Here is a 144,179-nt window from a genome sequence, read left to right on the forward strand (position 1 = left end):
TCAGTCCAAATCAAATCTAAGTGAGATATTTTCAGGAATTCTTCTGAACTGGAAGTTCCCCAAACCATTCAGCTGCTCAGTGATTATCACAGCTAAAATGAGCATTGACTTCACAAAGCAGTGATAGGGACTCAAACTCCCAGTTCCAAGTAGTTCCATCTGTGATTTGCTCTGTGGGGAGGACATGATAGTCTCCAAAGTTTGCCAGAAACTCAGGAACGCTCTTAGATCCAGTGAAACAAACAGGGCTTGAGATGTTTCTAACAAATCATCTGTGTTTCGGGAATGGCACTGTTGCTACTGAAAGTGTCATCTGTGGCACATCCTGCAGTCCTGATATATCCAGTTGAGAAACTCGAAGCTTCCTTTGAATCTCTCAATGAAAGCATTAGATTCTGGTATACTCTGGGTCTTGTCCCAGCACAGCGCCCACACCCAGGAGCAGGGAAGTACTCCTAGCTCACATGCTAGGAACATCGGTAGTGGACAGTCCCATTTACCAGAGTTTGTCTTTAAGTATTCCAGCAAGCATAAGACACTTCAGTTTCTCCTTTTGTAACTAAAAAGCTTCTGAATGACCTAAATAATTGTTACCCTACAGGAACTCCACGTAGATTTCCAGAAGTCTTTGGCCCCCCAACCAAGAGTGAAGAGCACTAGCCTACACTCCTACAAGTTTAAAAGGAATAAAAAATGCTATTCCTTGCCTCTTATTGGTAAGAAAGCCACCTAAACTGCCAGCATCCACTCTGAATTCTTCTACTATCCCATCAGAAGTTGGAGCACGGAGATGGTAGTCATTTAATGCATTTTCTATAGTCTCACAAATCTACAGAATCTCTTTTGATTCAAAATTTCTTCCCTGACCTGTGTATGACTCGCCTCAAAAATTCCAAAACTAATTTATCTTCTGCGTTACAGTCTGCTCTACTTCATGTCTGTAAGGGAGCAGGCTGGGTAGGGCTGTTTCCTAAAGGAAGGCAAGCCAAGGGGAATACGGAGGCCACCAAGACAGGTGCCTCAGCCAGGGTCCATCCCACAGCACTCAAGGGACACAGCAGGAAAAACCCAGAGATGGTGGCCAGGTCCAACCAAGAATCCAGACCTTAAGGCAAACATGATGGTGATGAGGCATGCCTCAGTTCAGGCTGGAAAGCCAGTCCATAGGTCAGGGTTAAGGTCAAGTCCAGTCATCACCAGACAAGTCCACAGCAACAAAGCAGGTCCAGGCCAAGCCAGGAAGTCAGCCCATGGGTTAGGACCCAGACCAAGGGGCTGCATAGCATGCCCATAACCCACCACTTCTCCAGCAAAGCTCAGGGGGAAGCTGAAGGGCCAGGGCTGAGCTTAAATAGAGCTCCTGGGCCTATGAGCATGGGTGGAGGCATCAGGTGAGGGTCATCAATACTTTGTGCACTCAGAGTCCTGATAATGCTTTCGCAAGTAATCTTTATGCCATTTTATGAACTAGTTCAAAACCCCCAAGTAAACAATAATACTTGTCCTTATTAAAAAATATCAGAAATATTTGCTTAGTGAAATACTGCCTGACATAGGCTTTACCTGTCTCTTAACACTTCCTAGCCACATCTTCTACATCTGTTTTGTAACTCAGGCAAAGGAAATCATACCACTTCGAAACCCCTCAAATATCTAGCAGTTTTTAAATGATGACATTATACTACAGCTGCCTTTTTCAATGGATCTAGAGCCGGCTAATAAATCCTATAATCTACTGCTTTCTTCCCACCTTTTATACAGGACTTGATCTTAAATCCTGAGCCATTCCACTGTGAACAGAGTTTTCACTGAGATGCTAAGGGAGAGGCTATATTCCAGGATATCTGTTGCCAATAGCACAGTACTCTAGTACTGAGTTCTGCCTGTGGGAATCCCTTGGTTTCTTGGGAATCCCTGTGGCTGCTATCCCCTGGATTTGCACTTCTGCAAGATGCAGGAAGGGAGGAAACAATCACCTCTTCCCAAACATGCTCATTCTCCTGAACAATCAATTTTTTGCTCCTTGTTTAGACTGGCATTTGCAATCAATCCCACAATGAAGCTCTCTGGGCAAAACATCAATAGCAGTCAATGTTAAGCCTGAACCCTTGCTTTTGGGTTACTACAAAACCATGGCATGTTCTATAGTTTTAATCACTGGCAAAGCACACAGTAATTTTTCCCAGGAGATTTTAGCCATTGACTCTTAATAAACTGTCATCCTCTCAAGTAATTTACATTCCTGTATCAATACCCAGTCCATAAACACTAGCATCTGTGTCTAATTGAAAGTGAGGTTTGAAACCCTGGTCAGTTAACAGAGAAAAACTTGGAAGAACCATTTCATCTCTGAATACTAAACCACACGCTGACCACTGAAATAACATTCTTTTCCTACCCCTTTTATGCAAATGTTATGTAATATTGTGAAACACAGAAATAAACCTCCTCTGGAAGGATTAAAGTCCCACAAAACTGCACATCTGGAAGCCTCTGGGGAGCTGGCTGGTGTTCAAAGATCTTAAGAGTAGAATTTCCCTTCTCACTGTTCTGTGTGCCAGACCTAAACTCATTCTTTTAAACACAATTCCTATTGCTTTGGGTACAGTTTCAGACCAGCAGCCTTGAGCTGATCCTGGCCCATTTGTAAATATACCTTATTTTGTTCAAAGGTACTAGCATGTGCCCAGGGTATTATCTATGTGTAGTGAACAAGCCAGGAGTACCTGGAACAATCATTTCTGGACCAAAGCCTCCTCAAATGCAGCTGCCCACTATGAAAATCAAAGGCTATCACAATGAAATGCTGCAAACCTTGCTTGCAACAAAAGCATTTTTTCTCTTTTTTAGGGCCAATTTCTATTGCCAATGTTCACTTAATATTCAGGCTGAAAAATCAGATTAAATTTTTACAGGGTCTGGGGAATCATCTATTCATGGTCACTCAGAGAAAGCCTTTTAAAAGTGTTCAAGGTAGTTTCTACACATGAACCAAATCTGCCACCTTTTTTTTTTTTTCCTAAAAAGAATTATGGTTGACACACAAGAACAGCTGAAGGCTCAGTTATGCTCTTCTGATATGTTTTTTCCATGTCCTTTGTGGCCTCTTCTTTCTTTGCTTGATGGCAAAAACAGATGAGGTGGGTGTTTGATGTACTGTTTCTCCCTCTGATGGCCTGGAGCTGGCTTGGAACACTGCAGCCTTGATCTTTGCTGAATCAAGGAGAAAATCATGACACTTAACCAAAAGGTCTTTTGGGCCATTTTGCAACTGCCTGTTTAAAGCAACAGTACTATATCAGAACAAATCTAACAGAAACCTTCAACTCCATCTCTTCAGTGTTCTTCCTTTACACTATTCATTTACTCCAGTGGGATTACATTTTTGCCTTTTACATGCATCCTTTTTTCCTTTTTGCCATTCACTACATGTTAGCCACTTTATCAAACATACAAAAATTCAGCCCTGCTCCAGATCTATTAAAAATGTAACATGTAAGGTCCTAATGTAAACTTTGTCTAAAAGATGGTTGCAGCCAAAAGTTTCTTCCTTTGGAAGACTATCATCATACTGAACTGCAGGACAGTTTGTTCACAGTGGTAAATTACTTACTCCACACTAACAGATCTTCAGAGAATTTGGCACAAGCTGGATTTATAAGGTACCACCTGTCAGCTAACAGTCACTATTAGTCACCAAAATTGCACAAGCAGACAAGCTCCTTTAGAGTCTGTTTAGCCAGGCTGGTCTAATAATTATCATGTTTGAAGCTGTGTCTACTTCGGTCAGTAACCAAGCTCCCTTTCTTGTTGCTCAAGTGTATGCTGCGGAGGGTCCTGGCTTTTCCATGCTTTCCCTATTAAGCATGGTGCCCCTGGTTTCTGGCTAGCTTTAAAACAGTCTTTATTTCCTTCTGTCCGTATTTAGTCAAACTATTTATTTGTATTACTGTAAATTTACTTTGTCTTATAAGCTAACTGTATTATTTTTATGGATAGCTTGAAAACTGAGACATGCTATCATGCCAGCATGTATGCTAGCCTCAGAGCTGTGCTTACAGAGCTCATGGCATTTCTCAGCCTCCTTATGAATTCTTGCTTCCCATCCTAAAGCACTGCTGCTGCAAGGAATGACAGGTTTATGGTAAATTCCATTGCTTTTCTGAGGGCCAGCAGCTTCTTCACTCACCTTGGTCCAGAGGAACATGTATAAATCAATCTACTGACAATTTATCTACCTCAGAAATGTTTGATGGTGTCTGCACGTTGTACAAACCTCCATAGTCGTCCGCAAGTGAGGTAAGTACTTTGGTTTCTCCCTCTTCCTGACTCTTGGCCATCCTCTAACCCCTACAGACTTTAAACCAAAGGCCCAGAACTTTCTCAAAGATCAGGATAATGGCACCTCTTTCCAGTGGGTAAGGCATGCAGTGCCGTTTGAACTGTATGTTATAACCCACATCCTTTCTGTTCCTTATCCAGCTGTCCCCTACCAGGGAGATAACAGATCATTTGAAGGAGAAGCTAATTATTCCCGTTAAGCTTAAACCAAAGATGCAACAGAAGACAAAACGCTTGAGGCCTTTCACCAGGCTGCAACAGGGTGGTTACTCAGATGTTGGCCCTATCATCTTGCTGAAAGTCAAACAGTGCAGTCACTGTAGTGCTAGGAAAGGAAGACTCTTCACTTGTGTTTTTCTCTAAATGGTAGATATACACTTCCCTTACCTCTGAATTTCCTTGTCATGATAGGTTTATTTGACTGCATTGTGTGCTTCTGTGATTTAATTGTTATGTTATTAGGGTGAGTAAAATAAAGCTGCAGCTTTTCTTCTGCTGTATTAGTGCAGTTTAATTACATTTGGGAAAGGCGAAAAGGAGAGTGGGAGCTTGCCAACATTAATGCTGTCTGTCATTCACAGCCCATTGATGACAAGGAGTTGAAAGCTTGGCAGTTACTCTGGTAATCAGCAACCTGGCTGATGACGAATGGAAAAGATTATGTGAAATTTCCTGAAAGGGAAAAAAAAAAAAAAAAAAAAAAGAGTTCTCCAAAGAAATAAAATACAATACAAGAACAAAGGGCACAAAAAACCCCAAACCCCAACTTCTAAATCCAACACTAAATCCTTTTTACAATGTTTACATGAAAGATGCTACATGAAGCAGTTACAATAAACGAAAATTTTCTACTAGTAAACTGTGTTTAATGTCTATAAAGGGGTCCTGTGTTCCTAAAATAGGAGCACAAATACGTCCACTTGATTGTTGAAATGGACTTTTCCCCCTGAGCTGAAGGATATGTATTACTGGTAAAAGAAAATGAACACTTTTCATCACTATAGATGGCATCTCAGTTATATTTCAAAATTTGTAGCACTGAAAAGCTCATCTTTAGGGTTGTTCCAAATATATAACTCCAGATCTTTCCAAATAGAAATACTTTGTTTTCTTTTTTATTCATTCTACTTAATTTTCTCTTTTTAATACAGGAGAATGTAGATATTTCATCTTACTATTAGTAACATAAGCAACTGCTATTCACACTTTAGTTATTTGTAGTACTCCAGCCTCCGCCACAGTAGTAAACTTCAAGAAAAACTGTAGCTAATTGAAACTGGGAACTACATCAGTGTTTAAGAAGGAGAAATTCTACAGTAGTTACGTGGTTTTGCTGTGACCTGTACAATGGATGATTTGTGACATTTCTCATTCGTCTTAATTAAAAGCTGAATATAATTCCAAAGCCATTTTTGGCATCTTTGGGATGAAACTGTGCTGGCTTGTCTGAGGTTTAGTCCTGTCATTTTTCTGTAGCTGCTGGATATACCTGCTCAGTTTCACAAGTCACATAATTGTGCTTCAGCATTCCAGACTTCAGCTTTTCATTTTGCTCATGATGGGCAAATTAAAAGGCCCTACGGTATCTACAGTACTACTAGACCATAGTTATAAGAATAAGAAAAAACTGTACAACTGTACAAAGTACAATTGTTTGCTCAGTATGCAAGCAATTGTGAGACTTCTGCCTTTTCTATTTTGCCAAACACAACATAATACAAGAAAGAAACAAACAGCTTTTAATCATGATGCTAAGCAACTCAGGCAATTTAAAGTTAACCAGCAGGTACTGTTGACTATGCAGGACAGTGAATAGGGAATTTCTCTTTCATGCTGCAGAACAGGTACATCACTATGTGGCTTGAGGCTTTTTCCCCACAGGCAGAGTACTGCAGTTCCATATTTTATGAGGAGTTGGAGGGGAACACCTCACCATAGCTGAAAGATCACTGATGTTTACTGGAAAACTACATGAGACTGATTTGATTGATATGTTTAGTGTTAAGAACTAGCTATGTATTTATTAGATTAAAAATATAATGCACTGAAGAAATGACAATGGGATATTAGTCATGCATCAGACCCAGTTTTAAATTTCTGTGGAAAAGATGTAACATTTAGGGTAAAAACCCTGTAACACATTTTCTGTGTTAGCAGTGAAGTTCCACTGCCCAAGTAACAAAGTAACAAGTTTCTCCTTTCTGGACAATGACAAGGTAAAGTTACTTTATATACGAGGCTTCCTACATACATCATTCTCTCTGTGTGGTAGTTATGTCCAGGCACAACTGATGTTTTCCTGTATTTGTCCAGGTGTCATGGACATACAGCAATGCATCAGAACTCATGTACACTAAGTCTGTCTTGCATGCTGTATATTCAGGTGTCCTGGCTAAGCCCACGCTGAATGTATAGATCAGCTGTAACTTGCACACGTGCATTAAATCTGATCCTTCAGGAAAGCATCATAGGAGCCTAAATCAGACAAGTTTAGGAAGTATTGACTTCAGTGCATACGCATGGAGTAGCTCTGCAGTGCATGTGCAGGAAGCCTGACACACCAAAGATGCACAGAGGATGGGAAATTAATAACGTAAGAGAGGATGGATTGCAGATTTCAGAGCTATAGGCTGTCACTCAGCAGTGGTCTACTGTTCCTCTTCTGCAGTGACACTGTGCTGACAGAAGTCTGCATGAACTCTTATCTGTAAAAATCAAACTGCCTGAGAATCATAAAAAATCCTTAAGTAGATGAGATCTGTTCACTTCATGGGTGGTTCTTAAGTACAGTTTTGAATTAAACTACATATAAATAGTTGTCAACCACCGAAAAGCCAAATTAAGTAAAAAACATCAGCAGAAATAAAGTGATGCACTGTTATACAGGATTATATTTATTAACCATTTCTGCCTTTCCCAATCATTTCCTGAACTTCATTTGCCCAACCACCTAACACTTTAGATAAGGGAATCATTTCCTCCCCTATCACTTGAAATTAATCTTTGTCCATTGCTGTGTAAGTGAAGGTTCACATAGAGCACTTTCTGTCATCAGAACTAATCACTCAAAAAATAAGATATATAAGCTCTTTCACTTTAAAGTAACAATCTCTCTGTACAACAAAGGGTAACTATTTAGGGGTTCCTTGCTTCATTATGCCACAAGTTTGATCAAAGTCCCATTACAGGTACTGTCCTAATTGGAACATTGGAATATTATTCTGTAATATTTTATCCCAAAACTCATTATTAAAAAAAAAGTAACATTTTATTGGTATTTTACCTGTATCTCTTCAATTTAGACTTGATATTGCAGCTGCCTTAGTTTTTATACTTGCTGTCATGTACTGACATGAGTTAAGATAGTCAATCACAAAAGATGTTTGCTGCTGAAGTTTTGAAGGTGATGCCACTAAGCTGACTGAAGTTACTGGCCAATCAGATGGAACAGGATGTAACTGATGCAAGAAAGCAATTTTTGAGAGCTGCAGTTTCTTCTGCAGACAGGGAGAGTATCTTCTTTGTTTCAATCCATTCAAGTAGTTCAGTTAAGAACTATTTAACTCAAAGCTGAAAAATCAACGTAAGAGTAGAAAAAGTAAGATTGCCCGTTTTCCTCTGCCAATCTACAGCTAAAGCTAAGTATGAGAGGGCAAGATCTACTTTCTCTAAGATTGTGAAGGACATGGCTACTAGAAGCTTCCAATTCAATTCCCATTCTACAGGCCATTATTTCAGTTGTTTCATAAAATATTTTAAAATGCAAACACGCTTTTGAAATGCATGAAGCTTTTTTAAGATGGTCTTAATGAACAATTTAAAATGACCTCATGTAAATATTAATTGAATGTCAGTTTTCATACAAACAGAACTCGATGCAAATCATAAATAAATAACTAAAAATGTAAAGTACCATTCACTAAATGAAGGGTGAGGTATTAATACTCTGAATAAAAGATTTCAAAGCTAAAATAGATTAATTTGATGTGTATAGATACAATGTAATCTCTTAGGTGAAGAATCAAAATAGCCAGATTCGGTAATACTGACCAGTTGCAAATTTATGTTTACATGTTCACCAAGATAGGAAAAACAATTTTTCTTAAGAAAGACGACTAAAATTTAAAAAGTAAAAAGAAGATCTAAATTACCAAGATCAAATGTTTCTGCTTGTTCTTTTAAACAATAGCTAAGATGAAGGATTTTCATCCAAGCACTCTTACCCTACCTGGAACATTTAATCAACAATTTTTAATACTGAAGAAAAAAATAAATAAGAACAATGCTTAGCACATTTACTTTTTTTTTTTTGGTAGGAATTTATTACTCATATTTCCCATGGGGAAACTACACAGCCTCAAGATTTCCAAAAAAAGGTACCTGTAATTACTTTTCTAAGCTTGCATTCATGCATCTGAATAAGTGAATTGATGGTGAATATGTTCTGCAGCTTCTAATAGGTCCTAACCATTAGGCTGATCAAAAAATTTTCAAGCACATTTATATTGTTGTAAAAACGCTGACATGTCAAAATGCAAACTTTCAAGATAAATATATGTTTTGCCAGGAAGAGAAACTATGCGGGAGGCTTCTCAGGTCCAATTTTCGGTTTCTGATATGCAGCCCAGCCTCATCTCCATCCGCACGCCGAACAGGTAACATCAGTGGGTGGCTGAGGTATTCCCCCCACTGCTGGGAGGCCTGTGTTCACCTTTGGCCTCCGATTCAGTGATACACTGGCTATGAGGTTGGGCTGAGATGCATTCCTTTATTTGCTCCAAAAAATTTCCTAACACCGTCTATGTCATTCTGACATAGAACAAATATCCAAATTGCAATTTTCTTTTATAAAGTGGGTATTTTCCAGCTCTGGATTTTAAAAAAAGATGGTTTGATCAGTGATAAAGTCACTATGTCCACTAAAAGCAGATGTAACTCCACTAATTGTTGCAAGATATCCAGCCCATCATTGCCTAGCAGGCAACATGGGAACAAGCGTGAAGGAATTAAATTTATTCTTGGAAGGATTTTAAAATACTTCATTTTAGAATCACTCAACTATTGTGCCGTAAAGCCCTTCATATGTATTTTGCCTCTCCTCGATGTATGCATTTAACTCTCCTGCTCTCTACTCATAATATCATAGGAGCATAGTATTATATATTTATGATTCTATCATGGCCTGATTTTGAGACGGAGGGAAGCTGTGCATGCTCAGTGCCTCTGAGAAATACACCCGGCGCTAGCGGGGAAGGGGCCTTCCCTCACGACACCCGCGATGTTCCCCGGTGCCCTACCAGTACCTCACACTGCACCGGGGCTCCGCAGCCTCCCCGGTAGCCCCCGGGTCCTTCTCGCCACCGCCACCACCTGCACTGCAGACGTGACGGCCAGCGGCTCCCCCGGCCCCCAGGCGCTGGCCGAAGAGCACTGCTGCGGCGGCGGGGACGCGGGCTGCGGGCGTGGGGACAGCTGGCCCTGACCCCGGCGGGCCGGTCGCCCAAGGGCCGCCCTCCCGCCTCACGGCCGGCGCGGCGCGGCCTGGCTGCAGGCGGGCACCCCCCGGAGCCCCGCTGCCAAACTTCCCCCTGATCGCTGAGGGGAGAAGGGGGGCGACCGGGCAGGGGAGGCTGGGACCCCCCCCGTCCACCCCCCAGAACGGCCGGCGCGGAGTTCCTGCCTCCCCCACTACACACACGCGCTCCCCAAGGGCGCTGCCTCAACTCTGCCCCGGGCCGGGCAGCCCCGGCAGCGGGCTCCGGCGGGCCCCTCAGGCGCGGGGCCGGGGGGCGCAGCCTCCCCCTCCCGCCGGAGGCGGCCCCGCGCCGCCCCCCGCTGACCCCCACCCGCGGCGGCGGGGCGCCAACCCGCGCCTCAGCCGCAGCGCGGGCCGTTAGCGCGTCCCGGCCCCGGCCAGGGGCCATGGAGCACCGCGGGCCCCGTACCCGGCCGGGTCGCTCCGGGGCAGCTCGCAGCTCCGGCGGCGCGGGGCACGGCCGGCCAGCGGGGCTCCCCGGCCGGGCAGGGAGGAGGGGAGGGCCGGCGGTGGGGGATTCCTGGCCCCCCAAAGGAGGTGGGGGAGGCGGGGGAGGGGAGGCGGGGGGGGGGGGAGGGGAGGCTGGGCTCCCGGAGAAGGAGACGATCGCTCGTACAAAATCCTGCGTCTTCAAAGCAGCCCCGGCGGGCAGCGTAAGTATTTTGGGGGACCTGACGCCCCCTGCCCCTGCAGGGATGGGGATCGGGGGAGGGATGCGTGCGGCCGCCCCGGGCGGGGTCTCCCTGCCGGTTCGGGGCGGGGGGATTGTGCGCAGGGCCCGCTCCCCGGTGCGGGATCGGTTCGAGGCAGCGAGGTTCAAGCCTCAGCGTCGCCTTCCCCGGCTGGGGACTGAGGAGGCGGGGGGGATGGGTCCGCCTGCGTTGCCGTGCGAGGGTCTGAAACCCCCCCAGCCCCCCCCTCCCCGCCACCTACCCACCCCCAAGTGCGTCAGGGCTTTGCTTCTCCCAACCAAGCTTCCCCGTCGCTTCTCTTTGCTCCTTAAAAAAAAAAAATTAAAAAAAATGTATATATATGCGCCCCAAAGCTAGAGAGAGTGAGGCGGTCGGGGGGGGGGGGGGGGGGCGGTCGGGGGGGAGGGCTTCTCTGAGGAGCGGGAGAGGGAGAGAGGCGGAGGGAGAGCCGCCGAGAGCCTCGCAGCTCCCCTTGCTCTGCCTCCGTGCTGCGCTGCCGGCGCTTGCCAGCCGCCGGGCGTGAGGAAGGGGCGTGTGAAGGTAAGGGCTGTCACCGCGCTCTCGGGGAAGGGCTGCCGCTGCCCTGCCCGCCTGCCGCTCGGGCGCCTTCCCGCTCCGGCCGTGCGAGCGCGCCTGGCCGAGGGGGCGCAGCCCCCGCCCCACGCGTGCCCCGCCGCCTCCCGCGGGCCGGCCGGGAAGTTACTTTGTTCGCAGAGTTCCCGCGGAGGCTGGGCTGCCGCGACGGGAGGCGGCCACCCCCGGGCGCCCGGCCGCGCCGCCAGCCCGCCCCGCCGCCCCCCGCTCAGGTGTCACCGGCCGCCACCGGAGACTTATCCGGGAGGGAAGCCTCCGAGGAAAATCCGTGTGCGCCTTCCCCGGTGGCTTCCCCTCCCGTAGCCGGGGGAAGGGGTGATGGAAGTGGAAGAACTTTCCTTTGTCATTGGAGAGGGTTTAGTGACCTCCAAAGTTTTGTTCCGGGAGAAACCGCTCGATAAGTTTTTTAGGATTCATGCTGATTTTCCTGTAATTTATTTCGCTGTTACTTGGTATCCAGCACGTTCAAAGCAGTGGAGCAGAAAAAAAGATTAGGGACCTTTTGGTAGGGATTTCATTGCTTTTAATACATTGCTTTCTTACTATCAGAATTTTGTATTTTGCATTTTCAGATGGGTAGTATGGAATACACTTAGGAATGCATATGCTTGTCTGTGGATGACACACAGGATAAAGATGGGAAAGGTGCAGAAACTAGACAGATTTCAAACATTCCATTCTCTTTGGCGGAAGATCAATAGTTGGAGATTTCTGCTTACACAATCTATACCTTGACAATATCATAATGAAGAGATCTGCTGATAATGTATGGTATCGATAGCCATTTCAACTTCAGCTAAGGCTTAATGAATTTCGTAGGCAATTTAGACTAGCATAAAGGAGCTCTGGGTAGTCTGGATAAATTGATAACTAGGCAAGATTATTAAACTTTGTGATTGGCTCCTGATGAAGTGAACTCTCAGTTTTTCAAAAGAAAATCAATAGATACTTAAAATACAAGACTACATTTTAGATGTGCGTGTCTGAAATTTGACTACTGTATCTTTTGAGAAGACCAGTGAAGGAGTCATCATACGATGGTAGTCGGTGTTGCACCCATTCGTAATAAACAGTTTCATGATGCCAGGCACTGTAAAAATGCTGGTTGTGTATTACACAAAGAGGGGGGCTTAATTTCTATTTTACATATGAATTTTTGGGAAATCATTAAATGTAATGGCTGTCCCATATATGTTACATACATTAATTGATTTATATTACTACCCATGACATTTTAATGGTATGTTTAAGCAATTTTAGCTTGGCTTTTCTATTTTCTTTCATTGTCTCAAGCTATCTGAGACAGAAGCATCTTAAAATTTCTTGCTTGTACATTATTCCATCTCTCTCTTCTCTCCTTGCTCTCCTTTGGTCTAAACTGAAGCAGAGTAACCGCTGAGAATACCTGTGTATGTTCATGTGAGGAAAAACTCCTGTTTTAAAGATGCACAAATCTTGGTGGACGAGAGCTAACCCCTGGTGCCCTGTATGAAAACCTGCTGGGCTGGTATTAATAAGATAAGTGTTTTGGTATTAGTTTGTGATGCCAAACAACAAACATGAGAGAATGCAATGATAAAGCTGGTGCTCTGATCTTTGTTTAAACAGGTCATGGTTTTTATTTAATGCTGCGTGCTCATTACAGGAACTGTCAGCAGGAATGTAAAGCGAACTGGAGTTCTGATTTGGCATACATAACCAATTCTGACATTGATGTTTCTGCTGCTTGAGTTAATGGTTCATAGAGTATAGTGTTGTTTGTGGCCATATTTATTTAATTGAATTTATTATATGGAATTAGGAAAAAACGTCTGGAATATGTCCTTTTAGGAACCAAATATGATCAGACCTGCTGCCTCAGGTGCATTCCTCCTCATCTGAAGAGTTACACAGGAGTGGGCTCTTCCGTATAACAGAACAGGTAGAGGTGTATAAAAAGGTTACTGTTTTTTAAGTCAGCTAGAGTTCTGCCACTGAATTACAGGGAAGGAGACTCAAATCCCCTGAAACCAGGTAACTGCTTAGTCAGTTATCCAGGCAGTTTCTTTTTTTAGACATACGGAAACAATATCAAATAGTAAACAAAAAAGTGCATTTATAATTGAGAATTTTAATATTTTTGTTCATGAAAACAGTTTTCATTAACAAACAGTAAAAATATATCAGTGCAGTCCATTTGGTTCTTGCTGAACCTTGTTTTGAAAAATTCAGAGAGGATGTATAAAATAGTCTGAAGGAAGAACCTTTTCACATGTTCTGTTACATTAACATATGTTAGGCTATTACAGTGTATGGTTTGAGCTTGCAGAATAAGACCTAAGTGGAGTGTTGCAAACTTTAATTTGCATGCTCTGGATCTACACCAGTTTGGATTTTGTGATCATCGTCCATAGGTAAATTGGGTTTGTGTGAGAGTGTCTTGAGAGCAAGGTGGTCTCTAATTTTTATTTCTGACTTAAAATGCATGCTTCTGTTAAATTCTGGATACTCTAGGTTATACTTGAAGATACAAACAAGGTTAGTAATGTGAGAGAGTCCTTTAAAGGTCAGCGAACTGTTATACTTTGACTTCCTCTTAGGAAGTCATCTTGTCAGGCTAATGTTATTACAGATAAAATAACATGTGAGTGTAATGTTTGGGCAAGGTTGCAGGATGACAGTTCAGTATAAGATCTATTGCAAAAAGGAGCAGAGCTGTTATGGTAATGGCTATTCACCTGCTTCTGGAGTGACCACCTCTGGAGTGTAAAGCAGTTCATTCTTTGTGACTGCTCACTGCTTGACCTCATTGTTGAAACTGTCAACAAGTGTGACAGTTTTGCTGTGATTTGATAAGACAGTGGAAATTGTAATAGGTTTAACAAGTAACCATCACGGTATATATGTATTAACTTGCAGTCATAACTGATCTGGGATTCATTACACTAACCTGAATACAAAGTGCTTAGCGTTTTCCATTCAGTCACTATTTAAAATGCCATTATTTACCATTGGTATAAGATTGGGTTAATAATGTCATTTAAATATGCTGTATTGTGTGTGACTATGGAGAGCCATACTAATATTAGTGTAATAAGGACTCATCTTTTTTACTCAGATTCAGAGATGTATAACACTTTTCAATTCCAAGTATTTGCCCTTACTTCTTATATATTTTTAATTTATACATTTCTGCCCAAAACAAAATCACTATATTTAGCAACTCTTTTTTTTTAAAGTTTTTGGTTTTGGTTTTTTTTTTTTTTTTATATTACATGTCCTCTCGACCTTTTAAATTCAGTTTCTCTGCCATACAGCCAGTCCAGCTTCCCTTATGGCAGGTGAGGGTCTCACCGTTAAACCAAAGACTGAAGCCAGCAGAGCAGCTGTGGACGCAGTGTATGAAGGAGACTGATGGTTACTGTTATTTTTGACTGTTTTTTCTCTGCCTTTTCCTAATTGGCTGTTTTGCTCAAGCTCCCTTTTTGCCAGCTCTCGCAGTCACATCACTTTGCTTAACGTGCTGTATAGCTCAGATATCCTGCATGCCACTTTATTTTGTGGCACCTTTTTCCTCCTTACTGACTCTTTATCATATCCCATCTTCCCTTTGCTTTTGTCTTTTGTGATGCTAATCTTATTTTTTCCTTCTCCGTAAAAGAAAATGGAAGGAACATAGTGTTCTGCTATTGCAGAGATCATTTCTCTGCATTGCACAGTTATTTTTCACCCGTATCCTTTGTTGAGTTTCTGAAGACTGTAAGCTGTTTGGGGCAGAGAATCTTTGCTACTGTATGGTTGCACAGTCTCTAACATAGTTTGTTGTAGGATTTTACCTGGTCTGTGGACACTCATACTATAGTTAATATAGTTAATATAGAAATAACTAGGGTTATTTCAACTTTGTGGGACAGTCTTCCTTCTGATTCTTTGGTAGAAAACAAAAAAAATTCTTAATTGGAGCTTATCTTTACTGTATTGCTGTTCTGAGATACATCTCAGTTTTGCCCCTCAACACTTTGTCCCTAGTATAAGTAGTTTCTGGTAAAAGTTTGAGATACCTTGCTTAACGCAGTGGGGATGGGATGGATTAAAACTTAGCTGCTGCCAGTAGTTAACAATCTAGTACCTTGAACAAGAACCTGATCAAAACCTATCCGCTTCAACACATTTTAGTGGAAGCTTCAGATCTGACAGCACCAAAAAGGTGTTCTGGTTTCACCATGTTGAGCAAGTAAGACAGAAGGGAAAAGAAAATCAAAAAATGTATAGTGAGTTCATTTCACTACTCTGGTATTTTCCTCCTACATATTTTTTCTTTTTGATCTCCCTTTACTTTTCACCCCTAAACTGTTTGGCTTTGTTTTAGCATCTTTTGTCACATGAAAATTTGTAGTCAGTCCATATAAAATTTTCAAAAGAGTTTTTCAGGCAGCCAGCAAATCAGCTGAACACAGCGCCCACAGCTCAGAGTCGAAGTTCAGAGGCAGCCAGTCCAGGCACTATTCCTGTCACTTGGCACAGCCTGTGCAGTGTTCCGCAGTGTGACAGCTTCCACCTGAGCTAGCCTAGCTGCCATGGAGTACTGTGAGGGCACTCTCAGTGTAGCAATTCTCCTGACTCTTTCTGCTTTCATGAGTAGCTTCTTCAGCTTCAGGGAGAGCAGTGATTTGAAACATCTGTGTGAGAAGGGCACTGTAGGACTGGATGCTTTGCTAATCAGTAGGATCCATTTTAGGTCTGAAGAACATCCAGAGTTGTTTGACCTGAAATGCTCCCCCTTCGGGACTCTATATGTGGGACTTCCCCCATACTATCTTTCCTCTCTCTTTTTCTTTGAAGGAAAGGGCTTAGTTGCCTTTGTTTCAGTTTCATGTGGACAATGTATAGGAAGGAGCTCTTTGTGGACATGATTTTATGGGTAGGAGGAGTGAGTAGCAGTCCTGGGGAGGATACCTGGAAAAATAAACAGAACAAACCCAGTGATTCCCACCTTGAACATTTATCAGATGAAAGGATTTCAGTGGGATAGATGCAGCTAAATGAGTGAAAAATGGAAACAACAAAATCAGTAGGACAGTATACTTAATTGTCAAAGATTTGTGTCTAAGAGGAAAAAAAAAGCCCCTGTTAAGGATTTGCTTGATTAATTCTGTAATTTAACTCCAGACCTTAATAGAAAAAGATACACTGATCTCAGAAGTAGTATCACTATAAATATATTTACACGTAAGCTGTATTCTACATTCCACCTTATATATATTTGTGTGCTGGTGCTTTGGCATTTCATACATCTTGAACTGCAGGAATAGATTGGTCATTTTTATTTTCTGTTCTTGTGTATTGACATAGAGATCAGCAACCTTTCAGGAGCTGTTAGTGTTAGATTTCTTTCTGAAATCGGATGAGAGTATTGGAAGTAGAAGTTCATCCGCAGCTGAGAGGTGCTGCTGCACAAAAAGGGAAGACCCTGTGAACTGTCTTGCAGGTATCAACGTGCCTGTGTGAAACAGCAGCTCCCAGCTCCTGCTAAGCTTGGGGCAGTGGAGTCGGTCAGTGTCTCTGCTGCTGGCTGTGTGCCATTAACCTCTGCCTTGAGCTGGCACCTCTACTGTACTTTGCTGACCTACAGACTAACACTACTGGTGACCAACACTCGTTTTGAATGCTTAGAAGAAAACTACTTGAACTGCTTACTAAAATAATTCTCTACTCAATATTGGGCTTTGACATATTCCATGCAGTTTTGGTGTCGGGGTGAACATGCTAAACCAGGTGAGATGTATTCTGCCCTCAGATATGCATGAATGATCAAATTGGTCAAATCTGTGCATTTATAAGCAATTTCCATTGAAATTGGTTTGGATAAATTACGTGTCTCAGGCAAGTGGGACTTGACCCAGCAGGGCTTGTACTGGTGAAGGCTAGGAAATTAGTGTGAGCCCAGCTGTCACAAAAGGGTGAAGAAAAAGAATATTCTTCAGTTAAAAAAGAAACCAAACTCTTTCTTAAATGTATAATGTTTCAGTACTTATATAGTCCTCTTCTCAGTAAATATTTTGAGAGATTCAAGAGCTTAATCAAATGACATGCCCAAATTGCAGACTGAAATGTAGAATCAAATCCCCACAACCCTAATTTGTTCCTGTTGGAATGTCCATTTTTGATAATTTTCCCATGTAACCTATATTTGTAGCTATTTTCCCATAGAATGAGTATTGTCATTTTGGGACTTGTAATTTGTCTTCTACGAATGTATACTCAAGATTTTCAGTAACGTAGTAGATTTTGAAATACTGCCAGAGATGAAGGCAATTTTTTTAGAGTGAGGATTGAGTTTTGTGGCTTTTAGATATTTATTTAAAATTTCTTTCCCTAGAGGTAATTACTTAAACAGATTAGCTACCTCTGCAGGTATTTTGGGATAAATACAGGTAGTATTGAGCCAAAACACTGTATTTTTCAGGGACTAGATTAGGTTTTACTTAAGAAAAATGTATCCATTTAAATATTTTATCCAAATATGATAATGTTTTCTACAGTCAGGCAAGATTGTATGTAGGATTACAATAGTGCATTTAACCTTGACAAATGTTCAGTTTATTTGTAAATCTTGGAGTATTGCTGTGTTTAAATCTAAAATATATTTGATATATTGTAAAGTGGAAGTTTAAGGTAAAAACAAAGCAATATTATTAAGTTGTGTTTATTTCTTTAATTGAATAAATGAACAGTTATTTGTATGGATGAGAATTTGATTCAGAAAATTATACTGCTGATGAGCCAATATAAAATTAAATCTTCATAAATCGAATATTCAGTTACTGTAGTTTTGGAAACCTAGGTAGGGAAATGAGAAAAAATAATTTTAAATCATGCAATCATCATTTAAAACAAGACTAGCTGTGAAGGTTTCTAAATGGTAATTGCTTTAAATAAATACAGAATTGAATTTCATAGGTAAATGTTTGAAATTCTTGTGTTTTCTCAACTCATTCACCTAGATCTTTTTCTGGATGCCTGGTCAGAACTTTGGCATACAGGGGGTACAGTACAGTTTTGGAGGAGACTCCACAGAAGTGGATGCTAGAGCATAGTTCCAAAAAACAAATAATTTCTCTAATTTCCTACTTGCTGTACCTATATAATCTTTTTATGACAGTTAAAGCTAATGAGTATGTTAGTGTTGTTCATAAATAATGAGAGAAACGTGTAATATTTGTGTTTGAGAGCAATGGAAGAAAACTAATTTGAAGCAAAAAATTAATTTCAGTGAAGAATTTTGTCATACCGTATTTGACAGGTCATGATAATCAGCAAAGGAGAACAATGATGCATGTTTTAGCATGGTGAGAAGTATCTTGGGGGATTTTGTTGTTTTTTTTCCCCTAATGCAGGTTAAGGTAATTGTAATTACAGAGAAATAAGAGGTCTTATTTAAGTTACTGATTTTTTTTCATGTTACAAAGCAGATTGCTCAGTGCCCTGTAGGTCTGGGGTTAACAAATATGTGATATATATGTGATGAGGCACTGAAGTGTTCATTGGTAGGTGAAATAGGAGATTCTAAAGAGGAGAAGATAGATCTTTCCTTCGTGTGGAAGGGAGTAGGATTTTGAGGCATGCAAGTAACTCAGAGTGATGCCCCCTGGTTTTGCTTATATGGGTGGGAATAGTTCAGATTCCCAGCGAGAAGATACGGTCACAGAACTGAGTATTATTTGACTGATAACATTTAGCAAATTCGGATTCGCTGGCACAGAAAACCGTCTCAGACATGTTGTAAAAAGACCATCCAAAGAGTCGCCTTAGTAAATCTTGGGATAGGTATAATTTTCAGCAGAAGCCACTGAAGAGGGCAGAGACTGAAGAACAAGATGCTCAAGATCTCTTTCAGTTAAATACACACATAGGCAAAGGTTTTTGAAAATACCATAGTGGAGCATGTGTATTCCAGTTACCAGATAAGGCTCTGAAATCCATGGTAAGAGCCACAGTTAAGAGGGGTTTGTAAAGGTTTTATTCCATTTTTTACCTTTAAGACAACTTTACAGACTTGCAGAGCAATATACCTACATGTTATGCCTTGAGGAGCAGATGGAGCAGTATATGTTGCCATCTCATGGTGCTCACAGAATGGATCAGTGAATATGTTTCATTTTTTTTGGTGGAGATAAATCTCCGTTACAAAACTCACCCTCACTCGTACCTTTATTTGATGCTTAAAAGCAGGGATTTCTTAGCCTGTGTGGGTACGAAGTTAGAGCTGCCCCTCAGTGGGTCTGTGCACGGGGGGCCAGAGGCACACAGACGGGCCGGGGAAGCACGCAGGTGCCAGCCCCACGGCGTGCGCTCTGTCTGTGGCGGGGATGGAGGGCTGCAGGCTTCAAGGCTGTCACCCTGGCACATTGCACCACTGCTAAACTGGCGTTTAGAAAAAATAATGCTCTCAAATGCTGTACTGCTGCTGTGGCTGAAGTAGGGTTAGGTCTTCTAGGAGCTGACCTAGGACTTCTAGGTCACGCCATTCATCATTAAGAACTCTGGGAGGTTTGTGAGGGTGGTGAGCACCTTAAATGGCACCAAGGGTTATTAGACTGTAAATCAGATATCCTTGAAGAGTCTGTTTGTTTTTTAGTGCTGCTGTTTGGCTCTCATTGACACAAATTGCAGGTACGTAAAGCATTTGCTTTGGGAGAAGGGCTCACAAGTGTATATTTCACTTCAATACATTGCAGTTTTATTTGTTTATTTTTTAAATGCAATGGGAAATGTTTCTGTCAACAACAAATCATATTTATGTAGAAAGCCTAATGATTCCACCAGTAGAAATGTGCATGATCGACCTTAAAATCTAAAGTGTTTTGATGACATTTGATTATGCTGCCTTCACTTCAAAGTCCTCATTGGTCAGTTGAGTCCAAACCAGTTGACGAAGGGGAGTCATGATGGGTTTGGCTTGCTAGGACTTGCATTCTGTTTCAGAAAATGATGAGGAGAGTGTATCCCTTTGGAAAGACTTTCGTCTGCAGAGTGATTTGCCTGGCTCATCCTTTCCCACAGAATAATGCCTTTTTAGGATTATTTCAGTATTCATTTCCCGATGGCAGAACAGAAGATAGCAGACTAACTCCATTGATTGGCTTTTATCTGGAGTATCTGAAACGGGGATTTTAGACAGCAAAAAACCTTTAGCTTTTTCAGCCTGTTGTTCATAGTAAAGTGATTGCTTTACTGCTTCTAGTATGTTTGCTTATAGCTGGTCAGTCTATAACAAGCTTTTTGGTGGGGGTTAAAATGAAAATAGTAATTTGTGATAATGAAGCCAATCACTAGTGGTTATAGAAGTGTTACTATGACAGTTGGGACCATTGCTGCAGAATATTATGTAGCGCTTTTTTTCGGTTGAAATAAAGGGTCTATTTCCCTGTGTAAAGGATGACCTGACAGTTTATGAAGAGCATTGTAGCACAGTATAGGGGAAGACCTGAACCCTTGATAAAGCTCTTGGAAAGGTCTCTCCTTAACAGTATCCAAGATTCACAAAAGAAGCAAGTGTGTCACTATGCGGTCTATCACAAACTCTCACGTGCTTCTCTAAGGTGTTTTTACTGCTATTGTCTTACTGGCTTTCCTTGAAAAAATAAAATATGGCTTTGATGTTTTATAGCTGCATGAAAACACCTTTTTTTTCCCCTCTTTTTTTTTTTTTTGATACTACATTTCATTTCCTCATGGCCTCCCCAAATCCCAGCTTATCAGACTGTCTGAACGAAGCTAGCATGTTTTCTGTAGCTGCTTCTTTGCCACTGATCTTGGTACTGCTGACAATCCTGGCATCCTTTCTTTATGTTATCTCACTGTTATTAGTGCAAAATCTGGCAACTGCCCCTCTTCAACTCTTGTTGGTAGTGTGCTACAGCTGTGTTGTGCTGCTTGACCTCCAGATATTTTGTAATGTAGCAAAGTTAATTGCTCAACAGATAACTCCTTCACAGTTTTCTCTCTTAATTTGTAACTTCTTATTTATTATCATTATAATCAGTATTTTATCTTGGTTTCTAATTATTATTTCAGTGACATCTGCTTAAGACATGTTTTCAAGTCTAGATTCATATTGTGTGTTGCTGGAATAATTTTCAAAAGTCTCAGTGTTGTTTTTAGGCTTAAGACAAAGAGTAGATGATGGAGGGGATAGTGAAGACAATGGAGTGAGATACAGCGAGAGAAAGTGGACATGAAAGTGAACTGAAGGATGAACAGGATAAGGCAGAATCTGTGAGTGAAGAAGTGAGTTTAAAATAAAACATTGGCTTGAAATGGAAAAAATAGAGAAGTAAGATGCATAAAAAGGCTGGAAAATTCATGTAAAAGAGGAAAATAATTATGCCAGCTATGTAAGAAAGCTGTAAGATTAAAATACCAGAAAATTCTAGCTGAAAAAGTAAAAAAAATCTTAATACAAAGCTTTATTTGAGGACCTCATCAAAGGACTTAATTACACGTCTGGGTTCAAGCACCTGCCTAGTCCAGTAGTTCCTCAGGAGAGATGTTGCGATCCACGTAGCTTATGGCAGGATGCAAAGCCTTAAGATGATGGAGCAGTGTCCATTGTACACAGTGGGCTTTGGGTCAGAGCTCTGTGAACATTTGAGCATGTGCTGGAGAAGGCAGCAGAAAAATAATGTATGGAGAACATTCCTGCCATCAGTAAGAAGATGGCTTAGCTGATTTAATAGCTTTTTCTCAGTCTGTGATTCTAACAGCCAGGTTTGTGATATTTATTTTAGTATTCATGTTCTTGCAGTCCATTTTACATTTCTCTGTTTTTCCCTGGCAGACATCCCGCAGCTCCATAAGTCTGGGGGAAGAGGATGGTTAGCATGTTGTTGCTGTGGGGATTTGAGTCTTAATGCTCTGTGTTGGTAATGCTGGGCATATAATTTTAAAACTTGTGTGCTATAGAAGCAGATAATTATTTCCCTGCTGCATTGTATACTCTAGTTTGGGAAAGGAAGACATTTCAGAACACTAAAAGAAAGAAAAAGTTAGGATTTGGGGGTCTATTGGAAATGGAAACAGAAAGAGGGGAGTAATGGGTGTCAGTCTGGTTATCAGTCAAGCTGGAAAGAGACAGCTTGTTCTGTCGAACACCAAGAATGTTAGTAGTCAGCCAACCACTTATGCAGGAAGAAAACCCTAGACTGAAAGGTAAGGTTCAAAGACATCTGTGTATGTTTCTGAAATGAGGTTGAATTAAGCTTGCTATTGAATTATGCTTTTACTGATTATGTGTGCTACATATCTGATTTTTGTTTAGCACAGGCTATTCATACGATTGCTAGTTGTTATATTTGTATTGCAGGATCTGCCTCTTTTCCAGTCTTGGATGCTTTTTATGTGTTCAGGATTGACACTGGGTGACTCTCATTTGGCAGAAAGCTTAGCAATGCTGTGTCATATCTTTTGTCCCCTTTCCCCTCCCCCCCTTCTTTTTTCTTAGCTCAAGTGAAACATATCTTACTGTTTTCTGCATGTTTATGTGGTGAACTTCTTGCTGAGTATCTGCGGCTAGCACCCTCTCAAGCTGACCCATGGTGTGATTCACACACTCTCCCATGTGCAAGGATTGACTCCCTGCTTAAAAGAACTCTTCAGCACTAAAGGATTTATCAACGGTGTGCTGGCTGTGGTTTGTTTCTGTTTGCAAACAGATTTGTTCTTTTGAGTTAGTTTGTGTTGGTAAGGGCTGTTTCCACTTAGCTGAAACAGGAAGCAAAGCTTAAGAGTGAATATTGGGATACCTGCATACATCTGCTGTTTCTGCAGCAGATTTGATGTACAACTTGAGAGAATAAAAGAGAGATAATAAAAGAGAGGACCCAAAGAGGAGGCTGATAGAAGCCGGTTTCTCAGCTGCTGCGAGCTCCTGAGAACTTACTCAGGCCAAAGAGAGATTCTAGGTCCCTAAGGCAGTGCCTTAACTCCTTTGTAACTGCAATTCAGTTGTGTGTAAAGCGGGCATAATCCCTGAATTATAAAACAAGTCTGTGTTTTTCAGGTAGTTTGAAATCCTTATGTAGAGCTGTGGAATCATAAATTATTAATCTTGCTGGAGAATATTTCTAGAGGTCACCAGTTCTAATAGTTCCTTTCAAACAGAAGTAGGTTCACTTAGAACAGTTTGCCCCCTATAAAATCTCTGACCTTGCCTATTCAAACTTCTTTACAAATGCATCATTTAATACAGGAAGCTCCTCAGGGAGGGTTCTTCACATCTGCCATCATAATTTCTTATTTCCTAAATGCAGCAATTTGTACTTGATTATTCTTACAGGGATCGTGCCTCCCTTCCCTCCTCCTGCTCTGGCACATTCTTTTGTGCTGCTGCTTGTTCCATAGCCTGAACATGGCATCTGAGAACGTATGAAATCCAAAATTGTCTTTGTTGTTATCTTACCATTTCCTTACCACTCAAATCTAGGGGAGGGCATGAAGGAAGCTGCTCTTTTATTCTCAGACTGTTTCCCTGCAGGTTGTTAGTGACAGCAAGTTGTCATCATTTTACAGCCATTCAACAAGTAACAAAACTGAGCTGAATCTCTTATTTCAGTTTCTTAAGGACAAGATTTGCCCAAACAAAAATACACCACCACTTCTTGGAGCACTTAACATCTGTCGTAGTTAAGCAAAGGACTGAGGCCCAGATTTTTAAAGATGCTTATGTGCTTGACTGCCACTAGAACTGAACTGGACCTAATTACCTGTAAATAGCTTTAAAAATTTGAGTGACTACGAAGACCTCTCTCACCCATCACTCTTGGCAGCAGTCCCTTCAGAATGGAAGTAAGGCACATCAGCAAGGTCGCACAAAATACGTGTAGTCCTGCTTTCCAGAAACTGCATGTATTAAGTGAATTTCTGCATTCTAGCATGGTTTTTCATGAAATACATCTTCTGAAGCAGATTACTTGTATTCCCTAGAAGAGCCCTTGCTTGCATGAAAGTAAATATTTAAGACTGACAACTTTTAAAAAGGATGCAAAATTATACTGTAAAAATATCCACCTTTATAGCTTATAATCCATTTTTTATTAAAACTGGGAAATAAAAGTAAAATTCACATTTAAATTACTTTCTGCTGTTTCTAGGGGATACTCTTTGCATTCCACTTGGTTTCACTTTGCTGTTCCTCTACCCATTTTCAGTGCTGCTGTTCTAGACTTGCATAACCTTCAGGGAAAAATTTATTCCCAAACATAAAACCTGTATGTATTTTACTTTTTTTAATATTTAATAACATTTAACTGTGTGTTAGCCTTGGAATCACTTTCTTTTCCAGTGAATCCAGAATGCTGGGCTAGTGCTGACAAAGAAGAGAATGTGTTTGAAGGGGGAGCCTTTCATATCTTCATCAGGAGCTCCTTCAGTAATACCATAAAATCAGGAACGAGTGCACAGAAGGCCGTTTGCTCTGTTCCTTAGGATGTAAAGAGCAACCACTTGAAATGTTTCCCCGTAATAAATGGTGCAGACTTTCTCAAGAACTGATTAAACTGATTCTTGTTTAATTAACTTGTGTTTTAGTCATGCACAGCTGTGTGTTCAGTTTCAGGTTTGGTGGGGGTTTTTTTTGGAAGGAGGATGGGGAGTAAACATTCAGCAATGCAATAAAAAAAGGAAGTAAATGATTGTGCTGAAGAAACTTTATTATTTAATGTGCTATTCTGAATGTCTGCCATGTCTTTCAGATTTGTATTAATACAAATGTCTGAAATAATTGACCAAGTTGCCCCTGTGTACTTCAGCAAGTTTACTTCTAGTCCCTGTTTCCCACCCATAAGTAAAGTATGTTCATCAGATTGCTGAGTTGGAAAGCTTTGTGATGAGTTTTTGAGCTGTGTGTCTTCATCCCTCCATATCCCCCCTTCATCTTCATCTCATATTAAATAAAGCAAATTCCAAATAGATTAACTGTTAAAAGTTATGCTCCATCTCTTCAATCTGCTTTTAGGTTTTTCAAAGGGGAGTGTGCTGATTAGGTAAGGAGATGTCATGGTCTTCTTCCATCGATGTAGGAAGATAGCAGATATGATTGCCTGAAAAAGCCCAACTACACAGTGCAAGCATGGCTTTCGCCCAGTCGCACATTATGGCAGCTAGAAGGCATCAGCACAGTAGACTCATAATTGAAGTGGATGAGTACAGCTCCAACCCCACACAGGCTTTCACGTTCTACAACATTAACCAGGGACGTTTTCAGCCCCCACATGTGCAAATGTAAGTATTATAGTTTTGTTATTGCTCTAGCACAGCCTTGTGAATTGTTATTGCCTTGTCGATGTGGTATTTGATGGACCAGTCAAAAAGAATTCAAAGAACACTGTTTTGCTGCCTTTCTAATAATAATTACTACAATGATACAAAATCGGTCCATTTGGAAAGTGTAAGTACTTTGTTAAAGGATGGGAGAAAGATCACTCCACTAGCCTATCTTTAATACATAGTACTTATGTATTAGAAATAAACAACAAGCAGTGGTAATAAAATAAGAGATGCTACAAGGATGATGCTTTCTGCAATCTTAATAATGTTTGTTTGTATTGTGCACTTACTTATTGATGTAAATAGCTGTTGAAAATACCAAGCCTGTATCTGTACAACACATACTGTTTGGTTAGTTATATTACAGCTACATACAAGGGAAAAATCACATCAATAAATAAAATAGTGTGGGCACCCATCCGAAAACTTACTTTCATACCGATGTGCTGAAGATGCCAAGTGCTTAAAAGAGTAATTAAAATAATGTGTTTGTTTCTGACTTCTTATATAATGACAACATCAGTAAAATTAACTGCTCTAAATGATTTACTTGTAATGTAAAGTGGAGAATTATAATTACAAAATGAAACCTGCCATAAAGTTTAAAGCCAGAAGGAAGAGCAAAACAGTAAAGCTATTATAAATAAATTAAGTATAAAATTCTACTGTAAAATATTTTTATAGGGAATAAAAATGTCTGCACCATTTTACTGTGTTTCTTAAAGAGAGCAGCAGCCTTATCTTTTGATCAGAAGGCTGGTTTTTGGTTTTTTAAAGGATTTTTTTCCTTTAGGAAGACTGAATAAATAATCACCTCATTCACATTTTTGGTATTTAATACGATTTGATAATTTACAAACATAGGCCATGATTTCTGCGCTTAAAAACTCAGTAGTTATGACTGGTTGAATGCTATGTGTTGATTTAGTGAATGCTTACATATATTCTTTGGCATAAATTAGGTATTGTATTAAAAAAATCTGAAGACAAACATATACCAGGGTGGTGAGCAAACGGTCAGTTTTTGGGGGCAGTGTATTAGCTTATGGTCTGTGTTGGGGTTTTTTAGATACTACTGAAATGCAAACAGTAAAATGAGTTGAGTGTTAGCACTAGGAAACATCTTTTGTTTATAGAGCTGGCAAATGGTAGCAAAAGTGCAGACAAACAAATGTGGGTTCAGAAATACTTACATGAATGAAAATGCTAAATGCAGGTTGCTTTATTTGTTGAGGCTTAGCTATTCTTTGTGAATATTCAGACAGTTCCTGGGCACTCGTGAATTTGTTCACTGGTCTTAAAAGCTGAAATGTTTTTTACAGGGCTGAAAATAAGTTATTTACTAGTATCCACTTATTACTCAACAATATACTGTTTAAAGTTCTTAACTAGTAACAAATCATATTACCAGAGAGCTTAGACAACCAGCTGCATTGATAGAAGTTCGGCACCTAAGCAAGTAGTTGAAAATAAGCTATTCTTAGAAAATGGTTCCTCAGAAGAGTTTAGCAATCTCTCATGAATGATTAATACTATTGAAGAAGCTTGTGCAAATAGAAAAACAGGCTAAATCAATTGAAACATTTACCACAATCTGACCTACTCTTTCTCTTGGTACAGAAATTGTAAATAACGTTTCTGAATACCAGCAGGATTGCTTTTGCCTCCTACCAATGAATAGAATAGTAACAAAGAAGGGAAAAGTAGACATCAAAAGTGTAACAAAAGCATCTTTTATTTACATGATTGTTACAGGTGAAATCTTAGTCCTGCTTTATAGTCTGTGCGAGTTTTGCCATTGGCTTCAGGGAGTTGAGGGCTTTGCCATGTCTTTGTGTATAGTTCAAAATACCTAGATTAGTGATCTTGCAGGCAATCATAAACAGATCTCACACAGACCTGTTAACATCTGAACTCATACTAAACTACTTTAACCACAGGGGGTTTTTTGTGCTCCTTTTCTTCAGAATTCAGTCTTGCAGCTCTTCCTTGGTCCTCTGTGCAGTTTCATGTTTGCTGTTTCACTTTTTAGGACACATAACATACTGCCAGCCCTTTCCTAGCCCCATCTTAGTCTGGCATCCCTGTGCTTGTGAGATGACTGACAACGAGTGGTAAATTTCGCCAGCATTTTTAAGTCCGTCAGTTGTTTCTGGAAAGTTCCTGTCTTGCTCCTTTGTGAAACCACTGAAATCTAGTGTATAAACTTAACTTCTGGCAGTGTTTTTTCTCTGAGATTTTTTAACTTTGCTCTTCAGTTTCTCTGGAAGTTTTCATACTGATTTAAAGAAAAACAAAAGCATTTGCATGAAAATAATCAGCAGATCTTTATTCCTTTGCTCATGCTGCAAGCAGTGCATTGGGTGTTGGTGTAACAGCTGCTGTGGGAATGTGTTACACAAGAATATGGGGATTGAGCCTTCAGAAATTATTTCCAGTAATACAACTTAGATGCGTTTGTGAAACTTGACATATGTTTTTACCTATGTACAGCCTCAGTGTGTGCATATCACTTCAATGTGAAAAATCTGCATCTCATTTATTTGCTTTTTTGTATTGATGCCTTTTTCCCATGAAAATTCTCTGGTCCATTGCACAGGATTTAAAAGTTATACATACCTCAGCAACCTGGAAAATGCTGTCCACATCTTCCCCGTCCCCATCCAAACTGTAAGAAAAAGCATGTGTATTATGTGCTGCATGGGTTGCCATGGTAAGTCTGTTGTTTTTTCCATTCAGCTTCAGAGGAGCAATATGTGAAATGCATGCTGCTCCCCAACACCCAACTTACTGCTGTGCTGAGCTTTAAAAGATTTCTGAAGGAGAAGAAGCACCTGCTTTAAAAGTTACCCTACCATGAAAAGTCAAAAAGTGGTATTTTAAACCAGTGCATATCCTTATCTTGTGCCAGGGTAGTATGCATAATTTAAAGCTGGCTTACTAATTATGACCTGCAAGTCACTTTGGGAAGTGCTGGGCAGGGAGAGCAATAATCAGAAATTTTTTTACTGAACCTGGTGTTGAATCATTTTAGTTTGAATGGCTGCAATGGTAGCCAGGGTCACCTCCTCATCAGTTTCATCCAGCCATCCCAGTTCTTCTTGTGGAGGAGCTCCATGAACTGAATGCATTACCCTTCACACAACTCGCACCTTATGGCAAGCCTCACCCACTAGTCTAAACCCCACCATTCACCATCCGTATTCCTTTGCACCCCTGCTACCTCCGCTCACCACTGATGGAGCTCACTCTATGGCAGTTCTCCAAAACAGAGGCATTTTTAACATGCAGTGGCAGTCATGCAGCTGCACTGTTTGAGGTGTGACCTCCTATGCTTAACTTCCCCTGCATCTAACTCTCGGTTTTTTCCTGCACCCTTCTACATGTGCCTGTGGTCCTCTCGCAACATACACACTCCCTCAGCCCTGTACACAGTGTTTGCAGCTGCTCTCTCAGGGTCCAGATGTTCCACTCTTTGTCAGCCAACTTCTACAATTTCCAGTACGTGCTTGCTTACATATCCCACTAGTATGTACATACTGCTGTGTATTCATTAGGTATGATTTGGTCACAGCTGGTTTTACTCCTTACTTCGTGTTTGGTTACTTTTTGCTCAAAACTGGAACTTCAGAAAGACAACTACAAGATACTTGTACTAAAAGGCTGTTTCTCCAGTACTGCTGTAAAAAGCCCAACATTTCTGCTTCCTAAAAAGGTATAGAAGAGATGGGTACAAAATAATTTGTTCATACTCTAGTTTTGTAGTTATATTAGTTATATTATATATACTATATAGATAGTAAAAAATACTAAGTACTTTTTCTGCATTTAACAAGATTGGCATGTTTTAGATTTATTCCTCACTCCCACTAATCTTGTGAAGTCGTCGAAAAGACCTCAGTTTACCTGCCTATAAATTTCATAGAATTCTTTGACTTAGAGAAGAGATTGCATGATTAAAGATTATCTTATGTCTTCCAAGCAATAAAATGCCTTTTGAAAATTTACCTAGTAAACAGGGATACTGTTGTTAATAGGAAAGATCTGTTAAATTTTTTTCTGAGTTTATTTATATAAAAGTAAGCTTCTGAATTGAAGCACAACCAGAAAGTGATAGGAATAGTATTACATACTGCAACAGTGAACAAAACTAATTTTATTTGTCCTTTCAAAATAAATGTCGTAGAAGTAAAATAATTCATAACAATTCTATATATCTCTCTGGCTTCTAGTGACATAAATATAACTCTTGCATTTCTGGCTTTTTGATTTTATTCCACCAGAATTCCCTAACTGGAATAGCAGATATGGTATAGCTGCATATAAATACATTTGCTTCTATACATTCTAACAAAAAATGGATTGAGGGTAAAAAGATTGACTTGAAAATAAGTATTCCTCATATAGCAGAGAGGTGTTCTCTGCTTTCCTCTGCTAAATCATAAGTAGGTCTCATCAGACTGTGTCAGGTCTTTTCATTCCCTCAGTTTTGAATATTGAGATCGGGCTGTGAACAATGCAGCCTCACCCCTCACAGCATCTGAGCTTACTTAGTGCAATTAAGCCCAGAAAGTTGCCACCTTTGTCCTGGCAATAGTCAGGCTTGAACGTACATTTACGGCTGTTGTCAGGAGAGTTCTTATGTTGCTTTGCATTAACACGCTAAAACATATCTCCAAAATGTGTTAATAAAATTTGCTGGAATTACATAACTTGCAGAAAAAGGTTATAATTAGAAAAGAATGCATTTAAATGTATGTATCTAAATGTATCTAAAGTATGTATCTAAAATAAATCTTTTCCCTGTGTACCATGTAATGATATTTAGACAATGAAATGGGGTAGTGCTATTCCTTTGAAACTGGCAGTGCCTTTGGTTTATTTGTAAGTATTTGTGTCAGAGTTACAGCCATAGTCCAGTCTCTTTTCCTTAATCTCTGTAATTTAGTCCATCTACCCAATAAATACTGAAAATGTTGTGAACATCCAGAATTTCTACACCTTCCATTAGTGATAGGTTTGTTTTAATAAATCCCTGCATTCAGACAGATCTAGATGTCTGTGTAATGTTTTGTAAAGGTAAAAAATACATTAGAATTGCAAAGTAGACACTAAGAAGTACATAAGAACTTCATAACCTTGTTGTGATGCATTTCCTACAGGGTTGATCCGGTGCCCCATGATGCTCCCAAACCTCCAGGATATACACGATTTGTCTGCATTTCTGATACTCACTCAAGAACTGATCCCATCCAGATGCCATATGGAGATGTGTTAATACATGCTGGTGATTTTACTGAGCTGGGACTTCCTAGTGAAGTAAAAAAATTCAACGAGTGGCTAGGTAGGTATTGAATTCTGTGTGGATTTGAAAGTAAATTTGTTTACTGGTTGTATCTACCTCTTCTGCCTCCCAGTAAAAACCATCATGCACTCAGAAATGATGAATATTAAATTGACTTTTAAATTTGAATGGCAATGAGCAGGAATCAGATTGATTTTTTTTTTTTTTTACAAATATTTTTGCATTTTTTAAAATGAGTAAATTAGATTTGTGAGACTATTCATCTGTTCTGCCTTCACACTCTCAAGTGTACATTAAGCAAATTCTTGGTGTTAGCAACAATTTAAGTCAGTAGGCCTTTAATGATTTACATAAAACCTCTTACATACCTTGTTATGGCTTTGCTTCTTTGCAAAAAAAGTTGTTGTGACTGAAAACATTTGTCTGTTTAACCCCCGAGGCTCGTAGTTTTTTTTTTTATCTGAGGCTCAGCTGCACCACAGCGATGAATTCCAAACAAAGCAAAATGTGTGCCTGTGGTTGCTGTCTTGGATGTAGCAGACCAGATGTAGATGCCTTCTGTAGGCAACTGTTGGCATTGGTAACTAAAATTCTGTTCCACTGGGCAAGAGAATGGTGATTTACATGTGCTTCTGCAATGTTTTGTATATGCTAAAAAAAATGACAGTGAAAATTGGAAAGCATACACTGTATCCAGACAAAAACCCTGATCAGTATTGTTCCTGCAGCAGTGCGGATACCTTAATTTAGAATGAAAATGGCTTCTGGATTCTGATACTTCATTAATAGTAGAAGGGCAAGAGGAAATGAAGAAGTTGGAGAGAGAAAGGACAAGAGTAATGGATTTCAGTTCTTAAGTTGATTTTCTTTTCTGTAGTTGGTATTTCTGCATTTTTCCTGTCTTTTTTTGCTACATAATACAGCATTCCACACTGGGAAGGCACAAAGCAGACAGATGCATGTAGGCTGAAATGGAATATAAAAAAAAGTCAGGACTTCACAATTTAAATAAATATTTGCTAGCAAATAATTATCAGCAAAGCTGACAAATATTTGAGCTTGGGAACCCAATAATGTGTCCCACATAGAACAATTGTGTTGTTCTGTGAGTGTTAAGGTAGGGGCAGCATGTGGAAGTAACACGCTCTCTTATAGTGCCCTCACCTCTTGCTCTGTACCCAAATTAAACCGTTTGGTTGTAAAACAGAAAGCAAATTTTAATCCCATTTTGTAAGTCTCTACCATATATTATAATAACATACTAAAAATAGCATATAAAGATTATACAAACCATATGGTTATCCCTTCTAAATAATACCCATTTTAGTTATCTGCTGGTGTGGGAAGAAAAGTGCTTTGGGATATTGCTAGTGAGCAAGGATGGGGGCTACACATATTACTTGCCACACAGTTTTTGTCTCTCTAGTTCTCCATCTGCCTCCCTGCTGGTCACAGCTGTACAGTGTTCTGAAGAAGTCTGTAAGCTGAAATCCTCTCAGTATCGTAGGGAGATTTCCCAGGGCATTTCTGTGATGGTCTCTTCATCATTTTTATTCCAAAAGAAGGCTTAATTTTCTGACTTTTCAGGCATGCTTCCAATTTCATGGTGGTGTGCAGTTTGGGAAAAGGTGATCTTGGTAGTTTGAGTTAGAGTTTTGAAAGAGCATCTTTGAGGTATGCAAATTTATTAAGTTAAAGATTTTTTTTGGTTTCTTGGCAATTTGAAAAAATGGGAAACGTAACTTAATTTTTTAATTTGTTCTGGAAAGTCCAATAGAAAAACAGTTTGGCATCACTACATATGTTTCATTCAGTTAGCATTTAAACTTTTGTTCCAGTTTAAAACTGTAAACTTTTTTTTAAAATTGCAGTGAATGAGATTTCAAAAGAGAAACCTTAGCTTTTTAAAAAGTTATCTTTTGTTTTAAATGAACAATTTATCAACTGTTGAATACCTTGGGTGTTTGCAAAATCTATAGTGAATGGTTAAAAGTGTTCTCTTTAAGAGGAAGAAATTTCAAAATTTTTTGCTGGGTGTCTGTTTTGTTGTGAAAGGCACTAGTTTCCAACAATTCTGATTTTTCTAGATAGCTGCTTCTACTACCTGCAGTGATTTTGCAATTCCAGCCTACCTAACCTTCTCCTTCTTCATTGTCTTAACATTTTACTAGTTTCTTGAGAAAGTAATTGATGGACTCTGGCATAGACTTTTACCTCCACCATTGTTCTTACCTGCTGCTGCCAAATTTGCCTCTCCACTCCTTTGTCCCATAGCACAGGTCTTACCTTCCCACTTAGTTATTTTCTTCTATGTCAAATCTATGTCTTTTGCCATTATTACACTATAACTTTGTTTATGCTTGTAGTAAACGCTATAGAATATTTGGTACACATTCCCTTTGTTTCAGCTTCCTCTTAGGCACTAGATACGTATCCTACTGCTGTTTTTGCTCCGTATCTTCATGGGTAGCATTGATTCCTCCTACCGTTTAGCTTTCTTTTCCATCATACCCTCTTGGGTCTGTGCCATTCTGGACTATCTGCCTGTTTCATCTTTTTAGGAGGCCCTTCAGCAAGTCAGATTTGTCTTTCTGCTCTACATAAACTCTCTGTGCCTGTCTGATGCAAAGTATATTTTACATTAACATCATTAAGTTCCATGGACCTTATGGTTATTTTGAGCACATGCTCAAGTGTGCTAATAGAGGCACGTTGGCTTGCTGAGTCATACCCTAAAATATGTTCTCTCTTTTTTAGGCTAACAGTATGTGGGTACACAGGAAGGCCTGTACCAGCTCAGATGATGTCTCTCTCGCTCAGTATTGTCTTTGACTGTGGCTAGCAGCCAAGGTGCTCTGCTTTGTCTGCCCCTTAGTCACCTAGTTTTACACTTTTTATCATCTGATCCCTAAAGCCCTCCATTTCATTTTGTTTCACTTCATTCTTTTTGGTAATTAGTTGTTTTCTTTCACTTTTCTTTTCCTTGAAGCCCCTTCCCGCTTTCCAGGGAGTAATTTGGGGTTTTACTAGAGCTAAGACTGCTGCCTAACCGTATGGAGGAGATGAAATGCTAGTGATAACTGGATGTGCATGTCTTCTCAGCTTTCTGTGGTAGGCAGTCCAAGGACTTCCTAAGCCACAGCATTACTTTGTATTTAATATACAGATTTTTCTTTGAGTCTTTTCATTGCCTTTTGGATCTATGCAGATTTTGAGCGCCAACTCAATCTTGTGTAAGGGTTCACAACATGATTTGGATTGTGTGAAGAACTTCGCTTATTTTGAATGTCTTACCTACTAGTTTCATTGGGTATTTCCTAATACTGGAAGAAGCAAATGAACAATTTCAATTTTTGTTCAGCTTAAGAATTTTTAGGCTCTTCCATATCTGCCCTGAAGATACTGTTCAGGCTGAAGACTGTTTAGAAGTCCTTAAATGCCTTTGATCATCTATGTCACTCTTAGTATCTCTTTGTTCTATATCCTTTTTAAAATGGTGAGACCAGAACTGCACATGATCTGAGAACACCATAGATTTATCCCCTGGCATAATGAAATTTCCTGGTTGTTCTCTTTTCCTTTTTAGTCTTCTGGATTATTCTGTTTTTATTTTTGACTGTGACTGAACAATGAGGTTGCATTTTCATAAAACTGCCTATTATAACTCTATGAACTCCTTCCTGAATGGAAATACCTAGTTCAGAACCCATCAGTGTGTATCTATAGTTGGTATATTTTTTCCAGCACTTGAATTATTCTACATGAATTTATATTCAGTTTCATCTGTCCTCTTATTGCCCAATCATGCAGTATCATGTACTTTTGCAAGTCAGATTTCTATTTTGCTACCCTTGTTCAGGGTAGCTTAGAAACAGAAGGGAAAAAGGTATGAATAGTCAGTTTACAAAGCCTGCCAATGGTACCAACCTGGTTATTTCCCTCCCTTCTTTTCCTGAATTGACTGTCTGCTGTTTTTATATTTAATCTTTTCCTTTTTTTTAACCTAGTTTCTTCTGTGACTGTGTTGTTCTTCCAAGTTTGAAAATCTGATTCTGGAGAATCAGGAAAAATGAAGTACAAAATATGTATTATGATAGGGCCAAATGGGAGGCCATGAGGCCAGTGAAACTTTCTAATGACATTATAAGGATGCATGGTATGACAGCTTTGAACATATGCTAATTTTTCAGTATGTCCAGGAGGCTTTAATGACATCACTTTAAACAGCCAAAAATAATTCAGAGGAGTTTTTTCTAAATACATGGTCCTATTAGAGCAGGTCCTAAGGAGGCCATGAAAATGATCAAAGGGATGGAACACTCTCTTGTGGAACAAGGCTGAGAGAGCTGGGGTTGTTCAGCCTGGAGAAGAGGAGGCTCCAGGGAGACCTTATTGTGGCCTTTCGATGTATAAAGAGGACTTAGAAGAAAGATGAAGAAACACTTTTTACCAGGGCCAGCAGTGACTTGACAAGGGGCAGAAGAGGGTAGATTTAGAGGGTATAAGGAAGAAATTTTTTTACAGTATGGGAGGTAAGACACGGAACAGGTTGCCCTGAGAGCTTGTGGATGTCCCATAATTGAAAATATTCAAGGCCAGGTTGGATGGGACTTTGAGCAACCTGATGTAGTGAAAAATGTCCCTGCCCATGGGCAGGGGAAGGTTGGACTAGATGATCTTTAAAGGTCCCTTCTCACCCAAACCATTCTCTGATTCTATGTAGTCAACACAAGATAAGGTAGATTATATAACATATATCAAGCTCACTATGCACTGTAACTTTCCTTGTCCTCAACTTTTTAATTATTTTTGGTTTTGTTGTTGTCTACCTGCATATAAATCTAATGTGTTGTAGGACAAATACAAAGACACATGTCCTCCTTTAGTGAACTTATCAAATAACGACTCCAAAACCATCTCTATTTTTTATCTCCCATATTGTTGGCAGTGGAAATTGCCTGCTTGGCTCAGTTGCTCTTGTAATTCTCCTTGCTCAAGTCTGTAATATCATTTCCAAATTGTGTATGCTCCAGGACCCACTGTCACTTTGAGCTTGTGGGTTACTTTCCTGGAAATTCTAACTAAACAGCTGATCTGTGATACAAGCTCCAACACATACTTCCATGTTCTCGCTGAGAATTCTTTTCTGTGCATGGATTGGAAAGATTACTTAAACTAACACATTTTATAATGTCCATTGTTTCAGTGTGTTTGCTTGAGATTTTCCAATGTCAAATACAGTCTTCCTATTTGACATTCAAGTTCAGGCAAAATTTGAAACAAAAAAATAGAAGGTGGCTTTGCATTGTAGTGGAAAATAGTAATTAGCTCTTTAGAGTATTTTCCTGATAATGTTAATCTTACTCGCATATTGTACACATACACGAAAAACGGATTAAATTATTTGACATGCACTTCAGGAATTGTCCTGGGCAGATCCTGCTCAAGGGATAATACTTTTATTTCAGAGTAAAAGGTATTTTAGAGCGAAGATGCCTTCTCAGCTATACTAACTAGTACAACTAGAATTACCTGCTTCTAGTATTAGATTGTGGAACAAAATCAGCTAATTTTGGTCAATAAATGTCATCTGTACTTTTAAGTTCTTGATAAAAAATAAAATATCTTCAGAACAGCCTGAAGCATTAGACTTAGCTTTACTTCTGCTTTACTGTTCAATCTTGCAAAATGATGGTAGTTATTTTTCTTCCTCTCTTAACAGGTATTTTATATTTTTAGGTTCAATAATGCTCACATTTACAACAGATTAAAATCATGTTGAAGAAGGAAAAAGAAATCAGCTTCAGAGCAGCAAAAGAAATTAGAATTTATAAATTGTAGTCATGCCATTTTGACCATCGGTAATTACACTATTTTTATGTTAATGCAGAAACCCCTTGAAAGAAGTATTTAAGCACTAATTATCTATTTACAAAAGAATGGCTTTGGAAATGCAGTGAAAAACATTGAGCTGTGTAGGGATTTAGAACAGATGTCATTTTTAAAAGACTGGGCATACTAAAAAAAGTGTTGGTTTTTATTGCATTTCTTAAATGTGTGATGGCTCAGATCCGTTTATACGTTAAGGCTCAGGCAGTATAGCACAGAAAACTGCACTGCAACACACTCTTCCAGTATTTCTCCAGTTCTGGGGAGCTAGTATGTCCTGAAGATTTCTGAATGTTAAACTGTCTGCTGGGAGTCTCAGGAAATATTTAAGCTGCTTCCCTGTATTGGGCAGATGACCCAGAACAACTGTTTTCCAGATACTCCTTCTGCGCTAGTGGTGAGAAGCCGTAGAAGCTATAGAGGAGCAGTAGATACTAAAGGATTTTTCCTTCATCCCTCCTTCCAAACAGATGCATGCTTTCGGGAGGTTTCTTGCACTTTGTACTAATCCTGAGGTTGTGTCTTTCCACTGATGGAGTTTCTGGCATGACTCACTTAAAAATGTCCTGTGATTTTTTGTAAGTATTGAGATCCCTAACCCCCCAAAATAAGCAAGTGAGTAAAAATACCCAGTCTTATTCCAGACCAGCAGACAAGTGTAGTTTTAGGAAGGTAGTGTGGTCCAGAAGCGTAGAGAGCAATCGGAGAACTGAAAGATCTGGAATGTGATTCTGTGAACTGTCATTGCCTCTGGCGGAGATATTTGAAAGAGCCTGAGGAAGACAGGCAACCAAATTCTAGTTAGTCCTCTTCAGATTTGACAGCCTCTTTATTGTTCCCTCTTGTGAAATTGTGAAAATGATGTTTGATCCACCTACCACATGAATGTGTTGGAGGATTAATTATTCTCAGTAAAGTACTTTGAACACCTACTGCAAAGCACTGTACACAAACATTAACCATTGTTATTGGTGCTCTGCACCTTGTACAGTGACATGACACACAGTTCTTTGTAGTTTTCCCTTCCAGAAAGTGACAGCTGGGAGATACTGAAAGCACCTTTGTGGGATCTGAAGATCTGCACAGGAATCTTGAGCAGTGTGCAGAGAGATCCACACAGAAATCTAAAATATTTTTTAGTTGTTATTTTTTAACACAGTTCTTTTATCTCTTTTGCTTTCATTGTACCCACATACATGTTGTAAGCCAAAAATAAAATACTCTAAAGGACAGAAAAGCTGTTGTAGAAAATTATCTCCTCAGAAAGATATATTACATATATAACTATTTTTATATATATTATATATATAATATAAAATAGACTCTAACTATTCCAGGAAGTAAAAAAGAAAAAATATTTCTGAAAATGGACCCTATGGCTTATGTAGATGGGGTTCTCAGACCACCAATTGCCATAATCTTAAGAGGACATGTCAAAAGAAGTTTGATCTAGGCAAACCTTGCAGCTGTACAGTTTTCTAGGTGTCTGGTTCTGACCGCTAGTGGACAGAAAGTACAGAGTTATATATCTTTTGGCTTGGCACTACAGCTACTCTAATGGCCTAGTTTGCAGCATGCATTGGGTTGGTTCTGCATAATTACAGGGTAATTAAATAAACCAGGGTAAAAGGAAGCCACTTTTCTTTTAGAAGTAATTTTGGCCAATTGTTAAACGTGTGTGGATGTATATAAAACACAGTATATTAAAGAGCCGAAGTTAGACTATTATCAGGTATTTTGTAGTTTAATTTGCCTTTATCTGTTTATTTTAAGAAATCCTGTTTTGCAAATGTGAGCAGTGTTGTATGTGTTCGCTAGTTTAGTATTTGATATAATTACTGGCTTTTACAGTGCAAGAATATCTAGAGCTAGCAGGTTACAGATGACTTAGGAGGGAGTGTTCATTTACAGTGTTATTCCAGATTACACACCGTACAAAAAGTATGTTAATGTGAATTTCCCAGACATCAGCCCCAGTGTTTAAACACAGAACTGTCAAAGAGATGCTAAAAAGCAATCTGAGACAGTTATGCAGTCTTTTTACTATATCACTCACTGCTGTATTCTAAAAGGTTGAAATGAGAGGGAGAAAGCATTAAGTGGGCACTTATATGATTGTCACTGCTTTTAATGAATACTAAAAATTCTGCTCAGTACAATACCAGGAGAGAAGCAAAGCACATCTGCTTGTACAAGTTTGCATTTATCTTGGTGAAGTTGCAAGCTGGTAACAATTGTAAGCTGCAAAGGAGGTCACTGGTTGATAAAGATACCTAACCTCTTAGTACAAGAGGAGCCTAGACCATAAACATCATGCATTTGCTTTTGAATTACTTGCAGTGTTGATACAGTTTACGGAGAAGATGACTTGCTGATAGAATGGGATGCACCTTTAAGCACACAAGAATTCTACTTTGAACAAACTCAGATGCAGAGAAATAGCAAACAAAGGCATATTGTTCAGTGCTTTGCAGTATGCAGTTTGTAGTTCAAGTAATGGTTCCCCAGCTTTTCAAGTTATTTTGTAAAAATTATGTTCACCATAAAAAGGACCTACTGTAGTTTAGAAGTTAAGAAATGCTGTGATAATTTTTAATTGGTGCATAAACATGCAAAAAATTAGATGTTCAGTTGATTTTCTTAATTAGTAATCTGCAGTAATGAAAGGAATAAACAAAGATGTTACTAGCTAAACAATACATATATTCTTATACACGTTATATTACCAGAACTACTATTAGATTTTTACAGTGAGCAAGCAAAGGCTAAGAAATTTCCTGAGGAGGGCTTGCTGTAATTGAGAGAAACTCCATGTATGTACTTAAGAAGTTAGTAAGATGATAATACCTATATATATATATATATAAGCTATATATAAGCTATATATAAGCTAAATATGATACCCCAGTCTTTTTGATAGTAAAATAATCTCAAAGATTAATAGTTTACATTGATTTAGGAGATTTAAGGTGGAATTTTTTGTCTCTTAGACTTTGTGTTGGCTCTTAGGTGTCTCAGAAGATGCCACTTAAGGTGTCTCATTCCTTTGAAGCCTCTCCTTCAGATAGGCATTAGCCTTCTTAGACACTTTCAGGAAACTTAAGGGAATATAATTATCCTTGAGGCCTTTGCTCCTCTGTTGAATATAGTAAATGACCTTTGAGTCTGCTGGGCATTTTCAGAGGGATATTGAGAGACAAGCGTACAGAAGTCTAAAGCATCATACTTCTACAAGTTTTCTTTCTGTGAGGAAAAGATACCCTTTGCTACAACAGCTAAATGAAGTGCAAAATTATGTGTCTCCAGCATTTTTCTGTGTACAGAGACAGATTACAAAAAAGAGAGGGGAAAATGTGGCAGGAAAGGTGAAGAGCCATGTAGCAGAGAAGAAGGAGAAAGAAGGGAAAAATCTCTCCTCCCATGTTAAGATAGAAGCTGAAAGAGTAGAGGGTGGCTTGGAGCCCCATTCCAAATTGGCAGAAGGCAAAAGTTGGATGTGGCCTGAAAGAGAAAGCCCTGAAGCCCAGGGCTGAATTGGAGCCAGTGTGTTTTTGACAGAATTTTGATGTGTAAATATTTCTGTTAGATTCAAAATCCAAATAGGATGAAGTGGCTAGAGGTTGATTATAGAGGAAAATAATTTTAATTTCTTGCAAGTTAGACATTATGGGAAGAAAACCCCCGCGTATTTTAGGGAAAAAAAGTGAAATTTTTCTTAGAAATGAAATTCTTATTCACCCCAAAATATTTTAAACTGACATTTTTCTTCATTTTGTTTCCTTGGTAATGTCAGAATCACTACATGAATTTCCAAATATATCCCATTCCATCCAAGTAGTATTTTAATAACATTAATACAGAAGACTGTTTAAGTAAAACTTTTCCAACCAGGTTTAGTTGTATTTCATCTCCAGGTTATAGAGATATTTTGGCAGAAGCTTCTTAGGTGCCAGAAATAGGGGGATCCCTGGTCTTTGGGCAAAAACACTTGTTTTGGTTAGTCAAAATAAGAGAACAGGAAAAAAATATGTAACTTTCCCCAAAATTCATAACTTTTCTTTTTTTTTTTGGTTTTAAGATGTATCTTTGACTCCCATAGCATATGTTCTTGCATGTTTCTTGGCACTCCTGAAGGGCAGATCTATTTCTTACATGCTTGCTGCCTTAATTTTACTGGGGAATGAAATTTTGTCCTGGATATGTGTGCAGAATTCCTGTGACAGCCATAAATTTTATTTAATATCTTTGTATACATAGAGCTTCTGTATTAATACCAAGTTTGCTACCTGCCCACCAGCAAAGCCATATGCTAGCATCAAATGTTAATTGGCTATCAGTTGGGTATTTAGTCCTACTCATCTGCTAAATGGATAGCACAAGAAACTTATACCAAAGTTAATGGAACATACTCTCTAGTCCTGCTAAATTGCTTGTCTACCATAGATTTGTTCCATTAGAATCACAACATGAAATGAGTTTTTAATTTCTTTCAGCATTACAGGCTCTTTAAAATTCTTGTCTGTTTTCCAGTGTAGACTTACAGAAACCTAGAATCAAACAGGATGGAAGGGACCTCTGGAGGTCATTGAGTCCAACCTCCTGTCTAAAGCAGGCCTAGTTAGAGCAGGCTGCTCAGAACCTTGTCCAGTTAAGTTTGAATATCTCTGGGACTGGAGATGTAACAGCTTCTCTGGGCACCTATTTGCTTTCTGACCATTCTCATAGTAGAATTCTTTCCTTATGCCATAAGGAAATCTTTAATCCATAGTAGAATTATTTCCCACTTGTGTCTCTTGCCTCTTGTTCTATCTGTGTGTGCCTGTAAGAAGAACCTAGCTGTGCCTTGTCTTTATCCTGAGGTGGTAATCGCAGACAGCAGGAAGGTCTTCCCTTCATCTTCTCTAGTCTGAACAGGCTCAGATCTCAGCTTCTCCCTGTGTGCCACATTGCCTGACCATCTTGGTGGCCCTTTGCTGGGCTTCCTTGAGTTTGTCAGTAGTTTTTATTTTACTGAGGAGCCCAGAACTGGACACCACACTCCAGATGTTGTCTTCAGAAGTGCTAGATAGAGGAGAAAGATCACTCCCTTTTTTCAGCTGGTTTAACTGTTAACTAATACAGGCCAGGATGTGGTTGGCTGTCTTTGCCACAAAGACACATTGCTGAGTCTTGGTGAATGAAGTTACTCCATCCTAGGTGCAGAACTTTGCATTTGCTTTTGATAAAGTTTATGAGGTTCCTGTCAGCCCATATTTCCAGCCTTTGGACGTTCCTCTGAATAGCAGACATACCCTCCAGAGTGGGTGAGCAGATCCCCACCCCTAATTCATCTTGTCTGCAGAATTGTTAAAAGTGCACTCCATCAGATCATCCAGGCTGTTAGGGAAGTAGTATTAGCCCCAGCATCACTAGCTGAGGGATACCTCTAGTGGCTGACTGCCAGGTGGACTTTGGACCACTGGTTCTAGTGAGCCCAGTATTTGAGGTGATACTCCATTGACCTTATTATCCATCTTTGGCTCAGCAGTTTGGCTGTAAGGATGCTATGGGAGATTGTGTCAAAGGCTAAGATGAAGGAGAACAACATCCAGTCTTCTCCCTTATCCACAGAGCTAGTCATCTCAAAGAAAGCAATTGTGTTAGTCTCGGGTATGATTTACTGGTGTTAAATCAGTGACGGCTGTTCGCAATCACTTTTATGACCTTCATGTGCTTGGAAAACTACTTTGTAGGAGATCTGTTCCATAATTTTCCCAGGCCTGATGTGAGACTTGGTGGCCTGTAGTTCCTCAAATTTCCCTTCTTGCCTTTTCTTGAAGATGGGTGGGACATTTGCCTTTTCCAGCCATTGGGAACTTTTCCGATCCCCGTGACGTTTCAAAGTTGATAGACCTGCGATAGACACATGATAGGCCTGTGTCCATCCATTGCAACACGCCAGTCAGGTGAGGTATCCCACCATGTCTCCATAATCCCAGACATCTCACAGCTGTCCACTGTGCATCACCTTCTTCCTCCTGGTTGTACCCCATGCTCTGTGTGTGTGCATACAGGTACCTGAGAGGAGCTCCAGTGAGGCTGCTTTTACAAGGGCAGTGCGAGAGCCAGGTGGGTTGTCCCCCAGCTGCTTCCTCACTGCGCCCATGCCTCCTCTTCACAGCATGACAACCCTTCGCCAACACACCTAATTTAAAACTCTTCCCACTGTATTAGTGAACCTGTTGGCAAAGATGGTCTTGCCCTGGTTTGCCAGGGGAATGCCGTCCTAGTGTAGCAGTCCTTGTTTGTCAAAAAGGGTTCTGTGGTCTTAAAAGCCACAGCCCTGTCCGCAGCACCAGCCAGGCACTGTTGTGTTGACTGTGGGATACATCCACTCCCACCTCAACAGTGAGCCCCCTCACTGGGAGTATTGAGGAGGCACCACTGGGGTCATATCCCCCTCACTGTTAGGTCAGGGCTGTCAGTCACCATTGATATGCTCAAGGTTGCTCTGGTGGTACCATTGGCACCCACACAGGTGAGCAGTCAGGGAACTTAATGTTTAGCATATGGCTGTTTTGGAAAAGAAGGCGGCAAAAAGAAAAAGGTAAACAGCTTAGCAAATGAAAATGTTAGGTGGTGCCTTTACTAAAGCTTGGTTTTGTGGAGTTTGTAAATGGAAGCTGAAAGGAACCCTCTGCAATGGGTACATTATAGCTACTGCTGTCTTTGGTAGGAATCTTCCTTAGCAAAATGCAGTTGTTACAAGAAGCCACGAAAACCTGCATGAGTGGGAGTTCAGCATTTTCAGCTCAGTTTGTTTAACAAGGGACAGGAAATGTGCTTGGTGTCTTTTCTACCCAGCTTGTCATTAGCACCCACCAGCAGGTAGGGAGTAAACTGTCAGCCTGGAAGTGTCTGAATTATCTCTGATCAAGAGCGGGTGACACAAAAAATAATAGATGTAAAAGTGGTTGTTCTAAAGCTATGGACACATGTAGAAACACAGCCATACAACAGCTATTAGGCTGTGTGCTCCCGGGGAGGGCTTGGTCCTAGCCAAGGACTGAGCCAAGGCTACAGACTGTGCAGCAGTCTGTGTCTAGGGATAAACCCCCATGTATTTCATAGAATCACAGAATCATTTAGGTTGGAAAAGACCTTTAAGATCATAAAGTCCAACCATTAATTTGTGTTGGAAGGACGTAATGGAATAAGAAAATACAGAATACTTTAAATAATAACATTAAAAAAGTAGTAGTAAGAAGTTGTAGGTCAGAAGTAGGAAAGAGTTGCTGCTTTAAGGTGGTTTTCAGGCAAATATTGATTAGATACTGCTAATGTCTGATGGATCTCAGTGCTGTAAAAAGTACTTGAAATGTTCAGCGTTTCTTGGGATTGTGCTGACACACCGTGTCGGACTGTGGTCCTGCTGCAATTGGTGTTGGTCCCTCTGAGGTCAGTGGTGGGAGGACCATGTTTGCATGCAAAGAGCTGTTGAGCGTTCAGTGTTGATTTCTGCATGTGGACTGGCGTGAGCATTGGTAAGTTTGGAGATCACACTGGAAGCAAGGAAGATGGGAAATGTATAGTCAGTATTGTGGTCTGATAGCTGAGGGCCATCATCTGCAGTGACTCAACTGGCATCTTACATGTATACTTCACACCAGCGATGCCCAGCCAAGAACAGGGTTTCAAAGATTTATACCTAAGGTTGACTTTGCATTTCGAGAACTCTTGGAGTAAAAAGCGAATCATGTTCTAAAGTCTTCTAGGGAACAAAGTTTAAACAAAATATTGTTAAATTTACATGCAAGCAGAAAAAAATAGCCATTAGACAAAAAAATTAAATTTAAAGGGTAAAGAGGGCTTGTGGAGACAAAGAGGGAAATAGGTTTAGCAAGTTGCTGCCTGTTAGGGAATGAAAGAAAAAAATCCCTGAGTTGCAAACTCATCAAAAACACAGTTGTTAATTGAAAAGCTGACAGACCTGTAACTACAGCAGCGCTTCTGGCCGCCACTATAATAAATGTAACTGTACATTTAGAGTAATTTGCTAATTTGCCTAAGTAACACCCACAGACAGCAACATGACATAAATACATTAGTGGAAGCAACAACTATAACCAGCTCGTACAGGTTCTTGGCTGCTAGATGGATGGATCAGATGAGCTGGAAAAGATTTACAAAACAGAACAGAAATGGAATTGTTAACAATACTGCGGCATTTTCTTTATTTTCCTATTTCCCAAGAATGCTTTAAGGCCTGTAGATGCCCATACATATTGTAGCATGTAAGTAACATTTTTAACTTGTGTGTGCACGTGTGTACACACCTGGAAAACTTGCAGAGATGGAGTACACATCTGTAAAATGCTAAGCATTAAAAAAAAAAACAAACCAACAACATTTACATCTCACGTATTCTTTCAGGTAAATAATTGAATCTCCAGCATCCACTGTGTAATTTACAATGTCTGAGAAGACTTTCTGTTAATAAATATTCTAAAGGCACCTGTGTGTTGGGTCCACAGGAAAGACTGGAACCTGTACAATCATTGTTCCTAATACAGTTGTTACAGCTATCGGAAACTTATGCTGCAGAGTCACCCAAATCTTTTCATTTGGCAAATAATGAGTTCAGCCACATGGCATCTCCTCTGGGCTAGCACTGCTTTTGGTCTTCTGTTTCCATAACTGAATCCTACTCATGCCAACTTTTGCCATTGTGTATTGACTGGTGTTTTACATTTTCTAAATATCCTACCTCTAGGTAGGCTTGGGATCTTTACTAAAAGTTTCTATGTTATCAAAACCACATTTTAAAAATAAAAAATTACAAGGTTGCTGCTATGTAAGGTGGGTCTCATTTTCAATGAAGTATTTCTTTCTGGTCCCAGTCCTCCGTTCTGATCGTCTTCATCCTGATGCAAATTAATAGTACAGAAACAAAGCCAATGAATGCAGCTTTACACAGTTTCTGCCTTTTTTCCCTCTCAGATACGCTTAGAAAGTTTCTGTTAAGCTCTTTCAGACAGGTGATAACCTGCTCTCAAGGGCAAAATCCAGCTGATAGCCAAATGTGGAGTCAGGTGGAAAGTTTCATTTGCAGTGCTGCTCTCAGGAAGAATCCACATCTGTGGGCATATATATGCTTGCCTTCAGCAGGAGGTTGTTGTAAGGTTTTTCACTAAATACAGGTTGTAAAATATTCTTGAACATGAGTCACTTTAAATTATAGTCCATGGATCCAAGGAAGTCACTGAGAAAATGGAGCAGGAAAAAAAATCTGGGATAGAGGTGAACTGCAAGACTTCTCTGTGGGATGTGGAGAGCTAAACCCAATCCCTGTCTTGCTTAAAGGCTTGATCTTAATGCCAGGGCAAAGGTGGCAGCAGACCCCTCTGGCTTACCCAAGTTCTGAGTCTGTAAGGACCCGCTCAGTACAAGCTGATAGAGACCACAGCTCTGGGAGAAGACGGCTGATGTTATTTTATGAAGCGTTATGGCTGGTCTTCTTTGAACCCTAATTTCTGTCAAAGAGTTATCATCACTGTCACAGTAAGTGATACTTGCAGCACAAATGGCAATTAACCAGAAGTAAATAGTAGAGCAGAAGTCTGCAGACAGGTTTTTAAGGTTGATGAGTTGAAAGTAGTTTCAACACATTAATGCTAAGCATTCTAAATCACAGCATGCCCTGAAAAAGACTGTAATGTAATTTACCTGAAATCGCCAGGAATTACAGTAACACGTAGTAGGGATATGCTCAATTGTTTCAAATATGTCTGTGTATTATAGGAATCAATAATAGTTTGTGAGTGTGTCTTTTTTTCTTTGATCAGATTTTCCATAAAACAAATAATTTGTTTGTTTTTCACTGTTTTAGGTAGCCTGCCCTATGAATACAAGATTGTGATAGCAGGAAATCATGAATTGACCTTTGACCAGGAATTCATGGCTGACTTAATCAAGCAGGACTTTTACTATTTCCCCTCTGTTTCTAAGCTGAAGCCAGAGAGCTATGAAAATGTACAGTCTCTTCTAACAAACTGCATCTATCTTCAAGACTCTGAAGTGACGGTGAGGGGATTCAGAATATATGGCTCCCCTTGGTAAGCAGGTTTTTAAGCATACATAAAAAAAATATTGTTGATTGCTATCACATCAGCCATTTTGTATGCATCTGCTATATTTGGATTGCTGTGTTAGGAAGAAAAGTAATACTCAGATTGATAAAGTTTTTATATTTTCTTGTAATGAGTCATTCCTGTGACAAACTAATGTGCTTGTACTATGGTTATTGTTAGCAAATAGTGATGGGAGAACGGAAAGATAGTGGGCTCTTTAAACTCTCAGCCAGGAGCAGTTCTCTAACATATAGTCCATGCAGGGGTTTTTTGTGTCCAAAAATATGTTTTCTATACTTAGTGAATCTATATAAGTACAGGTTAATTGTATTGCAGGGGTACATTCTTTTGACGATTTCCATCCTACAGATATTAAGGTTCATTAGTGTATATCGTATCATATAACACAGGATGCTTGTGTCAGTATTTGTTCAGGCTTTTTTTTTTTTTACATATCCCTCAGAATCTTACTTTCTTTTATACAGTAATAGCTTTCCTCAAGGTATAGTTGAACTTCTAAACTAAAGTCAACAGATCAGTGGCTAGTATTCAATGGATTTTGCTCTACTGCATAGGGTGAACACTTAGAACTCTGTGACAGTATGGGATGTGACAGATGGGCTTTGGCTTCCTGACCTCCACTTGGACCTCCTATGTGCTGCTTCTGTGTCTCTTTACTTATATTACTTGACTACTATGTTATTTTCGCTAACAGGACTGTAAATTGGGTCTTTTATGAGCATTTGGTGTACATTTTAAAATAAGTAAAAATTTATTTCAAAAGGCAGGTTTTTAAGGGAATCTGTTATTCATCCTTTTAAAATCACATCAGGCTGGAATGTAGCAAACAAGTTGTCAAACCTGATGCATATACCCCAATGTGAATTTTCAGTGTGAATAAACTGTGAAATCTCTTGGATTATTTTTTTTTTAATGAAAATTGGCATTTTCCCATTTGGTTACTTGAGATGGGTGTTAATTTTCTCTGAGCTTATTATTCTACATTTGTCTACATTAAATAGCTTCCCTCTTAAATGCGCCCTTCTCTCCCTCCCTCTTAGATCTCCAGATCTTTCTGGGTTTTTTTTTCAACCTACCCACCTGCTGTGTTGTAGTTCATCTGCCTCTTGTGTCTACTGTGTATTCAATCAATGTACAATTTACTTCATTTTCCAAATTATTAGGGAAGATATTAGATGGTATCAGTCCCAATATTAACTTCTGAGAAATGCCACTTGGCATCTCTTCCCATTTTGATGTTCAACTGTAAATACTGTAATTATGTTCTGTTTACAATATGTCTGGCAACTTCATATCTTCATTGCAATATTCGTAACCAGGCACCATATTTCCAGTGTCAGTAATAATTTTCCAGGCTGTAAAGTACCAAAAGTCTCACTAAAGGCTAGATAAATTAAATTAAAGCAAAATGCTGTCTATAAAGTAGCACTAAGTAGAGGCTAAAGGAAACCACTTGAACTTTCTGTGTATGATTAGATCTGTAAAAATCTGTTGAGAAAACTTTTGTCCGCCCACTAACCCAGAAATAATATTTCTGTAAAATCAGATCTGCCGCATTTCCTTTGTGCGTTAATCTTGTCATTTTGCACAAGTTGTCTAAGCTCTCTGGTATGACCCGTTCTTCATGAAAAAAGATTGCTTTCCATCTTTTATGTGTCTTCGGGTTATATCTAAACTTCCACACTACATGTTTCACAGTGTTGCTAACTCATCTCCCACCCCCTTATGGTCCTGGAAGATGAGTGTTGTAAGGTCCTTTGAAAATCTTTGCTTACTCCATATGGGAGAGAGTCTTGATGAAAGTCTTCCAGCCAAAATGTTTTTTTTGCTGGTTATTATGCAATGCTGAATGAAGTTTCCGTGCTAATTGATGTCATGTCCAGTGGAAACAGCAGCAACCACAATAATAGCAGTAATAATTTGCTCTTCATTAGTCTGTCAGACAGCAGATGCAGAACAAAAGTCACATCAGCCAGTCCACCAGTCAGAAAACTTAGGGTGAGAAACAGCTATTTTGTGTGGGTTAAACTAGCTGCCTGCTAGATTGAAGGATGTGGTACAAGTCTGTGCCTACTCTTCACTACTGTTCTTTAGCATTTCTTTTTGTTTCTATACTTCATTCACCCTGAAAAGGAGGCATGTCATAGCCTCTCTGGGAAATGAATCTCAGTTTCTTTCCATGTCATAGTAATGTAATCTCTAAAAAACTAGAACTTCTGTGAACTTCCCATGGTGAATCTTTTTTTGCCCTTGCATCATGAAGCCAGTCCTTTGGAAATCCTTATGAACCTCGTAAAGACTTTAAAATTTAGAGTTCTTTAAGATTTCAGAACTCAGTAAGAAAGCTAAATTTCATTCAGTTCCTTGTTTGGTATCCTAAAATATTTTTCTTTTCCAGCTTTGAAAATATGCATCTAGCTTTTTTGAATGGATTTGTTTAATTGGAGAACTCCTAATTACAGTTTATGTTTGTTGTCCATATATGACTATTTAATGAGAAGGTCAGCTACCTAGAAATTAAAAGACTGGGGCCCCAGATCCTGCCTTTTCATTTCTGGTTACAGCCCTGACCTTCTATCTTACGTTGCCCTTTGTAAAAAGATGTACAAGCTAGAGATATCCTTCCTTTATAAAACAGCTTCATCAATAGTTGCAAAGTACTTTGAGAACACTAAAGTCTGAGTGAATGCCTACCTGCATTAACTTAGAGTGTTTACCTGTAGACATCTGTGTTTTTATATGACCTGTACACAATTAAATTGGACTTCTGCTTACCATGTTTTGGTTGCACAGTAAACCATGAGAGCTTGATTGGTTTGCATCGCGTGCCAGTCTCTAAGGCCTTTTAAATACATACCATTTGTGTGTGGTTAAATATTTTCAATAGCAATTGGGTATTTTGACCTCTATTATTATCTAAAACTCAGCGGTTATTTTTAATTGCATAGAAGAAATGGGACACTTTTGTCTCAGAAACCAATACTCGTAACTCTCCTGGGCTCCAAGGGCAAGATTTCAAGTGCCAGATTGAGCCTCTACTCACTAACGAAAATTTAACTGCCTTAAATGTTAATTATGCTAGTATTATCATCAGGCAGGGAGCAGCCATTTTGAAATGCAAGCTGCAAAGCACAAAAGCTGCTATTTAGGAATTTGTATTTGCAGCACGGGTTTCTTGGACCACGGATCATGAGTATAGATCAGGAGGGAGAGGAAGTATAAAAGTATTAGATGCTTCATGGGAAACTTGGAATACCAAGATGTTAAATGTGTCCAGAGCAACCTTGAATTTTAAGGGTGGCTGTGTTTGGCCTAGGGGACTCATACTTTTGACAGTCCACCATACAGTGTTGGTTTTCAGATCCGAATGAGCAGGGCATCAGTGAGAATGCAGTGTGCTTCTTTTTAGTGTAACTCAGATGCTGGGAGCCGTTGGATTTTTTCCCCGTATGAATCCTGGACACCATGTTTTTTTAAATAAAAAGCTAGGCACAGAAAGATGGACTCTGGGTTTCATCCCAGCAAAACCCAGGACATGGCCAGAACATATTCACGGACCTGGAAGCAATTTTGTGTACAGACTAGTCATAGTCTGCTATGAATGTAAAACAAATACTTTGGTGCTTCGATAGCATTTATTGTAAATTGGAAAGCATCTGGTTGGACAGTACTTTTAAAAAACCTTATTTATTCTGGACTACTATGAGAAAAGTCAAATTGACAGATTGAATAACCCGAATAATTCTATATAATGTATTTTTGACTGCTAAGCCTTCCCAAGGGTGAAGCCATTTTCCTAAGGGGTTTAATTTGTTTTTCAGTAACATACATAAGTCATAACATAGAAGTAAAAATATGGCAAGCAGGAACACCAGAGAGGTGGCAGAGAATCCATCCTTTGGTGTTTTCAAGACTTGGCTGGACAGTCGTGGCTGACCAGGTGTAGTGCTGGTGAGTGGTAGGGAGTGCTAGGTTGGACTGAAGACCTCCAAAGGTCCCTTTTGAGCAATGTTTCTGTGATTCTGTCAGTCCCACTATGGAGCTAGAGCTAGGTGTCAGTGTTGATACCTGAAATGAACAGGTATCAACAAAATCCTTACACTAGGGAGCTTTGTGGATGATATCAAACTCCCTACAAGCAGTAAATAAATGGTCCTGACAGGTGACTGGGAAGATGAGAAGCCAAGATAATAGTGGAAATTTTAATTTGGATTTGAAGCAGAAGGTCTTTCTGTGTCATCAGGCCGAGTATTATCTCTATGATGATGTCGTTCACGGAACCATATAAATAAATGATTACTGAGTGTTTCAGTTACGGATTTTCTATTATAGTTCATTACTCCCACAATGTGTTATTATTTTGCAGGTAAGAGTTTTAGTGTTAGCTACAGCTGGAATGAAGATAGGCTATACAATCCACTTGTGCCTCTGTGCTGCTAAAGGTTTTAATTGCACAATTGCACACTGTTTGCACAAAAACCTCTGATGCATTCAGTACACAAGATCTGCTGTGCTTGCTGAATCAGTCAACTATATATTATTCCTTTCACAGTCATTATTCAGAATGGCCATATAAAAATAAATGCCTGTAATGGTACATGTACAGTTTTGTATCAACCTGAGAACACCTCTCTGAGGTTCATACTTGCATGTGTGATCCTGAGTGTAGCTACGTCTGCTTCTCTGCTGCACAAAATTCCAGTAATGGACTCTGCCCCACTATGTTTTTTCCATTGAGTTTTTTACAACTCCATGAGTAAGTAACTTGGCTCTCTGTTCTCCTGCTGTGTGCAATAACTAATGATAAGACCTGGAGATGAATAAATTGACCTCTGGTCAATAATCAGAAGCTATTTGTGTCTGGCAAAGGTTATACTGATTGTTCCCTCAATGTCCAATATTGCACCCCTGCCTCAAATTTATAAAAAAGGTGTTCATCTGCAGAACAGCTATTCTGTGTGTATACACTGATCTTGTGGAAAATGGCAGGAATTCTGTTTTCTGTTTAAAGGTGGATTATTGTGTGTTAGTGGCAGGGTAAGAGTACACATTTTACTTGACATAGCAAGGGAAATGCAAGTGACAGAAAGAAAACGTCTTCCTAGCCAATGAACTTCCATAATGCTTCTAAGCAGCTGTACACAACTGCAGGAGAAACTTTGGTCCTCCTGCTTTCAAACATGCATCCAAGGTTGCAGGAGAGCATTTTATCTCTTCCAGTCCTTTTTTTCATTTTCTGCAATGTGGGAAAGGAAGGGACAATCAAAGCCCTCTTGCCAAACATATACAATTCCATTATTCTAAATGACTTATCAGCCAGGGTAGCTTAAAGAAGCTCTTTAGGATGAGATTGCCTCCAGACTCATTATCCAGAGAGTGGATTTTTGCTTGGCTTTGATCGGAGAGATCTCTTCCTGTGAAACAGAACCTCATTTTTCTTTTTGCAGAATTACAGGTTTTTTCTAGTATCTATGTATTCTCATTTCCTCCTTCATTCTTTTGTTATAGGCCATCTGGAAGTTCAGAAACTTTCATTTCCCAGTCAGGGAAAATGGGAGAGTGAAGATTAGTATCAGCCTAGAAAGACATTTGTGACCATTTGTCCTGAAGTAACAGATGCCCCAGGCTGGACCTCTGCATTTTTGTAGCTTCTTTCTAATGCAACAGTGTGGCCCCCACATGTTTACACATGGGCCATCAGCTCTCATACAACATTGTTGATCAGATAATGGGAAGCTGAGTGAAGAAAGTAGGGTGCGTGTATGTGGGGAGTGTTCTTTTTCTGTTCAAGTACTGTTTTTACTGAGTTTAGCATTCTGGACCAGGGCCATTCAGAGAGCTCTGGCTATGTCAGAGATGGCTGAATTCCTTCCAGTGCAAAAGACGTGATGAACCTGTAGGTTGCATTAGTGAGTATCAGTCACCAGCTCAGCCCAAAGCAGCCTTGACAGGGAGCTTATTCTCCAAATCCTTATCCCACTTTCTTGTGAGGGCTGGAAATTTGTTCTAATCTGTTGGTGCTTTTCTTAGTGTGCTGCAGCTATTGCAGTGTGCAGCTGAGTGTCTTTTATGCAAGCTGTATAGTCCAGTGTGATCAGTACTGTTTAGCTATAGGTGTGTAACTCTCATCTGGTTTGTTATTTTCTTGTCTGATTTGTTTTTTCATCACAGAGTAGGTGCATTTGTCATACTTATTCTCAAATGTTGTTTCCTTAATGTGTGTGTGTGTGTGTGTGTGTGCGTGCGCATGCACATGTACACTTTGGATAGAAAGACTGGTAACTTCCATGTGTAATTGAGGTAGTTTCATAGAACATGCAAAGGGCAAAGTGAGGCAGACTTATTTTTGTTCCACACAGACTCCAGACCACCCATACCCTAGGTCTCCGTTTCAGTGCTTTCCCCCTCCATCTTTTCAAGAACAGCTATAATAGTCTCTTTCATTCCTCACTGAACTCAGTTTCCATCAGTAAAATAATGTAGCAAAGATTTATAGTTAATTTCATGAGAGGGACACGCTTTCATTTTGCCAGTGATGAATCATCTAATGTTTACTTTCCCAGACCTTGTACAAATCTTTACCGTCATTGAGGTGAACATCAATTAATATGAAACTGTATTAAAATAAAATATTGACTTCATTTAACATAATATACCTCCCAAGCTGGGAGCGTGGCTTCCAGATAGAGCAGCAGCAGCAGCAGTGCAGGATGTTAATATTGCAAGTTTCGTACCCGGCAAAATTCACAGAAAATAATAACTTCTGCCTCAGTGTGACCACTGTGATTCTTAGTTCTTATGCCCCCTTTCAAATCTGCAAAAAAGCTATTCCGTACCTTGCACATGACATGAAATATGTAGGGACTCAAAAATTTGTGTTACTGGACAAAGCCATACTAGAAGTTTTCTAAGGAAAATATAGCTGACGCTCCTATGTTTATCTTCTTTCTGCACCCTCACTTGGTCAAAAAGATAAAAATACAAATAACTAAACAGCAAAGGATTCTGTACTGTTTTTTGAAGCTATAAAATATCACTCTAAAATTCTTGCAATCCTCAGATTAAGTAGATTTTTGAGCAGGTGGCTTCTTTTCATGTCTAGCTCTGCCAGTGCTATAGTCTTATACAGATGGATGTGGTAATGTTGGATGTGAACATATTATAGAACGCTGGGTTTTGTTAGCTCAGAAACTTGTTTTAAAAATGGTAGATGTTCCCTGGTTTTTAAAGTTGGGAACTATTTTAGAGGGTTTTTTAGTTAGTGACTTTGAGGCAGGCAATGTGAGTAATTTAGGTAGTGTGACGTGGTTGCTGAAGAAGATAAAATTCATGACTGGGAATAATAGACATCACTCATTATTTAGAACTGCAGTATCTCAAGTTTCAGAAATTTTGGTGAGAAGGTTGCCATCCAAGCCTACCTGATGTGGCTGCATTACTATGGTTAGAGTCCTGAAGATGTTTTATTTCAGGAATTCAGTAAAAGGTAGGTAAGATGTGACAGGTGTGTAAGAAATAGCAATATGTTCAGAAGAGAGAAAACAAAATTAATCATCCTGCTAAAATATATTAATTAACAGTCTGAGGCACATAGATACAGGTTTAATTGTATTTTAATAGAATGCTGGAGTGATATTTTTATTTCCTCTTCCATACTTATCAGAAAGCATTTTCAATTTTGGAAAGTGCTACTTCTAAAAACACTTAAAACCACAATACACTGTAGTTTAGTTTGCAGCATATGGAGAACATAAGAATGATTTTCCCTGCAAAATGATTTTGATCTATTAAATTCAGCTGTTCAGGGAAGGTGGTGGGGAGAAATGTAGGATGTTGAACTCATGAAGTGTGAAAGGTTTTCCAGTGGCAGCAAGTGAGACTTAAGCGTGTGTTCTGGCTGTTTTAGCATCAGAAACAGATTGGTGGATCATTTTTATTCTCATTTTTTCTTTCTTTCTTTTTTTTTTTTTTTCCTCTAATGGCACTTTGCTAAAATTGGTGCATTTGACGTGATAAACATCTTGGAAAGTGGGGTTTTTTTATATGACTTGGAAATACAGGAAAGGTGAGTCTCATTCAGTAGACACTAGGTATACAGGTGCTGTTGCTCATGTGAACAATCATACTGAATTCAGGAGAGGTCTTTTTAATGAACACTGCAGTACAAATTAAGTGACTGAAATGAATTAGCAAGAATCATTAACATTGCTGAAAAAAAGAAGTTTATGGAACAAAATAAAAATTCTCTAGACTCCAAGTGAATTTTCTGTAGCGTGTTAAAGGAACACAGTTGTTGTTAACTAATTAAACTCTGTAATAGGTGTGTGAGCGAATGAAAATGTAAACTGAACTACAGCTATTGTAGCCCATAAATATCATCAGAGTCAGACCAATGTGATAAATTCTAGTTGTTATGTGCTCCTGAGAAATTTTATTTTTCCATTTCCCACAAGATTTTTTTAAAGTCACAGCAGTTTAGAATATCCCTTTTTTCTTTTATTAACAAACGTTCCAGAAAATGTTTTCCCAATGTTGCCTGGGGCTGAGGGGTCTGGAACAGTTCAATCCTAGAATTGTCACAATAGAGGAAAACCACCTTTGGAATAGAGGAAAGACAAACACCTTTGCATGCTGCTTGCTTGTCCATGTTTGCGTATTGGGGATATGGATCAATTCTCTAACGCATTTCACAGTGACCTCTTGCAGAATGAGCTGAATTAGTTACTGAAGCCAAAGATGGTTTGTGGGCACTTGCAGTTGTGTTCCTCCACTGTGTTTGTACAAGTGTGCAGGACGTTACAATGCCTGTGTATGTATGCATGTATGCTGAACATAGGCCAGAAGTTACGTTGATTTCACGCAATGTTTTTGGGCAAGTCCATCTGAACACATTGTGCAGCCTTATATTTCTGTATGTGAGTGGGGATTTGCATTTACTTGTTTTGCTGCAATGTTTCTAGCCTTAGTTAAATCTGGAAGCAGTCAAAAAATATATTGCTTTGGTTTAATTAGTTTGATAGAAAAACATCCTTTCTTGGGCAGTAATTATTAGTTGTGTATTATTAAAAGGAAGTAATTCACATTCAGTTACTTAGCAGAAATAATTGAATCTTCTGATCCAGTAAACTAGCTCACTTTGGATTCAGCTGGTTTTTAATTTAAGACCTATAGAAGAGGAGACCTGTAATCTCACTACAGGGAATTGGCTTCACTTTCCTGCAGTTCATAAACCACAAGAGTGAAATTGCAATCCCCCACAGCAGTTTTCTCTTTATTTTTCACATTTGCTTGAAAGTTTAATTTTATGAGACAGAGCTGATTTTAAAGTTTAGAGGGTTTTTTTTTTTTGATGTTTTGGTGCGCTTTTTTTTTTGCATTTTTTTCTGGAACAAAAGGACTACCAGCTCTATCTGTAGTCTGGGCTGTAGTCTCAGACAGCAGCAATTTGAGGATGTTTCAAAGATGTAAACACAGTTGGGTACTGTGATGAGCCCTTTGGCTATGTTCCAAGAGAAACACAAATAGCTAACTAGTTTGGACCAGATCTACATGGAGCTGATTCTCAGCTGGAGTAAATTGGCAGAGCTCCACCAGCTTTTGAGCCATTTACACCTGGTGAAGAATCAGCCTCCCTACTTCATGGTAGCTTGTATGTATGCATTTTCCATAGGTTTTTACAGAGTTGATGCGTTACTACATCAAGAAGTACATGGTGACTTTGTGTTGTGCTTTACATGAAGAGCTGTAAATAGAGCCACCATCACAGGGGCTAATTGTTACACAGTTACTCGAGTTGTTTCTCTTTTCCCTGACCAGCTTTTATGGGGAAAAGTAATTTACCACTTGTTGTGAAGTTGTTTAACATCAGAATACTTCCTTTGGATTTTTTGTTCATATATTAGTTTTATTTAATAAATTAGCATCATTTAATAAGAATTAATATGAAGATTTTCTTCCATAGTCAGAAAGCAGAGTAAATTGGAACCAATATTACAATGCAGGGCTGCACCTGTGTGTCACATATTTATAAATATGTAATTTACATAAGTATATGATATTTTTTTTTAAAGGTTATCTCAGAATTCCTAGTTAGCTGAGTGATCATCCAGGTACTAAAGCTGTACCTTTTTGTTATAGACAGTTATGTTGCAGCAGTTGGTTTCTGCTACTATACTGTGGGGTAAATTTAGGACTGCAGGAAAATATGACTTCGGAATTTGGGATTGCTTGGATGTTTTTCACTTCAGGTAGAAACATAGCATATGAAGTATCAGTATGTGCTTTTTTAAACAAGAAGTTCATCTGTTGCTAAATTGAAAACATTAAAAATAATACAGTTTGTGCATATATGCACATGTGCTGTATTAATTTATTAGTTTTGGAAGCATTTTCGTGCTTGTTTAACTCAAAATGGCTTTGAATTTTCTAAGGAAGAGAAGGTAAAAAACCAAAAAGGAAGGAAAAACAGAAGAGAACTGGCAAACAGTTAGTCCATATGGCCTAATTACTCCTGGTATTTTGAGAAGAGAATGTAAACCTGTTGAGTTACTAAACTGAGAAGTGGCTACTGTGAGGGCCTTTTCTATCAATTCTCAGTGCACCTACTATATATTCTATGTATTTTAGTCACGTTTCATCTAGGAGAGTCCCTCCAGGAGCTGCACTGTAAAAAACCCCACAAGTGTAGCATCTCCATTTGAAGGGATAGTCCATCTTCTCAGTTAGCAAACTTCTGCAAAGTCTTAGAGGACTACGGTAAACTCTACCTGGATATGTGAAATAACGTTCTTTATCTGTCTGGTCATTTGGTAGTGAAAAACTGTAAAGATGCCATGCATAAATGTGCCTCAAATTATTTTTCCTTATGGATTGGCCTATTCGTGTCAAGTTTTCCATTTGAAATGAAATGGTGACTGTGCTGTGGACAGAGGGGCTGTTAATTCCTTAGCTCTCTTAACCCTTCTTCTTTCTATGGCTATCAGCAATCAGTATCTGAAGTACAGTCTGGATAACCTGGCTGTACCTATATTTTTACATACTGAGAATCAGAGAGACTGAGGGAGCAGACTGAGACATCAGGAACTCAAGACCTTAGCATTAAATCCTAAGACCGTACTGGAAGTCTGCACAGTTCTACATCTGTACCCTCAGCATCAAATCTCTTGGCTAACTATTCCAAATTAGCTTTTACATTTGTTTGTTGGATGTATTTTATTATATTTTTAAAATACCACATGGTGTATTATAATTTGCCTCCCAGCAGAATTAAATAAACTATTTGCGTTTGGTGTTGGCATGTTTTAAATTCAGTCTTTCATTAATTTTTCTTCTTACCTGTTACCTTCTGTTTTCTTGTTATGAAGATAAAGTAGATTTCATTTTATTTTTCATTGTTTTGTAACAGATTAATGTTTAGAAATGATCAGTTCCTATTAGTCACAGCTCATTCTTTCTTCTTTTCAGTCAGAGATGTATGAAATCCTTTACTAAACAAAAGATGAATGATTTAGTGTGTAACTCAAATTGCAAAAGAAATAATTACTGACAAAGGGCCGTATTCTGATTTTTATCCTCCTTTCCTTTTGTGAAAACAATCATTTAATTTGATTCGGAGCTTTAAGAATGACAACCTCGGATGCAAAAGCAAGTGTGGCAAAAAAACCAAGAACATAGCAGACTTCCCCATGGAAGAAACGTTGTTGGCTATGGCCAGCGGACTGACAGAGGATCTGAGCTCAATTTGCTGCTCACTGCAGCCTCCCAAACTAACCCTGTGGAAGCCATCTTGTGCCTTAGCACCTACATTCCCCTCCCTCCTGCTTTCTCCTTTCTACCTACTGAGCTGTACTTTGTGGCCATGTGTTCCAGGGGATAATTTTACATGAGAGTAACTACCGTTTAACATTTATTAGTTTTAAGTATGAGGTCGTAGCTTTCATTAAAAAATCCCTAGTTCCAATGTTATGATTGAATGAATCTAAGTTTCTTTTTTGTGTAATTTAATTCTTTTTGTACACTGCTTTTGTGCCTCTTCTCTAGAATCATACCACCCTTGTCTTGTCCTCTCACATGGAAGTTAATCATAATATAAGTCTCCTCATACTCAAAACTTAGGAAACCTGGTTTTCTTTAAATCTCAGTTACGCTGTTAAAATGCTCATATGCCAAGATGTTGAATGGTGTTACAAGGCCTGCAAACAAAGAGTGCCCTGCCAGTCCGTCTTAGCACTAATGGCCTAATAGCTAATTTCATCTCTTGCCTGCTTTTTACAGTCCTCTTGAATGCGAGGAATAAAAAACAGAAATATGTGTGCTATTTCACAACTACTATAGATGTTGAAACAGCCAATACCCCACAAAAAAAAAAAAAAAAGGGAACTTTCATGAATCGGTATTTGAGTAAAAAGTAGTAAAATACACAGTAAACTGGTTAGTTACTTATTGAGGAAAGGCTAAAAAGGCAATTAAAGAGATTGGGTAAATTCAGCTAACACAGTGATGGGCAACATAAAAATATGAACACCTGAAGGATGTGAACACCAGGCAGACAAGGAAGGTACACCGTGTATATAGTACTGTATACCGGTGTTCACAGCACTGTAACTAGTTATAATGGTAAGATTAAATCAAGACCAGGAGAACTTAGACATAAATATCCAACAGTGAGATTTCTTGGGCCTGGAAATCAGGTGTGTTGGAGTTTTGCCTGTGATTGCCACTGCCTCATCTGACTGCTTTTTGGTGCTCCATGGCCCTTGAGCAGTCATTTTTACCAGTGTGACTTTTCAGCATTCGTAGTCTGGTTTTCTAAATACTGAATATGGGCAGCTCTGCAATTGTCAGGAGGGGGAGCAGGAATGAGAAGACTGATTTGGTCCATTTTCCCACTGAGCTTCTTTACAGTCACCAGCCAATTACCTGTTTATTTCTCGGTAGGAGACAAATGACAACTGTTGTGGAGGAAAGACTGGAGCAACTTACATGTGTTTGTGAACCTTTGAAATTTTTGTAAGCTAAGGAATTCTAGTGAGAGAACTTGCCTTTCAGCTGCAAAAAAGATTTCTGTAGGAAACTTTACAGAAATGAGGAGGTACAATGATCTGTGCATTGTGGTTTAGTTGTGTATTTTTTGCTACTAAGGTGTTTGCAAGATGCTGCCCACCAATCCCTTTGATACACCAATAGCTATTCAGTTGGCTGTCAACCATAGCACTTTGGAGGTATTGGACTATTAAAGGGAGTTTTCCCGTGAAGTCAAAGAGAGCAATTGCATGCCTGCTGGTGGCAAGATTTGTCTTATTCAGCTGGACAACTTAGACGCAGCTGTTGCAGTAGATCTTGCAGTCCTGAATTTTTTGCGGTAGCTGACACCCCACAAGCACTACAGGCAGTACCATGGTGTAACACTACGGGCAGTACCATGGTGTAATATCTCTTTGGCTGCCTTGCTGTGTTCATTTGTAACTGATGACCAAGTACTGTGGAGGGTGCCCTTGAGCTGGTAAGTGTACAGAGAGGAAGGAATCCATTCTTTAAGTTAAAACGTTCAAATTGAATCCAAGTAATGGAGAATTGGATTTCACTCTCTTCATTGCTTGTAGTAGAAAAATCCATGCCCATTGATAATTTTCCCCAGTCAAGTATCCTTTTTTGTGTCCCCTTTTTGTTCGTCTGCTGAGCAGATTGAGGTGGGTACCAGTGGTCTGAAAATTGAAAACCTTCAATTTCCACGTAAATTACTGGTCAAATCTGTGTAGTGCGTCACCGCCCTTTACAGTAAATCACATGTAAAACGAAGTTACGGCCCATTTAAATGACAAAAGAATTCTTGGACTACATGGTAGCTCTTTCCAGTAGTAGCTGAATAAAAGAAGAAAAACTAATAAATAATTAAGGTGGTAATACGTTTGACCACTGCTTCTTTAGTGTGACTCTTTCCTGTGATTATTGTAACATAAATGCGCCTTTTAAAGACAGCTAAAGCGCTAATGATAGCTAAGAAGGTCATTCCTGGGAGGTTAAACTGGTTTAATTAGAATTTATGAGAAGGTTACTGTAAAAGTGCAGAAAGATGTTAAGGGGTTAACCTATAAGAGATTACATTGTAGTCAGTGTTCTGTTAAAGTTTGAATTAATTTTTCCCATGGGTTTTTCACATTCTAATTTTCAACTAAATGAGACATCTGTTTCAGAAAAGGAAAATTTGCTATGGTTGTCATAGCAACTATCATTCTGTAAGAAAATTATTCCAATGGTTACTTTAGAACAGAAAGATAGAAATTCAGTACATAAAGCAACATCCGATTGCTAGCACAAATTCTGATAATTCAGCCCTTTTTGTATGGTAGATTATTTGACCTGCAAAACTTGTTCATATGTTTTTAACATAAGGTTAATTGTGGTGTAAACAAATTCACTTCCAATATATTCCCCCTAGAGTCTTATATGTAGACAATCATTATTCTTATCATAATAATAATACCGTTGAATTTCAGTAGCATGTGGAGAGACTCAAAACTGTTTGCTTTAAGAAGATAGGACCTAAATCAAAGTACATTTCTACACATGAGCGCATCACTTCAGAGGTGAAATACATTCATGATGTATGTCTTTAATTGCCTAATACATTTTTCTTGGGTGTTTTTTGAGAACAGCGGATTTTTCTCTTACAGAACATGCATGACAGTATTTTCTGTATAAAATGTAAAATATTATTGAAAAACAATTATTAAAAAATTACAGTTTTCCTGAGCAAGCAGTAAGTGGGGATCCAGAAATTAGGTGCTTGATAGGAAGACTTTAACTTTGCTTTCAGGTTCCCTAATAAATGAAAATTTTAGACAAAGTTGTCTTTGCACAATATCCAGGTCACAGACTCGTTGGTGGGTATTAGAGAAGATTTTTTTCCCTACTCAGAAACTTTGATGGCTGTTTTGCAATAAATTTTCAGAAGAAGGGACTTGGGGATTTATAAAATCCCTGTGTGCATATAAAGATGGTTTTGCTTTGGGGGTGGGGGCACTGAAGTGTATGATTTGCCTTTCTTCTCTCAGATGGATAGCACACCAACATCCTCTGCTGAGTCCTTTCTTGGACTTCAGATTTTTAGTATTTTTTTTTTGCCAGAAATATTCCAGACATTTCTTTCGATCTCGGGATTGTCACAAAAGACAGCATAATGGCAAATCACACAAGTTGTAACATCTCCCCTTCACAAAAGAACAGCTCCAGCATGCATAACTTACCAGCCCTGCGCTCAGGCGGCTGTGCGCTGCAGTCACCACAAAGGGAGGGAGGGAGGGAGCGAGGGAGGGAGGGAGGGACGGGGGAAAGTGCTTCTTGTCTTAATAAGCAGATCATGCCTATTCATAAGGGGAAACGGGCTTTTTAAAAAGTGACCGTGTACGGGCTAGCCCTAGTAGGGGCAGGCAGAGACTCTCACAGCTGCATATGCCATTTGTGGTCACTGGGATTTCAGCAGGATTAAGCTGACTTCTGGCAAGACCTGTGACAGTCATGATTCTTTCTCTTCCTAAATGCTTCATTGTATCCTTAAAGTAATGGGTCCCTAGGTTTTTGACATTTTCTTCTTGGGCAAATATTGATCTTTCCCCTCCGTGTCTTCCTGGGGGCAGGGGGTGGCCAGGGCCCTTTGGGCTATGCCAGGCACAGCGGTGGGCGCAGGGCGGCACCTCGGCCCTCGCCCCCTTCCCACCCGCCCGTGCCCAGCGGCGCTGGGGGGAGCGGCGGGGGGAGCAGGGGCCCGTGTTCTCTGAAATCTGTCAGTGGCTTTAACAGCATGGTTTACTATGCTCACAGCTCGTTGGCATCCTGTTTGCCCTTGCTGTTTCTGTCAGTGGAATCTTGCTCTTGGAAAACTTGCTCTGGGCCTAAAGACAGTTTGTCAAACAGTTAAATATTTTCATCTTAGTGAAAAAGGATATTTTCATGTAAGACGTGGCACACAATCCCGGGGCAGGAATGGGTGGACAGTTTAGAAGAAGCCTAATCTCTGTATATTTTTACAAAGCCTCCCACTTCTATAATATCCAAGCACCTCACAGACTTCAGTTTGTTTATTTTCAGGGCACTCCTGTGAGATAAAAATACTTCCATTATGTCAGTGGTGAGCTGAACGTAAAGACAGGCTAATCAAGCTCCGCAGACTGGGGTTTGGCTTTGTGCAAGTGTTAGACAGTAACGCTGCTGGTACCTTACTGCAGAGTAAGCCAGTAACTAGAATCATGGAACCATAGAACCGTTTGGGTTGGAAAAGACCTTTAACATCATCCAGTCCATTAACCCAGCACTGCCAAGTCCACCACTAAACCATGTCCCTAAGCACCACATCTACAGGCTTCCTAAATACCTCCAGGGATGGTGACTCAACCACCTCCCTGGGCAGCCTGTTCCAATGCCTGACAACCCTTTCGGTGAAGAAATTTTTCCTAATGTCCAATCTAAACCTGCCCCGGTGCAACTTGGGGCCGTTTCCTCTTGTCCTGTCACTTGTTATCTGGGAGAAGAGACTGACACCCACCTTGCTACAACCTCCTTTCAGGTAGTTGTAGGGAGCAATAAGGTCTCCCCTCAGCCTCCTAACTAGACCATGAGTTACCACCCCAGCAGGTGGTAGGAAGGTGAGTGGTAGGAGGGTGAGGAGTCATGTACCTGTGAGCCAGGTGCTGTGCTTCCTGTGAGAAAAGGCTGCTAGGAATTCAACAGGTAACCAGAAAAGTGTGGTTTCATAGTCCTGATATAGGAATACGTCTTTTTCTTAGCCAGCCGCCTTGGTCTGAGCAACCTGACTCAGGCCAAGGCTTCTGCTTCATCGCTACTGCTATTAGCATCTCTTCTTCAAACACCTTCACCTCCCTCATCACAGCTTCTGGAGGCTGGGATGTATTTCTGGTCTCAATAGCAGATACACAAAGTTTCACTTTTTTTTTTTTTTTTCTCTTGGGACACCTGTGTACCCAGATCCTGGTTATCCAGGGTGTGTGATGAAGAGCTAGGAGATGAGCTCTTTGCTGTGGACATAGAAAGCCTTTCAGTGATCTGTCTGGAATAGTTGAGCCTTGTTTTGTCTGGGGAAGAAGGGCAGCCTATTTGTTATTCCCCAAATACAGATATGGCCAGAAGACATCAGTTAAAAAATTTTAAAAAAATTCCAGCCTAAACCTGACCCCTCGATTTTATGACATAGAATTAGAGCATAGTCAGCAAGACAGTTTACCACTGTGATCTAATAGTTGTGAAATGCAGATTTTTAATCAATGGGATAGCGAGATACAGATAAATTGTGTTCTGACTGGCAGTGTTACAGTTCCACTGCTCCATGATGAGCTGCTCCATAAATATTTTTTAAAAAATGTAAATGCTTGTCTGATAAGAAATCCTGAATATGGAAAGTCTTACTTAAAAGCAGGTCAGCACACCAGAGGACAGAAGAAAATTATGTGTAAGAAAAGAAGCAGTATTCTTGTTCTGATGGGTTGCTTCCAATTAGGGAAACAAAGCAGCTTAGGTGATGTCTCTGACTTTGGAACTGGATCTGCTGTTGTGCCAGGGTCAGTCCTTGCCCAGCTGGTCATAGGCTAAGGGCTCAGCATGACAGGAGCCAACGTGAAATGTGTACCCACACCTAGGTAGCTGAGACAGGTGTTATTCTAGGTATTGTGGGAATCCAGCATGCTAATCCACACATGGAGATCTTGGTATCCAAGTCTTTTAAGAGTTACTTTTCACCTAGGTAGGGGAATGCTGTGAATATTTTACTGTGAATATTCTACTGAAAGTGGTAAGGACTGCACTGTTTTGTCACACAAGTTAAATAACACTGGTTATATGGAAAGAGGGTTTTACTGTGCACACGAAGAAGAAAATGAATGCTTTTTATGTCTCCAAATTCCATGCTAGTAGAGAGTCAATCTCCGTATTTTAATTAGATGACCAGTACATGGAAGTAGCACTGAAGACATTCTCCTCCTCTCTTGGCAGGCAACCTTGGTTTTATGGCTGGGGCTTTAATCTTCCACGAGGCCAAGCACTATTAGAGAAATGGAACCTTATTCCAGATGGAATAGATATTCTTATAACACATGGACCACCTCTCGGTAAGAAAATACTAGTGCTCTTAGCTGTGTATTTTCAGATGATTATACAGTAACTGATGGCTCCTCTTAGACAGAGTGCAACCCTGAAAAGTCCTAATTAACGTCCATACCGATTTCAGCAACACCAGAACTTCAGTTCAGGTTCATGTTTGATGATTACCTATGCTCAGTGGTAGGAAGTTAAATAATGGGTTAAAAAATAAAGCCTTAACACATAAAGCCTTAAGGAGCTTTATAAATCAGCAAGGTCTAGTTTTCCTGTGCATCTGTCCACTCTGCCACTGGTGAAATGAGTAGATTTAAAGCATGGAGCCTGCTTGAAGAGAAGTGCAGGACTGGGGTCGTACTTTTTTAGTGTTGTCATTTGCCCTCACTTGCAGTAGCGTTTGCCCACCAACAAGTACCCAAAGTCTGTATTTTTCCTCATCATGCTGACTTGGTGCATCTTCTGCCTCAGAAACCCACATGCTGACATTGTTTGCCTGTTCTTTGGACAGCGTGGGTGAAGTGCCTATCTGTAATGCAGTCTGGCAACACTAACAGACCAACAAGAAGTAGTTTTGCATTTGTGTTTTACAAATATTAATATAGGTGATACAGAAGCCAGGAGAAATTTCTTGTATTCCTAAATAATATTGAAATTATCTGTTACGGAAATACAATAATCACAGAAACTTGTCCATGTTCAGGAAAGGCTTAAGGCTTTTAACATGTTTTTCGATGTATTTAACATATAGCAAGCTCAATTTAATGCAACTTACCTGTTTAACTCTTAGTAATTTAATGAATGGACACGAACATGGGGCATGTACTTAAGTGTTCTCCTGAGTCTTACTGTAGAGGAGTGCTTTGTGTGAGAAGGCGGCAGTTGGTTCCTTTAAACCTTTAGATTCCCTAGTTTCCTGAAGCTAAAACCCTCTTGTCTTCCACCCTTTCTTTTCCTTTTTCAGAGCTTGGAGGAGAAAGTATCTAAAGGGTTTGTGTTTTGTTGTTTTCTTTAGAAAGACATGTTTGCATTCCACTGCTCACTAATCCTGGGGGAAAGGGCTTCTTTGTGAGCACAGTTTCTCACAGAAGGGCGTGTGTTTTGATACTTCACCTAACTGGAGTCTCATACCATGCCACAGACTGATATTAGTATGGATCTGTATTGTGAAAGTGGATGGCACAAATTATTTGTTTAGACCTTGAGATATCAGCTCCAAACGGTCAGTACTGAGCATAATCCCTGTTAGGATGCAAGGCGTGATGCTGGGTCTTTGATATAGTTTTATTTATAAGTCATATTTAAAACTTTTTCAGAAGCTTTTTCAGCACTGTTAAAGCCATTTTTAAAAACAGCTGATCAGCTGTAAAGAAATCCAACCTTTGGCTGATTCAAAGAATATCCCTGTATCTAGCGCTTGAAATCCAGTGTTGGAAAGTGGAGAGTGGGGTTTGCACCATCCAGCTTCAGCCACCTTGCTAATTTAGCCACCAGGCCTCTCCAGGCAGCCTCTGGAATCAGCAGAGGGAGGAGAACCTCTAGAGAGCACTGCAGAGCTGGTGCTCAACAGACATACTTTAATAAGAAATCTAAGAGTAAATTTGGTAATTGGAAAGTAATTTAATAATTTTAGTAATTCTGAGGAAGAGCTGCCCATGTCCACTGACTGTAATGGAATAACGTGAATTCTCCCCATCTCCATGTGTCAGTATTTCTTTTCTTTTCTTAAGCTTCAACTGTCCTTCAAGGATTTTCTTTTTTAAAAGTTCTCAATTGTCTTTTTCTCATTGATGCATTAATAGATGGCTCAGGCACAGAACCCTCTGTCTGAGGGCATCAGCTGTTGATCTCTGTGACACCCATGGCAACAAATACATGCCATTTCAAAAGGAATTAGCACTCTGCCTAACTTACAGAACCTCCTTATTTTGTGGTTCTGTCCACAGACATTTGGGGAGACAGGATCCTCCTTGATCCTCCCAGCCAATTATTTTAACCAGAAAGCTGATTACTGTTGTTATGATCTTGGACAGCATCACTAGAGCTGTTCCTAATGATCATAAATAGTAATCAGCGCTCTTGCAAATTCCTCTTTTTTTTTTCTCCAGCATGGCTGCCTAAATTCTGTCCATCATCCATTTTCTTTGCTGCTTTCTCATTCCCTCACTTCAAAAGAGTGTGCATCCCTCTAAACTAATTAATACTACATTATTAGATAGATTTAAAATTGCCTGCATGATTCAGATGCAGAAGCACCACTAAGAGTTAATGGACTTTGTGTTTCTGTGTCAGTTAGGCACGTAACAAAACTCTGAGTAATTTGTCTTTCCTGTTTTATAGTAGTGCTTTTGGATGAAACCAGGGCAGGGATACACAGGAGGTTCACACAGGATGAGAAAACAAAGGTTAAAACAGCTATTATTGACCATTTTATGAGTAACCTGTTTATTGTAAAAAAAGATATGCCGTATATGACATAGCTTATGAAATACAGTATTCATGAGTACGGAATCAGTGCTAATGCTCACTTCTGTATCAGCATATTTGTATTACTTTTATGTATAGTATAACTTTTTAAGTCTTCCCCCTGATTCCTAAAGATCTGCATCTATGATTCTTTTATTTCTTTTCAAAAAGTTCACTTTTCTTTTCTTTGTTTGTTTTTAATTTAATTTCACCTTTAAGTCTTCATTTGTAGCTGTCTGCTTGATTGTCTATGACAAAGATTTATACTTTCCTGACAGCTGCAGAAACCTGTTTCAAGTAACCAAACATTAAAAAAACCCTAAGATGAACTCTAATTGGTAGCTAGGTGTAATCAATTATTCTTAGTTTGTGTAGTCAGGTGTACATAATAAGCTGCAAACATATGGGAAAGCTTCAGAAGGGTGATAATGCATGTAAACAAAAACATGTTCAACATAAATAATGCTTAATTTAATGGAGAAGTTAATTTTATGGATTTTTGTTTGTGAAGTTTTTGAAGTGGAAATACTTTTGGCTTTATGTTCACCACAGACATTTTGACAATTAACTGTTTCAAATCATTGAAGTAACAAAACCTATCGTTACAACACATTTGCTCTGAAAAAAAGCATGACTGGATTCCAGAGGAGTTGCTGGCCTCACTTTGACTTCTTCAATGCTTATTATTTCCTACAGTGAATTTTGACCTGCGTTGGATACCGAGAGTGACTGGTAACATCAGTTACCAGAACTGAGCATTGCTCTACTCTGTCTGTAATTGAGTGGGGCTTTCTCTTTGCACATCATCCCAACAGGAGCCAAGCAGCATCTTCAGAGGCATCTGAATGAATTAGGAGACTATGGCCATTAACAGAACTTGCTCTTTTTGACGCTCAGGATGCCACAGCCCCAGCTCATTTCTGGAAATTGGACTTAGCTTTCTTGAGTAACTATGATACAAGTGCAAATTTTTACCATTTTCATAAAACCCCACAGCATACTGAGCCCAGTTTTCAAACACTGGCATCTGAAGAGGTATTTCTCAATGTATGACCCTCCCCTGAAGCTCTAGCAGATTTGAGAGCTTTTCCAAGAGCTTGAATGCCACAGTTCTGGTGTTTTAAACCAGTTGGTTAGCTGCTATTTGGCCATGCTTGGGTGGACATCAAAATAAACACAGGAAAACTAGGTCCAGACTCTGTACCTCTCTGGCTGACGACTGTTTTCTTAAAGGCACAACATATTCATGCTTTTGTGGTAATTTAAGGGCTATAAAGCAATGACAGGCACCCAGGGAAAGTACCAGAACAACTAAAGAAAAAAGGAACGGTTATGTATTTTAGATTTCCAAATCTGAGCCTGATAAAAATGGGAGAACAACAGAAAGAAAACAAGATTGGTTATTGCAAACCCTCTAATACAACAACATCCTTCTTATACTACTACTTTGAATGAAACATGAGACTTCAGTTGGCAGTAAGCATCCCCCTGCAGCATGTTTTTAGACATATAAGCAAGTTGGTGTACATTTTTGTCTGTATTCATAAAAAATGCATTTTTATACAAACTTTGTGCAAGTAAATCTAGTGCTGAAAAACATCTACTGCAGAAGGGCTGAGTTTCTCTTCCTGTGTGAGGTCCATAGATTTAGGCTAGTGGGGTTTGCTGTGTCATGACATGCTTAAACAAGTTTTACTTGAGGATGTTGTTTTTTGGCGTGCTGTGAGTTCTGCACCTGAGTTCTGCTACTGTAAGATTCAATGTGGTAACAATACAGTTTTATTATTAGCAACACAGATTGCATCGCATCAGTTAAAGTGTTCAGTTTAAAAATCTAGATCCCAGGACTAGATTTAAATAGCTAGATGTTGGTTTAAATTCTTTAGAGACTCACTTTGGACATACTGCTCATTACACCTCATTTTCTTAAAGGAAGAACAGATAAAACATTGAGTTTTCCCATTAACAGCAGGACACAAATGCTTTAATTGCAGTGTTTGGGTTTTTTTTTTGAAAAACAACTGGCAAGAGTTACCATAGTCCTTTTTCTTCGATGAGCTTTTATGGTTTTCCGCAAGTATTTTTCCTTCCTTATACTTAAAAAGGCAAATGTTTTTTTCCATGTCAATTCTTCTATGGCTGCTTATGAAAAGCCATGAGACATGAAATCTCAGAAATGCTGTAGAGCAATACAGTTTTTCAGATAACCTGTCTTATTTTAAAGCTTTATTTCCTTTTCCAAAGGTTTTCTAGACTGGGTTCCTAAGAAAATGCAACGGGTAGGATGTGTTGAGCTGCTGAACACAGTCCAGAGACGAATACAGCCAAGGCTTCATGTTTTTGGACATATCCATGAAGGTCAGAACACATTTCTTTCTATATCTATTTAGAAAACAGAAACACAGAAGTTGTCTGGTTTAGCCAGTGTTTGCAAACTTGAATGTCTGAACTGAAGCACTTCTGGAATTCAGATACTTTCTGAGCTGCATATATAGAGAAGAAATTGGCAGATACCCACTTTTCAATGTTTGTACTTCAGATTCTCTTTCACATTCTACATCTATAAAAAAGGGTGGCACCTCCTTCACAGAGAGGATTACTGTGAATTTTAAAATAAGAACACAAGTCCAGTAGTTACAGAAGGTGACTAAATATTAGGATTGATGGATTGTATTTTCCTTTGCTGAGTCTCTGTGATTTAAGATAATTCATGTAAGCTCTCTGTGTCTCAGTTTCCGTGTTCGTAAAATGGGTAAGGATGTTTTGAGGGGTGCTTCTAAGGCTTAGTCTTCAATAATTTACAATAAAAGTTGTCTCTCCTCATCGATGTGTATGTGAAGTTGAAATCAAGAGCGATGTCACCACTGACTTGTGTAGAAGTTCAAGATATTTATTCATGTATTTATTTCCTTTGTCGGGAAATATTTTGTACCCAGACAAAATGAAGTGGTTCTCTTGACTATTTGATTTTTAAATGGAAAAAAATTAGTTCCCTTCAGTAAATGATAACAAGTATGCTCCACTGAAGTTCATGGCAGCAGGAGTTCATCTCCAGGCAAAGGGTAGATGCTGTCTACTATGGAGAAGCCTGTCCTGTTCACATAGCATGGCAGCAGGACTTCAAGCAGTGCCCACACCAAAAGAAACCACTGGGCTGTGCAAAAGTGTACCCCCTGGCATGTAAGCACGCATTATCAGCTGCTTAGTCCTTGGCAGTGTTAACTTACTGGCAGGAAAAGGTGCTCCACAACTGCCAGTTTTCTGCTTCTGGGACTGCTCCAGCCTTTGATGTAGGATCTCTATGGGTCTCAACAGTGTAGAAATGAACAAATGCAAAAACTGGAGTAGCTGGTATACAGATACTTCTGGTTTTGTGAAGAACCATTACCCTTCCCTCAAGTCCCACTCTGACTTGCTGCTGGGGGCTTTCATTATGCTAAGTTAGAAGTGACATTGCTGAGAGGTGTGGTGGTGTAAAATTGGTGGAGAAGATATTCAGATTATTATTCTGCAGCTCAGGGATTAAGTCCATTCTCCTCATGTGTCTTGTCTGCAGTAAGCTATTAGTGGCTAGCTAATGTCCAAAATGCTGTTAAAGCACAGAGTAAACAAACATGGGGCAGTACTTTTTCCTAACCCTTTGCTGTTAGAGCAGTCTCTGAGAGCTGTGAATAAACTCATTGTCTTTTCAGAAATCGTAAGCCAGGTGGGTTGCAGGGGATATAAGCAAACAGTTAGCAAGCCATGAAGCTTCAGGCAGGTAAACAAAATCACATCTGCTAAGACCAAACCCAACTTTTGCTCCCGAGGGAAAAGAATGGCACCTCAACAGAATGGTAGATCTTGTGAATTAATACAGTTGGCACAGTAGGTATCGGAACACAGAAACAAGGTACTCTTCTTGTTAACTATCATAATTTAGAGAAAACAAATGGGGAACTGCATAGCCTGTTTTGCAGTGGGATGCTAAATCTCTGCAGAGGCGAATTCCCATTGCAGACAGCCTGTGCAAACGAAGCTGTTCTTTGTAGAGAGAATGCATGATTTGAACAGATGAGTTCTTCCCCTGACTGAGCATAGCTACATATGCAGCAGTTATTTACTGAACATCCAGGAGGAAGAGGTGGTTAGAAGAGATGTTTCTTCCCTGTTCCCCCTCTGCACTGCTGTCTCTGGCAAAAAATACCTCAAACACATGGGCTTGCTGCTGATCGACCCATGGAAGTGACAAGGGGCATGGCAGCAACTCCAGCGAAAATCCTGGTTTAGCCATTAAAGCTAGTTCTTGGCTGAGGTCATGGCCAAGGAAACTCTGTCAGCAGTAGGACAGGAGTAAAACTGTAGCATTAGGAATCTTCCAGCAAAAAGAACATATTAGCAAGCTGATTCTGTTCTCCCCAAACATGTAGCCGAGGAGACAGAAAGTCCCAGCAGCAATGCTGACTGTCCTCTGTGCAGTTTGTGTTTTACACAGAACAATTGTTCTGCGGCAAACAGCAAATGATTTAAAGAAATGTCTGTGACAGGAACCTGACAGAGTTTTCTTCCCTCCCTAGTCCCTAATTATAGTGTGGTTTTCCATGGGGAGTCCAGGAGGACCTGCATTATTCAGGGTATTTTAACGAACAAAAAAGAAAGGAATTCGGCTACTGTTTCTTTGTTTGTAAATTATGCAACTATCAATGCTTCTGTAAGGCAAAAAATTGCACTCAGAAAAACTGTAGGATCCTAGGTACCTAGGATTTGAAGAGGTGGAACTCAATGTGTATAGCAATGACTATAGTTTCACTATTAACTTCATTAATGGGGAGATTGAATCTTAATACAAATGCTTTCTGCCAGGTGATTTCCCCAAAATCATACGTTTCTGATTGTGAGTGCTTTTCTTTGTATTGATCATAATATTTCAATGCAAGTTTCCAACATTCACCTTTTAGTTCTAGTGTAATTAAGCTTATGCTTTTTCCTAGTCATTCATGAAAAGATTTTTGACAATGAAGAGTGTGTCTACTTTTACATAATACTAGGGCGGTTAAAGGGCGGCTTTTTCACTTTCTGAAACAGCATTTCACTGTATTCGATTTTCTGCAGATTTAGCTCTGGAATTGTTTGGCTTGGGTGTCCAGTCAGATGTGAGATGTAGTTAAAGCTTTTTCACCACTGCCGAGACATACACAAGGGTGTTTTCTCCTGTGGAAATGTTATGGTGTCTTAGGGTGTGAATTCACCTTGTCTGTCAGATCATGTATTAATAAAGCCATTTTTTCTCTGCCTGGGCAGGCATTTTAGTGTCTTTCCATCAGATTTGGTGGAAATTGGTCAACAAGTTCAAACACTTAGGAAGAAGAGGTTCCTACTAGACAAATCCCACCCAGGTGCACATGTACACATACTCCCCTTAGTCAAGCAATACTTTTTCGTCATTGGTAGCTTCAAAGATGTACAACACAGGCCAGAAAAAAAGGTGGAAAGATGAAAATTGCTTGGAGTTGCTGCGCTGATGACTGCAAACCTAAATGATCAGAAGTATGGTTTTTTCAATGCTACAGTTGCCTAAGCTCTTACCTTCTCATCCTTTCCAAAACTGAGATGTTTCTAAGAAAAAAAGCTTTGCAGAGAAAAGTGTTTTGTCTTTCTAAGGACATTTGGCGAGCTGGCTGCCAGAGATTATAGCCATTAGCTAGCGAGGCACTAGCTAGCTCCATTTTGCTTTTCTTACCCAATTGAAAAGATGACAAAATGTTCTGCTGTAGGACAAGAATGGTATTAATTCAGGAGACCTTTATGTTTTGCATGAAGAAAATTTTAAAATTCCTTCTGAGTAATAAATGTGGCACTTAGCATTGTGTGATAAAGGTGAATAATTTAAAGAAAAAGAAATTAATAATGAATAATGGAAGTAACCAGAGTTTTTCTTCCTTTGTAGGTTATGGTGTCATGGCTGATGGAACTACTACCTATGTGAATGCATCTGTGTGCACTGTGAATTATCAGCCACTTAATCCACCTATAGTTATTGACTTACCTACGCCAAGAAACACATGATTATAATGAGGATTTAAAGTTGTACCCAACACATTAGCAACTTTATATTGCTGGCTGAGAATCCCAATAGGGAACCATTCAACAAAAAAAGCAAAAACCTTCTTCTTTTTTCCCCTGCTAACTCTTCACAGATAAATTTTGAGTGACAAAAGTGGATGAGGAACAAAGACATTTTGGTGCCAGAAACAGATTAAAGACTTTTAACATTTCACCATTAAAATATTTGTGAACACAGAAAAGTGAATGCATTCCACATATATATATACATATACATATATATATATCTCTCTCTTAAGTAGGGACTTTTGTATATACCATACATTATATTTGACTTATTAAAGGAACAATGTCTTTCAAAGAAGTGTTTCTTTAAGAAAGTTTGCAGTTTAAACTTAAGTGTTTAGACTAGGATTTCCTCATTTCAGATGTTTCCCAGTGAGCTCTTGGTAAAGAAAAAATTATGGTGAAGATGTTTTCCCGTAATTAACATGGCAAATGTAAAAGATGGTGTACAAATGACCAGTCACAGGAGGAAGGCTATTACTTTAAGTCCTCCAGGTCTAAGTCTTTGCATCTATTCAAAACCAATGCAATAGAGGCCCTAATTCACTGTACTGAAATGAAGTTTTACTACATCTGGCATTACAGATGGTAAGGGAAATGGTGCATATTGCTGGCATGCTGTAAACAGCTCACCATTCAAGAAGGGAGACTGTGTTAAGTGCAGTATAAACTCAGGAATTTGTAACCTGGCCTCGCCTGTGAAAAAAATGATGACATTTCCCTTAAAAAAAAAAAAAAAAAAAGGAAGAAAAAAAAAATAACTGTGTTTTCATATGGTAAGGCAATATGTGATTGTATGTAAAAAGCAAAAAAACAACCCCAAAACACAAACCCCCCACCCAGTGTTCAGTAGAGGTGTTTTAAATAAAACCAGCTGGGATTATTTGTTTAAAACTGTTTAATGGGACATGCAGCCAATGATGAGATGTCTGGTTTAAATTTGCCCCAGTCAGGAGTGATTAAATGTTGTTGTGATCATTTTGTCATTGGGGATTGTTATGGGTGTCAAGGGGAAGGGGTCATCCCAAGGTGGAGTTTGGGCATTCAGTTTTGGTTAGCCATGTAGTAGCGCAAGCGTGATGAGTAACGAGTACACAGCAGTAGGTACAGAGCAGAGGTTGCCTAACAAAACCTGTCGTTGCTGTTTGCCCGCTCATGGACACTGCTGAAAGAGGCCCAAGACAAAATCATCAACCAAGTTGAAATCCATCTCTCATGTTGCATGTGACACCAGGCAAAGCAGGGGACATGTCAAGAGCTGGTTGGGATGGCCAACGGATGTGGTACTGCCCGTGCGGCTTTCCTGCAGGTTAGCAGAGGTGTTGAACTCCCATCTTAGGCAAAAGCTTGAGAATTGATTACAAACCCACCAAAAACAAGTGCTTCAGATGTCCCCTACAAGAAATGGGTTTCTGCCTTGAACTAGCAAACATCTCTGTGCTTAAAGAGAAGCCTTTTTGCCTTGATGGAGATAATTTATTCTGTATTCTGTATTTATGCTGTATTCTGAATGTGGACATCCTGAATTTGGGGCTGACAGCGTCTGGACATAAATCTTGTTCCCACACGCTGGGCAGATTAGCGCACTACCAGTGTGGGGCTGTTTACAGGTCTGTGCGTAGCCCCCGTCTGCACACATGATTGGATAATTGTGTATGTTACTTTTTGCCTGATACATGGATGTAAATGTGAGCTTCACGTAGCAGCTGCATGTACATTGTATGCATACACAATTCAGAATACCTGTGTTGCAAAACCAGGCTATGTCAGCCTCAACTCTAAGCAAAGTGGGCAGAAACCTTGCATTGCACTGGCTTCCCATGGGCAGCAGCTCTGCCAGCTGCTGCTGGGAGCGGTGACAGTTGAGCCCAGTAAATAACTTGTGCTGCAGACCCTCCAGAAACCACCAAACCACGAGAAAATACGACAAGTCACAGGTCTGTCATTTCTTGTAAGCTGTTGGGTGACATGGGGTCTGAACTAGTGTGCTGCATTTTCCTGAAACGAAACCCAAAACAATCAGTGATGCCTGCAACTGGTTTTTGGGTGAATAGTTTGCAAGTGCATGAGCAGTCTGCCATGAATTCAGAGGGGGCCACTTCTGTCAAAAATATTGGGGTAGAAATTGCAGGATCAGCTCCTAAATCAGCAAGGATTGAAATTCATAGTTGAATATGAACTCCTGCCATCACTGGGAAGATGAGCAATAGCGTGTAGTTAGAATAAAAGTGTCTTAGGTAGTCACAATTCAAGCGTTTTGCAACAAATGTGGCAGGAAATTGGCTGTATGTTAAAGTCTGAAATGTTTACATTTGCTCACGGCACTTAAGAGACTAAAATGTTAAAGTGGGGGGAAGAGGTCCTTTTATTAGCCTCAGCAAAATTTCTATGTCGACCATAAACTATTCTCTTAAAAATAATTTTTCCTAAGGTATCTGCAAAATACTGTGTATTTTTATGTGGAAAGGATACAAAAGCAGCTGTTACTTCAAAATATCATTTAAAGTACTTGAGGTATGGAAGCTTAAAGATTATTTAATCATTTTGGCATAACTTGAGTGTTGTTGTAATTTTTGGTCAAGCATGTTAGACGAATAAAGTCTTAAAAAAACCCACACAACAAAAAATAAAGCCTCTTTCTATCCACCTCATGCACTCAGCTCCATGTGGGAAAGGCTGCCTGTCTTCTCCAGGTGTAGGAGCCAGCCTGGGGGACACTGAAGTTGTTACTGGGAAGGTTGTGGGTCAGCTGGCAGAGGGGTGGGGGCGATGGGCAGAAGGTGCCCTGCTCCGTCTGCTGGCTTCAGCCACCACATCTGCAGAAGGTAGCGATTGGGAACTGGGGTTGTGGAGAGGGGGGAGAACAGCAGCTGCTACTGCAACTGATGGATTTTGGTGGGGGGCCGTGCCGGAGGCGCCGGCAGGGCAGGGAAGAGCTGATGTGAGAGTGCTGCAGCAGCGCTGTGAAGCAGTCGGGAACTGGGATGCCGTCCTCCGGGAGAGGGTGGCAGTTGTGGGAAGGGTGGCTCGTGCTCCGAGTTGGGCATAAGGACACGAACCTCACAGGGAGATTAAGTCAAGGTGACTCATTTGCATTTTAACTTCGTGGGCACTGTCAAGGCCTGAGCTTCTTGCCTCAAATCTGATCAACCTCAGCTTAGGGAGGCCATGACAAGGAGGGTTTCCACAAAGGCAGTTTTGCAATTGGCTCGATTTAAATTCAGGCGCGCACGCTCTGGTTGTTTCCCACCCCACCTCCCCATTGCTGACCTTCACTGGTGTTTGTCCAGGTAGCATTGCCCCCGAAGGTGTGCTGATGTGTGTCACTAAGCATGCGTTCCCATCACCAGGCAGAATTGTTACCGAGATTAATTTCGGTTCATTTCGACGATGAATAGGGGAGATATCACTGCATGTCAACAAAAAAAAAAAAAAAAAAAGACAAGGTTATTTTTACCTCCCTCAGTCACATATGACTGGGGATGTGAAACGTTCCTTGGCTACAGGAAACGAGCAAGCTGGGACTCGGCACCCGCGTGAGAGCTATCTGCCCCCACCCAGTGCAGCTGCACCCCAGCCTGGGGAACCAGATTTAGGCTTTCAGATGATGCTATTTGGTAGCCCCTGACGCCAGAGACTCCAAAACTATGATGGTCTTCAAGGAGGTGGCTGCAGGGAGCAAGGCTGGTGGCAGCAGCGTGCCGGGCTGGCCCTGCCGGGTGCTCCGCCAGCGAGGTGGCTGCGGGGAGGGAAGGTGAAACCCCACGTCTCTGGGCCATGCACGGGGCAGAGCGGGTGGGAAGGTGCTCTGGCCTCGCTGCAGGGGGGAGAACCAGGGGGGATGAGAAGTAGTTTGTCTTCTCTAATCACTGATTGCCAATAGTCAATGTAAATGCTTCAGAGGAGGGAGGAACAAGACATTCCTTGGAAGGCAAATTTTGGAATAATCTGTCCACGGGGATCTTTGCCCCCTCCCATTTATTCTTGTTTGTATGAGAATTTCTCTTAAAAACCCATACTACCGCTCACTGCTGATGAGCTCACATACAGCGAATGTAACTGCAAATGTTCTTTTCTTTCAGGTACGTTCTTGTCCCTTTCTTGCAAGTCTCTCTGCATCTGCGATTTTAGTGATATTTTGGAACAGTGAGCTCCCTGGGTGATTATGCGCAGTGCATTAAAACAACAGTATTTTGTTTATCCTTGTACGTGTGCTGTCGTTCAGGTTTATTGACTGTCCCTTTGCTCTCTTTTTATGTGAAAAGTGTAAACAGGAGTACTTATATGTACCTTCTTTGTGCCATCCATTATTTTGTATACTGCCATTATGTTGCTTTTTACTCACTTTATCTAGAAATTAAAATAATTTCAGTTCTAGCTAGACTACTTCTAACCCTCTTACTTTCCCATCTCAGAAGCACTCCCCTCCTCTCTTTTTGATGTGTCCTTCGGGAGCTGGTGAGAGGCAGTGATGCCAGAAGAGGACCTCCTCCTCTTCCTTCCTATCTGAGCATTTGGACACAGTTCCCTGCTACTTTCTCTCCTGATCTTTATCCATGTCTGTTCTTTATTTGTTCAGGATTTTGAGGGTAATAGTATATATTTGCAACCCCCAGTGGAGGACTGTGGTGAGCTGCCCATGGCCCTAGCCGGGTTTTCTCTTTGGGAAGTGACAGCTGATCTGGACTTGCCCAGTTTTCACAGCCATCAGCTCCTTCCTCCCGGGGAGCCCTACCCAGGCTGTGTCCATGGGGGGATCCTTTTCCCCTGGTTTGGCCCATTCCCCTGGCTCTGCTGGTGCCCTTTGCAGTTCTTGTCACCCCTGGTCAGGCTTTGCAGTTTGGGGCATCTCACCTGCAGTGTCTGATGAGCAGCCCCGGGGCTGGGGGTGCTGCTGGGTGGGGTGTGGAGCCGTGTGATGTTCACCCAGTCCTCACCCTGCTTTGGGGTTTTTGTTTCCTGGCTAGTGCCCAACACATGATCCTTCTTTACCTCCCATAAGTAGCTCTTTCACAAAAGTCTTTATCAAAACCTTTGCAAGTGTCCACACTAATTATATCTGAGACACCTCTCCTTGCCAGGACTTTGATGTACCAAAAGCTTTCAAATAGATTAAAGGAACAGGCTTTTCTTTTCCGCAAACCGGTCGGCTTTGTTTTCTCCGCTGCCCAGTGAAGTGTGTTCCCCCTCTAGAGCACGAAGGGCTAGAACCCAGCAGAGTAATTAACCTCTCTACCTGCCGCCGGGCCAGCACACAACATGCCCTCACGCTGGTGCCATTCGCTCCCGCTCGGTGCAAGCTGGGCCCCATTAGTGGACAAATTGCTTCTTGCCACCGGAGAAGAGGCTCTTCACTCCTTCAGAGCAAACCTGGTGGCGCGGCTGCTTCTTCCCTGGTTTTGCCCGGGGAGCACCATTGCACGGTGAGGTTGTGCTGCCGGCTCGCAGGGAGCCTGGCGGGGAGGGGGACAGCCGCAGGGAACTATGACCCAGACGGGTTTGCCATTTCGCTTGCTCTTGTTACATTTTTCTTGCAATGCTTTCTGCTTTCTGGATGGGATGAGCAGCTTGGAGAGGGCCAGATGGGAAAATGCTGGATGCTACAAACATACTGCAATGGCTTACGGTAGTGTTAAACTTCAAAATTAGGGTAAGGAAAACGCTCTGCCCCACCAGTGAGGTACCCAATACCTGGCAAAGGCTTGGGGGAGTCAAAGGTGACACTGAAGCACCCTGCCACCAGCCCAGCCTCAATCGCCCCTTCCCCCACTGCGATTAGGGCTGGCCCGGCTCCCTGATGAGTGCAACTCAGGAATATTACGGAATGTTGACTTTGGTGGTACAAACCTTTCCACAGAGGCCACTGGAGTGGGGAAGGGGTCACAGAGGGTCCTGGGGTGCCCTCCCCCAACAAGTGCCCTGTTGTTCGTGAGGGAACAGCTGAGGATGCTGCAGCGTGTGCCTCGGCAGGGACCCTGCCTGTGGGTACGTGGGGCCAAAGCTGATGGCGTGGGGTAGGTGTCTCGCTCTGTACAGAGCCAGGCAGCCCGGGTGGTGTGTGCTGTGCATTTTGGAGAGAGGCTTGCCCCTGTCCTTTTGGGTTTTTGTTTCAGATCGGTGATGCTGCCTCTCCACTGAGAGACAAGGGGTGCAAAGAAGCAATGGTCGGTTCCGCAGGTGCACAGCGCTGTGCCGCACCTCGGGCGTGCTGATGGAGGGCTTTGCACAGGCAGAAATATTCTCATCTGCATGGTGTAATAACCCACCCTGGCAGTCTGCTGCTGCTGCAGTGGGAAATTTCATAGCCTCCTGCAAACTTTACTTCCCACCATAATGGCCTGGACCAAATTTTCTAGAAATAATGAAGTTACGCAGGATAAAGCAATTTAAGCGGAGTGAGCAATTAAGCCTGTATTTATACTTCTTCTATTGTTTTATAAGGCTGTCGCATGGCGCAGCCATTCTGATTGCATCTGTTATCTGATATTTCAAAATGAACAGAGCTGCTTCACATGGACGTGTGCTGGCTGCCGATTACCTTTCCTTTGACACTGACTCCTCTGCTTCCCACGGTTGGTCCTGTTGGTCCCCACCACTTCATGCCACTCGTGGTGGTGCTCCGCAAGCAGCTTCTTGCCACGGGCACCCCCTCTCTGGATACCTTTATGGTCTGCCCAGGGATGACGTGTGAGTCTTAACCCAGCCTGGTCTTGCTTTTGATCCCACAGACACCCTGCTGCTTTCCCCAGCAGCACCAGCTCCAAGGACCTGCAACAAGCCAACAGCAGTGTAGGACAAGGGGGCAGGTCCTTCTGCTTGAGCTGAGCCTGGGGACATCTCCCATCATCACCCCAAGCCTCTCCAGGTGAGCGGGTACCTGCATATTGGGTAGGTTCTCTCTGTTGGGAGGGCAAAGCCCTGTGCCGGGGGCAACAAATGCCACCACCAGCCAGAGCAAAGGCAGCTTTTCACCAGGGTGTCCAAGGTGAAGCCTGGCAGAGCCAGGCAAACCTCCAGAGACAAGTGCCCAGCAGGGTCCCCCAGCCTCCCAGCACTGGAGTTTGTCCCATCTGTTTGTAAAAAGGTGTAAATGTTTGGCACCTCTATAACCTTGTGGCCTTCCCGCAGCACTCTGACTGGTATTTCCACCCCACATTCACATGCCAGGTGATATAGCACCTCTGCCCTTATTTGAAGTCCTCTGTAGCCACATACACAAGACAGGAAGAGCCACTGTGAAGCCACCAAGGAGTCAAGAGAAGTAACTGCTTCAAACCTGCCACCCCATCATTTTCAGCCTCTGCGTTCCAGGTGCCCATTGCTGGGGAGTGATGGTTTACCTACACACCTTCCAAAGACCTTCTAGCCCTGCCTGTTATGCTTGTAACACAGTGTTTGCATAATTATGTTTATTGCTTGTTCAGAAAGAAATAATAGCTCTGAAGTGTTACCTATCTGGTTCATTTCTGTGGATGCCCGTAACAATAATTAATCATATGTATTAACACGTGGTCAAGAGACTTGTCAAAACTGGAGCTCTTGAGCGGTAAACAGAGCTCATGCAATTAGCAGTCCCGGCTCTGAAAACGCTTGGATTGATTCATTGTTCCTCCCAACACCTAAGAAAGTTAGGCAAGTAATCAATCATGAAAATACAGACAAGGCACTCAGCAACCTATGATGAAGACACTTGATCAGCTGCCTTTAGCTTTACATCAGTGTGTTGCCCTGGAGCCGACACGGCCTGAGCTGGTTGCGTGGCAGCTGTAGCCAGCAAGTGCTCACTCACGCTGTGGCAGATTTGGAAATACTGTGCTCACTTCTAAGTTACAAGTAGAGGATTTCTTAACTGCTTTTAACTCACCTGCTACCAAGCATATTTTATCCCTTAAAGGTATAGGAACGTTCTGTGCACAGATCTCCGCTGCAGAGCCCCAGGGCTGGGCAGACCAGAGGGGCAGAGGGTGCAGCTGACTTTGCTGGGCAGGAAAGGGTCCTGTCACCCCTCGGTGAGCTCACGATGCTGCAGCATGAGGTGCCCGCCTCTCTTGGATCCTGCGCGTGCTTTGCTTTGTTAAAGCATCTCCTTTTAACTTGCAAAAAAGATAAAGAAAATCAACATTTGCTAAAGGAATAAAAGAAAAAAGGACAACAGCGGCGGAGGAGGAACAGTTCCTCCAAACTTTGAAGCTGGTATTATCTATTAGAAACAACAAAAGGAACTCAAAGCTGGGAGATGGAAAGCAACAAAATGTATGAAAGCAAATTACTTGAATGGGGCTTTCAGAAGTGATGGTGATGTTTTGTACTCCCTATTGGCTTCATTTCTGTTTCTGAGTGAAATAGAAGAGTGTCCTTTAAAGTACAGCATTGTCTCAGTAGTCTCTGCACTGGCGTTATTAACAGCGGTTGTGTTCAGCAGTTGCGGTGTTGGTCTAAAAATCATCAGGAACTCACAGCCCACATGTGGAGTTGAAATAGGAAGGTGATATGCAGGGGTTTTATTTTTTAATAAAGAAAAAAAAGAATGGTTTTATTCTTCAAAACTTTCTTGTAGATGTAAAAGGCAGTTACTTCTCTTGACTTCTCAGTGACTTCACAGTGGTTTTTCCTTTCCTGTGTACCTGTGTCGTGGTTTAACCCCAGCTGGCAACCAGGTACCACACAGCCGCTCACTCACTCTGAGCTCCCTGGTGGGATGGGAAAGAGAATCGGAAGAGTAAAAGTGAGAAAACTCAAGGGTTGAGATAAAGACAGTTTAGCAGGTAAAGCAAAAGCTGTGCATGCACCAAGGCAAAGCAAGGAATTCCTTCACCACTTCCCAGAGGCAGGCAGGTGTTCAGCCATCTCCAGGAAAGCCGGGCTCCGTCACGATTAACAGTGACTTGGGAAGACAAACGCCATCACTCTGAACTTCCCTGCTTCCTTCTTCCCCCAGGTTTATATGCTGAGCATGGTGTCATATGATATGGAATGTCCCTTCAGTCAGCTGGGGTCAGCTGTCCCGGCCGTGTCCCCTCCCAACCCCTTGTGCACACCCAGCCTCCTGACTGGTGGGGTGGGATAATAAAGAGAAGGCCTTGGCTCCATGTAAGCACTGCTCAGCAGCAACTAAAACACCTCTGCACTATTAGCACTTTCCAGCACAAATCCAAAACATGGCTCCATACTAACTACTATGAGGAAAATAAACTCTCTCCCAGCCAAAACCAGCACAACATGGCTACAGAGGACTGCCAAGCTATTGCCACAAGAAGAAGATGCTGATACCAGTGGGAGTGCAAAGCTGAGCTGAATCTGTGCAAGACTCTGTTCAGAAGCCCAAGGTTCGCTGAGTCTGGAAACCAGCTTCGTGAGGAGCAAGAAGACCCAGGTCTTGTTTCTGAGTTCTCAGGCTGGAGAACCTCTGGTGGTACCAGCCCAACCCCTGGCTCTAAGCACATCCAGCCAGGCAGCTGCTCAGGGCTCCTCCAGCTGAGTTTTGAGCATTTCCAAAGATGGAGAGCTCTTCTCTGCTCTGGGCATCTGTGTTGGTGTTTGACCACCCTCATGGTGCAAAATAGCTTCTGCCCTGCGTTCCCAAGGGAAGCCACCTGCACTGCTCCCCGTCCCCAGTGCCCCCTGCCCATGTGGCTACGCAGTGACATCCTGCATGGTGACGTCCTGCACGGTGGCTGGCTCAGAGCTGGCATGTGGCCTCCAGACAGCCGGCATGTCTGTCTGGCTGTCCCAGCCACTCCAAAACACAGTGTACGTGGGGAACCACAGCAAACCCCTGGAGCTGGATGTTTTTCTTTCTTCTGCTCTGATGTCTTCAGTGCCAGAGCTTGATCTACTTTGGTTGTTTTGGGAAAGCAGAAAGAAAACCTACTCTGAGGAACTGTGTGCTGGAAAATGTCTTGGTTCTATGGAAGTCAGCAGAAGTATGAGCACTGACCTCAGCAAAACAAGCATCTAAATAAGTTTGAGCCAAGAGCATCCTCGTGTGACCACACCCTAAGGTTCATGCAATTTTTCGGGAGTAGCCATGTTTGTGTCTGCACTGTACCCTTTTCTAGCTGAGCGGGAGTAGTCAAGCGACGTACCTGCTGTGCTGGACCTTCGCTTTTCCTGGCCATGTCAGAGCAGCTCCTATCCAGGGGAAACAAACTTAACCATGTTTTAACGGAAGATTGTGTTCATTACATCTGAATTTACAACTTACTTGCACTTTATTTTTGTGGCTGTTTTCCAAGGGACATTTCAGCTTTCCAAGGGAATACATCTTCAAAGCGGGACGGCTCCTCAGCAGGGCTCAGGTTTGTGCCCCTGGGTCACTGGAGTTTCATTCCTGTGAGAGTCAGACGCTCAGCATGCTGCGCTAGGCAGCTATTTGCAAACCGTGGTGCTTTGGTTCATGTTTAGCTAGAAGATGAGACTTCAAATGCAGGAACTGGAGCTATAGCAAGCAAAAAGCTTCCTTCTGTGGGGAGGGATTTTGCTTTAGAAGTTGTTCGACTGATGATTGCCTTTGATAAGTGAATACAGTGCACAGCCTTTACCGTTTCCATAAGGCAAGTCTGAGAAATGTTTTCTACTGGGACAGTGAAATGCAGACTATCCCCTCACTGCGTGCTTGGGAGAAGCACAGAAAGGCAAAACCAGGGAGGCAGATCGATTCCTGTTGTATGGAGGAGAGGAGGAAGAACTATTCTCCAAGGGACAGGCTGGCACCAGAGTGATGAAATGACACAGAGTCACAGCACAAAGGACAACACTTCATGAAATCAGAAGACTTTGCTGCACTGAATCGTGATGCAGCTTAGTAAACATGCCACGAGCTGAGAGAGAGGGATGTCCGAGGTATCCTCGGAAGTAAAAGAAGGAAGTCAGAAGATGCATGGGCCTGGCAGTGAAAAGTGCTGTTTAACTACGATGTATAAGTTAAAGAATTTGGGGTTTTAAGACACCAGAAGAACTGCACAGTTTGGAAGAGCTCCTCTTCTGTAGAAGACCAGGCTGTGTGGAGCTGCAAGGAGGGGTTTTGATTAACAGAAGTGTGTGAAAAGAAGGGAGTACCAAACCCTAAGACTCCACAAAATCTTTGTGTTGCCAAAGTATAACAGAGACAAAGACTATGCTGTGCAGAAATTCATAAATTGATTATGTATCAAGATTAAAAGCCCAGGTAATAAATGTAAGGAATAGAAATTGCTTGTTTAGAAACATGCATTTGAACTAGCTGATATTAATGAAACCTAATAGGATGACACATGACAGGAATGTTAAGTTGTTTATAATCTCTTTAGAAAAGATCAGCTCAGCAAAAGGGAAATAAAACTGGCTCACAGTATAAAATGGTGATGCTGGCAACCATGAAGTCAGTCAACTGCAATATTTATTCATCCACTGGACCCAAGAAGTAAAGCTCGTGGTGTCCCTACAGATGATACGCACTCAACACTATTAAATTCAATTGAACTTTATAAGTCATACCTTGTATTGGGTTTGCATGGCAAGGTTTTGGTAGCGGGGGGCCTGCAGGGGAGGCTTCTGTGCGAAGCTGCTGGAAGCTTCCCTCTGTCTGATGGAGCCAATGCCAGCCGCTCCGAGGTGGACCCACCGCTGGCCAAGGCTGAGCCCGTCAGCCGTGGTGGCGGTGCCTCTCTGGTAACATATTTAAGAAGGAGGAAAAAAACCTGCACAACAAATGGCAGCAGAAGAGAGAAGTGAGAACATGCATGAGGAGCAGCCCTGCAGCCCCCGGGTCAGTGCAGAAGGAGGCAGGAGGGGCTCCAGGTGCTGGAGCAGAGATTCCCTGGCAGCCCATGGTGAAGACCATGGTGAGGCAGGCTGTGACCCCACAGCCCATGGAGGTCCATGGTGGAGCAGATGTCCACCTGCAACTCATGCCAGAGCAGGTGGATGCCCAAAGGAGGCTGTGACCCTGTGGGAAGCCCGAGCTGGAGCAGGGTCCTTGCAGACCTGTGGAGAGAGGAGTCCAAGCTGAAGCAGGTTCGCTGCAGGACTTGTGACCCTGCTGGGGACCCATGCTGGAGCAGCCTGTTCCTGAAGGACAGCACCCCATGGAAGGGACCCACGCTGGAGCAGTTCATGAAGGACTGCAGCCCGTGGGAAGGACTCACATTGGAGAAGTTTGTGGAGAACTGTCCTCTGCAGGAGGCAGCCCACGCTGGAGCAGGGAAGGGTGTGAGGAGGAAGGAGCAGGAGAGAGAACATGTGATGAACTGACCGTAACTCCCATTCCCCGTCCCCCTGCACCGCTCGGGGGGGAGAAGTTAGACAAATTGGGAGTGAAGTTGAGGCTGGGAAGAAGGGAGGGGTGGCGGGAAGGTGGTTTTAAGTTTTGGGTTTATTTCTCATAATTGTACTCTGATTTGAATGATAATAAACTGATTTCCCCAAGTCAGGTCTGTTCTGCCTGTGACGGTAATTGCTGAGTGACGTCCCTGTCCTTGTCTCAACCCACCAGCCTTTCGTTGTATTTTCTCTCCCCTGCCCAGCTGAGTAGGGGAGTGACTGAGCAGATTTGGTGGGCATCTGGCATCCAGCCAGGGTCAAACCACCACAGTCCCAGAGAGGATGACTATTACTTGAATACTTACCAACGTTTGCAACATACCCACACTTGTCACTGTAAGGCAGTTCATTCTGAATGGTATAAACTGGAGATTTCAGTCTGCCAGAATTTCTAAAGCCCCTAGATGACAACTTTCTGACAAAAAGGCTACTTCCAGCAAGAACATCTACATCATATCTCATCTTGATGGACGAGGAGAACTGGTTTGCAGAAGGAGAATGCTGAAGCAGCTTGAGGTATCGGTAGCCATGACTTTGGTCACATCCACTGCGTGAACGTAAAATAAGGAGACAGAATAAGTCAGTTAAACACTTCGTCTTTCAAAAGGGTAATTTCACAAAGCCAAATGCTAACACATGAGTTAGGAGAAAAAACATTTAAGCAGGAAAATATAGACTGTATTTACAAACTGTTTAACCAAGTTTGCCAAAGAAAGACCAAAACTAACCTCACCCACCCGCCCCCTCCTGTTTTTGAGAGTAAATAAAAGCAGACTGGGGGGGTAGGGAATGTTTACCAAACTGATGGAGATATTTGTGTTAAAAAGTGATGAGGAAAGCAAATGTACGCATGGACTATCAATGACTTGAAATGGTAGTGTTAAGAATACAAAAGCAAATGAGGACGGGAGATTCATCAACACTATTATTAAAAAGGTGGAATTTTTAAATAAATGTCTTTGCTATGTGCAGACAAAATGGCCTGGTGATAGTCCTTGCACAGCAGGTTAAACAGCAATTACCAAATTTTTTGAATCAGAAGTTTGTATTTGAAAAGTTGGCTAAGGAGCTTTTAAAACTGCTAATAATGAATTTTCAGACACGTTAGGACATGAGAGAAGTGTCAGTAGTCCAGAGAAAGCTGAAATTGTGCCAATATTTTAAAAATGGAAAGAAGATGGCCAAAGTGAGAGAGCATTAGCCTGACTTTGATACCCGGAATAAAGCAGTGATGGGATTGATTGTGCAAGACTTAAGTAATAAAGAATTAAAAGGGGCTAATAAAATTAAATGTTAATCAAGGTGGGTTTGAGTAAAATGGATCTTCTCAAACTAATTTGATATCTTTTTATGAGATTACAAGTTTGGATGACAAATGAAATAGTGTTAAGGTAATAGACTTCTGTAAGGCACATGACTTGGCACCATTGACTAGTATTTTGAGTAGGAAACTGATATAATGATATAATTTCAACGTGGCACACGTTAAATGAATTAAAAACCACCTAACTGATGTAATTAAATGAGGAATCATCTTTAAGAGGCTATATGCTTTGTAGGCTCCTCCAAGAAGCAGTTCTTGTCCTGACATGATTTAGCTGCTAGGTCTTGACCCGGAAACCTGTCTCTCCCCAAAATAAAAGGTGTTACTGACACTTTTTTGTAGATGAACCAAGTGTCGGACTGCAAGAAATACTGAATAGGATGGTTTGTAGGTACATTCTGATCTAGATATTTTTTTAGAAAATGAGGTGCAGCAAATCGGTCTACATTTCATATGGCCATATATGAAGTCATATCCCTAAACTCAAGAATACGGGCTGTACTGAATTTGCCTTGGGGAGAAAAGCTCTAAAAAAAAAAGCACTTGGATATGGGTCTGGCTGGCAGAAATTGCTGGTGCTGCAGCCAGGAAAGCTAATGCAGCCGTTGAGTGGGTAAAGCCAGCAGAAGGGAGTTAGACGTCCTTTGCATTTGGCATCCCCATGGCTGAGATTTGAAAATGCACCAGTTCGGGCATCTCCTACTCTAGCATGATTTTGAGAAGTCGGAATCAACACCAGGAGGACCTGTGGAAATGGAAAAAGGGATGGAAAATTTGCCCCAAGATGTCAAAATCTGGGGAACTCACTCTTGCTGAAAAAAGAAAAGGTTCAGAATGATTTTACTGTGACCTTTACGTAATTGCAGGGTACACAAGCTAGAACCTGCACAGGGGTGAATTCATATCTTAAGTGACATCATCTTAAAAATACATATATATGCATTCATATGTGGGTATATAGTGTTTCAATAAAACAACTTTCAAACGATTGTGCTGATTCTTTGCAACTGGCAATTCAAAAATCAAGATATGATGTGTATCTTCAGACAAAAATGAAGTACGTGAATCCCATTCATTAGAAATAAACAACAAATACACACCTGTGTGAACACTTGCAACTTAAATTCCTGGGCTTTGGATCAGACCTTGCCTTCTGCAAAATGACCAGTGGCCAGGGTACTTCTGCCCCCATCACCTCGCTGGGACTGTGCAAACCACTGGAACTAAGAAAAATGCTCCTTTACCCAGACATGTCATTTCACACCCTGGCAGGCAATTAAAATGCAAATTAAAAATGTTAATTAGAACTGTTTCAACATCTATTCTAATGCACAAGATGGGAATTCTGTACAGTGTATGAAGAAAGATGCATTGTTCCTCGGGCAAAACCCTCCCGCCACTCCTGCTCTGGAGTGAGCAGAAATAGCTGGTACTTTTTTGAAAACCTGATTGCAGAGAAAAAAAAAAAAAACAAACCAGAAAGAAAGAAGATAAAGTGTTGAGGTCTGATCCTGATCTCCAGTGCTGGGATAAATGGATAAATCACCTGAAGCCAGAGGAGTTGTGGCACATTGTTGATTTAATGAGGTCAGAATCAAGGCGTGTACCAATACTTACACAGAAAGATGCAAAAGGGTACCCACCCCACCATAAACATTTGTGTTAGACTATTTTTACTATCCCCCACCTTTTTTTTTTTTTTAAATCACAGCCAATTTACATGTATTGATACAGACAGACACCAGCTGACAGAAGGCTCAAACACATTTGATGGCAGCCTGGGGATAACCCTGTTTCAGTGGGGATTTGGGAGGGTAGGAAGAGGCTGTGCCACAGCACTCAGCCCCCATGGTTCTGCCCGCACAGTACCAGAACTGGGTTTTTGTAACAGCAGCAGCTCTAAGTGCGTGCCAGCAGGTCTCCTTTCCATGTTAAATATGCAGTTGCTCCACTAAGGCTCATCCCAATATACCCTGATGTTTAAGACAACTTTCTTCCCTTTCCTACTTAAAATCTACCCACATCAAAGATGAAATCATGATGCTCTCAGAGCAGTGATGAGGTTGTTTTTACAGCTATTTGAGCAGCATGTTATACCTGCTTATTTGAAGATGATGATATTTGTATTGTTGCTAAGAATTCATGCCAAGCATAATTTTGGGGCGTTGTGAAGACATCATATTTGCATATTTTAAGTATTGATATAATACAAAATTCTTTTTATGACTCTTTTCACAGCATAATAATGCATGACAGCCTTTTGCATAGAAAAATTCAAAACCAGAAGAAAATTATTTTTTAGAAAATGGATTTTTTTAAAATCTGATTTTCATTTTCCTGTGTTTGGAACATCCCTTACTGCTCACGACCTGCTGCATATCATCCAGATAAAAACAGTAATTGCACAGAGACATAAGCACTTCACACAGTAATGCCTTAATCAAACAAATGACTGAATTCTGAAGAAGTTCAATTTTTTTTTTCTTAAGTGCGATCTATTTCTAGCCTTGCAGGCTTCATGCCAGTTGCCAATGCAAAAGATGGCCCATATGAATTGCTTCCTTCTTTCCTTTCTCTTCTGCCCTTTTGCCTAGCCTCAGCCCTCTCTCTGCTCTTCCCTACTTCTTCATCCTTTGAGTACAGAAACTCTATTTCTGCTCTCACAGGCTCCATGCCAAGCCCTAGGATAGAAATAGCTGGTACAGTCTACAAACCTCTTCTTCCTTCCCTTGCTCTGACTGATTCCCATCTTTCATTTCCCTTGTCCTGCTTCCTCATGCTTCTAGCAAACAGCTTTTGTGCCCTGCTCTAAAAGGGCTCCCCTGGAGCTTCCCCCTCCCCCAGCAAGCCCCTGTTTCTTGGCAATAGCAGCAGGCTGGCCTCAGGGCAGGCGATTTGAAGGGGCCAAGTAGCTCAGGTGGGCTTGAGGATGTGCTAATGAGCAGCACATGTTACTGGTGAGCGTCCATATTTATAGGGGCTTCAAAGCAAGAAAAAACTGAAAAGAAAGATGGGTGAGGAAGAAAATCCAGGGACAGGCAGTGTTTCTTCTTCTATAGTCTGATTTTACATGAAACTCACTTTCTGTGTACTGAGGGTTATTTATATTGTATTTTGATTGCCTGGATGTTCTGTGGTGCTTGGCTGGTGCGAGACTTTTTGTGGTGTGGAGTCATACAGGTAGGTGCTGCTGGTGGTAACCTGGTCTCTCTGGGCAGGCTGCAGCTCTGAGGAGCTTCTCCTCATGCCAGTGGCCAATGCTGAGTGGCCTGCACCACTGAACATTTCTTTGTGGCCTTTTCTTTCTGTAAAAGAGTTTTTCTGACCAAAGTGTGTACTTTGGCAGAGGCAAGCTGGAGATACCCACTCTCCAGCCCTGGTTAGAGGTGCTGCTGTGGGCAAGTGGCTGCTTTGCTGTGGGACGTGGCAGTGAGCAGAACTTGGCTGTGCAAGTGGGGAAACAAGAGGGGTCTGGTGGTGGGTGGCTGGGCAGTGGTGTGAGGCTCCTGTGCAGCAGCAGGTTTGTTAGTGGCTTCAGCCTTCTGTTAGCTATTTCTCCTCTGGAGTGAAGGAAATAAAATGTACAACAATGTTAAAACGCTGCTGAAGGACATGTTTTTCTTTAGCCTTAGCAGACCTTTTGTCTCCAGCTCAGGAGAGGCACGTAGCAGTCACAGGGACTGCCAGTTTTGGGGACAGAGCATCTGGGAAACGCTGAGGGTGCATGGAGGCACTTGGCGCTGCTCTTGCAGGGAGCAGGCTGTTGCCTGCAGCAGTTATCCCCCAGGGATCCTCGGCTGCTGCTCTCCAGGCTTTGCTGGAGAGGTTGCTGGAAGCAGCGGTGTCCCCTGATGGCAGGGTGTGCTTGGCCTCCCGTCACACCCTGCGGGTGCCTGGCAGTGTTAGGCTTGATTAGCCCGTCAGAGGCTCGATGGCCGCCCACAGCCGGGAGGTCGTGCCCCAGCCCCTCTGCATGGTGGGCCAGGCCTCCCTTCCCGATGCCGCTGCGGGGCCCTCGGGGAGCGGGTGAGACACCATGCTTGGGGGCTTTTCTCTCCTGAGCCCAGAAGAAGCACGTCTGGAGGCAACAGCCAGTGATGGCTCCCTGCGGCTTGGCGGCCAGAAGGGGCAGTGAGGGGGCTGTCACCTGCTGTGGTGTTTTGGGGGTGGCAGATGCTGCCTTGCAGGGAGCACTAGCGGGGACCCTTGCTGCCAAAATCCCCCCAAGGTGCTGGGCTCTTCGCCACTTGCCGAGGTGGGGGGACCCCAGCGCCTGCCCTGCCACCCCCGGGCTGCCAGGGCGAGCCGTGATCCTGCCGGAACACACACGGGATCGCTGGCCTCCACTTGGAAATGAAATTTCGAGCTTTGCGTTGACGTTCTTATTCTCATAACTGCCTCAGCTTTGCTGCAGCGTTTACGTACAGCCACAGGAGACCATTGCCCTGGGATAATGCTCAATCCTGCTGGCATTATCCACCTTAGAGTGGAAACATGGGGGGTCTCTGCCAGCCCCTCCTGGCTGAGTGGCAGACCCTGGTTAAGGGGAATGGCTGCAAAAAACCAAAGCCCTATTCTATTACAAAGTCTATCCATCCAGCAGTTTGCAATTTTAGTATGAAAAATTACCTTGGTTATTTCAAAGCGTTGACAGTTGAAATTCAGTTTAGGGTTGGCTGTTTTTGGGTTTTTTTTTATTTTTGAGGTTGGATAAATGGTTGGTGAGTGCCATCCCTGCCTTTAAGAACTCACTAAAAGAACCCAGCATGATTTGATTTGTTTGCACAGCGAAAAGATTGTTCTTTAATCCCTTCGGAGTTCTTGGATGTGATACTCCTGCCAGTCGAAATAATGAAAAATCCTCTGGCAGAATGTGTCAGGAAATCTAGACACATCTCTCCCCTTGCCACATCACCTCTCCTGAAGATGGTGGGCATCTTGAAAATGGCCAAGCAAGGGACACAACACCTGCATCCCTGATCCCTGCATCCACGATAGCTGTGCTCTATGCCAGAAACCAGTGCAGGGATGGAAATCTTACTATATTTGATATAAAATTGGACTCTATTATCAAACCGGAGATATAGGAGATTTTGAAAAACAACCACCTGAATAATCACTGAAGTAGTTTATTTTTTTTCCTCCTCAGATCAGTACAGTGAAATCCACTATTTAAAAAATAATTAATGTAATATTTGTGTTGTAATCTCAGATATTGCAAATAGCAATTAATTCTTTAATTAATATGAATGAATAATTCAGTACATAAACTGTATGAAATAGTAACAGAAATTAAATCAGGCACGTTGCACCTCACTGGGAAGGAGGAAAGATGTTACTATTAAGGAATAGAACGGTTTGAGCCTTCATACCAGTAACAAGGGTGAAATTAAACAAAAATAGGCTAATTGGATCTTAAGTGGGGCTAAACTGAACCCCACTCGGGCTCAGCTCAGTTGCTGAAGCACAGTTATCTATTGCAGCTTGAGATGCCTTCCAGCACTGGAGACACTGCTGTGGGGCTGGCCGGTGCCAGCACCGGACCTGCCAGGGTGGCTGGCAGGGAATAGCTCACGCCTGTCTTCAGGCAACTGCATAAGGACCACCCTTTTTTAGTCACTTGCTGATACGTGTACACTTGTTCTTAAACCCGCTTTCATATTATTGGACTAGGAATTTTTGTATTGATTTTGTATGGGAGAACATCCTTCAGTAATGGCAGTTTGTCTCCTCTGTTAATCAAATATCTAAGCAGCAATTTCAGGGTCATGCAGATAGCCGTCAGTTTTTGGAAAAAAGTCTAGCAAGCATTTTTTCCTGCTACTATTTCAAATATACCCAATTCCAAATGTATTTACCTTATAGTAGAGTACAACTTACACAAACCTTAAAAGCTAAAACAGAAACAATACAGAATCCAACCTGAAATCTCTCCAATGCTTTTTACTCAAAATCTTCAAAATATCTCCTGGAAAGCTCCAAATGCAAAGAAACATTTTCTCAGAAAAAAATATGCATTAAAGTGTTCTGCACTGGCTATCTTTCAGATTTGTTGCAATGGCTCACACATTCAATAGATAAGAAAAACAAGATTATGTTCCTCTACCCTTTCCCATTCTACAGACTTCCATTATATACATGTGTGTGCATGTGTGTTTGTACCCTCATAACTTGCTCTCTTATTTTATTAATTTGTACACCCATAACTTGCCTATTATTAATTTTTCTTGACTTTATATGTTGCTTGAGAGAAAGAAAGATATCACATTAGGTGATGAGGACAGGGCTTTTTGGTGTACTGATGAAAACTAGTCCAGGAACCAGAGTGTGAAATATTTATCTAACAGTTCTTCAGAGCAGATAAGTGTTTAATTGTTGATATAATCCCAGGAAGCAGGCTCTGTTGATCACATTATCCTTTAATTATCACAAGAGTTCAACAGTCAAACAATTATCTTTTCATTTCCTTGCTGAGGTCGAAGTACCTCAGAAGATATCCAAACAGAATTTTTCTAGAGCTGGGAAATTTAAACAGAGGTTTTAATAGCAATTTACTGGTTTTTTTTAAATATATATATTTATATTTTTAAAAATGTATATATAGTATCCTTAAAAAACAGACCTCATGGCTAACACTGGAAATATTTCTCTGCAGTTAAGAAGCCAATGCTTATTGGTAAAGTAGCTTCTTTCCTAAACTGTGCTGAAGGATGTAGAAGAACAGCTTTAACAAAGAAAGGTGTGGTGTTCACACACAGTTGGCATCTGCTCAGATTTCAATGGCTGGTCTGTGTTAACATGCCTCTGACAATACACATATGGCGCTGCAAGTGGAGGAAAAAGATGCACCAAGAAATAGGAAGATTTTTTTGTATAATGAAGGCTAACGTATTAGAAGTAAATTCAATAGTGTGTCTTGTAAACCTTTTACTGAAGTTAAGAGTATGTCATTAATAAAGTGCGTAAAATTAAAAAAAGAATTTCCTTAAAATAGCTTTTGGAGTCGTCTTAGGAAGCATTATCTTGACAATGTTAATTATTGTCTTTTTCTTTTTTGATAAATGGATTATGCAAAATTAATTCCCTCACTATGTAGATTTAATCCACAACACAGGACCACTGTCAGAATTCTAAAGTATTTTGAATTTTCTAATGAATAGATATAAAAAAGCCATACTCAATTAATTTATTAGTTTGAAATTTGAAATTATAAATAAGTCACTGTCTTCATCTACAGTTTCCTGCTTTTGAACAAATCCCACTGTGCGGATGCCTGCAGAAAATCATTACAGGATATTTTTGAAGACAAAGTTTTATCATAGTGTTCCAAAATGTTGGATAACTCTTCTTCAGTTTCGTTGATGCTGTACTCTTGAACCTACAAGAGACAGAGACAACTTTAAAATCTATTTCAGTGCTTTGGGTGAGCAAGAAGTAAAAACATTAGTTTATCTTGCTAAAATTTCTTTACAAAATGATTGATTCAGCTCCACTCTGTCTCTGGCTTCTCAGAATATTAGAAAAAAAGTCAAAACTTCCTTTATTATCTCTTACTCTTCCTATGCCAATACTGACTCCCTGGGATGCATATCTGAAAACCTGCACATGCAGGGGTTTTGTCCACTAGCCCAGCCAGCACTTGCCTGAGGGAGCTTTGGGAAATGAGCAGCACCCATGTGCATAGAAGCTAATTTACAAAAAGTACATGTTTAAAAGGCTTTCACTGCTATCTGGAGATGAGATGAAGAGGTGGAATATCTTCCTTTCTATCCTTCTTGGGTGTCCTGCAGCCTTTGCATCCGGAGGAACAGAAGAAATAATCCAGTCACTCAAACTATGCAAACTCTTATGTATATAATAATGCCTGTGATGCACTCGGTGCTTTTCATTTCCATGGGACAAATACTCAGCCTGTAAGCATGCCTTCATTATGCTTCAGCAAGAACCCAACTTGAACAGGATGCATCTGGTTCACCTGATGCTAAAAGCCAGGTTATATACCCTCATCTTTCAAATATCTCACCTGGTGCATTTTTCAGCACTTCAATTTTAAAAGTTCTCAATGCCCTGACGTGAAAGAAAATAATGCATTAATTACTGAGGATTACTTCTGGTTTTAGATGCACTTGGGAATTTAAACCCTGAAAGTGCCCAGCAGCACGGCGTGTCCTTGTGTGCTATGCCAGTTGTCATTAGTTTTCTGGCAAACTCATGTTAGTCTGCCCCTTTCCCTCTGAACAGCTCAATCAGAAATCGCTAATGACCCCTTGCAGATAGTACAGCCATAAATAGCAGTGTTACTGGAGTTAGCAGAGAGCTAATTTCCTCGTTTCAGTAAATTAAGTTACCTAGGAGATAAAGGGAACTGTACCTCCACAAATCACTTGATATCTTGTCAAACAGTAGATTAACACCTTTGTAGTAGGATTTCAGAATCAAGGATTGCTTCTAGATCCACAAAGAGTTAGTTTTTTGGTTGTGGGTTTGTTGGGGTTTTTTTGCTTGGATTCTCGCACGTTAGGAAGCTTGATTTGAAAGTTGTTGCCTTGCTTTAACTATAAATGGTAATCATCGCATGTCCTAGAGGAACAAGACAAATTAAAATCAAATGCAAAGGAGCCTGATCTACACTCCTCCTCCCCTGAGCCTGGTCTGCTGAGGCAGTGCCCAAGCAGTCAGAAAGCTGCCGTGATAGGCAGCCTCAGGCACGAAGATGATACGGCCGCGTTGATACATCTTGCTCCTCAGCCTTCGTAGAGGAGCAGGCGGGGGCCTCGGGTTTCAGCTATGTGGCAGTGCCAGAACACGTCACATTCCCACCAGTCCTAAATAAGTAAAGATTTAAAAAAGCATTTCTGTGACTGGTATAATTGAACAGGTTTATATCTAGCAGGCAACAAGCTGACTTGCTGCACCTCCAGGGGAAGGGGAGGGCCAGAAGCACACCTTATCGCTGCTTATTGCAGACAAGCGTTTGCTTACGGCCATTGAGCATCCCACCGGCTGGCTGATCGGTCTTTTGAAGTAGCAGCAATACCAAGGGGTGTCCTAATGCACACAGCAATAAATGGGTTCAGGGCCCCACTCAGTGGGGTTTTTTCTTGCAATTGACTAATCAATATTCAGAATTACTCTAGAACAGACAGTGATTATTATTCCCAGTTAAAATGGTGTCCAAGATTTTGAAACCAGTAAAGCTAAGCAAAAATCAAACTCCCCATGGTTCTAGAGGAAGAATCACTGATATCCAGAATATCCAGGTGTGTATTTCCTGTTTGAGGGGATACAAGATACCTAAATATTTGGCAGAGGATACAAATCCCTTTTCTAGTACAGAATTATGCTGCACACAGAAAAGCAAAGAGAGAAACCAGAAACAGAGGTTCCCAAATGGGGGTTACCTGGGCCCGTTCCACGTTTAGAAGGGACCACACCAGCTGGAGGGTCGCAGATTCCTGCACCTCCAGCAATGCCTGCGTGAAGACCTACCAGAAGGTACGCTTCTATTCCCTTCCCGCGTGTTTGTGAAAGGTATGCATTTAAACTTTGTATAGGGACTAAGTTTTTTCTGGTTTATCTATTCAGGACCCCATCAAGAGGTCACATCTCAAGGAAGTGTAATCACATGTGGAAAAATTACTGTAAGTAACAGCCAGAGCTCAAGTCACAGAGAGGAAACAGGAAAAATTTATACAGTCTAGTTCAGTACCATTTTTTAGAATTTTTTCAGTCAGAAAGCTTAGATTAGACAATTCTAATTTCCTGACTATTTATTGAATACAACTTGCCTGAAATCTGCAATATTTAACAGTCCGCTATGGCATCCATCATAGGATTTAAGAGTTTGCTTCGTTGGTCTCCTTCAGTGCAGAATCTGGGGCTGAATTCTCAGCACTGCACTAAAGAATGACATGGTTTATAGTCCAGGACTCGGCTAACAAAGCTGGATGAGAAAGGCTTGTGATTACTAGCAGCATCATGAACACAACTGGGCAGAACTGTCATGCAGAATGAAAAGATGGTGGACTGTAATAGTGCCTTGATCTGCAACTGGCTACCGAACACTTGTTCACAAACGATTGCAAGAGACTGTTTACACAAGATTATTTTAACCTATAACATTTTGATATTCTTGGGAGGTGCAGATGGTATATTTACTTAATCACTGTCAAAGCTCTGACTTTTTATTATTTGAAACTGATTCTGAAGTCAGTGTTACTTCTGCTCAGTTCTCAGTGTTTTCACATGTATTATGTATGCTTGCCTTGTTTCAACTTCCTTTTTCAGTCATTTTTAATTCCCTGCAGTGTTCATTTTTCAGAGTGAAATTTTTGCTTAAAAGTCACTGAATGCATAAGCCAACTGTGGGAGCAGTACGGTATTTAAGAAAAACCAAACCCCTACTGTACTCCTTTCCCAACACAGAAAATACCTTGTAACCCATTTTTGAGCCTTTCTGTGGTTCCACAACTGGACCACTGGGCTGATTTTCCTTGGGACATATTGTAGCCTGTTCTTTTAGCCTGGCTAAACTTGATACATCAGTGCACCCTGAACACGTGAACTGCAGAGCTATTCATGAAGGCAAAATTAATTCCACTTGTACAAAGCTTTAGCACTGGAGTGATCAGTAAGGGACTTTTCCCAAAGTCAGCAAGTCCCAATTCACCTGCAGGCTCTGGATCTGTTCTACTACCTTGTTTTGTTTTTAAAAAAATACATCTCCATCTCAGCTTTCCCCTACACTCTCCTGGTATTTATTATTGTAGTTGGGTGCCAGCTGCACGTGTCACTGTCCACAAGCATCTCCTCGTGCAGGATTTGCACCCTTGACTTTATACACCTGCTATGTGGACGCAGAGGCTGTGCTGCACCTACACCTGTTGTAAGAGGCCTGGGGGGCAGCTGCACCATCTTCCTGTACTCTTGGGGTATCCCTCCAATGTATATGTTGCTAAGGAGTGAGTGGGTACGTGAATAATGCAGTTTCCAACCCGAAGTCCTGAGTACCCTTGTGGGCTGAGGGGTGGGAAAGGGCACTTCACAGTGACTCCAGCTGGGGTGGCTTCCATGGCTCAGAGCCTGGATGCTTCCAGGAAGCCCTAGGACGTTGATTCTGTCAGGCTTTTATGGAATTGTGCCTGCCACCAAAAGCAAAGCAGTTTATTTGGGTATTTTATGATTCCTTTGATGTGCTCCTGTACACTTATTAGGTGGAATGGACTGAGCAATCTATGAGGAAATTTCACTTTGAATATTGCCTTATATAAAGGTGCTCAGAACATGGACTGAGACTCATTAATTTTTTTCTGAATAGAATAAATAAAAGTTATTTGAGACAACTACATAGGGACTTAAAAATTACTGCTTTACGCTCTCCAGAATACTGGGATGGAATTTTATAGCATCAAGTTTGTGTATAAAGGAAACGTTATGTAAGATAATGAAGTTCTTTGATGCAAAGCTTAATGGTTTTACCTTACTCTCCCTACTGGTAGTGAATACTTGATAATTCCTAATGATACTCTCTTCATACCTTGGTGGCAATCTGTTCGTTCCACATCTGAAAACAGTTCGGTAATGTAATTTCTCTATAAAATGCTGCTACTAACCATATCTAAACTAATTAGGCACAGTCAGAAACAGCCTAAAAATGTAGCAGGCTCGCTGAATGAGCAGATTTGGAATTTGGCACTGTTCCTACTACATAACTTGATTGGGATGCTATTATCGACGCCTTCATTTCTGGGCCACGACAGCCAGATTTCTGTGTCTCTTCTGATCTTTTCTGCCCTAGAGCGGTACTGTGGGCAGAGGGAAACAGCTTGTGTGTAGCTGTTTTGCTGGGACTCTTTTGACTCTTCATCACAGCCTGGGGAGCTGGTACGTGCAGCAGGGAGAGCTGCAAGGGCACAATCCGTGCTGACCAGTCCTGGCTACTAGATGTTTTTAGTGACCGTTAACAGCAGTGCAAATGAGAGCTCCCTCTGGGCTTTTCTTACCGTGCTGGGTGTGGGGCAGAGGCACAGCTTGCTGAAAAGTCGGGGGCCATCCCATATTCCATGCACTTTTTATTTTGAGTTTGACTTATATCTAGTTCAACAACTGCTCTTAAAACATCGCTCCTGTGCTTTCTCTTTGGAATTACTATCTAAATTTTAGCAGATTTGGCCATTTTGCCATATAACCTGGATACACAGAGCATGACCCCAAGGAGTTAAATCCTCCAGCTGGAGGATATACCAAATGAATACTAGGCAATTAGTATCATGGGATTAAATAAGAGAAAAGGGAGTCCCTGCTTAAAGTGACTATAGAAACAGGCCATGAAATATCCTGTCAATACAGCAGAAGCTGGAAAAAATATAAAAATAATTGTAATTTTGATTTTTATAAGCTTTGTACCTACCACCTTCTGTGGTTTCTCTGTAAACACCCCCTGTACAAGTGATCTTTCCTGTGGTTTTAACAACAAGGTACAACTCTGAAGAAAGTCATAGTATACAAATCTTCAGGTATTTTTGAAATCATATTTTGTTGTTATTTGGTTAATTTCCCCTTCACTTAAATCCAAATTGAACTTCTCTGCTATATCTGAAATGCAAAGAAATAATATTTGTTTTGTCATTCTTAAAAAGACCCAACCTGTGTTCACAAGTTTTACCAGGGATGTGCTGCCAGGTCACCAGCTGCAGTGACTGCTGCCTAAGTGTGTTATGCAGATCTTTCTATATGCAAATATATGTATATGCTTATAATTATGGCATGATAGTTCACGTTTTACAGGGTTTCAGGAAACAGGTAACATGTCATTTTGATTTTAAAGAAGTACTCCTTGTAATTAATGAAGATAAATGATCTGATAAGCTAACATGTTCTTATAGCCAGGACTTTACATTTGGCTATAGAGGTGCTCCCTGTCTTATCACACATGCAAATGTCCTAACAAAGGCACATAAAATCCACTCTCTAGAAGAGAACACAACAGAAGGGATGTGTAGCCCAGCTCTTCTAACAGTAAAAATCCAGGGTCACTTCAAATCACTAGGTGTTCAGCCATTGAAACCAGTGCACCAGAAGCACACACAAGCTCACAGGGAAAAGGCTGGTGCATCTATCTAGTGAAATATCCCCAGGCACAGAAAGGGTAGTTAATTGGGAAGGTGATGAGAAACTTGTACACGTGCCACAAGTACCCGCAAGCAAAGCCACGCGCTCCCTTTTCAAGGAGCAGCTGATTCTGAATAGGAATGTAAAATTATTGCACCCAAGACTATTCTGGTCTGCAATAGCAGGGTGGTACCTGGAGCAATCATGTAGTAGTTGTCACTTACTAGAGGCCAGATATTCCTATGGCTGGGACACCAGAAAGAAAACAGTTGAGAATGAATAAAGCACTTTTCAGATGGTAACAAACCTAGGGAGTCTGACACTGGGATTTCTCCTAGCTTGCTGACATCCTTTTCTTTGTACACTTTCAGCATGCCTCTCCAGGAATGTTGGATGTTCTTACCTTATTTTCTATTGTTCCACAGTTAAGGACAGGTACAGAACAAGTTGTCTGAAGATGACTGGATGCTGATGTCTAAAAGCATGAGATAACATTGGTTTTTTTTTCCTCTGGAGTTTTACTGGTTGTATAGACAAACCACCAGATGACAAATCCAGGTTTTGGTCTTCCAGACTTGGGATTAATGTACCATTTGAGTCACTTCTCAATCTGATTTGAATTTGTTCTGCAAAACTGTAGGTAAAAATGTGAGAACACTCTTAGTGTCAAAACATTATTCATTTATTGAACCTTGACAATTTTTTCTTAATTTGGCTTAATCTGTAAATCATTTATAGTTTCTCCAAACTGTTTCTTACTAACAACAGATAGTGTTCAAAAAAACCCTATGTAGTACCATCTTAGATCAAACACAAACCAGTGCAAAGTCACTGAATTACAGAATAACATTGCTTTGACTTGTTACTGTGAGGACTCAGTTCCACAGTGGTCCTGTGCAGAGCCACAGGAGTTACGTGAGAAGATCCTGGTGCTCAGTGTCTTTGATTGCTGCCTCAGCAGTACTCCGAGTTGCAAGTAAAGTCTTAGTCTACCACTGTACAATACATGCACAAGTGGTACTTATGCTTCTAGATCCAATGTACAATCTCATATTTACCGAGACTTCCCAGTGCTCCCTTGAGAGTCTCACTGGTGCAGACCTGCTGAGGCCTCACACACGTTTCCATGTAATGAACGCTGCAGGAACATTCATCCTGACCTGTGTTCAGGCTGGCTGGGGTCTTTCAAACAGCCATGAGTTTAGGGAGACTTAATTTCCCTCCCTATTGTCTTATACTACCCAATCTAGCATTCATGTAGAGTAACAAGGAATTTTCCATTGCTTTTTTGGGGGGAATTGGACCAAAGCATGAAGGATGCATGTAGCTAATTGTCTGGGCTTTTCAAGAAAGAACCTATAGTTAATGCAATAATTGAGCTAGCAATGGGACAAAATTTAGATTTACCAGCCCTGACAAGTTGTTTGCAACTTTAATTTGCTCAATCTGTTATTTCTTCTTCAGTAGCTAAACATCTCCATGTAGAAGTAGTCAGAAAACCCAAGCATGTTCCAGGCACTGAATAATTCTAAATATTTTATGTTTCTGTTGTAGGTTTGGTTGTAGCTAAAGAATGTGGAATAGGTAGGTGCAGCTCCACAAGGAAGATATTTAATTTTTCCTCCTGTAATGATTTTCCTACCTTTCTGTGAACTCTAACATTACAGTAAGAGGCCAGCAGAGCAGTGGAAAGGACCAAAGTGCATTAACAACGTGAAGTGTAGGTATGGATGCAAAAATGAAGCAAAACTACTGCATTCTTAATCCATTCATCTTACCTTTCTCACATCACTGGCTTTTATGGCAAGTCTATCAGTTAGACTATCAGGCATTAACAGCTCTAATTTGGCATCCACTAGAATATTTCAGGACAAGCCAGCAAATACCTACTGGGGAACTGCAACTGCCAGTCCTGCCTAGCTTTGTCGGATGACCATGGCCATGTCAGATCACCATAAGCCATTATATTTTTTACGCTGTTTTGCAGCTGTTGGGCCTTTCTAATTTGCACTGTTTTCTTTGTCCTCAGAAACCTGATTGTGCTTAAACACAGAAATTTTATTTGCCATACAGCTCTGATGGATGTGTGTATGGTAACGGCAGGGAGTGCAATTGGTGTAAATTGACATATAACCTTTGACTTTAGTGGAGTTTGTATCTGGGCCAACTTTTGTCATCGTAACACAGTTTTGTAAATTAGCTCATTTGCTTATTGACAGGTGGTTGTGCCTGATTTCATGGGCAATCAATAGGAATACTGCCACTGAGTTCCACAGGTATTATTTTCAGCCTATGCACAGAAATGAAAATCCAGAAAATTCATAAGACAACCATACTTACCTGCTTTTCGCCCTGCTAGAGAAGACAATGTCTTGGGATGTCCAGGCTGAGAAGACATGTGTGGGTCCTGCATGGCACGGGTAGCTGGCTTGGTAGAAGTTGCAGAACTAAGTTGCACTGGGAGTGCTTGATGGCATTGTTACAAGCTCCGAGCTGAACTTCAAAAAATCCTGACACTTCAGCCCTCCACCAGTGCTGACATCCACTGTGTTCCAAAGATTTTCAAACTAATGCAGAAGCAAAAGATTACTTCCATAAATGCTACTTTTACAACAAGAGAATCCTCTTATGTAGTAAGGATATGACAAAACATATAAAAAAGAAAGGGAGAGGATGCCTTGGAATAGAAGGAATCCTAGGGCCCATCTTATTAAAAAAAATATCACAGCTTCTCTGCAGAAGCCTGCACAAGGCTGGGAAAACAATGAAAAAAGTATTTCTGCAGGACATTTTTTAATTGAATTGGGCCCTTTGTGTGCTGTTTAAACTACTAAACCCTGTGATTAGACACAGTGATTGAGCTGCAGTATAGAAGAATAACGCTTTAACATGAGATGTAAATCAAATACATGGCGCACCTGTATCCTGGCTAAGTACCACTGAGGCAAATTTCTCATGCTATCAGGTGCACCTAAGTTATACCACCATCTCAGGAGGCCATTAAGGTTCCTCAGTTATTGTATTTGCATCAACAAATTATTTCACCCTGAGGGCAAAAATGAATCAGCACGAAAGAACACAGCAGGAAATCTTTACAGCCTTTAGAATCACATATAGTTACGACGTATGGCCAAGAACCATACCTCTACAGTACAGCCAACCTACAGAACACCTGGGGGCAGCTGCTGATACATTTGCTTCTGCTGCCTGTGGAGGTCCATGTGGCTGCTTGGCCTGACACAGGGCAGGTATCCCACCCTCTGGGCTATGTATGGAATCGTAAATCTGAGGCTGGGCTGATTTTCCGCTGAACAGCATTTTATTCAGTAAGTAGCTGCACTGAATTAGTGGGACTACTTATGATATAAACTACTAATCAAAGCAAGGATTACCAGTCTGCCCTTAAATGAGCTGCACTCATTTTGTGAGTGTTTCAAGAGTCATCAGTATGCCTTTTTAGGGTCTTCATTATTGATTTTTAATATAAATCTAATTGGGAACCTCAGATTGCTTTTGATTTGATCTTTTTCAGCAGAGACTTAAACCCTAAAGGAAACTAGTCACCTCTTTGATGCATGTGCCAAGTTGCAGTCAAACTTCAAAGGGCAAAGGATACATTTTGAATTTGCTTTCAACTTTCCCCCATTGGCCTGGCTGCTACCACATTATGAATTATAAACAATTCTATTTTGCGCTTGTGATTATACTTCACACTTCATACGAGGATCTCAAAGTGTATTACAAACTTCAATTAAATAGAACAATACCCTGATGAGCTGGGTTAGCTATAGTTAGAAACTATTTCAACACCCAACAAAGTTAGTCATTTGAGGGACTGTAGAGAGTTCAAGCAAGTCAAGGGAGTTCAAGCAGAGAAGAGAAAAGTGGCTGTGATAAAAAGGAGGATGTCAGTTGGCAAGATATTAATCAACACCTTGCTTGCAGCATGTTTACCATCCTTAGCCTTTTATGAAAAGGTCACAGCACCAGAAATTCTGAAGACCAAGCAGCCAAACTTCAAGAAGAAATTCTCCATCCACTACTTGACACAGACTCCAGCTGAGCCTTGCTAATAGCAAACAGTAAGTGGCCATCTCCAGAAGAGGATAAAAGAAGATGTTTTCTGTGAAGTTGTCCAGACTATGACTATTAGTAACACTTCTGTAACAACTCTGAGCAGCGACAACAGCCAGAACAGCAGGGGTTTGGATTAGCAGTGGCAAACCCTGTACCCAGATTGGAAGGCTCTCCTGGGGCATCTTCATATAGATACACGTAGGCATATCTTTGAGAGGCCTGTCAAAATCAGAATATCTCTGGAAATACAGGGCTGGAGTCTCACTCACATAGAGGCTGATGCTTATATAAATGAGGCTCCTCAGGCCTGCTTCTCGTTGCTATTACTGATGACAGTTTCTATCAAGATTTTTTTCTTCACTTGTCTGAGGTTCTTTTAAGAATAAAATAGCTCCTCTGTCCCTTTGCTGCTTCTTGAGTGTAAAGTAGACGGGATCTAGTTTGGAGGACTTTTCAGCTGCCTGCCTTACTGCTTCCAAAAATGAAAAAAACAGGAGAATTTTCTTAGTTCAGGAAGTTGTGCGTTCTCCTGCCTCGGCCAGGGCTCAGCCACGAGCTCACCTCAGCGCTTCTGCTCAGTGGTTCACAGGGATGAGGGAAGGCTATCACCACATTTTCACTTTTTCTTTCACCTGATATCGAAGCTCCAGCTTCAGATCCAGCACTTGCACTTGGTACCTCACCAGAATCGTGGCTTTCAGGAATAGAGCACACAGGCCATTTTGTTTTTTTCTGATGTTTCCAAGGGGAAAGTGGAAAATATTTGTTTTCAGTAGTTTCATCTGCAACCTTACACATGTGTAGCAGCGCCTGATAACATGGCAGGCTGTGACATCTCTTTGCTGTAATTACAAGCAGGCCCTGCTCCTGTCTGCAATTTATTATCAAAAATGCTGGGCCAAGAACTCAGAGGGTATATCTGCAATGGGGACAACACTGAAACTCTTTTCTGTAGTGCAGACACACGTACAAGTTTGGAGGCTTTGTGTCTTGTCTTATGGCATTGATGTGATCCTGAGCATGAAGGTTAGAGTGCTATTAAGTAAAATCTGAAATCTTTCAGTCAAGGTTCCCTCTGTTTTAGTATTCGCCTAGTCTTTGGACTAAGAAAAATCACATTGAACCAGCATTAGAAAAGATAAAAAAATGGCTCTTCTCATTTTAAGTTCAGCAGAAGCAGAATCTTACAAAAGACTGACCTCTCAGGTACCCCTGAGGTTACCACTGGGCTAATCAGATGGTTTGTACTGCCAGATTCATGCCGTGACTTCAGTCACTCAAGCTAAATTCAAGGTTACATAAACTCTGCTAATGCTAATCTGATGGAATCTTTAACGCAGAAAAGTAGCTGAGAGGTGGTCGGGAAATGTCAAATGCTTGCCCCTTTCTTTGTCCAAGGAGGGCAGGACAAAATAGCTACTGAGAAAAAGGAATTTGCATTAGGTCCCCATGGAAATACTTTTTATTCCATGCTGAGAAGGCTCTCCCCCCTGCTCCCCCCCCCCCCCCCCCCCCAACTGGAATTGGATTAATTTAAAATTGATAAAAGAAACTTTTAAAATAGCAAATATACAGATAAAGAGCTAGCGAAAGAGAACTACTGTGCTTTAAATTCACACCTTCGCTATTAGCAATAGCATCTCTGACTTTGCTTTAGAAAGCCTGCGATTATTATAGTTCATAACCATACTCAGAGATAAGGAAAAAAAAATCTCCCACAAATGTAGGAACAAATGTTCATGGAATGATAGTCTTAAAACATTTTCAGTTCATCCAAATTTTTAAACCACTTGTCTATACACAGCAGTATGCAAACACATGTCTCTAGCCATAGCCAATATACCCAGTCGTACACTTATATTAAGACAAAATAATACAGCTTTCTTTTCTTCAGTCAGCCACTGAAAATGTCAGTTACATATATCCCAGAAATCTTTTTTTGATACTGTATTATCTTTTGAAAAGTAAATATCTTTAAACTCTCGTGCAATTGTGTTAAAGCCAGCAGTCACTACTTGTATCTGTGAGAAGACGTGTCTCTCTTGACAGCTCCCAAGCAGATTTAGGTGGAATGACTTTTTGCCCTTCCTCAGTCTAGACAAAAAACATACACAGAGAATCAGTAATGGATCCACTGAATAAATTATGAATCATGGTGTGGCATTCAGCCAGTCGGAGAGGGAAACGTCCGTGGAGAAGGCGGCCTTCAAGATCCTGCAGGCAGTAAAAGCCGCTTCTAGGAATTCTGGCTTGTGCCACAAAAGAGAAAAGGGGCTATGCAAGTAGTTAAGGGAAAAAATAGACTATAAATGTGATCCAACTGGTGACAGGCCAACAAAAGCACAGGGTTCCAAGACTGACCTAAACTTGTATAAAGGTCTAAAAAATTGGGTGATCTTACAAAGAAGGCTATTCTGTTAATGCAGAAAAAAGGGAAGTGAGCGCTAACTAGCCCAAATATCCCAAACGTATTCTTCTCATCTGAATAGTCTTTAGCAAGCAGTGGAAATCTCTTTGATTGAAAAGGCATTTCAGTCCTGAGATGAAAGAGAGGGCAATTATGTCCCTTTCCTTTCTAAGTTCCAGGTACATTTACAGCAGTACTTTTTAATTTGGTCATCCACATTGGGAACACTGCAGCTAAACAATGCAGCTGAAGGCTGCAAAGGTACAGAATGTGTCACAGGAAAGCAGAGAAGGCGTTAGGTACAAGAGTGTTAACGCTAGCACAGGATGTGCACAACCCCCTTTTTCAGTGTGTTGCTTTCAAATCTAACACCAGTGTATGGCTTTCAAAATCTACCACTGGAGCTTGTTACTAACTAAACTCCCACTATGCATTCTGCAGGGTGGAAACCCACACTTTGGGTAAATACAGTAGAAGGTCATATGGCAAGCAGAAATAAAAAGGACAAAATACAGTTGGTTGGAATAAACTGCAAGTGAAGTACTGCAGGGCTTTGGTATGGACATACCCGAGAATGCCAAGTCTAACTGTGCATTCAAAAGGCCACATTTCATAAAGTTAAATATCAATGAAATCTATTCAACATTTACATGCTACCTCCAGAACTGGCAGTAAACTTCAGTTTTTAAAATGAAACCAAGTTTTACTTATAAAACTAGTCTCAGGAATGGCACAATGTGGAATAACAATAAAAAGCTGTATCAGAATATTGAAGAAGAAAGTACTTATCTTCAGGAATGGAAACTGACTTTCCGCCCACTGAACTGTCTAAACTAAATATGTTAAATATCTTGAATGCAAAGTTTTCACAAACACAAGTGGCAGCTAGTTTTACTATAGCTGTGGCAAGAAGTCCTGGTAGAAACAAAACAAAAAGAAGTCTGGTTTTGGTTCAAAGACATTTCTTTACAACATGTTAAATGTTACTATCATATTTTATACCCCCATGTTTAAGCATATAAGCTTTGCCACCTTCTTGCTCCATGCAATATGAAATACCAAAAAAGAAACAGATGGCTTTTGGTCCTGTGCTCCTGTTTCCTTGTCACATCTCAAATGATCATTATAACTGGATGGAAAAGAAAATATGTTTCTTACAGAACTGCAAGAAACATGCCTCCTAATCAGAAAAGACTCTACTATCTTCAGATGCAAGTAACGCTTTTCAGTATTAACTATGCTTTACATAAAACATGCGTGCAGGACAGGCATTACGGCTGTATTATTCTTAAGAGATAAAATAGAAGAAGCGGAATCATGCACGCAGATGCAGAAGCCAGTCTGTGCCATAGTCAGGAAATGAAGATTGCTGGGCACAGACCAGCACAGGGTGCACCTTCTGCCTGCCTGACATTACTGGATCTAAAAAGCACCTTACTGCTGCTTTTAATTTTTCTAATAATTAAAGACTTAGGGAAAGTGTTACTGCCCTGCAACTTTTAAGAGAAACCTATTTTGTAAGTGCAAGCTTTCCCAATTTATTTAATTTCAAGAGCTTTTTATTTCCTAAGACCTAATGCACTTTGATCTTAAAATGGTTAGAAAGCCAATAAAAAAACATCTCAGTTGTTCTTCTTGCAAACCACAGACTGAAAACTAGAAAGCCTTTTATGTTCAGTTATTGCATTACACTTGTCTGCCACATGCAGTTAGTACATTCAGTGTGTATCTATGACTCTATCATCCACAGCTAAAATAACCACCTTTAGCTGAAATAATGCAGCTGAAACCTAAAATCTCAGACTCTGGACTGGGCACCTGGACATTTAAGTGCCATTTCTGCATTTCAAACTAACCTTATACACAGTTTCTTAGCTTCGCTGTGTCTGACTTTAACCACTAGTGAAAGTGAGCAACAGGAATGAAGCTGCCTCAGAGCTATCATAAAGTCATAGAACCATCTAGGTTGGAGAAGACCTTTAAGATCAAGTCCAACCATTAACCCAGGGCTGCCAAGTCCACCACTAAACCATGTCCTTAAGCACTGCATCTACGAGATTTTTGCCCTAGCAATGCTTGCAGATCATTTATAGAGGAGTTTCCATTGGATGGCAGAGGGGTTACTTCTCTTTTAGTGATGTCCTGATATTTGCTGCCACGTGCTCCACTCATCCCATTAAGCTTCACTTGATTGATTGATTGAAGTGATATACATCATTTCAGAAGTCAGGGGACAACAGACCTCTGCAGCTTCTCAGACTGCCACGTGGCCTCTGAGCAGTACCTGCCCCACGCCCCAGCCAAATGCCAGCTGCCACTGTAGGCTGTGAAGTCCAGCTTACCCAATGCTCCTGCTCAGCTCTTCAGAGGCTTTCTTGCCCTTCCTAGCGGAATTTGAGAGAGCCTTGGGAGAACTGTGTAAATCCACTTTCACCGAGAGAGGGGGGCATTACTTTATTACTTTTCTTATGGGCCACCCTATATATCTCACTTGCTGTTCAAAGCAGGGCTGTATTTTTCTTCTTTAGAAAGTTCCTTGCACAGCATCGTGTCCTTTTCTATAAATGGCATAACTATGCTGATTAGTAATAAAAGAAGGCTCCGCCACCCACACCTGCTCAGTGAAGCTCCATTCCTGCAGCTCCTTCCTGTTTCTGGAAGATTTTTCTATTAAGAGGAATTCTTAATTAGAAAGTAAATCGGTACAGCAACATAAATCACAATTTCCCTGCTTCTGTTCCCTGCCCTGTCACAAATCTGACCTCCCTCCCTTTCTGGGGAGGCTCAGAAAGCAAAGGTCTTGGGAAACAGCTTACCCAAGAAGGCCCTTGTATCTTCCCCTGAAAAAGGATGCTTTTTCCTCTTTGTACGCGAGAATGACCTTTGCCAGAAGCAATCATCCTTTTGACAGTTTACACAGTTTTAGAGGTTTCTGTGCTTAGCCCATGGGCCCTCCTTTATCCTACCAACACGTATCTTCAAGTTGTTTTCCATAAATGCTCTTCCCTAAAGACGTGTGGAAGCAGCAGTATTAGTTGCCTGAGAGTGGATTGGGGTGGAAACGCATTTTCTTCTTATGTTCAGATAACCAGTAATTCACCAGCCAGCCTGTTCTAGCTCTCGGAGTCTCAGCACTATAGAGAAGCTTGTATTTTATCCCCAGATTACAAGCAGAGTTGTAGCCTCATCTGGCAGTGATCAGTCTAGCTCCATTAACCTGAGTGCTGATTTACGCCTGCTGAGGATTTGATAGCTGGTGTGCAACAGGAGCTTGCAGTAATAAACCCAATTCTAAATAAAATACGAAAATTCCATTGAGGGTCATTCTATAATGTACCATTTTCCTTTTGACCAACTGTTTGCCACAGACAGATTAAAGTTTTGAGGTCACATTTGCAGGAAAAAATACTCTTGGTAGCGTTTAGAATATGTAATGGTACGCAATGGTTTGACAAAATGACTTGATACAATGAGTCAAAGGTAGCACGTGGCAGTTTCTAACTTGTCTAGAAAAAAGCTAAATTTCTCTAAATGTAATTAAAATAACGATGGTATTAAATAACTATGAAATATGAAGCCTAGGTAGAACTGGGTAAAGAAGCAGGAGGCACAGTGAGGCTTCCCTGCCCCTGTCTCCCCAGCAGTGTCCCCCCATCAGCGCTACACCTGATGGTCTAATACTATGTTCCCTACTTTCCATTATCCCTACTTTCTCCTCTTCCTCTGCTCTTAGTAAATATAGAGTGAAAAGCTTCCACCCCAAGGAACAATTTGCCATTTAAAAATTCTATTAGGCCCTTTTCTTCATTGCTCAGAACAGAGAAGGAAAGGGAGGTATAGCTTTGGCAGGCTTGCCAATGGGGAAAGATCCCAAAATGGATATCCCAGCACGAGGAGGGACAGCACGTTGTAGTATTGGGGAGGGCACTGCACAGGAGAGCAGGGGCAAGGAAGGGGAATTTTCAAACCAGTTTTGCTACGGATAAAGAGAAACATGGACTTAGGTCATGGTGTAAGGAAAGCTTTAACATTTCTCAGCCTGAAGCAGATGTAATAATGGAAAGTAGATGCAAACATGCAGGTACCCCAGGACAGGTATTTCCAGGGAACACAGCTGTTCTGCATGAGGACAGACAAAGTTTGTGGTGCTGCTGATTGAGGGTAGGGACATGATCAGCAGGCCTGCTTACCTCTGCTGCTGGTGCAATGGGTCATGACTGATGACAGTCAGTTGTCTGATCAGATCAGTGGCCCAGAACAAGAGGGCCCAGAGGTTCAACAGATGAGGACAGCAAGAAGTGAATAAGCTTGTAAATCTCGCACCCTCAAGACAGAGAAAAGCACCACCTCTCTAGAGCAGGTCCTTAAATATTCCTGCTGCAGTTTCACAGGTGGATCATGGCAGCAAAATGAACTTCATTTCCCCACACCTGAACACAGTGCACAAGGGCTGGGTTAGTATACACTGCCGAGTTTAGGTAGCAAGGTTGTGTAAAGACTGAGGACATCACTTCCCTGTTGCATAGGGGGTTTTGGAGCTCAAAAAACATGGTTACAACAGATACACTGTAGAACTGCACTCTGAACATTTCAGCACTTGCAGGCTAATCAGTGTTCAGGGACACACAGCACAGCCACTCTCCATTTGTGGAGCTGGTAATCTGTGTCAGTGCTGTCCCCTCTGTTGATTAAAGAATAGTTTCCAAGATCATAAGGAAGCTGTTCTGTATGTATTTTACAGGAAGGGGTTGTAGCAGCCACTGCTGAGAGCAATGTGATGTGAGAGTGAGTGGCTTTGTAGACTCTCACCAGCAACATGCCCAGCAAAGGTGGAGACAGTGATGATGTACCCATGTTTTCACTAGTTAATAGAAAAAAACTAATCCTGGACCTCAGTCCTTGGGCCTGGAGGTACAGTTCTCACAGTGCCAGGCTTCAAGAAGAGGTGTGAACTGGCTACGCTGGGGGGAATCCTCTCATGGGTACTGGTCCAAGGAGAAGCAGGATGCTCTCTCTGGCACGAAGCGCATCAAGGATGAACAAACAAGCCTGCATTTTTGCAGGCAGGTTGATCAGATGGAACTGGCTGCAAACAAAATGCACTCAGCTGGTGAAGAAGGCATGAGACAGACTGCAGAGAAACTCAGAACAGGAAGCTAAACACAAACAAAAATGGAGAATTTAGTGTGGAAGCAGAAAGTTCAGGACAAAGCTAAATCAAATGCCTGATTTGATATTGAAATATTGTGCAATTTTTTCTGCAAAGAAGTCCTGGAATTCAATCTGATTTCCAAATTTCATCATTTTAGATGGAATCACATTTGTTTTTTAAAAAAGCTTTTCTGAACATGTTTCTACTCATTCCAGTAATTCCCTTTGTCAGCTGAAAGACAGACATGTTGGCAAACCCCTAGTTAGTTCAGTTCCCACCCTTGAACGGGCACAAGCAGTAATCTGTCACTTCTCTCTGCCATCTCCTCAACCTGACCTGTCCACTTCCTCCTCACTGCTGAGCTTGACACACAAAGGTTTACTAAGCTTGCAGCAAATCACTCAGTGGTCTCAGCTCCAGGAAGGCTAAACAACAAATTGTTCAGCCCTGATCATAATCCCTCCTTTTCCCATATATTCCCCTCTATAGGCAGCTCTGCTGATCCTTTATGAACATCTTGCTGTTCTAGACCTGACCAGCACCCCCTGAACTGTCCCTTCTAACACATCCTTCACTTTCCCCTCCCCCACATCTGAAATAGCTCACAGTGGGGAAGGGCAGGAGAGTACCTTTTCTTTTGGGGCAGTCTGATTCCCAACTGCTTTTTTCATTAGGCCAGACTGCATTAGCCACTTTTTTAAATGCAGAAGAGATCCACTCAGGCCTTATTAATCACAAGGCTGGCAGGCCAGCTGAGAAAAGTTCACGATGCATATTCCTAGCATCTGGACTTTTACAAATATCCTCAGAGAGTCCACTGGTGGTTACCAGGATCCCATCTAAGGCAATGTCCTCTCTGTTTCCTTCCTCAACTCTTCTGCAGTTGGTTAGCAACCCCCAAGCTAAGTGCCATAACCATGGCTCTTTCTTAGCTGGATACTAAGCTGCAATCATATTGCTTAAAATACTTCGCATTTCTTTAATTCTATTTTTGTATAGTATAGTCCTACAGAGCTGTATTTCAGTGGGCATCCTACTCACGTACAGATGTTATAGTATGTATTCTAGAGAGTTAATCAAAATGTAAAGCTCATCAACATATGTCAAAACCATCAAAAGATCCACATGCCACATAAAACATTTAGAAATAATTTCCATAAGATTTTTTTCATCTCCCCTCATTCAGCTGTTTTCTAGGAAAAAATACAACTTAAACCTGTATGACTTTTGGGGTTGTGAATGTTTGCCTTTGTGGTTGTGGGTTTTATTTATGAGGTGCCATTTGAGACAAAAGTCATCCCAGGCTCATACTTTACTAGTTCAGTAAATTTTCCGTACTTTAATGATCAAGCTGCATACTTTACTTGTTACTTTTTAATATACTTCTGTGATCAAATTGTATAGCATAATGATCAGTTTTCCTGACATGCCTGAATGAGTTGCATAACTCATTAATTTAGATACATACTTTACAGGCCAAAATTGTAGCGTGTTTGGATGAAGTGAATAATTTAACAACCAGCCTTCTCTCAGAACCTGCACAGGAGCCCAGCAACATGTGCAAACCCAGGGTGGGATGAAATTGCAAAGGCATGGGAAATTTTGGGTTGAACCCAAAATGAAAACATGAGATTTGAGAGCATCTGGAAGCTGAACCAGCACTGTGAACCTGGTTCATATTTGTTTTGTCTTTTAAAAAAACATTCCCTTGTGGATTAATTTGGGATTGTAATGATGGATTTATCCCTTCTACCCCTAATACAGCACAGAAAACTGTTCAAGGTGAATGCTCAATATTGAAAAAAGCAATACAGGCTCCGGTCCTGTCATGGACTGAGTACCTCCTGAAAGATGTGTAGGTACCTTTTTTTTTTTTTTCCTAAATTGAGGCAGAAAGTATTCGGGGTCTTGGAGCACTAACTGATAAAGAGACTTTGTGTTAAAACATACAGGCTTGCAGAGTTTGATCCCAGGAATTGTACAGCTTGACAAGTTGTTAAGGAGGTTTAGCACCTACTCAGAGGATGAGAAGACACCACAGCAAACCCTTCTCTAACAAAAGCATCTACCTATTCTAAAGTTCACATGAAAGCTTGCTGGCCAGTCAATATGACAGCACACAAATATATTCTTAAAATAAGTATACAGATATGTTATATTTCATGAAATTGGTCTTTGTGTTGGTATGACTCAGCTGAAACTTAGTGAATTTATATCAGCATAAAAGCAGAAGAGAGAGAAATGCAGCATTTTCTAATCTATACAAAGTATTCCACTGTTTTACATTGGAGATTGTGTAATCTATTATATCTCTTAAGACTGCATTTTAATTTTAATAAACTGAAAGTATAAATATTTAAAATTCCCCAACTATTTTTTAAATAACTATAATGTAGTCCTGCCACTAAGGACAAAGTAACAGTTGCACTGCTATAAATATTAATGCTAAATTTACAGAGAATAAAATACATTTAAGCAACCTTATAAAATTTTGAATAAAGGTACACTTATAATACACACTTTGGTAAAGCTATGCTTATTGGTAACTGACAGGCATCGATGAAGTCTCTAACCAGTTACAAAAGCCTGTAACACATCACAAACATTTGGAGCTCTTTATGAGTCCTCCTTCATTTGAAACCTGTGGTCCCTCCTCCTCCTCCTCCTCTCACTAATTACTCAAGCCCTGCAATTATTTGAAACCTGACAGACTTTGACTCAGGACACGAAGAGGCTGACACAGAGCTCACTGGTTTTCCAGCTTCTACTTTACAACACAAGATTTAATCACTGTATAGCTCTATACGGATTTGTTTAGCACAACATTCTATTATCGCCATGGCAATAAAGTGGAAGGCTTTTTATATGGTTTTCCATTGGATGATGATTACTATTTTTCTCATTTTATTTGTGCTTCGAGCATATACTTTTGAAAATGAAACATAGTTACTTCTTAGAACATAAGATGGACGTTAATACTTTTTTTTTTTTTTTAGAACTGCTTTTTATCCAGCTAGTAGCCAGCTTTCACATCCTTAGCCAAGTTCAGAAATGAGCTGTAAGGTAACGTCATTTGGACTCTTGCACCCTCAGATCCTCTTATACTCAATTCCCACTGGGTAAGGCAGACTGAGAGGGGAGAAGCCAGAGGAAAGTGAAGGACCATGAAATTAAAATAGGACAGAGACTTCTTTTATTTACACCTTTTGATAATGTTCCTGTTATTTACGAACATGGTAAGGATTACTGCACTGATAAAAGGATGTGATTATGGAAAGATCTGTTCTTTCAGTCTGCACCAAATGAACAACTCTATATGAGGCACTGTGGACACAAAAATCTGCCACAGAGAAGCAGCAACTCTAGTTTAATTTGAGTTGTTGCAACATGCATACTCAGAGCATCATAAGACTCTGTCCATGACTACAATCAAGATTTTTTCTGTACTTGAACTAATCTTTGCATTTGACCTTCCTGCTACATCTATACTGCTATTACTGTTTGGTACCAAGAACCTGGTGGGCTTCCCACTCCACTCATTTTTCTGTCCAGCCCCTGCTAGTCCATCTAGATAGGTCAGGGATCCTTAGGCATATTTGGATATCCCATGTCCTACATCACTTAGTTGGCTGCATCCATGTTATGCTTTCAGCTTGCTGCATGAACAGACCTAGATCTATGTGAGTGTAAGACTTAACTTCTTAGAGCTTTTAAGGGGATAAGGGCTTGACGGAGTTCAACAGAAATGAACAGAAACATGTGAATTCTGCATGCTTAGTTAGTCAGCCAGTCACTTCTAACACATCAGATCGTATCTTTTAAAGAAATATATTATAACATGGTAGCTCTTCTTATCTCTGTGAGGTGGTTTATACTTTTCAGGAAAACTTTCCAGTCTACTGTGAAATCCTTACAAAGGTTAAGGTTCTTGAGAAGGTACCTGAACGGCCTGTCTGATAATTTAAACCAGAAATGGTCAAGTACTTGCCAAAATTCCAGGTCTTTAATTACTCCAGTGCTGCCTATCAAATAGAGAAAATGTCTGAGAAGCAAGAATTCAAGTTATTTAAGCAAACACAGACATTCCAAAAGAGAAGGTTTTTTTAGCAACCATTTAGCAGTTAAATGGAAATACCTGAGACCTATATGCCTTTTACTTGCAGGTATTTTATACATGGTGAAACAAAACACGTTTCTCAGAACCTTACTTAGTCTGAAGCTTCCCTTTCTTTTAAAAATTATATGCAATTGTTGAAATAAGCCAAAAATAGCCTGTATTTCTGTGCCACTTGTAAATATAAATATGCAAATAAACAGCCACCCCCTGTAAAAGCAAAAAGGCATTATATCAAGTATCCAAACTTTTCAGAAAAGGTAGTGGTTAAGACAAGAGAGGAAACAAAAATATTTGAGAGCTGCCTTAAATAATGTAAATTAAAATATTTGTAATTAAATTCACCTAAGCATATTTAATTTCCCTTTCGGTCCGTGTTCCCCCCCCCCCCCCCCCCCCCCCCAGATGATTGCCCCTGGAAGGTCAATTTTGTTTTCTACTCTGTAAAGGACTCAATAGTCCTTCATCCTGTAGAATCACAGAATAGTTTGGGTTGGAAGGGACATTAAAGGTCACCTCGTTCTAACCCCCCTGCCATAGGCAGGGACACCTTTCACTAGATCAGGTTGCTCAAAGCTCCATCCTCATTAGCTTCTGCTCATCATGAAGGCTTACTTGCTCTCTTCTTGTCCTCCCTTGCACAAAATGCCCAGCCTTTTCTTTGTGGGAGTTTTTCAAAGGTTTCCCAGGGAAAACAGATTAGGTTTAGCACAGTTGCAGCAGCCGGCGTGCAAGAGAGTAGTTCAAGTGGCAGAGATACCAAGGTCCAGAAAAGCTGTGTGCCATATCCACTCTCATTCTGCCCGGCTGCTACTAACTTACTGTGCCCTCTTGTTTTATTCCCTCTTTATTTATGATGGTGAACATATAAATCACGGATTCCATAAATGTAAATGAATATACACCTTTCAAAACGTCAGTTTAAAGCCCTATTAGTCTGCTAACACTACAGTATATTGGTGTAGTACAGCAATTTTTGTTTTACCATTAGAACTGTCCTAAATAATGGGCTTTAAAATGTGTATTTAATGTACAGGAACTATGTCTACTGTCAAAACAAATGCTACCATATCCAAATGACATTGGAAAGGAATCCTTTGAACACTAAAAAGGGTTCTGTAGCTTCTTAATATGAAAGTCTGATCTTTGCTTATATAATGAAAGTTCTATGGGAAAAACAAAGCGTTGAATATATAGCATGCATTGTACTGACTATGGTGAAAATGCATGGGAAATGATTATACTGACAGAGAAGATGCACCTGAACTCAAACTATTTGTTATGAAACTTCAAAGTCTGTATGCAGTTGTAGAAATGCTGTTGATGGGATCTGATGGGTTGTGGGGTTTGGTTTTTTATTCCCAACTAGCTGGACTCTAGGAACTGTGCTTTCAGATCTGCCTCCTAAAAAAATATTTCGTTATAAGCTTACATTGTTAGAGTCCCCTATCACGTAGGTGGCAGCAACTATTATTCAAAAAATGGCTCAGAAGGAAGTTGAGAACTTCCTTATTTTCACACGTAAGGGAAATGAGGAAAAAGTTCTGCTTTTCCATAGTGTGGTGGACAAAGTCTGTCTCTCCATGGAGAAAATCCCTTGGTCCCTGAAGCTATATTAACCACCAAATCCTAAAAGACTAAATGGACAATTCATTCATGTTAGAAGTCATTTTCAAATCCTACCCTCACCAGACAAAATTGTGACCTTCTCAATTCCCAATACACCCAGGGATGAGAGGACAGATATTGTCTTCTATTAATATTTAACAACACTAACCTGTACTATTTAATTTTTCTATTTCTTATTTCAATAATTCAGAGCACAGGAAAGGTTTTCCCCCCCACTTACTATTAAAAATGTAAAGTGATTATATAGATATTTCAGTATCCTGTTCAATAGTTAGTCTACCTGTCAGAAATTGGCAATGTGGCCCCAATAAGTTCACAAACATCACAGGATTCTCCAAATAGTGTGAAAGGATTTCTGTCAAGAAACAGCATCTCCCACGGTGCTACTTTTTTTGGGGTGCTTGTAGTAGTGACATCACTAGTGATGTCTTTGTTGGAAGCCCATGTTGTTTTTAACTGCAGGACAGAGTCCACAGATTGAGATTTCAGACACTCAGCAGTGGATTACAGGGAATTTCTGCCCCCATTGCCTTCCCAGCTACTGTTCCTTTCCTCTCCCTCGTGCAGTCAACAGCTCTCCCAAGGCCACGCACACGTGATCCAGCTTTTTTCAGGCTGAGGTTCCCTGACCTAGGTCACTGGCCAGGAAGACCAGTGCTGGTTTTGACATAAGGTAGGCAGGAGGACCATGCTGCTGGGGATAGAGGGGTAGCGAGACCATCTTTGCCGGCATAAGCCTGCCTCTGAAGTCATGAGCTTAAACTGGACCTGAAACTGCAGATGCAGATGAAATGGCTCTACAGTTCTTTGCGACAGCAATGCTTCCTTCAAGGTCTTTTTGATTATTCTTTCCCATGCTTGAAAACAATCTCACTGTGACATCAAGAATTATTTACTCTAGAGGCTGCTGCATTTCAGCAGACTCCGACACAACAGTCTAAGACTACTTAATATACAGCAGTTTTCCATTCAGGGCTTTCAAAATTCTAGAGAGTAGTGGTTATTTTTATTGTTCTCATTTTACAGGTGGAAAACCAGCAAACTTGCTGCTTGACTGCCAATGCACCTTATCTATCTGTGTCAGAATCAGAAGTGGCCAAGCGCATAAATGCGGATAATTGCAAAGCCCCAGCTGACAGGTGCTAACTTCTGCAGCCACTATGATGTGAGCACATCTGATCATATGTCTTCATCCTCAGTTGCTACATGATCCTTTCATCTGATAAAACCATAATGCCTGCCTGCAGTAGCACATTATATCTACTTATTATAAGTCTCAGCTTAGGAAACTCAGCTATTTGAAAGATGTGGTATTTACATGCTTGGAACACAATTGAGACAACTGGAGGAAGAAAAGGAGTTTGAGGAAGAAAGGAAGATCCTGATAATTCGCTGTTTACTTTTTCCTTTCCAATCCTTACCTTCACAAAGCCTCTAGGCTTGATTTGATATGCTTGTTTTGTGGGAATACCAGAATACAATCAATCAAGACATCTGCAGTTGTCAGAAGATGCTATTTCTACATAGGCCAAGGTTGTTGGTAGCAGCCAATTAATAGCAGAAAAGTTTTGAAGACTTTGGGTTAGTCCCCAGCCAGGCAGAAAAATTAAATAAGAGACATTAAATAAGATGCAGTGACCACATGAAAATTTCCTTGTACAAGAAATCCTAAGATGATGCAACTATTTCTTTTGTCTTAACTAGGGTCTGTTCTAAGCAGAGTACCGCAAAGTCAAGCTTGCAGGTGGTGCAGCCTGCTTTTGTCTCTGTTGGTATTTAGATGCTCCGCCATCATCAGTTGCTCTCAGGAAATCAAAATAAGAGCTTGCTGTCATGAATGCTGATTCCTAAGCTAAGGGAAAAAACCCAAAACCCACAGACTGAGATATCAATGATTTTAAATAATTATCTCACTGTTGTCTGTACTGATTAATTACTATGATGTATTATTTGTACTGGCCAGTGTATAAATCCTGTTAGTTCCAGCCCAAGCTATTTCTCAGGTCTAAGCCACCAAACCTGTCACTTAAATGCAACCAGATGCAACTCTCAGATGCAGATCCAGGCCAATCTCCAGGTGCTCAAGAGGAGACATGCTTTGGCCTGGGCCCAAGTGCATAACCTTCCACTGCATCAGCATTAACTTTGTGCTTTTTAAAAACAGCACTATATTTTGATCACATTCTACATCCCCAATGCAGCTGGAGGACATGTAGGCTCCCAACCTTGTCTTTGAATCTCCTTTTCGTGTCACTGTGTAAACAGTCTAATAGACTCTGTTGAAGAGTTCATTGTGCTAAGTGCTGGTAGTTTGACTGTTTTACAAAAATACCTTTGACTCACAGCTACTGAAGCACTGCTTTAGCCTCCCGATATGTTGTGATCATTACAATTCTGAGAGAAAGAAGAAGAATCACATACGGCCTGGTAAGCTGGGACATCTGGTACAGCTCCATGATATGTTTCATGGACGCACCAGCACAGGTCTATAATCACTCACAATTTCTCTACCACGTGGGAGGAAACCAAACCAGGCTCCATACGGTGCTTCTCCTTATGTTAGTGACAGGAGGGCTCACCTTCCATCTCAACCTGCACTTCACTTTGCACAGCTTGTCAGGCCACTAGAGAACTATTTTACACATTCTTGGCAGGACTCAGCCCCAGCGTCTCAGGCACTGGCCCTCCCTCCTTCGGTGCACCCGCTGCGCTGTGCGGAGGACTGGTACCTTCGGCCCAGCAGCTGCTACCGTTGACTCATGGCATGGTATATCCATGAGGGCTCCTCTCCTGATCGCTCGTGGTCAGGCTGTACCTGGGAGCCCAGCCCACGGCTTGGCAGGCGGCACTCACAACATGCTGGACTTCTGTCTGTCATCTGAAACATCTGCTGGATCCCAGACACCAGGGAATTTCATGTTGTGTCACATCGGAAATGCAGTGGGTTACAGAGCTGGCTACAGATAGCTCCAGGTAACAGCAGCGAAATATCAGCATAGGGAAAGATAAGCTCTTGCATAGGATTTGAGATAATTCTTTTTGGTAAAAATTTAGTTCATTACCAAATTAAATTAATCCTTATTCAAAGATGCTTTACCACAAAAAGACTGGAATTAAGGCAAGCTTCACATATACAGAAAATATGTGAATATCAAAGTCATTTAGCATGAAAAATTAAGGCAAGATGAAAAGCACCAATCATTACATGAAAAACTACTTTCCTCCAATGTCCTGTGATCCGTGACCACTTAAGGAAAAGACACCTTGTATATTTTAAACAAGGACTTCAAACCTGTCTAATGAGCCCGTTCATTGTGCGAGTTCATCACCACAAGGGATACTATAGCAAGGGCTTGCTCTGCTCTCGCTTACCCAGTAGAAAGCCAGCACAGTCAGTTTGTGGTATTTCCTACCATTGAAAGACAGAGAGTCTCCAGACTACAATAATACATTAGGTGTTTTTGATACAGATCCATTGGCTCCCATGGAATTATTCCAGACTGATCTTAGAGTTACCATCTATGCAGAAATTTTTATGAGCCTTTAATAATTTTATAGCCAAGTGTCAGAACTGTGGTTTCTTTACACACATGTATTAACTAGACAATTCCTATGCTGCAGGGCAAAGACTGGACTTTTTTTTATCTGGCATTCAGCTTTTTTGTTAGAGTTATGGTCAAGGCAAATCCTAGAGAGCCAAGACTTGACAGAGGAGATGGCCCCACTACACAACGCTGATTTTCTTGTTTAAAACTGAATTATTGTAACGCACTTTTATCATCTGTTTCCACAGTGAATCACTGGGGACCAATGCCTCAGCTACCAATCACCAGCATATCCAGTTACAAGAATGTCTAATTAATGGGGAGAGCCAGTAAAACAAAGAGGAAGCTTTATAAAACAGGCTGGAAAAGAAATTAACTATAGACCCCATATCTGCTAGTAAGAAAAAAAATATTCAAGAGCCCTGATTTTGCATCTTGCAGCTGCACAGCACTCCCACATACTACCCGTGTCAAGCTGGCTCCAATATTGGAGACAGTGTGTGGAAAAGGAAATAATCAACACCATTTCAGCAGAGAAATAAATTGCCAAGTGGGCATTAAAATTTTAGTAATAAAACTAAATACATATGCTAATCTACTCTGTATTATTTAGAAAAGACTATTTTGGATCAAGAAAGGAATAATCTGCACAAAATTACAATGAATGGAGGTGTTTATCATCAAGAGGTCTTTGAGAAAGAAACAAGCAGCAGATTCCTATTAAGGTTTCAATTCATAAAAAGTTGATCACCCAATTAAAGGTGAACTGTGAAAAGACTTTGTTAATTTTATTTCAAAAACGAGTCTGGTCTGGCAGGCTTTGGAGAACAAAACCCAGTGCTGCCAGGCATATGACCCTTGGGGGACTGTTTGGTGCAGAGAACTGCAGTACCTCATGTTAGAGTAGGTCCTTTGTGTTCTTCAGTCTCTACAAAAGAGATTTTTCTTCTTACGCATATTAACTCAGAGAATTAAAAGCATAGTTTTTCATGGCAGCAGCACTGGATCATTTGAAAATTATTGCTATTTTGTAACCTGGTTTAATTCTGTTTCTATTTTCAACAGGAACTGTTTCACACACTTCCTCTATTAAATTGAAATTAAATAAACAAAACAAACTAGCAAACAAATACACATAATCACAGCACACTTTTTTTATGTAAGAAGCCATTTCACTCATTACCTGCTGCCATAGTTTAACCCCAGCCAGCAACTAAGTACCATGCAGCCTGTCACTCACTCCCCACTCCGCACCAGTGGGATAGGGAGGAAAATCAGGAAAAAAGGTAAAACCCATAGGCTGAGACAAGAACAACTTAATCACCGAAATAAAATAATAATAGTAATGAAAAGGTAGAAAAAGAGAGAGAGAGAAATAAAACCCAGGAAAGGCAAGGGATGCACAATACAATTGCTCACCACCTGCTGACCGATGCCCAGCTAGTCCCCAAGCAGTGATCCACCCCCCTGCCAGCTCCCCCTACCCAGTTTATATACCAAGCATGACACCCTATGGTGTGGAATATCTCTTTGGCTAGTTCAGGTCAGCTCCTGGCCATGCTCCCTCCCAGCTCCTTGTGCACCTCCTCATTGGCACAGCATGGGAAACTGAAAAGTCCTTGACTTGGAGTAAGCACTACTTAGCAACAACTAAAACATCGGTGTGTTATCAACATTATATTCATGGTAGATTCAAAACCACAGCACTGTATCAGCTACTAGGAAGAAAATTAACTCTATCCCAGCTGAAACCAGGACACCTGCAGAATCAATACATTACCAAAAAGATTTTTCACACATATGCAATTTTAAGCATGTGGATACCTCTGTTAAAACTAACAGAGCTTCTTATATGCTTACTTAACACTAAGTGGAAGCTTATAGGCTTTGCTGGGTGTGACCAAAGAGGTCCTTAGGAGATAATCATACAAACCTGATTAGAAGACTGCTGAACTGATTGTGATCAAGGTAATAGTTGAATTCTTGTAGTATCCTGTGCAGGTCACATACTGTTACACAGCCATCTCTATTTTTATCCACTTTATGAAAGGCCTTATTGAAAACTTGGAAGTAATCCCTAAATTTATCCCTGAAAGAGAGCAGGTGTTGATTTTAGCTCCTTTGTTAAATCAGATAAAAAGGATAGAAACAAATATAGAAAATAGGGGTGGAGGGGCAGAGAAAGATTTTGAACTTATTTGTGTGTGGTAAGTTCATACGATTTATTGAAAGACTGCCAAATTGTTCACAAATTAACTTCAAACCCAGCACCCTCCCCCACACACCCCTCCACCCCCATTTAACCTGCACATGGAATTGCATGGCTCAAGCCTCTTGTAAAGAAATGCTGCTTGGGCGATTAGCTGGCCACTCTGTCTGTTCACAACCACAGAGCCAAAACATAGTTCTCTCTTCTAAAAGCTGTCCTGATCAGAGTTACAAAATGTTTAATACAGCCATTAAAACGGTAAAGGCAGCACACCTCCTGCAGATTGAGCCTCCTGAAACTTTGACATAAGAACAACTATTTCACCAAAAAGGGTTAGACTGACCAAAACCTGGAGTAGCACTGTGCCCGATCCATGCCCAAGGGCAGAAGTGCAGGGCTTCTGCCAATTCATCTGGGCTTTGGATCAGCACCTTAAAACGTCCCTGAGATATTTATCATTTCTAACACCTAACTGAATTCAGGCCTCAAAATCTTGTCTTTTCCTCCCACTTTATTTTGTCACTTATATTTCACTGCCATGAGGGAAGTCCTGATCAAACTTTGGAAACCCCTGCCATATGCCTTTCTGCCTCTTGATTCAACGAAAGCCTCTCCACATTTTGGCTCAAGAGGACGAGGCAGGCACAAACATCTCTCATTACCACGTCTTCAACTAGAAAACTGGCTTAAGACTAATGTAAGTTAAAACAGTCATGAATTATGGCTTGATGTAGATTACCAGGTATATGTAAATTATCTACATATATTCAGCACTTACAAGATCCTACCCTTATGGCAAAAAAGTTTAGATCTGGACTAATATATACAGCTGCACACCATTTTCTTTGGGGTTGCTCCCTCTGACAGCCCTAGGGTACAGAGCATGGAGGCTGGGTTCTTCAGAGAGTCGGGATTTGTAGTATAAAAGGCTTATTTCAGTGTCAGCACAGTTCAGCAGTGTACCCTACACCGTCAGGCATGATTCATTGCCCCAGCCTCTCACCAAGCCTGTCTGTGGATCTAACAGCTCAGACCAGCTCACTCTGCTCCTTATTAAGCCACCGTCACTCAGCCAGCACCCAAGCCTATGTTTTCTCTTCCATATGAACACCCTGCAATCAGCTGTTATAAGGCTAACATGGCACCTGCTAAATTTCACAAGTTTTTTAGCAATACTCAGTAAGTCTTTTCAGAGATCTACATGGATCTCCTCAGAGGCATCTGGTCTCAGCTCCAGTTACTGGTGCTGTCTGTCCTGTCACAGCATTGCAGCATCCTTGGTTTTCCATTTGTTTTCAGGAAGCTGTAAGTTCAGGATACCCTTTACAAAAACCATACATTTTCCTTTCCAATTGTTTCTCCTAAGAATCTGTCCTTTTGGACTCTGCACTTCATATGAACACAGAGTAATTTCCCCACAGTGCTCTGAGTCCCGAAAACACCATTGTGTATGCAAAACACATCACCTACCCTAAAAAAATCTAAGTTATGATATGACTTAGGTGGGTTGTTAGCAATTTATCATATGCTTCAGACCCGTTGTACCTTCCAGTGTTATACGGACTAAGTTGGGAGTACCGAGACTCTCTGCTTAAGTAAGTTTCAGCTGGCAAGAAACCATTTTTCAATATTTCTCTCAGGTTCAGTGAAAGTACGGATCACTTGTCAGCTTCACAGTTTGCTCAAACCATCTTTTAACAGCTTTAACTCATGTCACCATTGTATTCACGACATCTGGATATCCTTCATTTCTTACAAATCATTTCAGGTCTGAGCTGCTGAACAGGGCACCATTGCTAGATGAAATTTCTGGGACTCTGTACCTGAACAATTAGAGCACTAATGTATGCCGTAACATGTTCTGATGTTAAAATCAATCCAAATGCAATTCCAGGCTAATGCCTGACTGACACTCACAACAGGTTCACATATATCAACATACAGTCTTTTCTTTCACATTTTTCAGCTGCCTTGTGTCCTATACTCTGTGAGGCCCATCGGGTCGTAACACACTGACCCACTAAGCTGTTACCTCTGAAGCGTGTGCTGCTAAACACAGAAAACTCTGATCTGATTGCTCCTATGGGCTTGGTGTGCAATGCCCTTGCTACTCAACAGGTGGTGACCTTCATGACTTTCTGCATTGTGTCATGCATGCTCTGCACAGCCTCACCAAACCTAGCCCATCTGCTTCTGAAATGGGATATTTTTTAAAAAAATTGTGTTTCCAGGTGTTATGTCATTCTTCGTGTTGTTTTCAAGAGGAGGCTCCTTGAATGCTCTAGTAAGTACATCTTTGATCAGTAATTATTTCTGTAACTTCAACTTTATTGTCAAATTGAATGATTTTACCTAAAGAAAACCAAACCAAAACACTAAAAGTCACACTATATTTATATTCTGGAAATTGGTCTTTCTTGTGCCTACAAAGTGGTTTGTCTCAGCTGTGACCATAACAGATCGAAAAACAAATATGTGACATTTCTTACAATCAGAGCTCTGCTCTCTTGGTCTATGCCTTGAATCATGGTGTTGACAAGTGCCCTAGGAACACAGGCCACACATTTCCATTGATCATTTTTTTAATAATACTGCTTGTAAGCCATCGTTTGAAGACTTTGTCTGTCTTCTAGTGCCAATATACGTAAAGCCAGAAGTTGTCTTTACTAATGCCTTTAATTTGGGAATTCTTTTCCCAGATTTACTGCCCAGTATGTCCATTTTGTGTAGTAACTCAACAGCTACTTGCACAGATTGCCCATGTGATATGAACTCTCATGTAACATTGACAGGATAACAGGCCTCTGGACACCTTTGTTATCTTTGTAGATAGCATATTTGTAATGACTCTTTTTTATCTTTTTGACAGTTAATCTTTTATGTTATTTCTCTGCCCTTACATTTGCATTTCTGTCTAATCCTACTTCTCAGGCCCTCTTGGATACTTTTTTCAGATTCCCTACTGGTTTTCTCTCTACTTGATATCTTCAGGATCTATTTAAGCAGCCACAGTTGCTTCAAGTGAATGGCTTTTCCTATACTTTCCTGTGAAAACTCAAGAATAGACTTTAAGACTAAAGGAAGTCTTTAAAAGCAGAATCTCCTGTTCAGTGGTCTAAAAATGCATAATGTTAAATTCCTGTCATGCAAGGAAGTTTTCTTGGATCCAGCAGAAGAATATGAATTTGTAATTTTTGTAAAAATCTATTAATATCTGTAAAAACGTAAGCAGTCCTTTTACCTGAAAATATCCTTTATAGGAAAGTGTCTGTCCTGAAACAAATATTTAGCCCAATTGGATGTAAGAACAATTTCACTGACTTGTCTTTTGATTTTGCTGTTGCTGACTGGCTCTTCCATTTTTAAACTTCCCACCATTACTCCTGCATAGTCTAGGTCCTATATGATCTTCTTTCACAACCACAGTATTCCTAGCAGCACACTTTACTCTGAAAATCGAGAGGTGTTTATTCTTAGTCTGCAGCCCCCTTTGTGCAGCTTTTGCACAGAATCTCTACATGGTATTTTGTTGTATTGTTGGTTTGTGCACCATCACATCACAGATCTGGGGATATGGAGGGTACTGTCTTTTGCTTCCGCTTTTCCAGTTGCAAGCTCTCACCAAATAACTGTATTTCTTATAGCTGCTACAGAATTTCTAAACTCCTGGACATAACGTGAACCTGTGAGATTTCTGTATTTAACTTTGGCTACTTCTTGCAGATAGGTCTGAAAAGAAACTCTCAAAACTATCCTAGTTTCCTTTCCTGACAAACAGCACATCCTGGTCCCCTTCTGATATTCCCATAATATCCCTCATGACTATTTCAGCTTGATTCAGATTTTTCTCTTTCCTTCACACCCCTCCCACCCCCTGATCCTGCCTTCCTGGGATCTTTTCTGTATCTCTGGATTTTTGATGCCAATCACTATCTGATCCCTTAAAATGAAATCTCTGAAAACATCATAGCTGCTTAACTGATCTGTTATTTTAAGATCAGCTAAAAATTCTTCAAAAGATTCCTCCTTCTGCATTCTCATATGAAAACTGTGTCTTTCAAAAGTTCAGGTTTCCTTGGGAGTGTAATATTCCTTCAGCTTACTTTCTGTAGCTGCATGGATTGCCCTCTCACCCTGGCTTTGTTTCATGCCATTAAAAACTTTGATAGCTCCTGCTCCTGTAATATTCCAGAAAAGAGTTGTGAGCTTCCTTGTGATTAATCTAGCTGCCGTATATAGGTTTCAAAGCATGATGTGAATCTTTTCAAGGAAACTGCAATATTGCCAGTGTTGTTTAGAGTCTCTAAAAGCCCCTAAAGAGCTATCGCCTTTTCTCTCACTTTCAAATCTCTTTTTTCTAGTTAATTCCTTCCTCTTTCTCACACTGTGCTCCTGCTACCATGTGGTACTTGGTTTACACGTAAAGCAACACTTGTACTGGAAAGAGCACAGAAGTGTGCTGCAGAGGGTGCGCATCAGTCAGAGTGCACATGCACTGCACTCAAGCCGGCTTACTGTCTTGAATCTCCATGTATCTAATTACTGACTAACCAGCATAGACTCATTCAGCCTCCTTTTAGATATGAGACCCTGGAGATCCAACATCTGCTAATTACATCTCCGAGTTTTAACTTTTATTACATTCAGAAGCCTACAGACTTTCCAGTAGAGACACAAATCTAAAATCTCCTGACAGAGGGTTTGCTTTTTTTGAGCTCCTGTAATGTACTACAGCTTAAAAAACATGGCTTTATAGTGACTGCAAAGGGGCAACGGTGGAGGAGGATGGATGCTGAGGGCCAGCAAAAGACCAAGCGAGTCATATCTAGGAAGCAGGATACAGCAACCTAAAAGTCAAAACCCACTGACCACCCTAAGGGCAGTTTGTGATCTCAGTGAGAGGTTGATACATACCTTCCAGCCCTGGAGGACAATATATTTAGCAATGCTCCTTCCATCTTGCAAGCCTGTGCTTTGAAGCTGTGACATGGTTTGTGTTGTACACTCACTGCAGAAAAATTCTGGAGTCCTTTTCAACTGTATGTTACTTTCAGTGCCACTCTTCATCACCACTATCATCTTCCACTTAAATCTTCCTAATGAAAGTAAAGGCTGAAGTAAAATCAAAACAGTTTTTGAGATTCATATTTTTGGAAAATTGAGGCATTCAACATTTTTGGACTGATAAAAGATTTCCAAGCAGTAATTATTCCACTTACAGCAGTAAACATGTGTGTGAAGAAAATGAGGATTAAAACCATAGATCAAGCTACAATGCCAAAAAATAATATTTTCTTGCAAATGTTTTGTAATTTTCTTGAAGAGCTGGAGAGCCACTGTTCAATGTCTGTTTCTAATTTGGGCGATTTGTTCCTGTGTGTTACAACAAAAGCAAAAGGAAAAAAAAAAGTGCACAGCAGTATGTTTTGAATTGTAAGATGTCCAGAGCTTTTGTGTGCTTCACAGTGTGTAATCACAGGGCACTGAAACTGCTCCAAAGCTGTTAGGGTGAGGTTCACAGCCCTTGCAGAAAGCCAGAAGAAAGGACGCAGGCTGGATGCAGCCACTGTGCAAACAGAAATGAGGGGGTTTAAGCAAGATCACAGAAGGGGAAGTGGGTGCTGCTCCCAGTGTTGCTGAAGTGTGTCCTATAACCAGCAAATTCACACCTCAGGCAAATACCTCCTCCCGGTCCAAATCTGACAGGTGAAAGGAATCAGTTTTCTGACTCGTTGAGAATGAAGTGGGGGCTGAGACCCACATGGATTGCCATCACTGGGTTTTGCAGCCACTGCATCTGTTTTCCTGACCAAGAGCAGATCTCCTTACGCTGACCTTTACGCTAGGAAGGCATGGTGCCCACCTGTGCTTCCTGCATCTCATTTGTCTTCCGTGGTCCTGGAGTGGAAGGGTGACACTCAGCTGGATTGCTGCCTCCACAGCCACCACGCAGATGGATTTAATCCGTCAAATGATGACTCTGGCTTAAGAGTCATTTATGGCTTTCCAGGGCCTTATGTGAAATCTGAGGAGTTCAGAGGCCTGGATTCAACTCCCCTTGCACTTCCAGCTTTCTGAGAGAGAAAACCAGACAGGAGGTGGGTAAGGAAGTGTGGGAGACAAAAAGAACATTCAGAGGAACTGAAAGGTGGCAATAATCGATAACAAGATGAAATTTTGTAGACCACAAGCGATTAAGCTGTGAACTCATTCCCAGACAAAGCTGCAGATGCCAGAAATTTCAAAAGATTAAGAACAGAACTCTACGTCCTATATATATATACAAATCAAGAAAAGCAGAATCTAACAAATAATTAGAACATAGTTTTTGAAAGGGATATCGAAGTCTCATCTGCAGGTTTAAACCAAACTCCACCATTGCCCAGGATGTTACAGCCCATGTGTAGGGTGCAAAATATTCCATGTCCACCTACTAGAAGGCTGCTCCACCTCAGCCAGGAACATCTGGCTCCAATTGCTAGCAAGTAATCAAATCCAGTTAGATTTGACCCAGTCTGTCGATTTCTGTTTTCTTCCAAATTACGGTTAAGCAAGTGCTATGCACTCATATGTATGTATTTGTGTGCATAGTTGCCATATAATAGTTCTATACATGGTTGTTGTTATGGTAGGTTCGCAAAAGTAAGTAATTCTAAATGATGTGGACCTGCCAGCATGTCACATCATGACTATTTTTACCCAGCATGTCTTCCCCATTGATTTAATTACTCTCCAGCTGCTTCAGGATGAGTATTTGCATCTTTGAGCCACACTGTGTAATTTCTGCTTGCAGCACAGCATCTTCTTTACTTGCAGAGCTGCTTCTTATAGCATTGGAGGCAGAGCTGACCTGCATTTGCCATTGCACTAACAGGAAAGAAATCGAAGGCTCCTGACCAAAAGAGCCCTTCATTCAAGTGTAAGGCTGGAGACAAGTGGCTGGTACAACAAATGGAGCCGAAGAGCCCAGTATGAGACAGTCATGGCCTAAGTTTCAAATCAGACAGTTACAAATACAGTAATAAGCAATGCCTACAACCCAGCAGCTGCCTCACCATCTCCACTGTATATCATGCAATTTTTTATAGGTGGAACACTCGTTGATACCTGTGGGTGTCATAAGTGCAGTTTATGCCAGAGAGCTGCAATGCAGGTGGGAGAGTTGTGATGCTGAAAAGAGAGGAGAGTTTTGCCCTTAATTCCTTCAGCCTATTTGGGATACTGGAAAACAGAATTAAAAAAGCAGACTAAAAAGCCAAAAGCCTTAGCTCACAGGCTTCTCTCTGTGTTTTCTGGTGGTTTGTTTTGGGGTTTTTTTTCCTAATGATTTCCCAGGCTGCCTCTTTATCTGCAAGACAAAGCTGCTTGTCTTTGTTTTTGAGTGTATCACCTCTACCAGCAATGTCATGGGGAATTATCATTCTTATCAATAATAATTTATTAGTTCCTACAACTTCCAGACACCTTCCAAGCACAAAAGAAAGCAAATCTGAGCTCTTGGGGTTATATTTTAACATGTTTTTTGCTCCTGAGGGTTTCTACTCCTAAATAAATAAATAAAAAACAGTTCAGGGAAAGAGTGAAAGCACAAGCAGAAAACATGATAAGCATCCAGGTGGTGTCTATCTGCAGCCTGGAAATATAAAGTTTTAACAGCACTGTATTGGGGCAGAGGATTCTCCTGCTGCCAGGTGCAGGAATCCTGTAACAGCAGCAGGCTAATCACTGCTGACTCACTAGGGCAAACATGGATCATTAGACTCCACCCTGATTAGGATATCATTTTGTCATTTGTTTGTCAAATGCTCTTCTCAGGAGCAATGACCTATTAACTCTGTGAGTGTTAATTTTATTTGAGGCAGAGGCTCCTCTTGCCTGGAGACAAGATGCTTCTTTCTGTCATATAGAGCCAGGGTCCATCCTTGTTAAGGCTGCTTTTTGTTGCAGCTCTAAAGCCATATTTTAACAATTTAACTAGCTGCTAGAGGGATGTGAAACCAGCCGTGATTGCTGCTCCGCCTTCATCCAGGGGACAGGGTAGGATATGGGACCACAGTGTCCTACATGCCCATCCAGTCCAGTTGCAAGAAAAGCCCCTGTTGAGTGTGATCAGGTAGGTCTATACCTACATTGCCTGAAGCAGTCTGAGAAGAGACCTGCAGGGTGTCAAAACTGCACTTGCTCTTCTCCCTCAGTCTGGGCCGATAGTGGTGTTAGCACTAGAACCGCAAGCTGAGATGATACCAATAAACGGGCCAGGGAGTGCTCTGGGCACAGAGGCCAACTGGCACATCTCTGAGAGTAAACCATCTTAGCCACCAAAAGGGAGCAGCTGCCCTGCAGACTGCCTATTAGGAATGGTCCTTGAAGCATTCTTACTCTGAAATGGTGCTGGGAGTGATCAGGGAAAACATTAGCTGACACAGGCCAAAGCACGATGAGGACTGTTTTAGCAGTCTAGCAGCATAGATGACTGGGAATGTCTCTGGAAATTCTGATTCGTCAGTACAGATGCTGCCATAAAGTCTGTAAAGTAATACAAGCTATGCAGAATATCTATAAAAAGAGTCTCACAGTGCACAATGAGCTAGGCTTATCTGCAGCAAATCAAGGGTATAACACTATAGATAAGCTTGGTCCAGTACCTTAAGACTCCTTTTCAGAGTCTTTTTTGTAAAATTACATTAGTATTGTATACAGTGTCATCTTAAACTAAAGGCAAACACAGAATTTTATATGCTAAGCTCATAAATAACTTTCTTGATCTGCTTTTTAATTTCTCTTACATGCAGAGCTTTAGTTTGCTGTTTCTGCTGCTTTTCCAGCTTTGAATGCTTCTTTTGTTGATTATTATAATGTGCTTGTAAATGTGCATAGCTGTCTTCCGTGATGTCTCTGCTGAGCCCTGTGTCAGCGGGTGCAAACTCTATCCCTGTTTTCTGTAAAAATTCGTGGTGAGTAAGATATCCTTTTGTATCTGTATCATACCTTGAAAAATAAATGCTCTTTTTAAAAATTCATGTGTTCCTCATAGAAAGCCATTACAGATGTCCTTAAGTGACTTAACAGCTTAAATCTCACTGCTCACTGACTTCCCTTCCTTACAGAGGTGCTATACCACACTGAGAATGAGTGACTTTATATGAGACTCGAAAGATAGGGCTTACGTGTTGTAATCACAGAGTCAGTTCTGAAAATACTACCCTGAGGACCAAACTGTCAGGAGTATCCTCCAGCTCTCAGTACTGCTGCCTTTCAGTGTCTGGCTTGAGATGCAGAGAACCGGGCTCCTAAAAATCCAGTCTCAAGTGTCTCAAACTGGTCATATAAGTCTGAGATGCTCAGAATTGTAATCATCCTTCAGAAACATAGCTTTAACTTTGTAAACACTTCTCACATTTTCTTAGGTATAAACCCTTCCATAGGCTTTTTTTCCCTGGAGTTTCTCCCCCTGCTAGTGCTCCGATGCATGGTAATGCCTAATTTAGCCTCAGCTTCACTCTAATTCCTTTATTCAAGTTACAGACATATCAGGCACGTAAGAGATTTTAGCTATTCTATAAAAGGAGTGGCTGATGGGAGTGAAGTTGTGCAGCAGATAACTGCATGAAAAGGATACTCTTCAATGTGCCATGGCATCCATAAGGAATAAGAATGGAAAGTAAAATCTAATGGAGTAGAAAATAATTCAGAGATGAATCAGTGCTAAGAAAAATCTATATAGTTAATGCAGTTTGAAACCAAAATGCAATACACTCGGGTTCTATATGTTAGAGAGAGTGATTATTTTTTTAAATAGACCTGTAACGAAGGTAGCTTTTTATATAATGTCACATACAGCTGACATCTATGCCATTTCAAACACAGTTTATAGCACAGCTCCACTTTGTTGAAGGCAGACAAGTATTTTCCCCCACTTCACAACAAATTACTTGTCTATGAAAACATTTCATGATATTACTTGCCATCTTTACACAGCATGAAATTGCCTTACTTTCTTTTGTTATGTATTTGGAATGTAGCATTTTTCTTTTGGCTGAATCACTTTTATTTAGGTTGAAAGTATTGTAAGCAAATTTAGTGCTTGGAAAAGGAGAGGCTGGTAGCCCTGCCTTCAGACAGGTATGTGATGCAGACTGTCCACAGACCTCGATGAAGCTTTGTCTGCAGCTCCCACCTGACCTGAGACACCTGGAATTGACTTTCACCTACCACAAACTGAGGTAGGTGTTTGTGTGTATAAAGACAATTTATGAGAAAGAAGTTAATTTAACCAGTGACCTTAAGTGTCGTCCAAGAAGAAAATACATGTTAAAGGGATCAGTAATACTGAAGAGAAAGAAAGCCCTATCTTTGAAATCATTGGAAACTGATGGATCTAATTGTATTCTCAAACTTAGTATGATAAGATGTAGCGTCCTGTAACACAGTGTCATGATCTAAGGTCACAATCATAACAAAATGAAAATTTCTTGTGCAGTGTAATCTATTGTCATTCACTGCACTACCATCGACTCTGTAATCCCATAAAAGATGCATTATTGCAAGAGCTAATCATTTAGAGTTGTCTTACCTTGCCCAAAGCTGCTTAAATTCTTCTGGGGTGATCAGAATGCCAAATCCGAACAAGACTTGCTTCAAGTCCCTTGGCTGTATAATGCCATTTCCTTCACTGTCGTTTCCTGAAAATTCTGGAATGTAAAAGAAATCATCACTAACAAGAACCAACAAGTTTGACAAAATGTTTGATCTCTCTGTATGAGTAATGAATAACGGGAATTGAGAGAGACAGAAAAACATGCACATCTGAATTTCATCTTTTAATGTTTTTTTATTTGATTTTTACTGTTTCTTACTTTCCACTACGGGTGTGCAACTCTCAAAAGCTTGAATCGGGATTGACATCACAGGTGCTTGGGTAATGTACTCTGTGTGGAAAGTTCCTTACTGATGGCAAGCACAGGGGATATGAGCATGAGAAGTGTCCATGCAGCGGCGGTGTGCCCACTGCTGAAGCATGCCAGTGGAAGATGAAGGCACTGGAAAATGACACACCTCCAGATTTTGTCCTCATCTTGTTATATACATAATATGAATTAGATTTTGCTTTGGGGTTTGGTTGCTTGGTTGGGTTTGTCAGGTTTTCACCATTCATGTTTCCAACTGAGACTACCAGTACCACCATTGTCTAATCTACACAAGCATTTAATGAAAAAATTATATTCATTTTTCTTATGCTACTCTGTTGTCCCAAAGGTGGAAATAATCTTTATAGGACAGTTTTGTGAGAGTCTTTTTGGATGGTGTAAACATCGTGGTCAATGCATCCCTGTGCTGGGCCACACTGGGTGTCATCATAGGAGCAGGTGTGTGTGTGCGCAGTGTGTAGTCAAACAGGTCTCAGGTGAAGCCCATTACTACTCTTACAACAGAAACATTAAATAAAACCAACAATAGCAAAATATGAAGAAAGTGTTAAAAATAACTGTAATAACATCTACTACATAATCAATGTTACAAAAATTGAATATTATTCAAACTGATTTTTTTTTTAATCAGATAGTAAGTTTTTATCATTAATGAGCTATTTTGTACGGGTCTCTGAATATTTATAGAATCTGAAGATCAACATTGCATAATGTTCTGAAATCTATTAGTGCTACTTATTTATTTAAAGAAAACATTCTTCTTACCCTTGCTAGGTCATGCCATCTGGTTCTTGCTTTGATAACAAGGTAGTAATGAGCGTGATCACAAGCTAGCTCTGCATCCATTATCATCTGGTTTTTTCCTCAGAAAAGGAAAAAAAAATAACAACTAACTATGTTTTATGTTAGTGGGATCTTTAATCTCCACAAGTTTTCCTCTTTTTTGTTGTTCTTCATGGTAGTGGTGGTTTTGTTTTCTAGTTTCTAAGATACCCACTAAAGACTGTTACTTCACATCTGTGTAAACTTAATTCTTTAAATACTGCCTTATTTCCCTAGCTGCAGGTTAGCCAAGATGTTTTAAATTTTGTAATTCCCTATTTATTTTCAAATCAATGTTGTTCAATTCTCCCTCAAACTCAAGAGCCAGCACAGATCATTTATACACATAGAAGGAAATGTTAATTATCTCAGAAACAATTATATCCTGGAGTGACTCCAGGAAGATTATCCTTGATTTACATCAATAATGTAGATCAAAACTATCTTTGTGAATTTCCACGACACGGCTGGGGAGTAAGACCCATATTTGAAAATTCAGCCACCATTACAGGTGCCTAAATTTTGGGGGCTTGGTACTTCTAATTGAATCCAAGCATGGGGAGGAATATGGGTGCATCAGATTAGGATCTGTGTGCTAAGCAAGGATACACCTACCTGAGAATCGAGGGGACCTTACGTCTCACCATTCCTTGAAATAGTGTGCTTTCCTTCACCTGAGAAGCACAGCCCTTCTTTTGGTGCCCAATTCTCTTTAGCTTTTCTAAGTGCTTCCAGTTAGAAAACTGAGGAAAGGCTGGTCATTTCTCTTAACACACAGCTGCCCACTTCATGCTGCATCCCAGCACTCATTCCTGCTCTGGCTATTGCTTTGTAAGGAAATGTTACAGACATACGGCTTCAGAGCCCGGTTCAGCTGAGCTCCAGGAATACACTTCTTGGACAAAGATTCTCAAACAAGAGGCAGAGGTATATTGGGTCTGCAGACCAGGTGAGATGCAGTAACTACATGTGATCTACCCACTGAGTTCCTGTACCACCCAGGTGGGCACAGAGCAGAACTTAGGTCCTGGAGAACTGCAACACTGCAAACTCAGCGATCCCTGAGCTCCTGGGGCTCTGGGCCTTGACAGCCTTTGCTGAGAGCTCTGTTCAGATTTAGAAACATGAATGCCGCTTTAATCTATTTCAGGTGCCTGGGAACCTTCTGGGTTTTCTCCACTCCCACTGCTAGAGAGAAGATTCCATAAGCCTAAATAATCAACCCACAAAAACAGTCTAAAAACATAACTGGGAAAATGCAAGTGCTCTTAAGGCTTTCAATCACTATTTTCTTTACTGGACTTGTGAAACAATAATAGTATTTGAAATAAGGAAATTCTGGAGCTAAATTCAAAATGTTTCAATTTCTAGCAAAGTCCAAACTGAAATGGAAACAAGAGCATGACGGTAATTGGTCTCAGACTCCAAATGTTTGCAAGACTCAATCATCACCAGTCTCCTTTCTTGTTTTGAACTGATGTCCTTGATTCATTCAGTTGTCCAATTCAGGAAAAAAGAAAAACAAACCAAGCAGATAAATATTACTAACATCAGAGCCAGGAGTAATGCTGCAAAAGACAAATAAAAACTGGGAAATAAGCCTATGTGTATATATCACATCTTCACTGCCACAGCGGAGATGAGTTGCTGATCGGGAGCATTTTCAGTCCTGCTGTATCTTGTCATTATTTTTATGATTTTTTTCTCTGTTTGCATAGTTAAACAGAGTTTCACACTGAGGTTTTAGAATTAATTTTTTAGTGCTGAAATGCTTTATCATTAAAGGTCTGGGGCATGAGCCTTTGGTCTACCGTAACATACACTGATAATACCAGCCTCAGAACTGACAGACACTGTGCCAGGCAGCGAACTACCCTGGCTGCTCCTGAATTCAAAATGACATCTGATTCCCAAACCACATCCCCAGCTCTGCATGCCTGGAAGATGCAGCAAAGTTGTCCTGTTTGGAGGCTAGCTCAGCTCTAAGGCTGCATCTCAGGCACCAGTATATATGCTTGACCTTACAAATTTAAGCAGTCCCCTGGGGTAGTTCTGGCATTTTAACCCAGTAGTGGATTCAATATCTAATTTAACAGAGTCATAAATCACTGAGAACTTGGTAAAGCTACCCAGCTTCAGCTTGATAAAGACATTTTTAATAATGTCTTTTTTTTTCAGTTATATCCAATACAAATTTTCACACAGCATATTCATTTCTGTAAACACATCAGATTACTGTAGGTACTACACAACTTTTTCTTTCTTACTTGTGAGATGGCACGAGCCAAACTCCTTGGTTTCTTAGGTGTGGAAGAGTTGATGGAATTCTTGGTAATTTAACATGGAGGTCAAGTTTGTTCCCCACAAACCAAGTAGATGCAGGATTTCCTCACCTCCAAGATGAAGTAAAAAGATGTCTGGCAAAAGTCAAGCACATTAATGATACCATCATGGTTACTGTCTGTTTCATGGAAGGCAGAATAGGTGTCCTAACAAGGAATATTTAACTAAACATATTTAACATGTCAACTACATATTTTTAAACATAAATAACAAATGTTTGCTCTAGACTTGTTTTGACAACAGGCAAGTATTTTAACACAGTTTGAGAATACAAAGCATTTATAGCACTGCCTTACTAAACACTTGGGATAGTCCTCAGTAAACTGCAATCTTACTGCTTTCATCTCAAGCATGTACAGAAAAAGAAGTAAAAAGTAGGGAGCATCAAAAAGCGCCCAACATACAAATTTACAAATTCACCTCCACTTCCCATGAGTACTATACTGAGAAGTATCTCATTTCTACCCTACCCTACCCTTAGAAAACCTGTGATGGAGAGAGGCTTTACAGCAATTGATCTACCAGCTGAATGGCATCTCCCATTAAAATAGGTAAGATTGTTCAAACACCTTTAAAATGGCGCAGTTCTTCAGAAATCTAAAGTAATGCTGATCAATATGATCAGCTTTGCTAGGCGTGTCCAAGCTGGTTTGAACAGAGGATCCTTTTCCTGAATGCTGATTTTTCCACTTCTCTCAATGAACAGGAATGGGATGGGACGAACTGAGTAAAAAGGGTAAAGACTGCAGCTTCTCTCCTTTGTAAACTGTGATCTCTCTTACTCTGTGCATATCCGTGGTAGGAATTCAAGGAGTAAATTCTAATGGTAATTACAGAAAATAATATGCAAACATAGAAAAGTTGGAAAACAACTCTTGATTAAGCCCACTGTGTTGCAAACTTTAGAGACTAAGAACATCTTCTTGAAAGATCACTCTCATCAATAGATGAACTGTTCAATGAATGAGTAGTATAGAGATATTCTTTCCTAATTACAGAATCTTTAATAGCTGTGTTCACAAAAGGATGGGAAAAAATAACTTGGATCTTACTTTCCTGGCAGAGGCCACAGAGAAGACAATTAGGGGGAAAAAAAAAGTTTTGCCTTGATAACTAAAAATATTTGAACTGGAAGTTTCTGAGAACAAAGATGACATGAAATCCAACATAATTTTTAGAGTCACTTTCCTGACAGCTCCTCCAAACCAACTTTTAAAACAAACGTGTGTATCAAAATAACAACCAGCTTCACTGCCAAAAGCAAACCGTGGCTTGATGTATGCACCCCATACACTTCCATCATTTTGTGACGATGTAAGTTGATTGAGACATTCTTCAGCAGTCATGTAGTGATATTTACCACCATTTAGTCTGTGAGATGGCTATCACATAATGGAGCTCCTGGCCCATTCAGTCTGGCATCTGCAATAATGAAATCAAAGTACAGCAAACATTGAAAAAATATTAAACGTATCTCATAAATAGCACAGTAATATAACATAAACCAAGAAACCCTGCAATCATATTATTTACAGCCCAGACATGGCCAAGTCCAATAGCTGTATGCAGAATTAGTGGTGTCTACCTTATTTACAGTAATGGCCTCAGCTGCTATAATTTTCCCAGCACAAGGTGGGAAACCTTTCTTCTCAACTGAAGAAAGCACAGCTGAAGCAAGGTCGTTTTCTTTTGCTTTAGCCTCTTCTGATGCCTGGTTGCTTTGAGGAGGGGAGGTATCAGTCTGGAGGAGGAGAAAAGGAGCACCATGAAAGCTGTGACTTGCTGTCATATTGCCCACCTGTCTCAGTAAGGGAACGCAGGAGCTGCAGACAGTGTCAGAGAAAGCAATTTGTTACATCTTTGACTGTATAGCACAGCCGCTGCATGCTAGACTATTTCCCCCGGAGCAATTCTATCCTGGCTAAGCCCTCCTCCAGTTTGAACCAATGCGAGCTATTTCAGGAGATCTGCCATCAAAATACTCCTGACTTAACAAAGCATCACCCCTGAAACTATTTCAGCCTCATGTTCTGTTCTGGCAAGACTCAGTCCTGCACAAACAGCAGCTTCATATTGTCACAAGTTTATTATCCCACAGCCCAGCAGGATCAGGAAAGGGTGACAGCCAGATTCCCAGAAGGGCACCTAGGTACTTCCAGTCCTGAATGGCAAAGGTACATTTAGGCCACAGAAAAGCTATTTTTGTCACCATTTCATATCTGATTCCTTCTGCTCATCATGCAGTGATACTCTAGGAATCTATTTTGCCTTACTTCTGAGGAAAAAGATACCAAGCATGTTTTGTAGCCTTTTGAGCATTTTAGAATTTTTCTGCATCGTATGAGCCATATAGAGAAGTAAAGTAATTCCTGTCAGATTTTAGAATAGGAAGAACTTGCAAAGAAAAATGTACACACTGACATTTCACTATACCCTACTTGTGATTGATAAGAAAAATGCTAAGTTAATGGTCTGTTCTAAAGGAACATTTCTTTTCTTTTTAAAAGATTTACATACACCAACACACAAGAGCCTGTACAACTACACCAAAGAATCACTAAATAGTATTCACTGCGTTATTTTAACTTCTCTTGATTTTACCCTTTAAATCCTACTCCCCCCTACAGACATTCACTATCCTTCCCTTTTTTCAATTCCAGTTTCTATTGAAGTCTAGTCAATAAAATTTGTACTTGTGTTATCTTCCTGCTAAAGCTTATAAGAAGAAAATCAGGTTTCTTGTTCTGTAACTATAGATCACTCTCCAACTCAGTAAATCACAAATCATTGAAAAGCAAGTGAGGAGAGCTTTTTCTTTGCCTTCTGGTTTCTGAAACTTCTGATTCATATTAAATGTACATCACACTTTCTTTTAAACTATAAGATACAGTAATGTATGGAAAGAAAAGCTGTGATTCTCATAATTGGCAAAAGCAAAAACTTTAAATACAGACAAAACAGTGTTGATTCTTGATTTATATCAAAGAGCTGGCACACTAATTTTCCTCAAGGTTAACCTGTTGTGAATATCTTTTATTAGGCTACTGGATGAAGGTGCACATATTTTGGAGGACAGATGATTAACTGGATATATTCACAAAGTTCTAAACTTCTAGGCCAGAATGAAGAAAACCTAAATATTATGTCAGCCAGCCTCGAGTCAGGTCTCCCTCTCGTCTTAGCTCTGAAAGCTAAATAATGACAGCAGAAAATAATAGTAACAGTGTGGGGGGAAAAAATAACACACACCTCTAAGAAAAATAACAGAGACATACTATGGAAGTTAAAACAGGCCTTGAAGCTAGTGTCCGAACTGCTGTTGACTTCAGTGGCACCAGACTTAAAGCATAAGTACAAAAGAAATTAGAAATTAATAATTACTTACTAGCTTTAGTCTGGACTCAGGATTCTACCCTAAACAGTCAGTTCAGATTCATCAGCTTCATTTTTAAGAGTCGAAAATCAAACCCCTTACTTACAGTGCCTTGAAATCAGTGAAATTACTGATGGGGTATGGCAAGTAGCTGAGGTGAAAAAATGTGCTCCCAAATTATGAGTATATTCCTCTGGTACTCATTCCTCAGCAAATAAATCAATGAAGACCACATCCTAACTGTACTCACTGTATGGGTGGACCATATATCTATATCTACACAAACAGTAAGTCATCCTCTCTCTAATAAAACTATCAATTAGATTACAGATAGCTGCATTTCAGCATTCTCTAGTAGCAACGTCCCTTAACAGTTTTAATATTCAAAAGCAGTACTTGAAATTAAAACTGTGAACCTATGAGTAACTAGATTACACTACAGAGCTCCAGTTGTATATACTGCCACTAGAACTCATCACTAACGGCTTACTAACAGATCTTTCTTTTCTGAAAGGAGCAGTTACTGGCTTTTGGCTTTTTACACAGAATCAAAAAAAATTGATGGACATCACTACTATAAAATCATCCACTGTAATTTAAGATACAACATAATTCCAAGACACTGAATAAGAGTTAGAAACCCTGGGCACAAGGATCTACTCAAGGCAAAGCAATCAGTCAGTTACATTTTGCAATCTGTTTGTGACAGCTCCATGGCACCTATCTGTGGACCTTCAGTTAGTTCACATCCCACATGTTCCAGTTTCCCTCTCGCCCCGAGTTAGGTACTCAGCAGCTTAGCTGGATCAGAACTACAGACAGGAAGATCATGCATGTGCTAAAAATCCTATCACTGATCTTTTCCTAATTTCACCAATAACATTTCCTCAAAAGAGAAAAGTTCTGGATCTTCCAGGAAAGGTTTGCTTCATGCTTTATTGCTGTAAAAATTCCTTTACCTTCCAGTATTGCCACAAAATCCAAATAACTCAACCCTCCATCTGGTAACCGTAGCGTTTCTGTTAGCAGATTAAATTCACTGTCATCCATTGGCATGCCATGATCTTCCAACACCTGTTAGAAGAGAAATAAAGTTAGTTATATAAGGGCCTGTTTTCTTGCTTAATATACCATTTTGAATACTAAATATCTGGGTGGTTTATCCTGTGACTTAACTTGAAATTACTCTGAAAATTGATCTCTTCCTTATATTTACAGTAAACCATTTAAATATAGATTTACTCTGTACCACTTTAATTCTATATAGAAAGAGACACAGAGCAAAATTTGACTGTATTTTTGAGACTTGCATTTTAAGCAAAAGCACTGAGTGACAGGCTAAGATTAAACTTCACCTGGAAAGGAAGAAGTGCCAGAAGAAATTACATTAGCTCGTTTAGAAGACTGGAGGAAAACTGTCATTTGCAGAATTTCCTGCTACCACTTTTCCCCACAAGCCTGCCACAACTCCCTCCAGGACAAGAAATGCTGCAGAAAGGATTCAGACCCCTGAACCACATACAGCTGCAGTGAGGTGGAAGGCACGATTCCTTCTGCATTGCTGCTCCTCAAAGCACATTTGGGGATCCATTTTGGCAAGGAACTTTCTGATCTTCCTCCATTCCTCCCATGTCCCAATCTCTTTTTTTTTTTTTTTCTCTTTTTTTTTGCAGGCCTTCTACCTTTCTGCATCTAAATGGTACAGCAGTCTGGAGTAGTTGCAGTCTGCCGTTGTGCCCCTCAACATTACCTGGCAGTCAGCTGTGGAGGGGTCTATGGGTTTCTTCTATTTTTCCCACCTCCTGTTTCCTTGAAAAGTTGTAGTTTTAGCCTCTGCTGCTGCTGCTGGCTTTTCCAAAACCTTTCATTTCCTTCAGCTGCCTTGTAATTCCTGATTTGGGTCTATTTCTTTATAACTATCCTGCACACCTCTGTCCTGACTTTCCAAGTGTTCCTACAGCAATTACTCTTGCCATTATATTTTATTTAATTGTACAGATTAAAAGAAAAAAAATCATTAGATAGCTGAACAGCATAAGGATTGTTAAAAAAAGTGAGAATAATTAGCAAATTATTATTCCTTTCTATGAAGGTAAAGCTTCTGGATAAGCAAACACATTTTATGTTCAGTTGAACAAGTATTTACCATCAGATCAAATACTTAATAGTAATGATAAGGAAATCTGGCTGCACAAATCCAATCAAAGCTGAAGAGAATCAGTCACAATAGTAATGTTGGTGACTACAGTTTCAACTATTAGTACTTTCATCTAGAAGAAAAAAGTGATAAAACTCTGACAAAAATGCATACAAGATTAAGTCATGTTAAATTGTATGATTAGGTCATTGTCCTGTGCTGAATGGCTCACGAAAGACAGTTTCTAAGTCTTCTTTAAAGGAAGAGGATTGGTGACAACCTTACAGGGAGAAGATACTGTAATCCTTCACACAAGTGAAGGCACACAGACAAATTGTGGATGTTACCCCAGGACCCCTGACCAAGCTTCAGTTATTCTCTTCCTGATTTTGAACTACATTAAATATTGGACAAGTCCAAGGGTGAAAAGGCACGGTCTGTCCTACTTGCCCAGTTCCCAGGAAAGCCAGGCCAGCAAAGCCAGAGGTACTAGCTTACTCTTTGGTAAAGGAGGTGGAGTTCAGCATCCCCCTTCACTAACGAGCCTCACACCTTTGGCACTCCACAGGCAAGCAGTTAGAAGGTGTCGTATGCTGTAAGCTGTAAAGAAAAACACAGCAAACTGACAGTATTTTTATAACCCTGCAAAGGTTAACTGGTGGTTTTATTTCTGCTTTTTTGAGTTATTCAGGCATATCAACATCAATTACCCTTCAGAGGAGTGTAAGGGTGCATTCTGCCCACTCCCCTAATGCCACTGTAACATAATGTTTTACAAACTTGAGGGTAGGAAGGCTCTGCAGAGGGATCTGGACAGGCTGGATTGATGGGCTGAGGCCAGCTGTATGAGGTTCAACAAGAAGTGCCTGGTCTGTGCCACCTGAGTCACAGCAACCCCATGCAATGCTACAGGCTTGGGGAAGAGTGGCTGGGAAGCTGCCTAGTAGAAAAGGACCTGGGGGTGCTGGCTGACAGCCGGCTGAACGTGAGCCAGCTGTGTGCCCAGGTGACCAAGAAGGCCGACACTATCCTGGCTTGTATCTGGAACAGCATGGCCAGCAGGACAAGGGGAGTGATTGTCCTCCTGTACTGGGCACTGGTGAGGCTGCACCTCAAATCCTGTGTTCAGTTCTGGGCCCCACACTGAAAGACACTGAGATGCTGGAGCGTGTCCAGAGATGGGCAGTGAAGCTGGTGAAGGGTCTGGAGAAAAAGTCCTATGAGGAGTGGCTGAGGAAACTG

At 40.8% G+C, this 144,179-nt stretch overlaps 1 protein-coding gene and 1 long non-coding RNA gene across 4 annotated transcripts in view; one reads left to right on the plus strand and one right to left on the minus strand.

Moving 5' to 3' along the window:
- Positions 1-10,447: 10,447 nt before the first annotated feature.
- MPPED1 (metallophosphoesterase domain containing 1) lies at positions 10,448-74,269 on the plus strand. Its single transcript, XM_055809198.1, has 7 exons — positions 10,448-10,530; positions 25,157-25,422; positions 30,630-30,811; positions 46,530-46,755; positions 64,792-64,907; positions 69,604-69,717; positions 73,286-74,269. Exons 2-7 carry the CDS (start codon positions 25,271-25,273, stop codon positions 73,402-73,404), a joined length of 909 nt encoding a protein of 302 aa, XP_055665173.1. The 5' UTR covers positions 10,448-10,530; positions 25,157-25,270; the 3' UTR covers positions 73,405-74,269.
- A 26,342-nt stretch (positions 74,270-100,611) lies between these two features.
- The window catches only part of LOC114012716 (uncharacterized), a 79,011-nt gene continuing 35,443 nt past the window's right edge, over positions 100,612-144,179 (minus strand). Inside the window, exons 1-10 of one of the 3 annotated variants that reach the window (XR_008747969.1) lie at positions 143,436-143,536; positions 141,760-141,874; positions 138,788-138,849; positions 135,028-137,501; positions 133,908-134,025; positions 129,198-129,408; positions 128,249-128,446; positions 123,059-123,214; positions 102,542-102,768; positions 100,612-100,835 (exon numbers count right to left, since the gene is read on the minus strand). This is a non-coding gene — a long non-coding RNA (uncharacterized LOC114012716). Of the gene's footprint in view, positions 100,836-102,541; positions 102,769-105,866; positions 106,373-123,058; positions 123,215-128,248; positions 128,447-129,197; positions 129,409-133,907; positions 134,026-135,027; positions 137,502-138,787; positions 138,850-141,759; positions 141,875-143,435; positions 143,537-144,179 lie in introns of those variants that run through there. The other 2 variants (XR_003555370.2, XR_008747970.1) reach the window with 2 other exon arrangements.

Source organism: Falco peregrinus, chromosome 6 (assembly GCF_023634155.1).
Source record: "Falco peregrinus isolate bFalPer1 chromosome 6, bFalPer1.pri, whole genome shotgun sequence".
NCBI lineage: Eukaryota > Metazoa > Chordata > Aves > Falconiformes > Falconidae > Falco > Falco peregrinus.

Coding starts and splice junctions, on each gene's coding strand:
- MPPED1 (XM_055809198.1), top strand. CDS start 25,271: ATGGCTTTCGCCCAGTCGCACATTATGGCAGCTAGAAGGCATCAGCAC. Junction 25,423..30,629: donor CAGCCCCCACATGTGCAAAT/GTAAGTATTATA, acceptor CATTTCCTACAG/GGTTGATCCGGTGCCCCATG. Junction 69,718..73,285: donor TTTTGGACATATCCATGAAG/GTCAGAACACAT, acceptor CTTCCTTTGTAG/GTTATGGTGTCATGGCTGAT.